The sequence below is a fragment of the Lycorma delicatula genome, chromosome 1, assembly GCF_047948215.1.
Source record: "Lycorma delicatula isolate Av1 chromosome 1, ASM4794821v1, whole genome shotgun sequence".
Taxonomy (NCBI): Eukaryota; Metazoa; Arthropoda; class Insecta; order Hemiptera; family Fulgoridae; genus Lycorma; species Lycorma delicatula.
Genome location: NC_134455.1, coordinates 27,868,252 through 28,009,544, shown reverse-complemented (window position 1 = coordinate 28,009,544; position 141,293 = coordinate 27,868,252). Strand labels below are relative to the sequence as shown.

General features: G+C 32.5%; 1 protein-coding gene across 1 annotated transcript; it reads right to left on the bottom strand.

The window, feature by feature from the left end:
• Nucleotides 1–19,649: 19,649 nt before the first annotated feature.
• Nucleotides 19,650–84,675, bottom strand: LOC142317453 (cAMP and cAMP-inhibited cGMP 3',5'-cyclic phosphodiesterase 10A-like). The gene is made up of 13 exons (XM_075354019.1): nt 84,345–84,675; nt 77,724–77,819; nt 65,448–65,557; nt 63,848–64,024; nt 58,717–58,853; nt 57,626–57,801; nt 45,334–45,467; nt 41,790–41,902; nt 37,311–37,551; nt 31,209–31,364; nt 30,409–30,575; nt 22,611–22,722; nt 19,650–19,823 (listed from the first exon to the last, which is right to left on the bottom strand). The coding sequence occupies exons 1-13, from the start codon at nt 84,673–84,675 to the stop codon at nt 19,650–19,652; spliced, it is 2,124 nt and encodes a 707-aa protein (XP_075210134.1).
• Nucleotides 84,676–141,293: the final 56,618 nt, after the last annotated feature.

Genomic DNA, 141,293 nt, shown 5'->3' with positions numbered 1-141,293 from the left:
CCATTATAAAACACCACTCAGAAATTTGTTGCGATTGGAAACAATGAGCTTATTACAAAATAGTTAAAAATTTCTATAATGATATAACAAAATTGAATGAATTACTTAGAATTTAGCTCGTGAATAAAAAAACCATATTAGTTTTTCGTCACTAACTACACAATACTCTTTTCATGGTTGTCTTCCTGAGTTTATGTTTGAGTGTTCACTATGGTTGGGCATTCAGATGCGGTAACTTTAAAGATGACAGCGTAATTGACTAACATTTTTTTGGCTGGCCCCATGACGTGTACACATGAATGTTCAGAATTGTTGTATTTGTAAACAGATAAAAACATGTTTCTTAACCATAACTTCTCTGCACAGTGTATTAGAATATGAACTTGACTAATCTACAAATCCTTTTTGCAGTATTGTAATTGTTGTTGATAGATTTCCTTAAATTCTTAACTCCAGATCTACTTTGATCATTTGTGGTTATGAATAATGCCTCTTGTTTATCCTTCCACTTGCCAATGTGATTCTCCTACATTGTTTTATTTTTATCTTTCCTCTTATTTTTGCAGTTTGGTTTTTCTTACTCTTAAAAGAGTTCCCACTAAATGAGTTTTTCTGAAAAGATTTTTCACTGATTACATGTGTAGAAATTGTGTTTAATGTTCTTCCATCATTCGATAAAGGTTCCATAATTTCAAGTACTGTTTATGTAGTGTCGCCAAATGGCAGACGGCATGTAATTCATAACCTTGCGGTGGTCCTGAAAAGTGCCACTTTTTAGCATTAGTTCTGAGAAGAGCTGTTGGTTCTGGAAGATGGACACTGGTGAAGTCTGAGAGTAGCAGCTTGTACATTGAAGTCCGACTGTGCTTTTCCTCAAAGGGAGTTTGATCCCCACTACAGTGTGGCAGTGTTGGGTCGGCTTCTGTTGTCCTTTGCAGAGGTGGTTCTCCCTGAGCATTCCCACGCTGGGCTGACTTGCTGCTGAGCCTAGCGAGCTCTAGCTGTTGCGGGAAGGTAACGTCCACGTCCAGCTGCTCCCTCGGCAGGCTAGCCCAGTGGCAAGGTAGTGTCTGCGTCCAGTGGCTCCCTTGGCAGGCCAACGAAGCCGCTGGAGTGGGAATGTAGCATCCGCATTCAGCGGCTCCTGTGGCAGGCCAGCTGGCCCTGTTGATCCGCTCAGGAAACTTCTTCAGGTAGTGGCTGACTATAAATAGCAAATTCACTCTCATGCACGCTCTTTTTATTTGAGCCTGAGAGTGGTGGGGCTGCAGCACTGGTATGGTGGGAGCGATGCTTGTATGAGCATGGCCGTATACTGTGCACATTCTCACATCATTGCTGCCATTATCGCCCGCTGATATTAAATTAGGCATATATGTGGTAACACTAGTTACAGCCAAGTTAGTATTATCACTTTTGCCTGCGTAAATTTTAGAAAACCATGTGTATCCACTAAGCAAGCAAACTGTGAAAACCTTCTCACCATACCGGTTTTATTCTGTATGTGCTGTCAAAATCCAAACCAACCCCTGAATGACATTTTCTCTTTGATCATACATCAATCTGAATTTACTGTTTAGCACACTAAATAGACTTAATTTTGTGTAGTTAGGTGGGCAATTTTCATTATCAGATAAGTGTACAAATTTTAACAGAAACTCAAATCTGTTTCTCCTCATATTTGTTGACTTCATTCCTGTATAATACAATGAGAGCAGTAGTCCTGGTTTCTTATCTAGCCCCATTCATATTAGAAATGCTAAAATAACCTTGTTTCATTGGCAGTTGTGTCATACCATATGCGAACTTTTAGGGGTTACTACTTTGATATTATTTTCTTAATGATTCTTGTTTTGCGTACAAATATAAATAATATTCAAAACTTTATCAATAACTGGTTCTTGATTAGAGTTTTGTAAAATATTCAACAATGTTAAGAAACTGCATTCGGTTCATTTCAATGAAAATGCAAGATTACCTGAAGGGTTTGTCTCTACATCATTTTGCAACTTCCTCACCACCAGCAGGTTGTTAAGTATTGTTAGAAGCTTCATTTTGTGGTTCGTGATCAGAAGACTGACACAAAAACTACTACAGTTTAGTTTTATGTAACTAATTTTATTATTGACCTATTTTTAATAATTGTACTATTAGTAAGTTAACATTTATAACCTTTTAAAGATAGGTCTGCAAAAATAATTCGTTAAACGTAACTAAAGGATTAATTTACGTTTCTTATTGACCATTGAGCAGTCTGATTCAGTCACTTTCAAGAACCCTTCACATCTTCCTCTGAAAAAAATATTCAATCAACCACTGAAATAATACAAAAGTAACCCACCAGGTTGTTCTATTGGTGAACTCAACATTGCAAATCAGCTGATTTAAAAGTCGAGAGTTCTAAAGTTCAAATCCTAGTAAAGGTAATTATTACTTTTATACTGATCTGAATACTAGATTGTAACCCACCAGGTTGGTCTAATGTTGAACTCGTCATCGCAAATAAGCTGATTTCGTAGTTGAGAGTTCTAAGATTCAAATCCCAAAGGCAGTTACTTTTATACGGATTTGAATACTAGATTGTGGATACCGATGTTGTTTGGTGGTTGGTTTTTTTTTAGCAGAGACTGTATAAGACTACACTTCATTTACATTCTTATATATCATCCTCTGAAGTTATACTGAAGGCTAAACGGAAATGGTGGCAAAAGTATAGTGTTGAGAGATGTTTTCTTGCAGTCTAGTGGGAAAAAGTGAAAACTGTAACAACATTTTGTTACACCATGAGGCTACCAAGATCGAATATTCATAGTAAAAAAGCATCAAATGTGTAAACACGTTATATGGAACCCAAACAAGACCATTGAATGGTCTTGTTGAATCAAAGTTATACATATGGCCCCAGATTGTACACTGGATTTATAACAAATTTATTCTCATGATAGTCAATATGTTAACGTTTGATAAATTGCAATTATACTACAAGAGCTAGAGCCAAAAAAGTTGTTTGATCTTTGTGGTGGACAAAATTTATTGGAAATCAATGTATTGCTAATGTGTGTTATGGATCTGATTTATCCTTGCCCAGCAACCCTTTCTTACCAACCTACCTTTTGAATTTAGGTTTAGTACATTAACTTTCATTGTATAAATTTTCAAGCACCACATTGGTGGATGAAGTTTCCCAGGAAAATGGCACCTTCCATGGGTCTTATCTGGTCCCTGTACCAACAAAACTGTCATCCCACTTGGATCTGTAACATACCTTATTAATATATTGATTTCCAATAAATTTCGTCCACCACAAAGATCAAACTACTTTTTTGGCTCTAGCTCTCGGACTATTAATCTGTGTAGGTAATCCCTTCTCCATCGGCAAGTTTCCTGACTAAACAGTGTTTGTTAATTGTTCATTACCCAGCTTAAGTGAAAACAATATTTTTTCTAACAAAAAACTTTTTTTATGTCGCTGACAAAGATGATATGTACTGCTTGAAACAAATATACTGAAGCCTTGATAAAAAAAAAATGAATGTAGAATGAAAGGACCAAGTGTGCTACTCCAGTTGTACACAACTGAAAGCTTTTTTGATTTTCTGCCACTAGAAAGATATTCTGTCAGTCTCTGCAAAATAGTTACAAGTAGTACACCTTAAATTTTTGAAATATTTTATGGGAATACATTACTGAAAGATTGGCGAGTCAATAATACCTGAAATAAAGATAAGAGCAGAAAAATTTGTAGTTAAATCTTAAAGAAGTGAATAGTCAGTCATTTAACTAATTTTTTTTTCCAGTTTGATCTTATATTGTTGTAACATCTAGGCTTGCTCAGTTTTAAACTTTATATCACTATATTTTTAATTTTTCTATCACTGTTTTCATATTTTTTTAAAATTTTAATTGCATTTCATCATTACTGAACTGACTGGTCAGTGTCTGCAGGATATGATTATGGAAAATAATTAACCTTGAATCTACTTGAAATTATGCATTCTATCTGATGGCTTTGCATAAATCTGGCTGCATCACTCAGGCTTATCTTTTATAATTTTTAAAATCATCATGACCATAGCATTAATCAACTGAAAGATTATGTAAGCATGTTTATTTTCAGTTTGTGAAGTTCTGTATGTATTTGTGTAGAAGTTGTTTTGACTATTGGTATGCAAGTTTTATTTGATAAAAATTGTCCATTCTGATTATGTTTGAAAGTGATAAATGCTGTACTCAATTATTGGTGGGTTGTGACCTTGAGCTCACTGATTCACTTCGATACATTCTATTATTAAGTTATACATGTAATATTAAAACTAGTTTTTATTATTTATTTTTATTTCTGGTGGTACCTAGCTTGATCCATTTTTGTAGAGGTAAATATTACATACAGAAGTCTTGGGCACATTTGAAGTGATTTTTTCTAATCCATCAAGCTTTGTTTTGAAGTGATATGTATACATCAATTTTACTTAAATGAGTAAGTGAGTTGGTTTTTACACTACATTTAGTGTAAAAGTGACTGTCTAGTACACCAAAAAGTTATGAGAAAATGGAGTTCATATATTTTTTGTTTAAATTAGAAAAAATTTAGCTTTTATCATGTTGGCTGTACTGTTAATAAATGCAAAAAATTAGTTCACGTCAACTTTTACAACAAAGTAACATGACTATTATTTTAACCTTCATATATTGAGTAGTATAAGAAATTTAACACTTGAAAGGACACTAAAGAAACATTTACTGTGAATAAGTAATGTCTTAAATTTTTACTGCTTAAGTGAATTCGTTAATTTGTTTAATTTTGTATAAAAAAAAAAAAACATGTGTCAAAAATGTTTATTTATAAATATATTTTTTTTACATAAGCATTTCAAGATTTGTGGTGTATATATTATTAGGGCAGCAAAATGAACACAAAAAGATTTTAGATGAAACAGCTGGTATAAGTGAAAATTCCTTTTGGGGAAGAGTAAAATTATTATTAAGGGTCTGTTCTTTCTAGTGCTTATCGGAAAGTAAAAAAATAAAAAGAAGTGGTAGTATCTTCTTAGAAACTATCAATCAAAATTAATTGTATAATCTCTTGGAATCTGATTTGATATTTAGAAATAACTTATCTACCTGTAATAGTTATAAACACTATTTAAAACTGCTGAAATTTAATGAAACTAATCACTGTAGAATGTAATTTTACATAAGTGATTTTATACTCAAAAATTAATTTAGCATAAAAACAAAAATAGGGACAATAATTATAATTATTCATCAACTGTATGTACCTGGTGTAAAAAATGAGCTCTATGCAAGAGATATCTGGTGGTACTGCAGTATAAGATAGGCTTTCTCAACAGTTTGAGGCATTTTTTGTTGAGAACTTGTATAAAAAAAACATGATTAGTAGTAGTAAATGAATTGCTTACAACAGTATATCAAAGTGTATGTCAAATCATGCTGCACTTTAATATCTCTGTAATATTGCGTATTTCGACATGGTGCAAGTGTGTTTGGCAGCTCATGCATTAAGTATTGTATAGCTACACAGGTTACTGTTTTAGTTTTCATTTGTAATAAAAATGTTATAACTTGTGGGAACTAGCAAGGTTGTAATTTTACACCCAACTTTTAAACTTACCATAGAAAATTATTGCCAGAATAAGAGTAGAAACTGCATCTAAAATTTCCTTGATGGGGATGATATCTTATTATTAAACCTGCAGAGCTGAAATGTATGTTTGTTAACTACAATAAGCTTTATGCTTGAAGATGGAAGGAAATAATATCACACTAATATGGTGATGTGATAATGGCATCATTGTACTACACTTCCAAAATAAACTTTGTTTTTATGTATTATTGAATTCACTACAGAAACCTGAATGCTCCATATGAGAACAGAATTCTCATTCACCAGAATAGAATAATAGAATTTGACTCTGATACTTTCATAGCAGTTCACTGGTCAAAAGCTCAATTAGTGCACCAGCTTTCTTTTACTACTCAATCGGACATGTAATGCAAGGTCTGTTTCAGCTGCTTTAAACTGTTATAAAATGATTAAGGATATTGCCATCAGCAATAATTTCAGTTAATGTATTACTGTTTCATTTTTCTGATTGTGATGTTATAATAAAAAGTAGATTATAATACAATTACACTAACAATAAATATTTATATTTTCATTGTAATTGTCATATCCCTTAATCAGTTTTGAGTAGTTTCTCTGTGAATTCAGTAACTTTAGGAATTAGGCCTATGTTATTTCTAAGAATTTTTGAATAACAAATTTTGGGACTAACGTCTAATTTTGTGTAATACTTGTTACTTGGGCTAGTAAATATACCTTTCCTCCTTGTACTGTTGCAACAACCTTTTTTTTTTATCTCTGGGTCCACAACCAAGCAATTCATTCTGCAAAGGATGAGATGAATGTTTTGTAGTGTGTGTGAGAAATGCCATGCCTGACTGGGATTCAAACCCAGGACCTCCAGATAAAAGGCCAAGGCGCTACCACTTGCGCCATGGAGGCCGGCAACATAACCTAAAAGTTTTAAACATTTACAATACAATAAGATATTAAAATAAGTATACTAATTTTGTTACATAAGTCTTTATTTCAATAAAGTAAGCTTTTATTTCATTTTTGCTTAACTAAAACAGGAAAATTCTACTCTCATTTTAACATTTTGTAGCAAAATTCATAATAATTTTTGTAAATCAAACTTCATATAACAGCATTTGTCACTTCCTACTTCATTTAAAGCCTTTTTTTTGGGATACAAATTTATATTTATTTTCTGATTTTTTTACAGTCAAGAAGCTGTCAAGGCTATTTTATCTTTCTTATGATAATCTGAAAATCCAATAACATGTCGTGGAGATATTGAATTACACTAAAACTTCAGCTGTAATCATTGCTGTTTGCAGTATATTTCTCTTATCACTCGATATATGTTTCTGCCTGCTAAAAATCCTTTATACAAGTAGATAAGCCTGAGATTAATAGCACTAATCTCATTAAATTTGAATTCCAGCCACTGGAGAAAAACATTTTTCACAGCCATAAAGTCAAAAGTGGAAAATTTTATTCACAATAGGATTGTGAATAGGAATCATCAGTTCTGTCTTACTGAATACAGTGAACAACTCTTCACCATCATATTTAACTCCCATCTGATTATCAGCCACATTACTTGTTCAACTACAATATTTTCTACACTGAATGGTAAGTGTAGGTAATAAATGCAATACCGATTGTAGTCTTAAGTACTGGAGAATTTGTTCATAGATTGCTAAGGCAATCTTTTGAATCTTGCTTGGTCCTTCAAAACTAGTTCATGTAGTGATTAGTTTTCTTTGTAGCCAAAAAAATCGACTAAGATTCTGGAAGAATGGATAAACAGTAACTTGACTAATCACTTTCCATGTTTTAGAGATGTCGACATCAGGTTCATCAAATTGTGAACAAAGTATAAATAAAATTCAGGAAAGCCTTTGACACAATAATTTTTGTTTCCTCTATAGCTTGAAAAAATAACTACATGAGTCTTAAGCAGTTATCTTCTCCTTTGCTGAGAAAGTAGGATTTCAGGCTGGGTCCACAAGCCAGAACTCTGTCTACAGCTTGAAACAATGTTAACAGTTTAGTTGGACTTCGCCTTAAAAGCTCTGTATAATATGAGTCCACAAATTCAAAACATTCTTTGCCCTAGATGAGAGTTCACTGTACAACCTAATTATGAAGCTCTACATCATGAGAAAGCAGTTTCAGATCACGCTTGGCTGCATGTTGTTTTTGTTGGCTCTGTTTTTAACTTACTGTTCTGGAGACTAATAATATTGCCTGCAGTTGCTTCTAAACTTTCATTTGAATCATCAATAAAGCCTAATATTACATTTTAGTCATAAATTGTACTTTGGAGAAATACCTCGCAGCATAGAATACATACTTTTATTCGCCTTATTAGATACATCGGTCACAATTGAGAATGGGCCAAATGAAATGTCTTCTAAAATTAACTCCAAAGAAATTGGGACAAGAACATTTTTTGCAATGGCTTCACCTTTCGTTCATCCACAATGAATTTTAGGCACTTGGATTCCAGGATTAAATGTTTAATGATTTTGTTCCTGCAATCCTGTGACCAAGTAGCTATGGCCATGTCTGACAACATGATATGTAAAAACCAGTTCTGCCAAGGAGCGTTAGTATAGATGGGTGATTTTGCTTTTTGAAAAAATTTTAAGTAAGAGGATTATGCCTTACCTCTAGCCGGTTCAATACCTTTCTTTGATTCAGCATGCTTTCTTATAGCTTTGACAGCATCAAATTTTACACATAATGTCACATTACAAGGCTTACACAAACCACTATATTCTGGAATTTTACTTACCACTCATGAAATTATTTTTAACTCGACCATTTGTTTTTAAATTTGCAAAAACGTGTAGGTGATTTGGTAGTAATATCTGTCTTCTAAATTTCCTACTCCTCTCTTATTCATTCTGGAACTATTCACTTCACACAATCACACTATCAAATAAGAAGGGTAGTAGAACATTACAAATGAAGCTCTGCACTGAGTGTCTAAAGCGGTAAACAAGACGCAGTATGAAAATGCTGAACCAGTGCTTTCTAGGGACCTGTACACATGAGAGGCCAATGTAAGATGGGAAGCACTAGTGAACAAATGACAGCAAACACATGCAATTGCGCGCTTTTATTCAGTGCATTTCTCGAGTTTACCCATGTACGTGATTGCAGTGCACCTCGAGTTACTAGTTTTTGAATCAAACTGGACAAATCATTCAGTCGAGTGCAGTCATGGAGTTTGACAATGACATGTTTATTAAAGAAGAGGAGAAGTGCCAAGCTATTTGGGATATGGAGGGTTCCAATTACAAGAACACATTTAAAAAATATCAGCTTGGCAAGAATTGGAGGATATTTTTTCTGAAAAGGATTGTATAACAGTATAAAGTAACAAAAGTATAACAGAAGAAAATTATTGGTAAGTTTCATTCATTGAAAATCATACATTAAATAAATCCTAATTAATAAAAAAGTATTATGTTATTTACTATTGAACAGATATAGTAATGTAAAACAATCAGTTGTATATGTATACTACAGACATGCCATTTTGTCCTACCAAGGTAGTTTACTGTGTTTGCTGAAGTAACGTGCAAATCTGTCTCTAACATGTTTTGCGTACAAGTTGGGCCATGGTATATTTACTTTTACCATGTCAACAAATGCTGTACTATAAAAGTATCTTATATCTGTAGCCATCTTGATGTCTGACACAGTTATGTAGCAAACAACATGCTAAAAGAATACTTTCTGTAACTTCAAAAATAACAATTACAGGCCTATGAAATATTCTTCACTTATTTACCAGAATCCTGAAAGTTTATTCTATGTACCAGCAAGCTCTTGAAAGTTGGTAGTTCAGAATTTTTTATGGTGATACAATCTCTTTCCAACATATGGATGCATGACATGTTTCAAAAGTGCAAACACATAATCACCAATGAATACATGGGATAAAGGTGTGCTGTCTACATTTGAAATCGATTTTGAAGCTGGAATATTCATTGTACCGTCTGAAAGTTTCCTGTAAAATAATGAATCTTTAAAAATTGATGAGTCATTGCTTTTACCATAGGCCACTACATCTGTGTATGAAAAACAATAGTTTGCATCACAAACTGCCAGTAGATTTGTTAAAAAGATGTATTTATATTTGTGAAAAAGGGAACCTGTATCATATGGTTGCACAATTTGAATGTGTTCACAATCTATTGTTTCAAGTAGTTAACAAAATTGACATACTTCATAAATTCTGCAGAAACTTTTTTCCACTTGTTTCTGTAATAGTAGGCGTACAAATAGTTTAAGTTTATTCCAAATCGCTGCACAAATTTGCCGGGCTGCAGGATTACATTTGTTGTTGACTTTTCTCTTTTGTAGTTGTATTGCAATTCAACAAAAGAGCATCCAACTGCCACAACTTGAAAAAATAAAGTTAATTGAAACATTATTTATAATCTGTCTAATAATTTAAAATAAAATTTTATAAACATTAAAAATATTTTAATATTATTCCTGTTTTTTTTATTTTGAAGTATAATTTTTCAAGAGAAGTAAAATAAAGGAACACTACTAAGTCAGGATTTGGAGCAAGCAAATCCTTACATATATTTCTCACTGCTACAATTTCTATCAAAGACAATAAGTAATAAATAAGCAGTCCACTAGTAACCTAGATGCAGATGATACTGTCTGATTGGAGGAGAAGAATGTAGATGATGGAAGATTTGAATACACCTGGGCCAAGTATAGGCATGCCAAGCAACAAATAAATCGAGTCAAATCCAGCAGATAAGCACTTTTCTGACACATTAACATAAAAGTTTTTTGCTAAAGGGACAAAGAGAAACTGAGAAAAAACCCAGATTACAAATTGATTTATTTTTGTATAAGAATTACAAAGAGCTCCTGATCAATATACAATACGAACAAAAATTCAGTTGCTTGAGGTCATCCAAAAAGCACAAAATTTTTACAATCCAACTCGCATATATGGAGCACCAGGGAGTATGCTATACCAATAACAAGGCTATAATAACCAAAACAACAAACATTTGTTCAGCAGCCAATTTGGGCAATATAGCCAAGCAAGAACAGTAGCTTATTTATCACAAAATTCCTAAGCCCCATGTAAATAGTGTACAACCACCTCAACAGCAGTTACACCTCTTTCCAATGCACTTTTGATTTGATGGATCTCTACAATTAACCTTTCACACTGAATCTTGCATAGTATGAATTTTGTGTTTAGTGTTTTGCATCTGTGATCCAATTTTGTGTGTTATAAGTTTAATACTGTATATTTTAACAATATAATCGACATTGGTATTGACATTTTGTAATGTTATGTGATATAAATAAAAGTAAACTTACCTGAATGTGATCACAAATTTTTCTTCAGGTGGAATACTATCACTCACAAAGTTTGCACAAGATATCATCCCTAATTATTTTCAATAATTCGTCAACGGATTCAATAGACATGCTAAAGTAGTTAAAAACTCATGCCCATATTTTATCAAATTTGGATACAGTGTTACAAAGGAACTGTGAGTTAACCTATCATGTAAAATTGTAGGCACCCAACATTGTCTTTGTCTGACCTTTTATGTTTTGAAACGATGGTATAAAATCCAAATACATATACTTTTTCAACCTCTACAGCTAGACTAGAGTATACAATGTGGCATATATGTGAGCAGTATGCTGTTTGTGTACACTCTTCTTTGCTCAATGCGTGCTTAAAATGCACGATCAAGCACTCCCACGTGTACATGTCTCAGATCTTATAAGAAGTTGAATACATTATACAGTGTTGCCAAAACATACACCTATAGTATATTTTTTAAAAGTTCTGAATTAATTACAAAGTTACTTAACCAATCAATATACATTCAGCTAAAAATATGCACTTAATTTCCGCAAAAAAAAGAATCAAACAAAGGGCATCTGATCTGATCAATGAACCGAGAACTGAACAATTGGCAACACTAAGCCCAATATGAAACTGAGAGCTGCTCTAAGTAACTGATTGTGCTAGTAGTAAGTGAAAACACGACTAAATCTGAATTAATAATCTTGAAAAGTAATTTTAATAATAAAAGGACAGCATTGATAATCAAATGTTATGGCAACATAACATTTCTAACATAAGAAACGTTTTAAAACATTAAAACATGTTGCATCACTGACATGACATCAGTGATACTACGATGAAACATAGTGGTGGAACAACATTTCTTTTTATGGCAAATTAATCATTTATAAAGTATAAACAGTGGAAGTATAAAATATTTAAAAGCAATCTATAATGCTATCCAGTTACATAAAGTAATAAGTTATATTTACAAGTGAGCAGTATGCTTCTGTGTGTGAAAACTAAACTGATTGTTTTCAGTCTGTATAACAGGCACCATACTAGCTGTTGTAGTCCAAGCTTCAAGATTCATTGCAGCTAAACCGAGGCACATTAATAGAGTAAAATAAACTATCAATAAAATAATTATGAATTGATTTTTAAAAGGTTTTTACATTACTCTTCATTCAAATAAATCAGGTGGTTAATTTTAGAATGGCAACTGTTGTAATTTAGTGCTCACCCTGAAATGTATTTTGAGGATCCATAAACTGATTTCTATTATGCTTTTCGTAATAAAGTGTACCGAATCAGCAGAACTATGTATGATCACTGGTGCATAGACCCCCCAGTATAATAAACTTAAAGAAATTTATATAAAGTGTAAGAAAACTATAAAAAATACATATACCTATAAGGCAGAGGAAGAAGACTATATTATAAAAACTATTCTGTTGCAAGAATGCTTGGACTTTGTTTGCATTTTTCAAATTGGTTTGTCTCGCCTTATATCATTGGCTACTTTATCCTTAATCACCTGCTTGAGTTGGTATTGCCATCATATTGGAAAAATCCCTAAAGAAAGTTTTTAATTTTCCCAATTCCATAATTGCAATAACATAATAATTATTACGTAAGCAAAGAATAAAAAATAAAAACCCAGTTAACAGTTTATCCTACAAATCCGCAAATACTTCTGTCTGATCATAATCGCAGTAGGTTCTCTGACCATGCAATGAGTGATCATACATAGTTCTGCTTATTCGGTATACTGAAAATTAATTACGTGCCACTGCTTACAGGTATTCTTGTTGGAATTCCTAGTTTTGTTTCTCCAGCAGAGCTTTATTGAGTTCATAAGTTGATTGTCATCTGTCAGCAGAATCAAGGTCGAAACATTTCTCTATCGGAACCTTCTCCAGTACTATTTTGAGGACAAACCATGTTTCTGGGCATAATTGGAATTTCACTAATATTATATTTCAGGGGATCCCTGACAGATGAGGTAATTTTGTTTATCGCTAAGTCAATTTCCTTCAGTGGATTCTGAAGTCTGTGTTTGGGAACACCATGGTGGGTTGAAATGTTTCATGAAAATCTTCCAGTTAACTGACTTTCACTGGTAGGATAGTTACATCCAGACCTTGTCATCCTCAAATACACCAGTACTGTGAGCAATCTGAGCTGATGGTATTCAGTTGGACTTCGACTGAAGTCCAACTACACATGTGTATGTCGTGAGTAGGTGTTTCAGGATATGACTCAAGACCATGCAATCAGGCTGATTTGAAAGAAATTCTACAGTTTGTATTGGTTACGTGGCTATTCCATGATGTATGGATGGAGTTCAAGTAACCTGTAAGTATTACAGGCACTTGGCAATTCTCCAGTAAGGCATTTAAATCTTTGCCAGTTATTGCTATAGTTGGCTTTTTATAAGCTGCTGTCAGATTATAATCTTTGCTTAGATGGTTTGTTTCTACATACTAAAGCAAGCAGGTATAAATGCCAGTCCTCATTTGCTGTTGATCTTCTAGCAGGGTGCTCTGTCTAGTACTACACAGTCCATCATTTAGATAAAATAGTTGCTCAGGGTAGTTTTTCTATGGCTTTAGGTGAGTTAAAGTTAGCAGTAATATGTCTACTTGTTTGATTCCAGACAGAACTTTCATTCCAGACACATTTTTTAGTGGCAGCCAGCTGAGTACAGAAATAGAATTGTTCTGACCATGCAGGCATGCTCTTATATATTGGCCTCCCTACATGTATGGGAAATTTGACAATACAAAGTATTCATCAAAATAACAATAATTTGCTTGGTTATCAGGCTCATCTTTGCATATAGTTAATCAAAATAATCAATCTCCCAACTGACTGTTTGAACAGTAAGTTAGTAACAACAACGCCTGTGACATATTCTTTTTAAAAATGCTGAGCGATTGAGATTGTGGGATGTATGTGCACAGTGATGGTGTGGGGGGGGGGGACTTTTTGTCAAAAACTAATAATGTTGAATTCAGAGGTATACTGATTTTTATGTGATTACATAAATATACAATCAATGGTTATATAAATTTCTAGTAATTTTTTTCTCATATTTTAGATGAATTTACAAGCAGGAGCATTTTGATGATTAACAACAAAGTTAAGCAATGTTGAGGGTGTTTGTATCTTAACTCATTGTTTACTAATAATATATACATTTATTTATGTTTGAAATTTATCTGTTTGACATAGAAACATTAATATCACTTGTCTTATTTTAGAAGAACAGCATATCAAATTTATTGTAATAATGATGATTAATTAAATAGATAAAACTGAACAAAATAATTGCTTTTTAATAATACTTTTAATAGCAGGACATATTTTATTTATTACACATTAAAATGTTTTTCTTAATTTAAATATCAATTATTTTCCTTTAAATATACAAAACATTCAAATATTAATATTCAGCAATTAATTTGAATAGAACGTTCACAGAAAAAAGCCAATACTTATAATATCTACAATGAACAAATTTTATTGTATTTTTTATTCATAATCTTTCTTTGAGAATTTAAAATGTTACTTTTTGAATACTTTTGATTCATGTTTTGATAAAAAATGAAAAATTGTAGTAATGTTATACTACATCATTATAACCTTTGAAAACTATTTTATATAAATAGTCTTATAATAAATTCACATTGTAAGGCACTACCCTTTTCTCAGGAGGTTTTTCTTTTAATTCTTCAGATGGCAACCATGAACCTGGTTTATCACGAATTTCTTTCCAAATTTCCATTAGTTTTCTGAAAAGAACAAATAAGGAAAAAATTACCGATATAAAAATAATACAAATAGAAAAAAATAAATGCGAATGCAAAAATTACAATCATCAACTGCTGAACTCTGGTTAGGTTTATAGCCTGTTATGAGGCAATATCAAAATAAAACAATAATAATAATAAAAATTAATTATTATTATATGTTTTTTTACCATCTATATTTTCATAATTTGTTTTGAAGATTTTTCTAATTTTATTTAACCAAAATTGATATACTTGTAAAATTAAATAAATAATAATGATTAAATGGAAATTATTAATTTCCTTCTGTTTATCAGTTAACAGGGAATAAGCTCTTCTAAGTAGTTAATAAAAACAGCACTTTTGAATTTCATTAGCAGCAGTGTTAATTTCATTAGTTGGTACTAACTAAATGTCTAAAGCATATCCAAAGATAAACTGCACTGTGTTAATATTAATGTTAAGAGTTCTATGAAAACTGTAGAAATGGCATTGGCTGATTTAATTCTTAATTTGTAGTATGTTCCCTGAGACTTACCCAGTCTGTACAGTTTTATATAATATAATGCACAATCAGAAATTAATATTACTTGATCATTTTAAAATGTACAAACACTATAAAATTCATCCCAATTGTATAAATAAATAATAGAAATATAATATTTACTCAATTATTATTTAAATATTGCTTTCTAAATATTTAAATGCTGACAAGAGGTTGTTGGCATGCTGTTTCGAGTTAACTGAAAATTAGATAAATGAGATTGCAGGTGGAAAAACCTACTGCAGAAAGACATCATATTTTTAATTATAATTATCTGTTTTATTATGATGTCTTTCTGCAGTAGGTTTTTCCACTGATAAAAAAACTAAAACTTTAAAGGTTTCTTAATAAGTAACCTTTTCATGTTTTCTTGAAAATTACATGCTTATTAGTTTTCATAAGAGACTTTTTGTTTTTCATTTGTTTCCTTTATTAATAAATCTCCATCTAAACTCAGGGTGTAGAGATAATTTTTTCCAACCTTCCTTTATTTGCATAAAGATCCACTTGTAAATCACTTCTAACAGAAACTGAAGATACTACTACTACTACTACGCAGAGACTACTATGCAACAAATTTACTCTGGCATTTATATTGTTCTATTAGACTGTAATATAAATACAAAGTCCTCTTTCTAGACTGACATTTCCCTAAACTACTTTTAAGGCAAGTAAATTGCAATATGCAATTTTAAGCATAGTTATAAGCACCTAATTAAATACAATAAAATTATAAAAGGATTATGTAAATTAACTAATAAATTTAATTTAATTGATTTGAGTGTTACTTTCTGCCCTTCCTAGTGTTGTCACTCTAACATTTGTAGTTGACGTATTTTGGAGTACCTCCATTCTCAAAACTACATCTATCACTTCTTAGAGTGACAATGCTAGGAAGGGCAGAAAATAATACTCAAATCATTTGTGATAATCGTAGCAGAAATATAAAATTTTGTGAACATTTTAAATTTAAGCTAATTTTTGTGTATCGGTAAGAAAAAGAAAAAACAGATAAATTTTATTTTGCATAGAGTAATTATCCTGCTTTAGAAGAGCTTTAAATATCAGTAAAGTCAAATATTTAAAAAATAATTCTATGAAAGGTAAATTGTCATGAAAAAAGTATGATTACCTTCTATTTCATAATGGTCATTTTCTCATCTAGTTTATTACAGCATATTACAAAATTTAGTACAATAATCGTTTATTGATTAAATCTTTAGTTAGCCATTTTTAGTATATTTTCGTTCATAGTATTAAAAGGAAGGTTCTATCACTTCAGTGATAGTTACAAAACTTTGATCAGCTTTAATGTGTAAACTACTGTATCATAATTATTTATAATAAAAACCTGACTTTCATTATCTATTGTGTTACAGTAAATATTCCTTTAAGAGTTTGATTAGTTTTATTCTATAAAGTTCTTTTAAGTGAGTATACACAGAGACCACAATATTTTTAATGATACAAACATTTTAACTATTTAGAAAATTAAAAAAAAAAAATAATAGCAAAAGCAAAGAACCCTTTCAGTCTTACAAATGTGAAGTCTGAATGACAGATGTAAATTTTTAAAACATGGAGACTTTCATAGTCTAATATAATAGAGGTATACAGTGGTACCTTGAGATACGCATGTCCTAACATACGAATGCTTTGAGATACAACATGAAATATTCTAAAATTTATACCTCGACATACAACGAAAAATTTGAGGTATGAATTTGCGATGTGCGATAATTGCATAGGTGATCCCTAGATGGCAGAGCGTTCGCTCAGCTTTCCTCCCGCCGCTTCTGCCCGCTATGTTGCTCTGTTTGGTTGTTGAGACCACAGTCCTCTGCATGGCCGCCACGACGTGTTATTCGCTTTGTTTGTGCCTATTTTTCGTGTCATTTTGGATAGTATATATATTGTACTCTGCATATTTTGTTATTTTAACCATGGATCCCAAAGTTAAAGACAAAACTGGTGAAAAGAAAAAGCCTAAGAAAATGATCTCAATGGAAGCGAAACAAATTATTGCAAAGCATGAGCGTGGCATTCGTATCATCGACTTGGCAAATGAGTATGGCCGCAATCCTTCTACAATATCCACGATCATCAAGCGGAAGGAAGCGATAAAGAAGCTGCAACCTTTCAAAGGCATCACCATTATTTCAAAGCTACAAACTAATATACATGATGAGATGGAACAGCTACTTTTATTATGGATTAAGAAGAAGCAATTGGCAGGTGACTCTGTTTCTGAAGCGATTATTTGTGAGAAGGCTGGCGCCATCTTCCAAGACCTCAAGCGTGATGTAACCGAGATGGAGGGAGAATCATCGCAAGCTGGTGAGGGGTTCAAAGCTAGTCGTGGCTGGTTTGACAATTTTAAGAAACGAAGTGGCATTCATTCAGTTATTCGTCATGGAGAAGCATCTAGTGCAGATATTAAGGCGGCTAAAAATTTCATTAAGGTTTTTGAAAAACTCATTAGTGAAGAAGGATACCTACCGCAACAAGTGTTCAATTGTGTCGTCACAATTGGGTTATTTTGGAAAAAAATGCCTAGGCGCACGTTTATCACAGCTGAAGAAAAGAGTCTACCCTGCCACAAGGCTATGAAAGATAGGCTAACGCTTGCCCTTTGCACTAACGCTATTGGGGACTTCAAAATAAAACCGTTGCTAGTCTACCACTCGGAAAACCCAAGGGTCTTCAAAGCTTATAAAGTTATGAAAGAAAAATTACAAGTTCTGTGGCGTGCAAACAGTAAAGCATGGGTGACCCGTCAGTTTATTATTGAGTGGATGAACATAGTTTTTGGGCCTTCAGTGAAAAAATACTTAATCGATAATAGTCTACCGCTTAAGTGCATCCTTCTGTTGGATAATGCTCCCGCTCACCCTCCTGGCCTTGAGGATGACCTTTTAGATGAATTTAAATTTATTAACATTGTCCTATCTGTCTAACTAGTTATCTCCAATTTTAAGAAACTTTTCATGAAGCATCTTTTCAAGCGTTGCTTCGAAGTTACCGAAAATACGAACCTAACATTGAGGGAGTTTTGGAAGAATCATTACAACATTGTGATCTGTCTTAAGCTTATAGATATTGCCTGGCAAGGTGTTACCAAAAGAACATTGAACTCAGCTTGGAGAAAATTATGGCCAGATGTTGTTTTAAAACGAGAGGGATTCGAACCTATTGAAGAGGAGATCGTATCCATTGGTCGCTCCATGGGCCTAGAGGTAGACGAGGCAGATGTTGCTGATCTCATTGAGGAGCATGCTGAATAACTCACGACGGAGGAGCTGAAGGAGTTACAGATGATTTCCCACTCGGGGGTAATGATGGAACAGCAGTGAGGAGGAGGTCGAGCCGGAGGAGAAACATACTTCACGTGAAATTAGTGACATCCTTGGCAAGTGGCAGGAAGTGTCTGATTTTGTGGAAAAAAGACACCCAGAGAAATTGTCTACAGGGAGAGCGAGTGCCTTATTTGATGATAGGTGTCTCACATTCTTTCGTAACATTTTAAAAAGAAGGCAGAAACAGACCTCTCTTGATCATTACCTTGTTAAGGTCTCACGCAGTGAAAGTCAGGAAAGTGAGGCCAAAAAGGCTCGACGTTAAAGTGATGATTAATAAACACTGTATGTTATTAATATATTAATAAATAAATTAATAAACATTATGTGTGTTATTACTCGTTTATTTATATACAAATTGTGTATATTATATGTAATTTAACTGTGTTTTGGGTTAGTTTCATATCGCTAGAACGCATTAATATATATTACATTATTTTAAATGGGGAAAATTGCTTTGAGATACGATTTTTTGCCATACGACGATGATCACAGAATGAATTATATTCGTATCTCAAGGTACCACTGTAATAATATATAATTTATCAAACTGTAAATACATGTACAAATAAATAATATACAATCTATTGTAAATCTTTTCAGATTTTCGGTCATGTTATTATCTTTGACAAAAAATAAATTTTTATTCTCAAATGAAGTAGCCTGAATAAAAGGATTGATATATTTTAATCCATTCACAATAACAATAGTAAAATCATTAAATTAAATTGCAGTTCATTACATTTAACAACATTTCTTGTACTTTAAAAATGCTTGTATCTCTTTGGAATCGGTTAAAACAGGTTAAAAGATCCATTTATTTGCATGAAGCCACAGAATATTTGGTATACAATAATTAATATTTATTCACTATACAAACCCACTTATAAATTCAACAATAAGCAGCACACAAGGAGGATTACCAGGATCAGTAGGGTCAGCCAAGTGAGAAAGGGCATGTTTGTGGTCTTCAACCATAAATTGATTAAAAACCCCAACAGTATTATTTTTACCTTGTATTATCAATCATTTCCTGTGTATTTGGAAACAGATTATACAGCAATTCATTGCATGGTATCACAACAAATGACAAAAATTTAACTTGATCATCTGGTGTCTGAGCTATTTTGTCTCTATCCATCATTGCAAGTGGTGTTATACCCAATTTTCTTTCTTCATCACCCTTGATACAAAAAGCAAATTGATAAAATATTCTAAAAATAAATGTCGCAGCAAATAGTTAACATAAAGTTTACATGTTTTTATCTAATTAATCATGTATATACTGTGTGTGTGTGCATGCGCACGCGCGTTAAAGAAGAGTTTAAAATATTACGAAAAGTGCTTTAGCAGGTTAATTATATTAAAAAAACAGTATTTTCTTATTTAAGGAAAAAATATTCCTTTCAAAATAAAACTTAAATAATATTTCCAATTCTTAAAAGTGAGGTTAACTAACACCAAAGAATTCTATACTGTATTTCGTATTGCATAAACTTTATTAAATTTAAACCAATTTAAATTAAAATTTACAGCATTATTCTTTGTCAAATACAAATTTGGAAAAAATTAAGACACACATTTATTATATGGTCTAAGTTTGTAAAATATTTTGTAGACTTGGCATTTTTTTAATTTTAAAATTAGAAGAAATTTTCCTTTATTTGCTCTTGTACAGGTATCTTGTCTATTAGTAAGACAGGGTGATTCAAAGAAAGGGGAAATTTTGAAAGTTGTGTTGGTAGCCGTGGGCGATTGGTACCACTTGATAAGTGGCGCCAGCCTCTCTAACCTAATCTGCCATTTAGTTGTCATGGATCCTTGGAGTGGTGCGCAACGTGCATTTGCTATTAAATTTTTACAAAAACAATGACAGTGTGGAGGAAGCGCGTAGAGAATTTCGCCGTCATTTTAATCTGGGACAACACGACCGTGTTCCATCAGCACATGTAATTAAAACATGGATATCTAATTTTGAGGAAACTGGTTCGGCAATGAAAAAGAAACCTCCAGGCCGTGAGCGAACCATCCGTACACCACAGAATGTTCAAGCTTTACAAGATGCTGTCACACGAAGTCCACATCGGTCAATCTGTCGTCTCTCAGCATCTTTACAATTGCATAGAATGTTAGTGAAGGACTTGTAATACCATCCATACAAGTTGCAGATCGTCCAGGAACTGAAACCGAACGATGCAGTTGTGCGAGTACAATTCTGTAATGTAATGCTTCAGAAGATAAATGATAACGAAGAGTTTGTTCACGAACTGTGGATGTCAGACGAAGCGCATTTCCACCTCAGTGGATTTGTTAACAAGCAAAACTTCAGATACTGGGCACAAGAAAATCCTACGCAGCTACACCAGCGTCCGTTGCACAGCCAGAAAGTGACCGTGTGGTGTGCTATGTCATCTTACGGTGTTATAGGCCCTTATTTTTTTGAGGATACAACGGTCTTGGATTACAGACGTCGGCTCGTTACGTAGACGTGCTTGAAACCTTTGTTGTGGAACAACAAAAGAGATTTCCACCTATTCTTAACAAAGCCTGGTTTCAACAAGACGGAACAACGTCACATACTGCACGAATATCGATGGCAGCTGTACGCCGATTGTTTGGACAACGTATCATTTCACGAAATGGTGACATTAGATGGCCTCCCAGATCTCCTGATCTCTCGGCTTGCGATTACTTTTTGTGGGGTCACCTTATAAGCTAAGTATTCCACAGTAGACCTGCTACAACGGAAAAACTGAGGGCAAAGATCCGAGAAGCAATTGCGTAAATTCCAGTTGAGATGTTACGTCAAACCATGAACAATTTAACGAAGAGACTAGTTGAGTATTTACGTAGAAGAGGGGAGGTCACCTGCAAGATGTCATCTTTAAAAAATAAACTAAAATGTATGTATCCTAAAATGGCAACATTTGTACAATTACATGAAATAAAATTCATTTTCTAAAAAAAATTTTCATTAACGTTATTTAATTTTTAAAGTTTCCCGTTTCTTTGAATCACTCTGTATAATAGTTCAACATAATTGTCACCATAATCATTGAGACATATTTATCATAGTGTACAAAATTACAAAATACCTTGCCATATATCATTCAATCAGTCCATTCAGCCAGTTGGTTTCTTCAATTCATTATCACATTAGAAATTTATATACTACTCTGAGGAGTTCAACCTTGTCATAGATGTTACAGTTTATACAATAAATCTAGTCCTTGAAGATGTATTTGCTATTTATTTGTTATTTTTAATAATCATATATTTATTGTTTTCTTACTTTTATACTATTTTTGTACTTACATTTTTTTGGTTTTACATTTACATCTATTTTTCTTAAATAGCGGAAGCAAGTCCATGATAAAAGCAGTATTTAAGTCAACTTACTTAATTAGAAATGTAATAAATAATTGGAAAGCAATCACAATTTTAAATGTAGACGTTGTGTTACTTCTTTCATTCATCAGAATAATTATATAAATCATGATTATGTAATGAGTGGAATTCTCTGATAAAAAAAGCATAAGGATCTGAGGGTATATTTTGATTGCCATTTAAAGTTCACAATACTGTTGAAAAGGTGATTATTAGAATCACAACTAGGTTTTGTAAGGACATAGAGCCAAATATTTATGATCTACAAGGATCAAAACACAATCATTCCTTCCAAACATTCATTTAGTATTATTACCCATCGATGTAATAAAAAGATCCAGAAGCAAGGGACAAAAGTCCATGTTCTACAGTACATAGAGATTTAATCAATCCTCTGACATCCTAGCTTTCCATTCAGTTCTTTTACCTGTAATAGGTCTTTATATCAGTTAATGAATTCAGAAATTTAGAAACTGGTTACTTAATCAGCTAACCTGTAGCATTTGAAATTATTGATACGCTGATAATACTTAGTAAGTTTAATTGTAATATTCTCTTCCCGTAAAATTTTAATTAAACATACCTGTGCATAAAATTCTAGATACAATAAATTCAGTAATCTGTCTGCAACACGAAATGTCTTTGACTGGCCAGTCAAATCACAACTTGTCATAATAATCCCTTTCATTAAAAACCTGAAAAATGATAAATCGGTAACTATTTTAATAATTATATATATTTTTTAATGTATGACAATGCACAGAACTGGACATTGCTTTGAAAAAAAAAAACAATGTCCATTGTTAGTATTGTTAATACAAGTCCATTGTTGGATATAAGTATTTTATGTACTTTTTTTTTTACTATGTTTTCCCTAATTAGTGCTGACCCAGCTGCTGTATGGTGGCTATCTATAGATAGGTACGGGCTGGTTTTCTCAGTAATTTTTTGCTATAATGTCTTCGTTAATTATACAAAATTTCTTTTTAACTGTGGATTAGTCAAACTTCATTTTGAAGGGTATTATGAAAGATTAGTCACAAAAATCCACAGTAAAAATCAGTTTTAATTGCTATATTAATTCACTCATCATTTGTTTTAGTGCTGTACCAGCAAGCATACTGTACCCACACCCATACCAACACATATACATTATACTTATAGATATCAGAATGTATGTAATCGACAAAAATCGTTACCGTTTTTTATTTAAATAGTGTTTTCAAGAGTCTATTGCATAATCTAAAAGTACAAGGAATTATTATTATTATTATTATTTTGAAATACTATGTGGTTGTAGACTTTAAAATTTAAAATACATGACACATCTATAATAGCTTTCTGAAGTTTTTTATCTCCCATTTGATCATTTTTTGTGGTACTGCAAAGATTTCTTGAGAAAAGTAAGGTGCTTAAAAACCAAAATTTTTTCTAGCACATCAAACAGATACATGTTGTCTGTGCAGAGGTGTTCGCAAGTGTTGGGAATTTTTTCTGTCCCCAATACCCTTACTGGGAGCCTAAATTTGGAGACTTCTCTAGTTAACTTCGCCTGATAGATGAGAATGAGTCTTGTCACTTGTATACAGAACGTATTTGCAAGAACATTTTGTATATCGTCATACTGTGTGTTTTTCCCAGTTGTTCATTAAATGAAAATGAATTATCCATCATTTTATGTGAATGAAATTTAACTTCAATATGTAAAATTTTCCTGATTGTTTGATCAGATCAGCCCAAGGCAGAAATAAGTTAAAGAATTGAATATTAGGGTGATAGCAAATTAAACTTCAAGATTTGAACATCTTTGGCATTCACCTGTCATGAGATCTTTAAAATGATTTTCTTTTTAATTCTAAACCTAAGGACTTGAAATTTTTCATCCTCTTGCATATTTGGTCTTTTGGTCTGGAACAACAACATTTTGTTTGAAATAGTTACTAAGTGCTTTCTGCATAAAGATAAGAATATGCTATTCAAATGTCTAGGTCTGTGCATCTCACAGTGCTTTTCTATTAGATACGGCTTCTCATACCTGCCCTCGTTTTTGTGTGTAATGATTAAGTTATAAACTCGTAACCTAACTGCAGTGTGCTTGTGTGGATTTTCTTATCTTTTATTTTATTTTATTTGAGATTTGTGATCTCCATATACGAGGTGTGGCTATTAAATAACGAGACTAATGCTGCCAAAGAAGAACTGCGCATGCGCCGAATTCGTATGACTGACAGCTCTGTAGCATGAGCCTTCTCTTTCAATTGTTGATACTCCAGTTTCTGTAGACATATTAGTCTAGCCATGGCCTTTGTTAGGATAACATCTGTTTTTTGGTTTGCTGAAAAAATGATAAGCGTTTTATTAGAGCAACGAATTGTTGTGAAATTTCATATGAAACTTGGATAAACCGCTATCGAAACTTTCTTTTATTAAAAAAAAAAGTATATGGCAATGAATGTTTATCATGTGCTTGGGTTTTTGGAGTGGCTTAAGTGTTTCCAAGATGGCCGAGAAGACGTTGAAGATGGTGTTCGCCTGGGTTAAAAATATTGAGATAAAAATATTGAGATAAAAATATTGGGAAAATTGGTAATCTGATACGATCTAACCATCAGTTATCTATTCCTGTCCTTATTCAAGGTCCTTGCTCAACTCTTAGCGAAAAAATAAGAAAAAACAACCCGAATTGTGAAAGAACAAGTTGTGGGTGCTTCATCAGGACAATGCACCGTGTGTTTCTGGCTAATTATAACATCTCAGTGTTTGACAATTTGCCTTATTCGCCTGACCTGGCACCTTGTGATTTTTATCTCTTCCCTGTCAAATCTGCATTAAAAGGTAGAAGATTTCAGACTGTTGAAGCTGTGAAATAAAAAGTGGCATGTTTCATGAAAGAGCTCAGGAAGAAGACTTCCAGCACTGTTTTGAATAATGGAAAATTTGCATGGAGCATTGTAGGGATATACGAGGGGTGTATATATTGAAGGGAAAAATAACTAAATATGTATAAATTTTAAATAAAATATTTTACAGGATTAGTCTTGTTATTTAATAGCCACACCTCATTTATCCATCCTATGACATATTGTAAGATCATATACAGTTAGCACATAGAAATGTAGTAATTTCAATTTAGCATCAATCTGATTTATTTTCAGGAAGAAGTGTAGCCTTATCACTATAACATTGACATTGAAAAAATATATGCAGAAGTTTAAAATTCAAATTTTTGGAAACAGTGCAGTCATTTATTCATGATGAAGAACCCAGTTGTCTCAGTATTTTAGAGGAAGTTTCTTAGGGCCCATGCTGTTCTTAATATCCATAAATATTCTTCCTCAAAATGTCAGGCAGTTCAAAATGCCAACCATTAGATGGTTGATGCTGATTATCATTTACATTTTCTGATAATGATGTTGATGATCATTTACTGAGTGGATTGAAACTATTTAATTTTATGGATAAAACAATTGGAGTGCCTTCTCAGAAATAATTGGGTGTTTCACAGGTAGATACCATGCCCCTGCTAACTGCGGAGATAGTGTTACTATTACTAATAAAAGTATTTTTGTTTTCTACAAGATAAAATTTTTGGAATTTCTATTAGATGAAAAATTTTTATGGAATGATCAAATTGATTTCATTGCAAATAGATATGAATATATTACAGTTTTTGTATTGCTTTTCTTTTGAGACGTTTCTATCAAACAGAAAGAAATTCATAAGTATTAAATGCTAACTGTGTGCATATTCCTGTCTGAAATACACCACATCATGAGCCTCTTTCAGTACATCAGAAGAATCAATTTTTGACATTACAAAAATGGCCTTTTTCAAATCTTTGTTTGGTTGTCTGTAAATATGTATGCATAAATTAGATTTCAATAAATTAAAAATTCTACAAGTTCATTGCATTTATTATTAAAAATCTATGCTAATTTTGATAAGTAAAAAAATAGTATTTACTCCTGAAATAATAATAAAAATAAATATAATAACAATAACAATGAAATTACTTTTTTCTTGTTATGCAGACTAATACACAGTTCCTGCCTATGTAGAAGGACCATATTGATTGTCTAGATTAGCATTTCTTAATGCATTATCTTGAAATAACTGCCAATTAATTTAAAACTAAATAATATTTGCTTAATACCAACCTTACCTTACCTAACCTTCAAAATTGTTATTTTAATTGCTTAATTTTTAATCTCCATGTAGTTAAATAATTATGATTTCATGTAATTACCATTTCTTTGTATTAAATGTAGATTATTACCATTACTTTTTTTATCTTGTAATTTTGTTTTTTTTGGAATTTAACTCATTGAAAAATGATTTAGCATTTCCTATATTACTTATGGGGAAACAACCAAATTATTGGGGAAACCTTACCTTACCTAACCTTCAAAATTGTTATTTTAATTGCTTAATTTTTAATCTCCATGTAGTTAAATAATTATGATTTCATGTAATTACCATTTCTTTGTATTAAATGTAGATTATTACCATTACTTTTTTTATCTTGTAATTTTGTTTTTTTTGGAATTTAACTCATTGAAAAATGCTTTAGCATTTCCTATATTACTTATGGGGAAACACAATTAACCATTCTTGATGTGTTCTGCTTAATGTTAACTTATTATGTAATTATCTGTATAAAATATTTATTTATTATAGTATGAGTTCGCTCAGTGGAAATTGGCACTATATGTAATTAGATAATCTTCTGATTGCCTACACTCAAGAGTTATTGGGGAACACAAACATTTTGTATGATTTGGTCCTTGAATGATAGATTAATAACACTGAAGCTTGTAGTTAGTGCTACCACTGTGAATTTCAGTGTCATTGTGATCAGTGTTCCAGACCATGACTCGGCTTGCCTGCCCTTTGGACTGTTCCTGATAGTTTTGTAGACTAGCAGTGAATTTAATTCTATAATCTTGTAGAGGTGCAAATTATGCATTGACCTCTGCCTGAAAATAAAAGTTTAAAAAATTTTACAATAAAAAGAAATCTGACTTTCACCATTTCTCTTTTACATCTGAATCTCATATTCTAAAGTGTGTTATGATATTAAGAATGAGCTTCTTTATCATGTTTACCAAATTGATTACAAGGTATTTATTCCATGGCTTCATTTTATCTTTTATAACTTTGCTTATTTTGATAAAATAATACATTCTTTCAACATGAAAACAAAAACAACTAAGTAATTTTGAGGAAGAGAACTGGGAACTGGGAAGTGAAAAAAACTTCACTTTTTTATTTCATTGTAACTATTTGAAATTTTAATCATCAATGTGTTCTGGTCTCCCAACATCTCTCTGACCCACTTGTTTATATTCCCATATCTTTCTTGTATTCTTCCATTCAGCATTATTTCTAGATGCACCAGCCATCTTTCCTTATTATTAGTATCCTGGTTACTAATTTAAAAATACCTAATTCTTTACAGATATCTTCATTAAAGATTTTGTCTGGTCTTGAACACCCCTTCACCAACTTCAGAAAATGCTTTTCTGACATTTGAATATTATTTAAATGTCTTCTACTACGAAACCCTTGTCTCCAAACCATAAAACATGTACAGCCATCATTTTATAAAATTTCAGTCGGGTCTCTTTCCTTGTTTTCTTAGTCAATATACATCAGATTGTTCCACAAATTGGCTAAAACTTACTTAATTTCTGATCAATATCTTGATCGTCACACTTCATGTCATATCCAAGATAACAGAATTGAGAAACCTGTTCTAATATCTTATTATATCAAATCTTGGTACTAACTGGATAATTTACCCAGGAAAGCTTTTGTCTTCTGTATTGAGTGCTTCATATTATATTTTGAACAAACCTGTTGCAATTTAAACACAAATCTCTGAATTTGTACTCATTCTGCTGAATTACAATTTGATCATCAGCATATAGCATTGTATTTAAAAATATACATCAATCTCAATCCCTGAATCTACCATCAAATTCTACCTTCTGACAATATCATTTAAAAAGTGTAGAAGATAAACTACAGCCTTAGCGCACTCCCTGATTAATATAAATTTCTTCAGACAGCTCTCTTTCCATATTAAACAATATTCTTGTATATAGTACATACAATAACCTATGAGATGATTTGGATATCCTTCTTACTCATAATACTCCACAGAAGTAATCTTTTAATCCTATCAAAAGATAGGATAGTGTGTGTAAATTAAACTCCTGTTTCTTTTCTATCAATAATTTCAAAGAGAATATATCACGAACACATGATCAACCCTTCTAAAAATTTGCCTGCTCCTACAGTAGCAAAATAGAGATAGAATGCAATTTATCATTAACAATTTTTTTACGTATATTTATACATCATAATCAGTAAACTAATACTTCTACAATTTAAAGTAATAGACTTGCCACCCTTCTTAAAAATGGAAATAACCTTTGCTTTCCTCAATTCATCAGGTATTGTGCACTGTGTCCAACACATATTAAATAAATGTAACTGTCTGGACTTAAAGAATATGCCAGCTTATTTAATTAGTACTGAGCTTGTACCATTTAATCATGCTGCCTTTTGGTTTTTTATGGACATGATAGCTTTTTGTAACTCCTGAATTGTTATTTCATTCACACTCTTTACATATACTCCTCTTATTATTTCTGTAACATAAAGGATAAAACCACAGATTTTTTATAACATTCTATCCATTGACATTTTGGAATAAAATTCAAATGAACAGTTTCCCGTGCTTCCTGATTGAGATGTCTCATTACTTTATAAGCTGCAGCCTATCACCTGAGAACATCATTCTCTATGTTATTAATAAATCTATCCTATGACTGATCATGTGGTCTACAAATGACATCCTTAGAAGCATTCTGCTTCAACTTATAAACCTTAAACCTTCTAAATCTTTCAATGAGTTATGATCTTTTGCCGACCATATGTATTTGTTAATGTCTTTTTTCTGGAAAAAGATACTTGTTACTTTTGGACTATTGGTAGTTGTTATATATTCTTTCAACTTCAAGTCATTTTCATTCATATGACTTTCTCCAAAAGTGCCAATTGCATTGTCAATAGGTTGGGTACCTACCCTGGCAATAAGATATCTCCAGCAATGATTACATGATCTGGCTTATTGTATTTGTCAACTTCATTCTGTAACTATCCATAGAATATTTCAGAATCTATCTTTTTACCATTCTTAGGAGCATAGACACCAATTACACATAAATTTCCTCTACTGATTTTAAATCAGTAGATTTAATTCAATCTCTCCACTTCCGATCTACTAACACAATGACACCTAAGCACTCTCATATTTTGTGAACCTCCATTTCACAGCATTACATTATCATTCACATCTAACATTCCTTTAAGTTTCTTTTTTGTTTCTGTAATCACTGTGATATTTATTACCTGATTCTTTAAAATCTGATATAATTTTCTGCAGGCTAAACCTAAAGTTCCAAGTAACTAAATTTAAGTATTTCTATTATTCCAAAATCTTTAACTTTCTTCGTTCCATTTTTATCATCTTTATTCCTGTCTGGCTCTTTCCTTTGAGACTTGTAAGTAGGGGATCCACAATCCTTTCTAAGTAAACCACATAGATTTTCAAACAACCCTTTAAAAAATGTTACTTATGTATTTTCTGTTAACCAACATTATGTACTGTATTCCAGTTAGACAGGAATGAATTTGTATAACATTAAGTCATAAAATTTTCTTTTTAATTTAGAAAAATTATCTTGTCTGTTGGGAAAGTTAAGTTTATTTTATTTTTCATTATCAAGCGCTCACTAGAGACAACAATTTACAACTTAATGGTGTTAAACGTTCAATCAATAAGGAGGCTGATAGTCTAAGTTAGAGCTGTAGGAGTTAATATTAAATGGACTCATAGCTTCAAGAGCACAGAGACTCCAAAATCTGTTGATCTGTAGTGCCAATACCTAAGTCAATGCTGAACATTATTAAAACCTACGTCTAACAAAGCTCATATAGTTAAAAATAAGTTAGATTATATTTCTTTTCTACATATTTATTTAATGCTTTTTCTCTATCTAGTGTTACTTATTTTCCTTGCATGTAGCATTCATACTATTTATTACCAAGAGTTTGCAAATTGGGTGTCCTATAATTTGTAGAGGTAGATGTAGACCTCACAGTTTGAGAACCACTGGTTTAGATTATTGTGTTTAAAATATTATTGCAGAACAACAAAGAGGCGAAATGCATCAAGTCATTCTGAGATGGAGGAAAAATAATTAAAATTAGTTATGTAGTGGTTATGTTACAAAATGGTGTTAGCTTTAATAACATTATTTTGTTCTATAACATTATCAATATTACATAATATTACTGTTTAATATTATTACCTATGATCAGGATTTGCCCATTTAAATTGACGTTCAGCAATAATACCAGCGAGTTTAGCTCTACCTCGGAAATGAAGAACTAAATCTGTGTGTAAAATAATCACTTCGACTTCATTAATCACTTCCTTATATAATTCAGGCTTAAGGTAACTGAATAAATGGCATTCCTAAATAAAATAAATATTAATGAAAAATCAATAATTTCAAGATTTGAAAGGCAGTGATATTTTCAACCTTAAAATAGAAAATTTTGATATTTTATAAGAAAAAATTATGTTTGTTTAGAAACGCTTCTTTCTAAACACACTCAAGTTATAAGAGTAGGAATTTTTTGAGCTAAGCTAATAATTTATTCAGATATAGGGAAGTATTGTTCTTGGTAATAATATGACCCATATATACTTGAGTACTGAGACACTGGATTTTCATAAAAACATTAAGAAAATCGGTGGGGAATCACTATTTCTTGGTGATTCTGTACACTGGAATATCTCAAGGAGTTGTGTACTTGTAAATTGTATGGTAACAAGTACAAAAAACTTCAATGGTCAAAGCCACATTCAGTAAATTGACTTCCATAGTTTGCCCCAGTTAAAGATCATCATATTAGTTCACTGACTACTGTGTATGTAGCGTTAATAGCAGGCAGTAAGTTAGTGCAGTTGGTAAGTTAAAATAATTATTATTATCATTTTATTTGCGGCAGTCTTGCTTTTATCGGTTTGCTCCATTAAATCTTTATTTTTCTTGCCACATAATCATTTATTCTGTAGTATGTACATCCCACCTCATTATCTCACCTTGATTATCTTGTTAGTTACATAAAAATGATGATTTTCCAGAATTGCAGAATCATATAACAATGCCATAGGATGTTTAACAAGATAAATGAAACTGTTTGTCTGCCCACGATGATCGACATCATGGCCTATACTTCCTATCATAAATCCTACAAGCTGTAACAAAAAAGAAAAAAATCACATTAAATAAAATAATTTTATAAAAAAATATATGGAGCCATGTTAAGGCAATGGAACTGTACAATCATCATCCATTTTGAAGTGTTATGTTCTATGATGCAAATACTGTGTGTTATAAAAAATTATTGATATAAATTTGATTTTGAACTTTGTTAAACTGAAATGTAACTATTATAACTAGAGGTACAACAACGTTTTAGAAGTTGATTAAACTTGTCCTTTATTTTTATCATCAGAATAATAATATGATCATAGCAAATTATTTTTATATGTTTATTTTATGCAGAGCATTGCAAAAATGGACAGTTATATTATTCTAGGCATGGCTTGTCTGTTTTAATATTTATGTGATTGCAGTATTTTTTACTGATACAGACATTACTACAACTATCATACACAGAATCATGTTTTAAAAACACAATTACAAGTATGAATATATTGAAAAACTTAACCTTACTACTTGCACACTAATGGTAGTGGGAATTTGTCTTGTTGCTTCTCTTAATTGAACATTTATATGTAGCATGCATTAGTAAAGATTTTATTGATGCATATTTGCATTATTTCTTTCCATATCAAATCATTTAGCAAAATACATATTTCAAAAACATCCTGTGCCAGTTCATTTAAACTTTTTTAAAAATAGAAGGTTGGAAAGATTGGTTTAGAAAGATTTGTATTATATTAGTTAATTTTTACATTAACATTAATATTTTCCACATAAATATCCAGTACTAAGAAAGATAATGTCTTTCAGTCAAGTGAAAGTTGACTAAATATCTCTTTCCAATGATTCATCAGATTTTTGAATATTTTTCAGAAAACTGGCTGAGCTGCACAGAAGCATTTTTGAGTGTCATACAAGTTCTTAGTGCATTTCTGAGTGCTATACAATTCAATGTCCTAGTCTAAGATTCAGCAAATTTATACATTTCCTTCTGTTTCTTACAAAACATTTCTACATCTATTTAAAATTCCTAATAAATTAATTGTCATAGTGCGAGGTGATCTTGATGTTAACTTTATAGACAATTATAGTCTTGTGATAAATGGACTACTAACTCAGTTTAAGTTAATTCGTCATTGTAAATCAGCTACTTTGAAGTCAAAAGTTTCAAATCCTAGTAAAGGCAGTTTTTTATATGGATTTGAATACTAGATCGTGGTTACTGCTGGTGTTCTTACCAAAGAACACCAGTTCAACCCCAACCACTAGGTTGGGTTTTAATTAACCGCACATCTCAGGAATGGTCGACCTGAGACTGTACAAGACTACATTCATTTACATTCATACATATCATTCTTATTCATCCTCTGAAGTAATATCTTATAGTGGTTCTGGAGGCTAAACAGAAAAGAAAGAGAGGGAATGAAGATGTGTGATAAGACAACGGTTATTTTTACTGCTTTGAAAGGGTGATCAATAATGTGTTTCAGTTAGAAATTTGGGAACCTTATCATCAAAAAAAAAAATTGGGAAAATAATAATAAAACTAGCTAGATTAAAGATTTAACAATTTTCTTAACTTCTTTAGAAAGTCTTTTTTCTAGCTAATCCTTCAGTAAAAAATGAAACAGTTTAAACATAAAAGGAAAAACGCAAAAAACTAAAGGAATTGTAAAATCCAGCTCTATGCTAAAGAATGACAGTAAAATCTATAAATGTAATTTGTCAGATAGCTTCCTACATTATATGAAAAATTATAAATGAATTTATGCGGTAAAGTTGTTCGGCATTATAATAAGTATACTACAGTAATTTAATTTTTAATTCAAACAGTAAGTCTACAAATAACTGTTAGTGGACAATATATCTGGGAATAAAACAAGTCAGATATCTTCTTCAAAAATACAGAAAGATTGTTTCCATGAGATCATTCTATGAAGCAAAGAAATTTAATGAATTCTTTTTCAGTATTTAAAATAACGATAATATTAACCAATATCAGTCAATTGAATGATTCAGTTGATAAATCGATATTTTTATTACCCTGATAAATCCAAAAGGTGTATTTGAGCATAGAATAAAAAAATTGACGTTCACGCCAAACGCCGCGTTTTAAAAGCCAAAAGTCGCGTTTTACGTTAATAACGTGGAGTTTGGTGTTAATAACGCGTCATTTATTTTTTGCCGTGATCAAACGCATGATCAAACGTTTCATCAATGACAACAAGTTGAAAGTCAACCAGTTATAGAAACAAGTTCAAAACCGACCCAGAAAAAAATGAAAACAACCTAGGAATGAGCCTTCGACCAGTCAGAAGGTGAAGGAAAGTGATTCTAAACCGCAGAAGAAGTCTGAATATAATGCAATGCACCTATGGCAAAGTAGGTGCCTTTTTTTAGATAAAGTAGGGGCTCTTTTGGAGGCCCCCCGCCTCCAAAAAGAGGGTGACTTCTTTAGTCTCCCCAGACATCATTTTAGCAGTAATGTATCAAACCTAGACTTGTGAGGCGTTACAAACCTTCGGCGTTCGGTTTGCACAAAGGTAGTGGTTCAACATGAACATAATTTTTTTACGTAGTCACCTCACCTCTCTTCTCAATACACTTGGTCCAGCGGTCCGCAATATTGCGTATTCCTTCCAAGAAAAATGTTTTCGGTTGGTCGTGAAGCCACTTTGGTACCGCTTCCTGCACGTTCAAATCTGTAGAAAATCTACGACCTCGCAAAGCATTCTTGAGTGGTCTAAACAGATGAAGGTCGGAGGGAGCAAGATCTGGGCTGTAGAAGGGTGTTCCAGTACCTCAGAATTCAAATTGTTGATGCTTTGAACGGTATAAGAGCTGTGTGCGGGCGAGCGACTTTCTTCGACAATAAACATTACGGAAGCATGACAGTAGACATTACAGAACCGTGAATGATGTTCAAAAAGGCACTACCTCATCGATGGTAACTCGCCTATTCGCCAGAACAATCTCTCGAGCTTGCTGAATCTTGCCCTTCATGGCGGAGGTTGATGGGGCGTCCTGCTCCTTCTTCGTACGTCTCAATCGTTCGGCCACTTTTAAACTTCTTGATCCACGAAAAAACACTTTTACGTGATAATATTACGCGATAAAACATTGTGCCTGATAGTATTACGATTATTAGTTTTAGTACCAGAACTATTAGTAGTAGTCGTAGTATTACTTTTAGTAGTAGACGTATAAGTTTCAGTAGTCACAGTATTATTATTAATATTAGTCGTAGTAGCTGTAGCAGTCTTATAGTTGAAGTCTTAATTAGTAGTTGTAGTAGTATTGGTAAGAACACTACCACCATGGGAATACTTCTCTCAGTTATAGAAGCACCAGCAGCTTCCGCTTTCTGAATAACTTAGGTCACTACATCCAGTGTGGATCGCCTAGTTCTGACGCGATACTAGTTTCACTGATCGAACTATAACAGTGTGCGTGTGATAGAATGGATCAATGAAGCATATATGAAGTAATTTATTCTATTAATTGTTAGTTAGTAATATTATTATTACTACTACCAACTGTCAACTTTTGGTGTTTGGCATTTAATGTTGAATGTTTAACGTTCGCCATTTGAATTTCATAGACGCCCAGAGTCTTTTTTAACAGTACTCACATTGATATCGACACTATCTTTTTTCATTTCTCTATTTATTTATACAACGATAATCTTTCATACATTTTTCTTTTTCTAATTAATAAATAGTCTGTCTGAGGAGTGATTTTCCTTTTACGACCACATTTTCCTTCTCTTTTGGGAAAAAACCAGTATTTTTTAACTGTTTACATTAGCCAAAGTTACGTTACATTCTTCAGCAATCATCCTCTGTAACATGCCTGCATGCTGGGACAAAGTAATTTCATTGTGGTTATGTTTACGAGGTGTTATGTCCATTTTGTTTGGTGAATGAATAACAAAGCTTAAAAAACTATTGCACTATAATACTGTATGTTTGTTAATATACGAAACACTAAATTCACATGTGCACTAACTGCCTGAGAGGTTATATGTAACAAAAACATCTGGTAAGAGCAGCTGCAGTTTTGCCAACTGTCTTTCAAAAATGTAGCAAAATTCCTAGTGTTCCAATAAATTTGATCAGTACTGTATATGAAACCTGCTAGACGCAAACATGGTAAAAATTCAGAAAATTAATTACTGGACCAAAGCTGTGAGGATGGAAGTATTACATAGAAGATATGAAATTTTTTATTTTTGTAGGATCGACGAGGGATATCTCTGGGAAATTTCTCTCCTTAAGGTTGGCGTTCACGGCCACGCTAGTAATGTACACACTGCATTGCTGTCTGTTTGTCGTGCTGTGGTATCTTTGATTACGTGGGAGTTATTACGTTTTAAAATGAGTAGAAAAATCGTTATTGCCGTAGACTGTGAAATACGTGGAGTCATACACGTTTTTTAAACCATCAACCGATAAGCCGGCTGAAATCCATATTCAGTTGGTTGCTGTGTACGGTGATAAAGTAATGAATGAAAGAAATGTCCGAAAATGGTGTGAAAGGTTTAGAAATAACAGGATTAATGTGTATGATGAAGAATATTCGGGAAGATCCTCAATAATCATCGAGGACTTGTTGAAACGCGTCGATGATGAAAATCGGAAAGATCTTTCTTTTCCTGATGTTTAATGAGCTGTTACTGGTTGCATTGTTCATGACCATTTAGGCTTCAGAAAGGTTTGTGCACGTTGAGTACCGCACGTCTTAACTGAACGTCACAAAAACATCCGAATGGGATCTGCTTTGGAATTTTTGATGCGCTACACTATAAAAGGTGATGAGTTCCTTAATTCATTGTTATCGTCGATGAAATATGCATTTCTTATTACACGCCAGAGAGAAAACGTTAGTCACGTGAATGGCGTAATCCTCAATCACCAACCAGACAAAGATCAAGCCACACCCATTCGGACGCAAACTGATGGCTACAGTCTTTTGGGATCGGTTTGGCATACTACTGATTGATTTCATGTCACGTGAAATGACTATAAATGCAGAAGCCTGCTGCGAAACTCTATGTAAGTTACGGCGCGCCATTCAAAATCGGCGATGTAGGCGGCTGATGGACGGCGTTGTACTGCTGCACGATAGCACGTCCACATGTTGCGGGTCCGACACGTGATTTACTAAGAACGTTTGGATGAGAAATTTACGATCACCCACCATATAGTCCGGATTTAGCTTCTTCTAATTACTATTTGTTTGGGAAAATGAAAGAATTTTTGAGTGGTAAGCAATTCGCGTGTGACGATGAACTTAAAAATGCTGTTAACCAGTGGCTAAATGAACTGGCAGAAGAATACGACGAGGGTATATTGAAGCTGGTGTATTGCTATGATAAATATCTTAATCATATGGCGACTATATAGAGAAGTAGTATAAGTATGCAGTTTAAGATAAATAAAAAATATTTATGAAGTTTTCAGAATACATTTTTTTACAATGAAACGTTCTTTACTTTAGAGAACTATTTAGTATTAAATAGTACTATTTAGCACTACAAAGTACTAAAGTATTTAGTACTTGTTTCGTACTATTTAGTATTACAGTAGCTTAAACATTAACAAATCTTTGTAAAAATTTGTTTGTTTGAAGTCCAGTTAGACTTGGCACTTCCCTTTTTCAATTGGAGTATAAAATTAATTGATCATTTAATAAAAAATGTACATTAATTTTAATTGGCCATCAGACTATAAGTTGCTAGCTTGAATTAATAAATTAATCTATACAAGCATACATTACAGTACATCAGAATTAAATTTAGCTTATTTTTAAAAACTATTACAATTCTATGTACCAGCATAACGTGTTTTATATTTGAGTTAGTGATCATTATATTAACAAGCTCATAAAAGTTAATGTAATTTTCATTAGGTAAGATATTCAGAAACATGCGATGTTGCTGAATACGTTTTTGGTTAACAAAAAGCCTTACTTACTTCAACACCAGTAAAACAATCCTTGTTTCGTATTAAAATGTTTGCTGCACTATGACATACAGTATAACCATGCTCAAAATTATGATAAAGAGTACTTGTTCTATAAGATTTTTTTATAGTTGTTACATACTTAGGAATATTATTTCGTCTCATAAAGTAACTTCCCAATATTTTGTGGTACAAGACCAAAGTATATTCATCCATTTTTGCATAATGCTCATCAAATGGGTACCATGTAAAACTGAAAGAAAGAAGCTATATTAAATATATGTTTTTTTCTTGGTATAAAATATCATAAATTGTTAGATGGAACTATATATATTTCTGTGTAATTATTTAATATGTCTAAAAAAATTTATCACTGGAATATTCTGAAACAGAGATGTAACAAACATAACTAATTGTGATAATAAATGTTATCTCTAATGTACTACACAATAACTTTTTAAGATGTACCAAATCATATAAAAATTAAAAGAAGTTTTTTACTTGTACACCTTGCCCGTTCACGAATGTTTACCTAATAAGATCAGGCGTTTTTATTTTTTTATTGTAAAAAATGAAAAAATTGTCCACATCTGATCATGTAATCAAGAAGTTCGTTAGAACTTCGCCGGAAGAGTCCAGAACTGGACGGCACGACGAACTCAACGAACACATGACCTAATCTACAAGTGGAATTAAAATGAGGAAAAAATGAAAAAGATAAGCAAGAAAACAATATATATAGGTTGAATTAGATTTAAAATAAATAATATTTTTAAAAAATACCTCGAATTTTGTTAGAAAACCTTTTTCTTCCATTTGATGAACCGCGGGACTCGAATGTGTTACACTTTTCCTCAAAAAGGTTCGTTTACGAATCGCGTCGCTAGGTAGCATTGTTTAATACTACTAGGTAGCTTAAAAAAACTTGATAATGTACTTGAAATAATCAAATTTAAAAGAAAATATGCTACAGCTTATTTTAATAGTAAATACTCTTATGTAAATTAATTATAGCTGTTAAAACACAAAAAAAAACGTACAGTAGGAAAATTTTGCAGATGTGGAAACAAAGATTTGTTACATAAAACAGAAATAAATTAGATTGGTAAAATTTTTATTCTACATTTAGAACTATTTGAACTAATTGAGAGAGAAATAACAAAAAGTTAATTTAATAATAATATAGAAACTGTGTCCACGGATACGATAACAGTCGAGGGTTACACTTACAAAGTAATAAGTACAATATTACATCACGGATATTCGATCTGTGAAGGCTATTACACTAGTTTTATTAAAAATGGAAACATATGGTATGAAGTGAATGATATAACTATAAACAAAAATTGGTCGAGAAATTAAAACAAATATTTATATCTGAATATTATTGTTTGTTCAAGTTTGTTTGTTTTATATTAAGACTAAAAAGTAAAAATATTTATTTTTACAGATCGAAGTTACATACGTGTACCAAATTTCAATCATTTTCATACGATAGTTCATGATAAATGAAAATTTTCAACTAAATGCATGAATTTAGCGTAAGGGTACGCGTGGGGGCGTGTCATATCAAATTCCAACACCGTAGTGCTGTATTGTCATCGAAGTTACATACGTGTATCAAATTTCATTGATTTCCATACGATAGATCAAAAGATATAGCAGTTGCAAGATTTGATATATAACTAAAGCAAGTTAAATAAAAGCTTATAACAATCCAAACTCAAAAGTACTCAATAAAAGTACTCAATCCAAACTTAAACTCGATTTTTACGTATTCCATTAAATATAATCACTTATTAACTATTTAAGTAAATTGGATTGTGTTAATTTAATCCAGAAATTACACCTGTTATAAGTTGTGAACTCACATTAAGTAGAGAAAATGGACAAATTTCGAGTATTATTTGTATTCTAAATGCTTAGTAAACATTATTAAAACATCTTTTAAATAGTAATTTTATAAGTCTAATAAAATGTTCAATTTTAATTAAAAAAATGTTACATAAAACAAATTTTGCATTGTATCTTAAGATAGATTTAAATGTAGGCAAGTTTGAAAAATAAATATAAAAATTATATAATACATTTTAATATTCATAAAATCCTAACATCTAGTTTCAGTCAAGTAGATTTATCATTATCAGTCATATGGTATTCTTCCTTTTTCTCTTTCATAACAAAGAAAGAGTAAAGAATACATTACAAAAAACAGTATGCTACAAAAAGATTATAGTAAAATACTATTTTATTCTTATTTCTTACACTTTCACGTAACTTATTAGTTGGCAATACTCCCCTAATTGCTATATGATATATCTTCTTTTTTTTTTAAATTTTATCATCCTAGTTATTTTTATATCAGTATAAGATCGTATCAAAATTTTTTTCTTTAGATACCCCAGTAAGTAGAATTCTTCTTTCATTTTTTATGGAATCCGTAGTCATTCATCTCGATTGGGGGTTGAATTACCGTACCATGCGTATCCTTTACAAAGGTGTCAACGAAGCTATTATGCTGTATGCTGCGCCTGTCTGGGCTCACTGCGTGGCTTTTAGGTATTATGCGGACATTTTGCTGCGAGCCCAGCGACTTCTCTGGCTGGCTGTTATAGGCGGTTATAGAACAGTCTCGCGGGAGACAGTCTGTGTTATAGCCGGAGTCAAACCAATAGATATCTTGGCTAATGAGCATAAGGAAGCTACATTTCCAAGATAAATAACCTATTGACGTCAGAACGAAAGCAGAGGATTGAAGACCGGGGCCTTGCGTCTTGGCAGGTCAGGTGAGACTAATCCCCCACAGGTCGCTACACGCATGGTATATTTCCTATAATGTCTGATTTATGTGCGAGTGGATGGGTCTGCCTCAATCGGTATATCATACAGTTTCTCTCCGGCCATGGTGTCTTTCAAGCGAGTTTGGCTAGGTTTCGTTTGGTGGATTCGAGTCAATGTCTATAGTGGCTGGTTTTCTTTGCGCTCTTGCGGTGTGTAGGTCTGCAGGGAGTTTAACTGAGGTTCTCGATCGTGGTAGGATTGCGGGTGGCTAGGATTCCGACCTAGGCATTGGATTGGTTGGAGGTAGGTCCATTGGCATCGTGCCACGGTTACATTGGTGTTGTTTGTGATTCGATTTGGGGCTCCCGCTGGTGGGAGTGGCCGCGCTGCGACCACCCGCCCGTGCCACCGGGGGCGTGGCTTCGTTCCGCCGGTGGCGGTCCTGTTTGTGACTTGGTAATGCCGCGCGAGACTCCATAATGGGACCGGGTGAGGGTGCGGGGTTTGTCCCCGGTTCTTGCGTGGACCGGAATGTGGTTACGTTCCTCTTGTTACGATACCTAAAATTCAGACCAATAAGGTCTGAATTTCTATGTATGGTAAAACATAATTTTGATTGGTATGGGTGAGCACTGATTTAACTTTCAACTCGTTCGTTTTCTGAAGCATTCACAGTCACGAATGGTGCTGTCAAATCTGGGCTAGGCGCGGGGTTCGCGCTTCCGCGGTTTCGGGCAGTTATAGTTTGAGGGAATCATGTTAGGTTGGATGTGATGTCCGTTTGAGACCTACTTGATGGAAAAATTTGATTTGTATTTTATTGATGCAAATGTCTGCCGAGGCATTTACATCGAGGCCTGGCTAATGACTATGAGATGTTATCAGTTAGAGGGTCTGAAAAGGACCTCCTGTAAAGCCCCTCAGGGCTCGGAACGGAGGGGATGGTGTGGCGACCGGTAACGTCACAGGGTGGGTGTCTTCCCCCTACGGGTTTGGGATGAGTGCTTGAGACAACCCATGGTCTTCCAGCCAGCCACTGATTCTGTGCATGGCTCGGCTGAGCCTCAGTTGGGCGCGTTCCACGTTGGGGTCTGCGACAATTAGCGCAACGTCGTCAGCTTACCCAACCACGGCCGATTCTTCAGGCATCTCTAGCCTCAGAAAGCCATCATAGACGGCGTTCCAAAGGTCGAGGTCGAGAATCCACTCTTGCGCCGCCTCTGACGTGATCGCAGTTATGCGATCACCATAGGTATGCGTCCACCATTCTGAGGAGGTATTGAGACACATGGAATCGAATGCCCTAGGGCCCTAATTATATCGCTCCACTGTGCAGAGTTGAAAGCGTTTTTCACGCCCATGTAACGAGAAGGACCGCACGGTTCGAAAAATTATTATGGTCCTCTGCTGGCCACACTGCCTTAACCACCTGTTGGACTGCATCAGGGTACTGGTTGGGTGAAAGGCCACTACCTGATCATCACCGCAACCAGTCCAACAACTTCTCCTACACCTTCCCAGCTTAGTTACTTTCTAAGTACATATAATATTCAATGAAATTCTAGTAATTACTGAGTGGAAAACACTGATGGTGATGAAACTGATGAAAATACTGTCAACTTATAATAAAAAAATAAAACTAATAACGTAGTATATTGTTGGAAGCAACAAATACAACAAATAAATATTTTAAGAATTTTTTTTTTTTACCTAAAGAAATCAGTAGGTGCAATTAATTTTGAATTTTTCACTCTCTCATAATCATGAATACATGGTTTCAAGTGATGCTGCATTACTTCTTCATCCAAAGTTAAATGAAGAATCTGAAAAATATCAATAATAAGTTTTTGAGTAACTTTAGTGTTGTGTTATTTTGACATAAATGTGTATGACTAATATATAATTTTTTTATTGTTTGTAGATTTTACTCATTTATTTACTTTTTTTTCATAAATACTGTCTCAAGAAAAAAGAAGAAAGAAATTATCAATCAATGCTCATATCTGAAAGCAGCTCGCTACAGATTCATTTTTTAATTTTTCAAACAGTATTTGTTATTATATTGAAGTTGATCTTAATGTTAAATCTACTTATTGCACCAGCCCCCATGACGTGGGTGGTAGCATCTTGGCCTTTCATCCGGAGATCCCGGGTGCAAATCCTGGTCATGCATTGTATTTTCACACACACTACAAATCATTCATCTCATCCTCTGAAGCATTCAATACCTAACGGTTGCCCCGGAGGTTGAACAAACAAAAAAAATCTACTTATTGCAGTTGGAATCCTGTACCACAAATTTATACATATTTTTATTTTTTCATTTCTGTAAGCAGAAAAAACAAGAAAAACTGTAATTAATAGTAAAACATAATAATTTGTGACAGATTAAATTTCACCACAGTAAAACAATAATTGCAACAAACTGAAGGTAAGCTAACAGTTCATAATTTAATAAGATCTTTTGAGAATTATTACAGTTTACAACCAAAGAACCCCTTTATAAAATTCAATGTCAGCTAAGGGTTCAGGTACTTAAAAACACTTTTAAAAAAAGTCTTCCCACTGATGATAAGCATTTCATTTGGCAGCGTATTATAAAATCTAGTTCCAAAATTAAATGTTATTCAGTATAAATTTAGTTCTTCTATGTGAAGCTTATTTTATCATGCTCTTTAATATGAGAATTGAAAGTATGGTACTGTTGAATACATAATAAAAATACATATGTAAATATATAAAGAAAAAACTATTATAATAATATTATTATACAGAGTAATCAACTTAAAAAGGCCCCATCAGTTAGTAGTCTACAAGTAATAATTTATTGGCAAACGCTTACATAATAATTTACAGAAGGTGTTGAAAATGATATTCATCTACTTCTATGGACTTGTCAAAACGTTTAACCCTGTTCCTGGCTATTCTTATTAGCTGTATCCTGTCTATTTCCTGGATGGCATTAATAATCTTTAAATAAACAAAACAGAAAGAAGTCTGGACTAATCAGATCAAGGGATCTTGGTAGCCACAATCCTTTAGAAATGATTCTTCCACCAAAAATTTCTGTAGCATCTCCATAGAAGTGCAAGCTGTATGGCAAGTGGTGATGTCCTACTGCAACCAGCAGTCACATTCCAACAATAATCCTGTTGCAGTATGGCTAAAAACTGTTGAATAATTTCTTGGTAGATGACAGCATTCATAGCTTTTTCAAAAAAAAAGGGTTCTATTATTCATCACCTTGAAACCGCACACCATATCCCTATTTTTTGTGGGTGTTAGGGAAATTCAAAGAAAATGTGCGGGCTTTCAGTATCCCAGCTCCGGTAGTTCTAACTATTAACATACCCACTAAAGTGAAACCATGCTTCATCTGTGAAAAATACTTAATCAAAATGCCAATCTTGTCTCTAATTAAGTTTTGAACCATTAATAGTAGTCAACCCTTTTAGCATAATTAGCATTAGTTAGCTTATGGAAAACATAATTAAATTAGTTAGCTTATTCAAGCCTTTGGGTCCTTCATTAACCTAAGTCAGGGGTTTATTTCAAGCTTATGCTAAGTTTCACTAAGGGAAATAGGACTAAATTTTGTTGTTGCGATCAAAATGTTTGGTGGTATGTTGTGTTATTTTGCCTTGAATTACAAGACATTCAAGAAATTGGCTCATAACAAGTAGAACTAGGCACAGGGTTCGTGCTTCCGCGAGCTCGGTTGGCTAGTTCAGAGGGATGCGATGTAGGACATTCAAGATATCCGGACGAGGCCTGGAGCGAAGGCAATAAGCTGAGTTATGTAATCACCAATGCAAATGCCTACCGAGGCATAAATGTCTACTGAGGCCAGGCTTATTACTATGAGATGTAAAAAGTCAGAGGGCGATAGACGACTCCCGTTAAATGAACGGCAATGAACAGGGGTGGTGTGACGATCGGAACGCCACTACGCAGGTGTCTTTCCCTACGGGGTTGGGATGTACCTAACTTAGGGCTGGCTTTCACTCTAAATAATCTTTCTCAGAAACTGTTGATGGGAATGTTGTGCCATTATGGCTGAGGGAGTGGTTGGTGTTTTGAGTTGGTCTTTTTAATTTTTAGTATTTAAGAATGTGTCTTAATTGTTTTATTAATTTAGAATGTTGTTTTTAATGTGTTTGCCTATTTGTGTTGTGCGTCCCAATTTCATCCTTAATTGCTAATGTTTCAAGATTTTTCCATTGTTGATGTTATGCACAAGTACATTTTTTAAACAAGATGGTTTAGAATAAACCATCTTGTTGATTACAAGATGTCTTGTTGACACAACATTTTATGATTTTCAGACAGACATAATTTTGTTTCTTTGAAGTAAAATGTTTTTGTCTTTTTTGTATCATGAGTAGTTTTACATTTGCTTAAAGTTTCATCCTGTTTGTCCAATGTATTACTTCTTTATCCAATTTATTTGGAGCAGTTTGGTTGTCTATGCTTGAACTACTATTTTAGTGTTTGATAAATTATTACTTTGAATGCTTTTCTAGAGACTGAAAAGTGACAAAAACTTTTTTTCATTTATTTTTTCAGATTATATTCTACTCTGAAGTAACATTTAAGATCTTCATAAAAATGAATAAATAAATAAAGTAAAAAAAAATCACACAAGCAAAAATTAAATTTTTTTGTATCAAAAAATAAATGGAATGACACTAAAAAAAAGTTATTTATATTCAGAATACGGGTGGGTGTTTGTGCTATTGTTACATTGATACTGTACTGGTTATATGACACCTGTGAAATTGAACTGTGTGCAGTTGTCACGTAGTATGTGGATTAGTTTGTTTACTTCATTTTTTGAAACTATTATCCCAAAAGGTAGGCTACTACTGTTCTAATCTTCACATCAGGTTAATGACTTATTGTAAATTACAAAATGTTATAAAATTTTTTCTACTTTTTAAAATTGTGAATATACGACTGAGGAGTTCTGTTATAGTAAATATTAATATCTACTATTGGTGTAATAAGTACTATCTATTAACATAATTGATATGTTTTGTCTTCAGATAAGTATGTGCATTTGAATTAGTCGATATGTAAATTTAAACCAAAAAAAAAAAAATGGATTGAGTATTCAGTTCACAAATTGAATTTTTGACTCTACTTAATTCACTTATCAGGTTAAAGTTCTGCTTTATCCAATCTTATTATGTTATTTTAAAAGAAAATATATTGCTGCTGATGTATAATACACTTAAAAAGATGGGTTACTTACAGTTTTCTGGAGTTCCTTCTTAACACGATAGTGGTGTAATGCTAATGAACAGTAAGTTGCAAATATTTGAAAAGTACCATCATCCATTGTAGTAAAATATGTATTATGAATTTTATTTGTCAAAAGAATGACTCCTATATGCCAGAAAAAATAATCAGTTCATTAGGTATTTTAATAGTTTAGTATAATGTTTTACAAATTAAAAAAATAAGTAAATATATTTTTATTAATTTATTTTTATTAATTCCAAGTTCCTATAAAGATGGAGGGTTCTCCATGTGTGTAATCTACATATATGTGTACATAGGGAAGACCTAGCTAATGAGAAAGACATGTAGCAGAACAGTAAAATTTTAGTATGCTACACAAATCTGTGAGGGTACCTGAGCCGTCAAAAATACTACTAGATAGTAGTATTTTATGGATATAAAGTAAACCATACTCTAAATTAATGTAGTCAAAGTTACAGTACATACATGTACACTTTGTCAAAAAATATCACCTAATATTAAAAGTATCTAAAATCTAACTAAAAACTACATCAAGTGTTAAAACTAACAGTACCTTCCCATAATGTATTATTGTATGATTTTATTAAGAAGCATTAAGGTGACAATCTCTTATAAAAAATCTTCAATTTTAATATTTTCAATCAAGAAAATAGCTTCAACTTTCCTTTCAAAAATATTAGACTTCTCATTAAAAATATTACTCCACTTTCAATTATAAAACTTTTGACATATCTTGCAGTTGATGATGTTATATCTTGCTGACAATATCTAAATAACTTAAGTCTCTTACTACTTAAGGAGTTCTAATATACTAGAAATATTGACATTAATATATCCATGCATTGCCTGAAACATAAACATTATTTTTTTCTCCCAATCTTCAAGGACACAATGTGCAAAATATTACATTCTGCTGCACAAGAATATTGATGCATTATCAGCCCTCTCTATCATTAATTCCAAAAGGATTTGAAATACTACTAAATAGTAGTATAAACTAAACCATACTCTAAATTGTAAGAAGTCAAATTTATTAGAACATAAATGTGTACTTATAATTTCTACACCTGAATCAATTTTCAAATTGCTAATTTTCCTATTGCAGTTCCAGATTACAGAATAGTACTTCAATATCAACCTAACCAATGTTTGGTAGAGGTTCCAAATTGTGCTAATCTGCTGAAAATGCCTACTCACCCATAAAATCAACCCAAGGTTAATTTGCATTTTGGATGTTATAATATATATCACACATCTGCATGTTGTGTAAACAAAAGCTTAGGTTTGAAGGTAACTCCTAAATCAAAGATTGATTCTACTTTTATTTCCTCAAGTATTTTTAATATATTTGATATCTATCTCGCAGCACCTTCCCAATATGTGTCATAATAGTTTTATTCGATTCAAAGGCATTTTGTTAGTAATCAACCACATGGTTGTTAACAAGGTATTAGTAGGATCGCAAAGCTTCCTCTGAAGTTAACTTTTCTACAAACTTTGGCATCATCTGCTGATTTAATGATTTTAGATTTGATATTATTTTTGGCATCATTTATAAAATGGTAAATAAAAGGGGTACCATGTTTGACTGCTTTGAAACACCAGATGTGGCAAATACAGATCTCACCACACATTTTAACTTGGAAAATCTTACCAAATATGAATGAAATTCTAAATCCACTCTTCTGAAATTTTGTACTTTTCTGTTTACTGCTATAAGGGAACATCTTCTGAGTTTAACAACTACAACGTACTTGTAGTTCTGTCAGCCCTATAAATAATCCAGTTTTTTCATAAAACTGATAAAATAATCAGCTGTTTTTTCATTAAATGATGTTTCAGTTACTCTAACATCATGTTTTAACTCCTACTATGACACAAAAAACTAATTAGATTTAGTCCATAAGTCTCTAACGTTTAGATGTATTCTACCAAGGCTTAAAGAGTCCATTATGGGATTTGAGCAGTACCCTTCCCCAGGGTCTCCTGATTAAAGGGAATTCTGAATATTTGATCATAATTCAACACATCATACAAAGTAAAACCAAAACTCCTTTTGGTCAGACCTCCAAGCCAATAGCTTTTCCATAGTCTTCAAACACTAAAACATGAAGAACTTTTCTTTCTCTTTTGGTCTTGAACCTGGTAAAAGTAATTTTTTAATTTGAGTAGCAACTTTAACTAGCTATTAGATATCACAAGTTTGGGGTAGTCTGTTCTATAAGATAAAATAATTAACAAAATTAACCTTTGTTTTAAGGTGAGAATGAAAAGAAAATGTTATGCACTGGAGGAGCTCTTTTTGCAACTGTGTTCTTTTGTTTGTATCATACCAGTGTATTTCCTTGAATGCTGTGCTGCTCAACTAAGTTTGAGGATCTTCTCCAGAGTTATGCGATTCCTGAGTTTGTAAGTCCCTTATCAACCATTGCTTTGAACTTGTTATCATCAATCTTCTTGAATTATGTTAGTTAGGTCTGTGCACATGTGTCCTGTGTTCAGGTTTGTTCTCACGAACTTCGAAAACAAATTGCTGATTGACCCGTGCAATCCTCAGTCAGTCTTCAACATTCAACACATGACCTTATATCTTTTGATGCCAGGAAGATATCAGAGAGGTCTCTGTGCACTCTGGGCATCGAAAAATGAAGAAAATTGTTCATCTAACAACAAAGTTGTTAGAAGTTTTACAAATTTTGTTCATTCTTCGATAGCTAGGATAGGTTGAGTTTGTGTTTAGACTCCGCTATTTGGATGTTTATTTGGTGTAACGTTATCCTTATATTATAGTTTGTTTGTTGATTGTGTTCACTATGACTTGGTTTATGGTTTTGTACTTGTTTTGGGTCTTCTGGAGTGTTTTATTAGTCTTGTTTGGCATTAATTTGAGTATATAGCCTGGCCTGACAGGCTACCTAGACTAGTTTGGTGTGTAGTTTAAATTCCCTTTCAACTGCGGGGAGTCAACATTTCTGCTGTGTTTTATTCTATATCTGTTTGTTTTTGTTATTTACTGTTGCTTCAGTTTCTGATATTTATTTATTTTTAAGTTAGCTGTTATCTTAACAGCTGTTGTTGATTGCAACCATCTTTATTTGAACGTGGCCTGCTACTGGTCAACATCCTCGGTTTATGTGCTTGTTATTGGCAAGTTGTTTTTATGTGTTTATGATTACAGTTTGTAAGCGAACATTGTTTTGTGTTTAGTGTTAATTAATTACCACTGTTTAGGTTACTATTTTTGTTGTGTTTATGATTTCGGAAATGTCGGAAACTGAAGTAAAAAAGTGTAATTCCAAGGGGCTAAACCTCGCGAAGAGATTACGGAAACGATTGAAGTTCGGCTCGACGACTATTTATACGCTTCTGAGGTGATGAGGGGTCGCGAGCAAGTGCTTCCGGTTCTTCGCGGGCTGGGAAGAGTACTGATCAATTCATGATTGAGAAGTTTTCTGAAGGTAATGGGAGGGCTGGAGGTTCGATCCCGTTAGTGCAGACGTACGTTTGAAGTGAAGTACGACTTCATGAATTAACGTTTGGAGAACCCAAGAGGTGCTAAGGCTAATGTGATGGGTAAGATACTCCCTAAGATCAGGGAACTAAAACCCATTGTTGAGGCCTTGGCTCAAGGCTATGAAAGATTGGCTACTAAGCCCGAGGTGAAAGAGGTTGTGAGGGATATAGTTTCCGCCCCTCCCATGTTTCCACAGGGTAAACGCTACGCGGAGGTTCTGAAGGGAAGGTTGGAGGCTAGTCTGTCCCGTAAGCAGCCAGAGGTTGTGTTCGTCAACCTAAAGGATGGGGCAACTACTAAAACAACTAAGGAGATGAAGGACGAATTTCAGTCCGTTCTTCGACATAAGAGGCAAAACTTGAGAATTCGTAATATTAGAGAAAGGAAGAAGGGTTTAGTCGTCATTGCTGACGACAAAGAAACTGTGCGGGTCATCTCTGACTTCTTTAAAGTCTGAAAGTCTGAGATAAAAGTCGACCATAAAGGCAAGAGGCGTCTAAAAGTGATTGTTTATGACATAGATCAGTGGCTGTATAAGAAAGAATTAATGGCTCTCATTAGGGAGCAAAATACTCAGATGGATGAGGCTACATTCAAGTCTGAATGTCGATTATTAAATCGGGTAGGGGCGACGCAGAGCGCTATCGTGGGAAATTTGAAGTTAGTCCTAAACTTTTCGGCAGCTTTACTGCGGAGGGCAGATTGTTTGTAGACTTCTCTTTGTGTAAGGTCAAGAAGTATTTAGATGTTCAGCGCTGTTTTATGCGCTGCAGGTTTGTTCAAAGGGCTAAGTTCTCTGAACACCTTGCAGTGCAAACTGCAAGGTGTTCAGAGAACTTAGCCCTTTGAAGTGTGAGAAGTGTCCAAAGAAGACGGAGGGTATCCGACTTGTATTAATTGCAAACATCTTCGGAAGGATCATAAGCACTCTGTGAACAGTAATCAGAGTATATCACAGTGTATGAGAGAACCCTCGAAATGTACTATAATTCTATTTAATTAAATGATTAGATTGATCAGTTGAATACTCGGGGTGCTTACATTGCTCAGGTTGATTTTGGAGAGATTGCATTACGTAGAGGTATGGATATTGTTTTGTTGTAGCATCCATATATTATGTTTGGTGATCTGCCAGGTTTTTCTCGTTGGAAGAGGTTCTATTGTGGTTCTGAAAGAATGTCCGCTGTTTTGTGCAGAAGGGAACTTGATTGTATATTTGTTCGACAGCTCTCGGATAATCATTATGTCGTTGTCTGTGTGGATATTCAGAACTTGCATCTGCATGTTGCTAGTTCATATTTCCAGTATAGAGATATTGCTATGTGAGTGCTAAGTCACTCTTGTGGCATAGCGGTTTTACCGATGTTGGCGGTGAATTAATGGAGGGGTTTTTGGCCCAGCATGATCTATAGATATATAACGTACCTGGTGAGTTGCCCACCTACGTAGGTACGGTAGATGGGCATAGATTGTTTGGTTGAACGAACATCGATGTTAACGTTGGTAGGTTTATCCCTGCCAATGTTTGTAACTGGAACGTAGTTGAAGATTGCTCGAGCGATCATCAAGTGATTGTGTATGAGATTGCTGGTGGCTTAAGTGAGCGCTACCGATGTAACGTTCCGGTTCAGTAGGATTGTTTCCTGCACAGGCATGCTAACTGAAAGAAATTTGTTGATTTACTTTCGACCAGGCTCCAAGTTTTGGATCGGAGTCTGAATGTCTTGGATTTGGAAGATCTGGCAGTTGGTTTGTTGACGGCTTTTCTTGATGCCGCTGAGTGTTCAATTCCCCGTAGTTCCAGTCGAGAGAGGATTACATCATGGTGGAACAGGGAGATGTCCCATGAAGAGGCGTGGCATGAAGAGAGCGGTTTGTCACGGCGAACTTGTTTGCTCTCTTGACCAGGTTTGGTGTAATTTCTGATACTTCTGAGATTTTACACAAATTACTAGATGATGAAACCGATAGATTTATTTGCGTCTGAGGACCAGCAGCCGTATGTTGCTAAGAAGTCCGGTGAGTTGACTTCGGATAAAGTTCGAGAAATTGAACAACATGGCAATGCCTTGTGACAGGCCAGATGGGATGAGACTGACGGTGGGCGTTATACTCATGATCTCTCTCCAAATGTTGTTGGTTTGCGAGACGCCTCTTGGAGGCACCTAATAAATATGTGACGTAATTTCTTTCCGGCCATAGTGATTTTAGGGACAGACTGGAGAATTTGATTCTGGGGTGTGTCTTCAGTGGGGAGAATTGGACGACACCTACCATGTTCTTTATGAGTTCTCGAAATACGAATGCGTACGAGACCATCTGTCGGCTTGATCTTATCGGGTCGGCATTGGATCTCCGTGTAAACTGGAGGAATCAGGCCGAATGGGCAATAGTGAAGAGTTTAATAATGTACTTAGCAAAGGAAAGGATTGCTGAAGGTATCTAGAGCTCTGCTTGGATTTCTCTTTTATTCTATTTTTGTTGATGTTTTGTTTTATAAATTATGTTTTTGTTGTTGTCCTTGTTTTGTTTTGATTCAACGTTACTGTGTTGTTATTGTTCTATGTAATATTTTTATGTTTCGTGTTGTGTTGAACTCACGTTTACCTTCTACAGGTAGGTAGTTCAATTCCTTTGTTAGTTAGGTATTTTTAGTCTTGCTTAAGACTCAGTGTGATGGGTTTTGTTTTGAGTTCATTAATTAGTAGTACACCGATGGACATGTCACTTGTGGCATTCGTACTGGTGGGATCCTGGCCAAGGCGGTCTGGAATATGTCAAAGCCGAGGTTTCGAAGATAATCTCTGACAAAGCCCTTAAGGGCTAAGAACGGAGGAGGTAGTGGAGAGTGTCTTCCCCTACGGGGTCAGATGACAACTAAGGTAAGTGCTCGGAATCAGAGTCATGATGTGATAATTGCTAAGTCAAATCAAGGTATGATGGGAGATGAATTATTTGTGACCTCAGCCACTGACGGTGTTGAAACAGTCTCTCAAGGGTCTATCGACTCTGACCCGTTTTCACTCTCCGTTGCCGCAGAAACCACTGACTATGAAATTATAGATATTAAGGGTAATAGCGAAATTACTTCAATAGCGTCAAAATTTTTCGATGTTGATGCTAGGAGGGAAGGATTGGTTTGCTTGGCATTTCTCCCGCCACTACCCCATTCAGTCGCTCTAAAGCATAAGACCAAATATCTGTGCCACAAACGGCTACTGACCTTCGAAACTGTTTAGCGACCAGTGTCCTAACTAGCTGCTAGCTAACCTAAAAGCATGAGCGGAATAAGCGTGGTACCATACACCACTCGCTTGCGTGTCCTTTCTTTCTTTTTCCTGTTTAGCCTCCGGTAACTACCGTTTAGATAATAATTCAGAGGATGAATGAGGATGATATGTATGAGTGTGAATGAAGTGTAGTCTTGTACTACATTCTCAATTCGACAATACCTGAGATGTGTGGTTAATTGAAACCCAGCCACCAAAGAACACCGGTATCCACGATCTAGTATTCAAGTCCGTGTAAAAAATAGCTGGCTTTACTAGGACTTGAACGCTGGAACTCTCGACTTCCAAATCAGCTGATTTGGGAAGACGCGTTCACCACTAGAACAACCCGGTGGGTGCTTGCGTGTCCTACCGACAACTTGCTATATATCACTAAAATGGGTAGGCGCACCCCGTCAACTACTAAAACATATATGACTATCAATAATTAATTTATCTTGTCAATGACAGTAATTCGCTGCCATGCCTAGGCCGCTCAATGCCAGCAAATACCCGTTCACCATTAAAGCGCTTGGAGCCTTAATCTGGCTGATAGCCAACCATATCTCTCGGTTAGCTTTCTACAGCAGCGCGGTAGGATTCTTTTCCCTTGAGTAAATTACTGATGTCGATTGAACAAAGCAACGCATCAAGGAACTCCCACACGGTCTGACAATGCGGCTCTTGACACATTGACTCATCGCTTGTGAGTGGCCAATTTTCCCCTTGACCTCTAAGTTCCAGGGTGGTCCCTCGAAGAGGCAGAATGGTTCTGGTCCCCCCCAAGAGCTGGGCAATCGAACATCATGTGTTCGTTCGATTGAACCTCCCTGCAGACTGCCAGGCGGAACTGAAACAAATATTGATTTAAATTTACATGGTTGGAGAGCACTCGGGCTCCCATTGCCCTTAAAAATGTAGAAGAGGCATATCATCCCCCGAGATCCTGTATAAATCTATACAAGGACATTCCCTTAGTCGTGGCGTGCCATTCTTGCTGTCATGCTTCCATCGCGAGGTTGTAAAGCCGCCTCCTCCTCCTCAGGCGGGAGATGGTCAACTGTTCGAAATTTAGAACCGGTGCATTTAGATCACCGTTCCGCTCCGTATAGGCACGGCTCGAAACCGCATTCCAAATACCTCGGCCTCCCTGCTTCTTCACAATTTCCACATGGCCCCCGAACTTTCACACTAAATCGATTGGGAGAGCCTTTCCCAATACAGTGGTGACCTCGTAGGAAGTTGTTTTAAAAACACCAGTGATTACAATTAAGCCTCTGCGCTGGGCACTTCTTAAATTTTGAATAAGTGCTCGTTTGCTTCCAACCTATGCGCCCAAAACGGACGCCACGTGAGAGGTAATACTTTCGAAGACATCTCGGTACACTATGTACAAATGACGGCCCGACAGTCCGTAATCCTTTCGAGCAATTCTCCTAACCTTGTGCATCACAGAGTCGGCGTCCGCCGCTACTTGCCTAATGCGGTTGCTAAATAGCAACTTATAATTTGTCTGCACTCTTGAGAAGCATAAACGTTGTCTCGGGCACAGAAATCCTTAAATTTTGAATATCTATCCAGTCCTCTGCAGTTGACAAAGCCGCCTGTGTTCGGTCTTCTAGCTGCGGTCGTGAGTTAACACGAACTAACAAGAGACAGTCATCGCCGAAAGCCTGGACTGTGACCCCTTCTGGGAATGCCAGTCTCAAAAATCCATTGAATACCAGGTTCAAGGGACCGAGAACGAAGCCCTGTGGGCTTCCCCTGGTGATGGATTTTTTCACAACTAGGTGCGCATCCTAGTTGAGGAATATTTGGCCTAATTAAAGATCTTTCAAGTAAAAGTACGAGTTGAGATTGCAATGCAATATAAACAGTTGCTAACAACTCATAACAGAATAACAAGTCCTGATTGATGAGTTGAAACCAATGTGCTTCTTAGTTCAAGAAACACATTTAAAAGAACATAACTTTTAAATGAAAGAATGTGTTATATTTAGATTTGATCAACTTCTAACATAAAAACTAGAGAATACTTAGCTACACTATCCACGATTGGGAGTGTGATAGAAGCATAACTACGAATGTACAAGCGGTTGCAATCCATATTCTTCAACCAGTTACTGTGACAAACTGTAAATCTATCTATTTTCTGCAGTTCACTTGGAATATAAATGACTTACTGCGGCACATTAATTAACCAGTTCATGTAAAAGCAATTAATTAAAAGCAATATTAAAGTGATACGTTTTCGAAAAATGTAATTAAATGATTAATTTTCTGATAAAATGTAAAATAGTGGGGGATTTAATGCTCGTTATCAGCTTGGGGATGAAATACCTCAATCTTAGAGACAGAATAATAGAAGAATTCTTTACTTGTTCAAACTCTGTATTATTAAACACACACTCAGAGAAGTATTTAAATGCTAGACATGGATCATTACCTGGCATTGACAACATTGTCCAGTTCATTGTTAGTGATCAGATTGGAACGGAAAGTGACAACTTGCATGGAAGTGATAACTTTTCAAAATTAAATGTCAATGAATATACAGAGAACCATTTACAAAATGTCTAAGAGATGGCTATATAATCATACTGACTGGAAAAGCTTTGCTGGAACACTATGATCCTACAAACAAATTGAGACCTTGATTTTGATGTTGATTAGATGACTTCGGTCATTCTTGATTCTGCATCAAACTTAATTCTAAGAACATACAGGAAAATTCCTAGACCAGTTATTTGTATTTGAAGGGATCAATGACCTCAGCAGTAGATACCTTGCAAAAGATTACTTGCTTCAAGGTGTTAACATTTATCCTAATGAATAATTAATTTTGTTATTTTTATCTAAAAATCATTGAAATCAGTGTTATGTTAAATAGTGTAAATAGAATTAATCATAGTAAAGGTAAATTAAAAAATCGTATCAGTCTGAGGTTAAGTTGATGATGCTTAATATATTTTTTCTACATCCAGTTAATTTCCTTATAAACAACATTTAGATCAAAAGAATTTCGGAAAATCTGATTAAGCTTTTAATCAATAACAATATAAATCAAAAAAAGAGTACCCAATTAGGGAGCAGTGTTTGAGGAATAATGTGTGTGATAATTCCAATTTGCAGTTTTTCCTTAACTTTATTTCTTCTTTATTAAACTTATAAATACTTAATTAATGAAAAATAAAATATCCTACTTGTGTATGCCAGGTATAACTGTAGACAGTAGATTGTATCCCCAGATGTGAATACAGAAAAGACAATTAGTGTGATGGATAGTTGTGAATAAAGATAATTAAAATAAGTATTGTGATAATGAGATTAATCTCAAAGTGGGGCTGCAGCACATAAAAAATGTAGTACAAACTTATTAAGGATGCTATGCCACAGGTAAGTAATGGTCACCTGTAAATAAAGCTGACATAGCTTTTAACAGAAGCTTATATGCTTTTGAGAAGCAGAGAACCCTTACTGTAGAGTACCATAATGGATATAATTTTCTATGTGTACAGAGTGGAAAAAAGTAATGATCCTGAAAGGATACAAAACCTTTTCTTGTTGTTGGGGGTGCTAACTAACTGATGTCGATACACCCTTAACAACAAACTTGAAGGTAATATGTACTAGGATTTAAGTATTTTGAGTAAAATAAAATATTCTAAACATAAACTGAATTGTAAAATTATGAACAGATTGTCTATGAACAGATTCTAATTACAGTTAGGTTGCAATAAAATATCTGTTGAAGTCTAATTAACACAAAAATAAATAATTGAGTATAAAGAAATGCACAGAATCAAAGAGAATGTGAAAATAAAAAGTGAAAAAAATTCATAGGCTAGAATTTAGTGCAAAAGAAGATTTTGTTGGAGGGTATGGATAAAATTAGAGAAGGAAATAATTTAAACAGGAAAGGAACTTTTTAGGTGCAAGGTAATAGTGAAAAACTATTGATAACAAAAGATTAATTTCAATTCATGAATGAGCGTAGAAAATAAAAACTTAAGATGATGAGGGCAGGAAACGCTAAGTTCTTCAAAAATAATATTAACATGTGCTAAGTAGCAACAGTAGATTAGATACAGAGATATGGAGAAAAATGTGTTTACGGGAAGAGAGATGTAGTACATTCAAAAACAAAATAAATTTTGGGAAGTAAAGTCAAATTGTATTAGTATCAGAATTGCGGATGGAAAAAAGGCAATTATCAGGAAGAGAAGAAAGAGCTAACAATTGGTAGAATTAGAGGGACTACACAGAAGAGAAAAATTAAATTTGATGAGGTTTTGGAGGAAGAAAAATAACTATAATGTTGTGCCTAAGGAGACTTGATTTTGAGATCAGAATTTCATAGAGCTCTAAAAGACTCTCAGAATTATTTTCTTATTTAGAAAGTCAGGATTGAAGATTGAATAGATCGTAAAGGTTAGTAGATAGAGTTTGAGACAAGAGAAGTATTTACAAATTTAAAAAAGTGTACATCTCATGCGTATAATATACTATTTTTATGTGTTTACAGGTGAATAGCATATGTTATAAAAAGTGTACTAGGTAATTCAGATTCAGAAAGAAAATGGGTACAAAGGAAACCCTCTGATTTTTGACTAATTTTAGTAGACATACTAAGAAAACACAACCACAAAATAAAAGAAAATACACAAAAAAGAAGAGTTATATATAATATACCCAAGAATCAGGTTGAAATAACAGAGAGTTGATGATACTCTTAGTTTGTGAGAAAAAGAATATACCTAATACTTTTCAACTTATTTAAGAGAAACAATGTAGGAATTGAAGAAAAAAATTGATTGGAGAAACTCTTCCAAGGAAAAAATAAAAATGGAATTGTCATTCACTGATGACAATTTCTTTTAGCAGACACCAAGATTAAAGTGCAGCAGATTCTGAAAGCTATGAATGTATTTCTAGGGCAGAAATTTTGAAAATTAAGAATTCAACAAAGGAAATGAAACAGAAAGGATTATAATGAGGACTTAAATAATATATTCATGTAGGGGAATTCAACTCACAAAGAGTTGCAAATTTTTTTATTTGGGTAAATAAAATGTAAAATGTAAATTAAGACAAATAAGTAGATTGGTACAAGCAAGGAGAACTGTTTAGGCAGTAATGAATTCTCTTAACATCAGATTTTTGTATAAGAAATAAATACTCCACACAAATTTTTAAATGTGTCTGTGAAATAGAGTTTATGATTAGCAAAACTTATATATTGGGAAAAGCATAAACAGAAAGAATAGGTCTTTGAAATGCAGTATTGCATTAAAATATTGATTAAGTTGCTGGTACAATTCAAAATGAATTATTTAAATTAATAGGGGAGAAGAGAAGTTTCTGGTTGAATCTTGTAAAAGTATTATCTGGGTTGGTTGGGAAAATATTATGACAAAGTTCATTTGGTAATAGAGGGTTGTACAGAGAATGGAAACCAAAATGTGGGAAGAAAATTATTATATATATATAAACTTTACCTGTGACTGTGTTGTTGTCTGTAGTTGGTGCACATAATAAACTTCTGCATAACTCATTGTTTCCCTTTTCCATTCTTTCTAAATCTTTGAATTGCGGCTCATCAAATATGTTATTAATAATAAGAGGTTGTTTATACTTAATTGTATGCTTTAAAATGCCTGGTAATTTATCAAACCTTAAAAATAATTAAAAATATATTTGAATTTTGATCAGTCATCATCATCAGTTTAGTGTAAATATATTACTGTCTTAAATCGAGTTCAAGTAATTAGCAAAGTTTTGAAAAGTATGAAAATGACAAAGTATTAAAAATGTATCACGTTTTAAAATTTAACAATTGTCAAATTTGCACATTAAAATGAAAAATTCCTTCTCATTTATTAATGGAAGTAAAATAAGGTTTTCAGCTGATTCTGATCATAAAATGACATTGTGGATGTCACAAAGTTACATAAACATGGTCAATTCAACATCCATGCACTTTGAAAGAAGGTATTTTACTTAATAATACTTTTCTAGCATTTTTTATTTATTTTATTAAATATTATCTTTTATTAAACAATATACAAGAATTAAAAAATTCCAGCTCTCCTATGAACTGCTGTTTTTAGAGGATATGGGTAAACAGAGGTTATAATTTCAGTTGAAATTGAGTATACTTTGTTTAATTTTCATCCTCAGTATGCAACATAGTATATAATCTGTACGTTTCTGGGATCCTTACATAGTTCAGTCTTCTTAGTAGAAAAATATTTACAGTTAAGAAATTTTATCTTTTTAATTCAACAGCATCATTTAGCTGTCTAATTTAGAATATCTACCTTCCAAAGATGTTTAAAAATAGTCTTATTAATTCCATGGATATTAACAATTAACTTTGTTATGCTGGTTTATTTTTCCACTATTCTCTAAGGAAGTAGTGCTTCAGGTATAAGGTACCTTTTTAAAATAATTGTTGCCATAAACCTAAGGAATAAGGTTAAAGTTAGTTAATTCATTTTCACTCAGTTCACAAGTGCACTTTTAAGTTTATAACAAGAAATAAACATTATACATTAACTAGTCATACTATTTTAGAATGAATGATTACTTTAATGGTGTTGTTCTTCTTATAAATACATCAGCATCTTCTTTTGATTGGAAATAGTAATCAAATGCATTAGGTACTTTTGTGCTAAGAACATAAACAAAAGCTTTCTCTCCTTTAAGAATCTTCTTTGCATAATTCTTGTTGAATTTAAAGAAAACATAAAAACAGAAATAAATATCATTTAAAGTTGTTCAGTTTATTATTTATTTAACTATTAAGCTATTCACTTATGTATAGTTCAGTAAATGAATGTTTTCATGCAAACAAACATATATATTTCATGTTTTTATTTATATATTCATAGTAATTATACAAACAAGTAGTTATGAGCATATAATAAAGATATATCATAAGATTGAGAATTTTTTTTTTGGGTCTTCAGTCATTTGACTGGTTTGATGCAGCTCTCCAAGATTCCCTATCTAGTGCTAGTCATTTCATTTTGGTACACCCCCTACATCCTACATCCCTAACAATTTGTTTTAGATATTCCAAACGTTGCCTGCCTGCACAATTTTTTTCCTTTTACCTGACCCTTTAATACTAAAGCGACTATTCCAGGATGCCTTAATATGTGGCCTATAAGTCTGTCTCTTCTTTTAACTATATTTTTCCAAATGCTTCTTTCTTCATCTGTTTACCGCAACACCTCTTCATTTGTCACTTTATCCACCCATCTGATTTTTAACATTCTCCTATAGCACCACATTTCAAAAGCTTCTAATCGTTTCTTCTCAGGTACTCTGATCGTCCAAGTTTCATTTCCATATAAAGTGATGCTCCAAACAAATACTTTCAAAAATTTTTTCCTGACATTTAAATTAATTTTTGATGTAAACAAATTATATTTCTGACTGAAAGCTGTTCGGCATTTTATATCGCTCCTGCTTTGTCCATCTTTAGTAATTCTACTTCCCAAATAACAAAATTCTTCTACCTCCATAATCTTTTCTCTTCCTATTTTCACATTCAGTAGTCCATCTTCATTATCTCTACTACATTTCATTACTTTCGTTTTGTTCTTGTTTATTTTCATGTGGTAGTTCTTGCGTAGGACTTCATCCACACCGTTTATTGTCTCTTCTAAATCCTTTTTAATCTCAGCTAGAATTACTATATCATCAGCAAATTGTAGCAATTTATCTTTTCACCTTGTACTGTTACTCTGGATCTAAATTGTTCTTTAACATCATTAACTGCTAGTTCTATGTAAAGATTAAAAAGTAACGGGGATAGGGAACTTCCTTGTCAGACTCCCTTTCTTATAACAGCTGCTTTCTTATTTTCTTCAATTATTACTGTTGCTGTTTGGTTCCTGTAAATGTTAGCAATTGTTCTTCTATCTCTGTACTTGAACCCTAATTTTTTTTAAAATGCTGAACATTTTATTCCAGTCTACATTATCAAATGCCTTTTCCAGGTCTATAAATGCCAAGTACGTTGGTTTGTTTTTCTTTAATCTTAGTTCTACTATTAATCTCAGTGCTAAAATTGCTTCCCTTGTCCCTATAATTTTCTAGAAAATTATCAAATTGGTCTTCTCCTAACATTTCTTCCAATCACCTCTCAATTCTTCTGTACACAATTCTAGTTAAGAATTTTGATGCATGGCTAGTTAAGCTAATTGTTCTGTATTCTTCACATTTATCTGCTCCTGCTTTCTTTGGTATCATGACTAACACTCTTTTTGAAGTCTGATGGAACTTCTCCTTTTTCATAAATATTACACACCAGTTTGTATAAAGCTATCAATTGCTTCCTCACCTGCACTGCACACTAATTCTACAGGTATTCTGTCTACTACAGGAGCCTTTCTGCCATTCAAATCTTTTAATGCTCCATTCCTTTCCTCCGTATAACTCTTCAATAAATTCCACCCACCTATTGACTTTGCCTTTCGTATTATAAATCGGTGTACCATCATTGTTTTAACACATTATTCAATTTTAATTTATGTACCCCAAAATTTTCCTTAACTTTCCTGTATACTCCGTCTATTTTGCCAGTGTTCATTTCTCTTTCCACTTCTGAACATTTTTCTTTAATCCATTCTACTTTCACTAGTTTGCACTTCCTGTTTATAGTATTTCTTAATTGTCTATAGTTCCTTTTACGTTCTTCATCACTAGCATTCTTATATTTTCTACATTCATCCATCAGCTGCAATATACCAATGTACCAGAATCCAAACAGTCCAAAATCCGAATTTTCTTTTGGAATTTGGGCTTTTTTTGGACACTTTTGGTTCAGTTGATTGCAATTAAAAAAGGACACAACTAGATGTTGTGCACAACTAGATGTTACAACATTTTTAAATCCAAAATTTTAAAATCCTGCACCAAATCGTTTTTGAGTTATGGGAGATACATACATACATACATGTGTACGTACAGGCATTACACCAAAACTGGTCAAAATGGATTCAGGGATGGTCAGAATGGATAGTTCCATTGAAATCTGAAAACAGAAATTTTTTGTGGTCACAATACTTCCCTAATTTTGTACAAGGAAGTAAAAATTACTAGATAACAGCAATGTAAAATAATTAAAATGAACAACTAAAATGTGCATAAACAGCATACATGGGTGAAACACATTATAGGAGTAATCAAATGTGTTTATATAGTTGCACAGCCTTAAGAAATAACAAGGTATTCAATATTGTTCCCTAAAATATTATGGATGTTAGTCCCTAATTTAAATTTCTGATGCAATGCCGCATACCAGATACAGTCCACAAGTATGATATGTACCTTCAGATTGGCAGTCATAGTAAACACAAACAGGTGCATTGGTTTGAGTCATGAGATGTCTATGAGTGAATCTAGTGTACACTTTGCAAATAGTAACCCCCTCTTGACGGCTACTCCTGGATGAAGAACCGAACGGTGACACAGTGTCCTTAACTAGACAAAGTTTATTATCGATTGTAGCATGCTATTCACTTTGCCACTCATCGTGAACCACCCTATTGAAAAAATAGACAAGACTGTCAGAAACAATACAGTTAATGAAAGGAAGCTGCAAACAAGCATTTTTTGCCTCACTATCAATGCACTTATTGCCTGAAATTTCAATATGGCTGGGGATCCTGCAGAAGCTCACACTTATTATGCTGAGTGATTTCAGAAATAATGGACTACACATTTCACGGACAACAGGATGTTTAGAGTAGATGTCACTTGTAAGGCACTCACGGAATCTTAACAGACAAGTACATGTCAATATGTTGGGCTAATTATATCTAAGTCCTTATTAATGGTGTACAGTTCTGCGATGAAAACACTGATGCAACATGCATACACGATCAGCTTTGCAATGAGTAATGGATACAACTCTCAGCATGTGTAGCATTTTCAGACATTTTACCTTCAGCTATTTTAAATATTCAGCTATTTTAAATCAGTATTGGTCAAACCACAATCCTAGAAATCGTTTTCTCTGAGGAAAAGGTGAATCCAATTGTTTTACACCATGATTCTAAACTGGGTTATTGTGTTCTCAAGTAATCTCTCAGCAGTAGCTAAATTTCTACATGCAACATAAAATGAAAAATTATCTACAAATAATGAACACTTAACAAGTTTTTGCACACAGTTTGTTATACTATTTATGATTATGGCAAAAAAAGTAACACAATTCAATGAAATTGGGATAACTTTATACCCAATGTTTTAGAGTTGTGATGAATATCTGGGAATATCAGTAAATGCTTATTTTATGAATAATTTTAAATGGTAGACAAATTTACAAAAAATATGGGAGTTAGTAGACTGAATTCATTTTATAAATTAGTTAAGATACTCACTATCAAAAGAAAAGTTTTCGGCCAAATGTGGTACATATGTTAGGGACAAAATAAAAAATTAGAATTACAATATTTTAAATCCGCTGAGGATTACAAGAGACTAATTTAAATGATTTTCCAGGAGTGAAAAACTTATTGGATATGGTAGAAAAATGATCCTCTGAAGAAGTCTGGTCTGTAGCTTCTAGCAGAGATTGAATTTTTTAAACCTAAAACTTATCTCTTACATTTGATACATCCTATTCCGCATATAATTTGATGGTCTGAAATATTTAAAGTATTTTTCTTTCAGGTACTGGATATTATTCTGTTACTGCCAGAATCATTTTCATACATTGTATAAAACTCATTTTGTTTCTCAAAGAAATTTTTATAAAAATTGGTTGATGATTAATTTATAATTTAATGTTTTTTTCTTACTAAATCAGATTCAGTTAAAAGCTGCAGTATTTATGAGCAGTTATAGGATGACAAAATTTAGAAAAAGTAAACATTTTATTGTACATTTCTGATCTATAAAGACACGAACCTCCAAAATCATGATTTAATGAGAAATTCTATTTCATTAAAATTAAGTTCTTCTGTAAACAAAAAATTCCATTAAGTTTTGAAAATAAATATTATTTGAGTCTGATAAATAAACAAAGCTTTTTCTGAATTTTTACATTCTCAAAATTTGAGTACATAAAAAAAAATTTAGTCTATAAAATCTTAGTTTCAATTTCAGAAAATTGAAAAATAGTCTAAATATCTGAAAAAATATGATAAAATTGATTATTGTAAACCTCAAAAGTTGTACCTGTATGATAAAATAGTAAACATAATAATTATATAAAAAGCTTAAAAATTACACAGTCAGGAGGGAAGACACTAACTTTCAGAAAGTTAGTGTCAACTGGCTAAGATGATGTAAGTACAGAAAATTTTTTCCTATTTTACTCCTTCCTTTGTCAACATGTGTCATGTGATGGGATTTTTAATATTTCTGTTGAATCTGCATGCGTAAAGTTTTCATTAGATCAATTCTAATCAAAAATGGGTCAGAACTAAAGAGAAACTGCTTCAGATAAAAAAAAAAACCAGCATACTAGTAGAATATAGCATTATATACATACTAGTATTTATAACATTATATAATAATTCAGATTATTAGAGCAATTGATATTAGATTGATAGAGCAAACAGGAAAATACGATTTTTTGCACATTTGTCTGACTAAACTAAATTCATAATTATAGGTTTATGTTAAATAAAAACTTTCATTAAAGAATGGTTTGAAAAAAATTATACATTTTCCATAAAAACAAGTATTAATTCTTTTACCATGATTTGGGAAAGCACGTCATTAAGAATCATTTTAGGCTCAGAAAAATAATCATTGATGTAATGTAGTAATGTGTTGTTCAAATTTTGTTGTCTTCGAAGTCCTAAACGTAGTTGATTTTGATAGATTCCTGATCCAACCCATGAAGTCATTGAAACTGCTAGTTGAACGTCACTCTGCAAAAATATGATATTTTTACAAGGCAGAACTTTTTTTTTGTTTTTATTTTAAAAGTTATTGAACCATTCTATTTTTATAGAGATTGCAACATATCTATAAAATTAACAATTAAGAAACTTAATCAAAGTATCACAAATTTGTTCATAAATTAGAAGTGCTATGATTTAAAGTAAATCACACATGATCATAAGCAACATACTCTGAACCTGAGAAGGACACATCAATTTTCATGCATAGATGTATAGAGATTAAAGATTTTAACTTTCATGCGTTTCAGTAAATTGTTGCATTCAGTTCTTATAAACACCCAACATTGAAGAATCAATGTGTTTGCAGTAAGTAAAAAACATATCTGTAAACCGAAAATCAAACCATGGCACCTAGGAAGTTGTCAATAAAAAAAATTACTTTTTCCATACATATAAAACAATTCTCCCTTCCTTACATTACTTCTTCTCTTGTTAAAGTAGAGGTTTCAGAGATTTTTCAGCTGCTAGAATTTGATCTAATATGCTTTTTCTGGTATAGTCTGTAGGTCCTTTGTCTTATTATTAAATCTCTACTATTGATTTAAAACAATCTTCAGTGAGGTGCTATGACTTTTTTTGTAATTAATAAATACTTAGTAGTGAACAGTAAACAGAATATAAGCTGTATTGTTGTGAGGTTAATCTTTATTTTCTTGGATATCATGCATCAGTTTTTTTAAAAAATTTATATGGGTAATTTTGAGTTTTCTTAAATTCCAGTCTTGTCAGACCAACTCATGTAAGAAGAATATTTCACAGATGTATGGTTCTAAAGACTTTTTCATGTGTCTTATCTCATGTTGAGATAATTGTCACAAATCTGGTTTCATAATTTTTTGCAACCAGTTTGAGGGAACATCATGTACAGAGATAATTTATAAGTACTAGTAGATTGAAGGGAATGAAATTTTCACATTGGTTGCAGGGACTCATGTTAGTAATAAGACATAAATGACTATCACTCCAATAATCAAGCACTTAATTTAATAGCTAAATAGACTGAATTAAAAAATACCTACATTTAAAAAAAAAAAAGAAAAAAGATAACGGAGGGAAACTCGGCAAACTAACTTAATAGACTATGTAAGAATTAAGCAAATAATTATAGAGGTTTGATTTAGCCTGAAAAAGGTAGACATGTAAAGAGAATTATAGTTTGGATTTAATATTACAAACTAGCAGCAACAAAGTTCTGATAGAAAATAAAACCTAGCCATGAAGAAAGAATGATCTTAATATGTCACTACTTTATTAAAAAAGTAAAAATTGTCTTACATGGGTAACATGGCCTTGATGTAATATAAAATTAGTTTATAGTTAATTACTTTACTAGGGCTACATTTACTGGGATTAGATATTAAGTAAACTGAAGTTGCTATTTTAAAATTACCTTTTCATAATCACCTTTGTTTTCATGTTTGTGAAACTCAAATATTGCAATTACTTCATTATCAGGTGTTGTAATGGGAGCACAAATAATATGTTTAACAGCAGGACAAGCTGGAAATTAAAATAAAAGCTTAAATATGAAAAAAAAAAAATATTATCTTTATTACCTGCATGAATATTTTAGGATTATTTTAAGTACCAAATACATTCTGTTTTATTGCGGATTTTCCAATTCATGTTTAATAATATTGTGTAGTTATAGTGTAACGGTCATATATTGCATAGTATACAATATAAGAGTCATTTTGTAAATAATACACATTCCGGTAGCACTGTAAAGTTGGTTGTCCTACTCCAGTGAAATGTATTGAATTATAGAGTTGAAGCTCTAATTTATGCTATTTTAAATTCATGAGTGTTTGAAGTAGTGTAAACAGGAGTCTTAGGTACCTGTAGACACCTAAGGTACCTAAAGCTAAAAAACAAAGATCTTACATCAAGACTGAAATGTTACGTAATAAAAATTCTCAGTGCTTTGTGTAAAGTTCTTTACATACAGACTATAAATCATCAGGCTACTTTTTTCAAGAAGCCAGAATTGCTGAATGGATGAGTGAACTGTGTAACTTTTGTTGGAATTTCTTGAAGAAGATTGTTGACAACATATAAAAAGATATCATACACTACTGGGATTCCAGCAGAATCAGAATTCTGTACCTTAAGAAGTGATTCATAGAAAATTAAACTTTGGCCTAATATGCTCTTCATTTTGCTAAATGCCAAACAGCAGAATCACCTGATGAAGGTCAATCCTCCCAGCATTTTGCAAACACCAAAATATTTTGGTGATTGCAATCAAAGATCAAAGAAATGATCTATCCTCATGGTTATGATGAAGACTTGCTCAGATATGGGCCATTTTTGTATGCAAGGTAAACATACACTTGAGGAAGGTTGCAACCAATCTGCTGAGTAAGTAAGGGAGAGTGTTACCATAGAGCTCAGATCTGGGTCCACCAGGCTTTGACTGGTTCTGCAAGTTAAAAGAGCTTGCGAGAGGGCAGCTACTTTCCTTCCTGTAAGAGTTTTCTCTATTGGTCGCTTAGATATCTAAAGTATAAATAAAAGTAATGACCTCATTGAAATATAAATCTTCCAAAGTGTTGGGAAGCAGTCATTAAGAAGCAGGAAGACCACATAGAAGGACTGTAAAGAGATACTGCCTAAAAATAAGTCATGTTAAAAAATAAATTAAAAGAATACAAAAATAATAATATTATTAAAAATAAATGACCATTGTCTAGTCCTGCCAGAATGTATTTTTGTTTGTTTTTAACTTAATTTTGTCCATAGTTGGATATTCTTACTAGCAAACATTCCATGATGATTCTTCTTGTGAGAAATCAGATACTTTTGTATTGCTAAATTCTTTGATGTTTCATAGATAATTAGATGATCGATTTTCCTCATTTACAGATTTGTTAAACCAATGACGATGGCTGTTAACTAGAAGTTCAGCTTTTACGTTTCTGACATTGGATTTAAGGTTTTGCAGGAAAGGTTAAGGTAGCATGAGCCTTTTAGGGTTTTTGAGTAAACTGTATTCATTAATTGTGACGTTCACAATCAGAATTTCTGTTTTTATAGTTCTTCTTCAGTTCATCTATTCCACATATAAGCTGATGTTTTATCTTTTATTTTAGAAAAGCAATTAACATAACAATAAGTTATGAAAATCCTATCAATTATAATTAAAGCATATCCAACTCTTTTATTTGTTCTTGCGGTCTTGCCAGAGGATCTATTACTGCAACTAGGACAATTACTGGATGAGCTTATTATTTATACAAAATAAATTAAATTTAATTAATACAAAATAAATGTTCACATGGTGAGTCATTGAGATCAATTTAAAATTTTTTATTCATTATCTATTACTTGTCAAGGTTCAGCAGTTGCACCAAGGTGTCTTAACATGTGTTGGTACTGCTGCTAGTACAGTGGACAGGGTTCCGTGATGGGACTTCATAGACTGGCAAGTCACTTTTGTTGTAAATTTTGTATGTTTAGTTTCCACATTTTATAAACATTATTGTTTATTACTCATTATTTTTTAACGATTATTATAAACAGTATTATTTGATATGCCCAAAAGATACTTCAGGATCACGGCCACAAAATATTAAAATTGCCATCTTACCATCCCCTAATCTCAACTTGATTGAAATTATTTGAGAAGAAAGTTAGGTTGCAGAAGATGATGTGTCACGTTGGCAAAATGTACTAAAATAAATAGCTGTGAAAAAATTTCAGTATGCCAACTCAACACTGGAAGTAGTGATTTGAACAACCATAAAAATAAAACAAATTTATTTATTTATTTATTCATACCATTAGTTTTATAATAGTTAACAGTCATAGCGTAGCTGTGATAGTAACGGCGATGAAATAGTCATCATAGTATCAGTACAGATTACATGGGTGGAGTAGAGGAGCTAAATTAAAAAAGTATCCTTTCTTTGTAATTTTTTTTTACTAAACTAAACCGATTAAAATATTAAAATCTAAAAATAAATAAATGAAATTCGAAAGAAATTAAATGAAATATTTTTAATAATTGGAAGTAATACAGGCACGTTCGCCAGTTTCTCTGCAAGTCGTAGTCGTGTAACCCACCGGGTTGGTCTAGTGGTGAACGCGTCTTTCCAAATCAGTTGATTTGGAAAGCCGGGAGTTCCAGCGTTCAAGTCCTAGTAAAAATCAGTTATTTTTATATGGATTTGAACACTAGATCGTGGATACCGGTGTTCTTTGGTGGTTAGGTTTCAATTAACCACATATTTCAGGAATGGTCCAACTGAGACTGTACAAGACTACACTTCGTTTACACTCACATATATCATCCTCATTCATCCTCTGAAGTAATATCTGAACGGTAATTACCGGAGGCTAAACAGGAAAAAGAAGAAGGCGTTCTCGCGTGCGTGATTGCTTGTTTACATTGATATTCTTCGTGCCTCCCCATCAATCCATTATTTTATCTGCATTTTTTGCGTCAACTGAGCCTTCTTAACTTTGATAAGCAATGCATAAATGATTGTCTCAACAAATAAAACAGATAACAGCGAATATTATCCTACTTATAGATCAACCGCTGTAATTACTGCAAGTAGATTAATAAATAAAAATAAACTAAGTTAAACAAGTTCACTAAACTAACTTCACTTCAAAAAAGTTTAAGTGAAGAGGTTTATTATTAATTATTATTATCGGTCGATAACTATCGTCTGATTTCGGTCATTAATGTTGTTGCGAAAGTGTTTGAAAGAATAGTTTACCGGCATCTTTACACATCGGTGGAGAAGATGGTCCGCCCTTATCAGCACATTTTCAGCGAACGTAAATCCACTATAACTAATCTTAACGATATGCTACTGTTCACTACTCTTGAAGTTGAATCTCGTAAACAGGTTGATGTTTATTTTGACTTTCGTAAGGCGTTCGACACCGAGCCTCATGATCTACTTCTGTCGTTGAAGTGGGGAGTAGTTGCGGAGCTATATCACTAACAGACCTTTTTTCATGAAAGTGTTCAGTAGGGTATGTGGTGAATTCAAGACCGTTTCTGGGATACCTCAGGGATCCAACCTTGGCCCTTTGTTATTTTTTTTATTTATAAATGATATTGGACTGGATATTTTTTCTATGGCCCTATTGTATGCTGACGGCCTTAAAATTTTGGCTAAACGCTATTCTGATCTTGAGTTTCTGCAGTTGAGGTTTTGTAGTCTAATATTAATAAAATTCATAAACGGTCAGTTGATAACAGAATGCGCTTAATTTTGTAAAGACGGCTCTTATAACTTATTTTAGGAAAATCCCTTGTGACGAGGTATGCTTGATTGATGAAGCATCAAGTATGATTGAATGATCAGCACGTAATACAACGTGTTGAAGATATTTCTGATCTTGGGGTTTACTTTGACTAAATTTTAATTAATTAATTTATCTATTTAATTTATTAATTAATTAATTGCTTCAGTTGATTTTCAGTGAGCATATAAGTAGGATAGTTTCCAAATCCAGAAGGAAGGTTGGTTTGCTTCTTTGGGTTAGTCAGCATTTCCAGTATGCAAATACAATCTTGCACCAATATAAAATTATGGTTAGACCCACTCTTGAATATTGTGCTGTCATCTGGAATTCTGTTGGGACTATACGTGTTATAGTATAGAAGTAATGCAGAAGCGACTATTCTATATGCTGCGTCTTCGTTACAATATATTTCTTCTTTTGAAAGATATCAGGAGGAGTTTTTAGAAGATACAGTCACTCAAGGTCAGGTGCACTATACAAGAGCTTGTCTTTGCCCATAAAATGGTTAATGGAGTTATTGAATGCAATTTAAGAAACATAACCATATGTTTTCCTTTTATTCGCTCTGATAAGCACTGCCTGTTTAAATTTTATAATAGTAGACTGATGATACCTTTAGCTAGGTGTATTAGCAGGCTAAACGAGTATGGTTGTGCGGTAGATGTATATCGCGTACCCTGCGATATAATAAGTTTATTGGGGTAGGATTTCTTGCTGTTGTGCCTCGTTAGGTTAATATTTTGTTTTTTTGTATTGTTATTTTTGTGTATTTATTTAATGTATTATTTTTGACGTTCCCCTGGTTATGTTTGACGTTCCCTGATATGACTGTGCATATACGAAGGATTTATTTATTGTTCTATGCACTATCTTTGCATTAGAATAGGTCATTCAGCTTCACTATTAGATATGGTTTTTTGAGAGAGGTTGGGATGGGTGTAAGAGGAGATGTGGAGGCAATCTAAATAAAAAAAAAAAAATATTATCGCTTCTCGGCCTCTGATCACGTAGATTTATAGTGATTTACCGAGAAGTGCTTGATATTATTTCTACTCTTGAAGTTATTTCTTCACATCTTCGCGTAGTTTGTTTTTTTCAGGCGTTTCCTCTAGGTTTTCTTAAGCCATTTTCCATCTGCTGTTGGTGTGTCCTACCTCCACATTGAGCTGTGCTGTAGACTGAGATTTTTCGGTCTGCTGACTCAGCCGGTTGGGCCCGGGGAACGGTCAGATTTTTGCTGGTGGAACTAGCTGATTAGCGTTTTGCCCAGCCCGGCTAAAAGACCAACGTTTCTGCGGGTTTGACCATTTCATACCATTACTTTTTCTGAAATTCCATCTTTCGGCAGGATTTGTTCTTTCCTTTTTCAGTGGATTTAGATCGTCCCCTTTGGTTCTTGCCTGTAACATCTTCTCTTTTTGAGGTAGGTCGTGAGGTCAAACCTTTCTAGATTTGAGGCAGTTAGGGAACCGATCCCTTTTTCTACTGGCCTTTGGCTAAAGGCATTCAGTCTTTTTTTTTTTTCAGATAATAAGTCAGACTGATAACACTGATACCACAGTGTTTTTAACTTGACGTCCACTGTGTTTAATTTTTAATTTAGGCTAGATTAGGTTTGGTAATTTTTGACAGGATGTCTCCGAGGCTTTGAAATGTCCAAAATGCGAGAAGGGAATCTCGGACGGCAGAATCGTCTCTCTTGCAAGATGTGTGAAGAGGTATATCATGCTTCTTGCGTTGGAGTGAAGAACTTAGATGCCTCTTTGACGGCGAGGATAACTCGAGGTACACTGTGATACTTGCTCAAAGAAGCAAAAAGCTGATGATACCCTTATATAGGGAAAAATGGCAGTGCGAAATTCATCGTCGATAAAGAATAGGACCAACATAACGAAGGGAAAGTCCAACGATGACGTAAAGTTCAAAATAATGATGAAATGTAACTGCGACGAAATATTACTTTTGCTAGTGGGTATTAAAGAAAAATTTAACTATAAGATCGGACAATTGGTGAGTACTACTGAATAAAGACTGTTATTGAGAATGTTCAAGAGGACAATAAGATTCTAAGGGACCAGGTGGCTGAACTGTTGAAGACTAGCACAACTGTCATGGAAAACAATTTGAAAGTGGTGGAGCCTGCTTCATGCAGTGCTGGGCGAGCAGGAAAACGTAAACCCAAGCGCAAAAATTATCACGCTTTGACCTAGGTGAAGAGATTGAACAAAATGATTCTGAAGGTGGAATTACAGAAATCCCATCCACTCTGAAGTTGAAAATGAAGTAGAAGATATCAATGATGACTGGTTGATGTTCTGCCTGTCTTTGGGTTCAGCGCTCTCTATTGCGAGCGGCTGGCAAGTTACACACTCGGTAAGATGCGGTCGAAGTGTACGCATCATATGGACTTTGTGTGATAGACATGAGTATTAGCTTGATTATTCCCTCTTGCGGGTCATAAATAGTTATATTTCATTATTTGTTTACAATTTACTTACAGACGATTTATATTATCACATATGTTAATTTACGATTCTATGTTCAGATGTTTTTATAATAAGTATTTCAATTAGTTTACAGTAATAAATGTATGCCTTTCACGCATTCAGTGATTTAATTCAGACACCTAATACAGTCCACCTTTAGAGTAATTACCTTGCGTTTCCAATGACAATAAATTGGTTTCTCAAACCACAGCTTGGACCAAGGTGGTCGGCCGAAAAGCCAGAAATAAAGCACCCATGAAGTCGCAGGATCAGTCGACTTAAGCGAAAAATAATAATAATAACAAAAACGTTACTATTGGAAAGAGGGCTGAAAATATGCATTTGGTGAGGCCACGTAAGAGAGCCTTTTTTGTCACAAGATTTGAGGAAAATATCAAAAGTGAGGAGGTTAAAAACCTGATTAAGGCAGCAGCTAAAATTGATGTGAATATTTTAAATCAATGATAGAGGCAATATCCAACCTAAAATGCCGAGTAGTTATGATAGGTGATTTTAATATCCTAATGTAGACTGGAAGCTAGCTATGGTACACCCCAACACTGTTGCGTTCTACGTCCAAAAGAAGTCGTTGATGATATTTGATTTTATGGATGACCTGAACCTGCGCCAGTAAAACAATGTTGAACCAAAAAGAGAAAAATCGATACTTGATTTAGTTCTTTCCAACTTTGTAGTAAATGTTGATTTGGAAGACTGTGCGCTTGTAGAAGTTGATGCTCCGCATGATCCACTCGTGGTCACTGTAGAATTCGAAGAAGCTGTGACCGATTATGTAAGAGAAGCCCCCTGGATTATAGAAAAGGCGATTTTTATGAACTTTACCAGACTGTTAAGTATGCTGACTGGACAGTGATCTATGATGTGGAATCTGTGGACAAGGCTGTAGTTGGGTTTTCTGAGATGCTTGGTAGTATTTTAGAGAACATTCCCAAAAAGAGACCGTGATCGAGTAAATATATTCATTGGTTTTCTGTAGACTTGTTACACTGTTTGAAGAACAAGAAGGCTGTCCATAAGAAATATAACAGAAGAAATTTGTAGAGGATTATGCGGTCTTTGTGAAGTTGAGAAAGAAGGCAAAAATTTTACTGAACAGATACCTTCAGAGACGGGCTGACAGAACTGAAGATGAAATTAAGATGAAGCCTGCTAACTTATTTAAATAGTCAACTCTTATTTAAAAGAACCTAAATGTGTTCAGCCTATTAAAACCGAACATGGGATAATAATCGATACGGAAGAAATAGGTACAGAGTTTGGTAAATTCTTTCTTTCAGTTTATCAAGCAGAGAATTTGAATGCCGATATAGAAAATTTTATGCTGCAGGGGGATATTGAGATTCCACAAGTTAATGTGGAAGATGTAGTGAAGGCCACTGGTGAATTAAGGTCTCATGCTGCTGTCGGTTATGATGATATTCTACCTTACATATTTAAAGGTTTATGTGAGTTGATTGCTCCAGTTCTCATTCACATATGTAACTTGAGTTTCAGAGATGAAATTTTCACATAATGTTGGAAACTCGCTGTAGTTTCTCCTGTTCCTGAGGACAATTTACACAATGTAAGCAATTACGGACCAGTATCGGTGCTGTGTATCGCGTTTAAACATTTTGAGAAGATTATCCACAAGCATCTATATAGTATACTCAGGGGAAGTGTCGATAGTAGACAACTTGGATTTATGAAGAAAATGCCAAGTACTTCTAAATTAAATCAACTGCTTTCTTTTGTTGCCCATGCAGTGAAGCATGGAAAACAAGCGGATACAGTTTAATTTGACTTTCGTAAGGCCTTCGATTCAGTTCCACATAGCATCCTTGTATGGAAACTTTCTGTAATTGGTATTGCTTGAAGGATGTTTAAGTGGGTAAGGTCTTACTTGAATGGGAGTAAGTTCAAAGTTAAGGTGGCTGGGGAGTTATCAGATGAATATGATGTTACCTCTGGTGTCCCACAGGTATCAGTTTCGGACTGTTGGTTTCTATACTATTTATTAACGATGTAACTATTATATTAAGACGAATATATTGATGTTTGCCAATGACATTAAGCTGTATGGCAATATGAATAATGTTGCAGAGTCAAAGATATTGCAACAGGATATTGACTAGATAAATGAATGGTCAATTGTCAATAGAATGCCATTGAACCTCGATAAAACAATCATAGTAACATTTTCATGAAAGAAAATGACTGTACATTTTGGCTATAATGTAGCTGGTGATAACATCAGGAGAGAGGCAGCATACGTGACCTAGGAGTGCTTTTTGATTCAAAAGTGTTGTTTAGTGGTCACGTCGATTGTATTGTTTCAAAGGCCAGAAGGAATTTGGGATTGCTTCTATGTGTTGGAAGAATATTTCATATAGCAGATACAATATTAAGGCTGTATTAAATTATTATTAGACCCATACTCTAGTATTGTTCAATGATATGGAATTACAATCGGGACTATACTAGTGATAAGGTAGAATCGGTCAAGAAAAGGTTGTTATCAGCCTTGTGCTATCGAGGTTTGTACAATGTGCATGAAGTCTGTCATATGAGAATGATTGTCAGGGTTTGAACATCTTAATCCTGGAAAAGAGAACAGCGGTGTATTGTATGATGTTTGTACATAAGGCTCTTAATAGACAAACTGATATTGACATATCGGAAATAGGAATTCGAGTCCCAAATGTGAATCTGAGAAGAAGTGACTGGTTTGTTCACAAAGACACTGATAGATTGAGTCCACTAGATAGATGTGTTCAAGTTTTGAATGACTTATGCAGGGGGAAATGATGTCAATGTATTTGGTTCAAGACCTAATGAGTTTAGGAAGATTATGCTTGAAGAAATGCATCGAAATTGAAGAATGAAGTTACATGGATAACTGGATAAGCAGCAACATAGTGTAGCAAGTTTACTTTTGACAGGCTACAGCATCGTTGGTTATAGGTTTTATTAATAGGGTTTTAGATAAATTAGATTTATTGCTAAATCTTTCTTCTGAGAAGTTCTAATTTTTCAAGTGTAGTACACTTTCTGTAATTGACGAATTGATTGATTGAATTTCTGTAATTTTTATCTTACTGCACTTGCTTCCACACTAGAGTTGGTCATTATTGCTTCCCTGTTTAGAGTGGGACTCTTTAAAAATAATTTTTTTTTTTTGAGGTCTTAGGGGGCATAGACTAACTTTGGTCATTAGCCCTTTTACTCCAAAAAAAGAAAAAAAGAACAGTTCTTTCACACTTTGACATTAAAAAACTGAAGATTATTAAAATCATTCTTGTTATTCAATCATTCTTGATTTCTAAACATATCACATTTGTTTACCACCTAGGATTTTCTTTCGTCCATCCTTTCTTACATCTTTTTTCCATCCTCTTTATGGCCTCTTCTTTCATTTTTTGAAGTCTGTTAAAAATAGTTAAGTATCTAATTTGGAAATCTTATATGACAATTTCTTTACACATAAAATGCTGAATGTCTCATAAACCATACGAATAAGTTGAAATGGTTCAAAAACCATTTCTTGAAGTGTTAAGTAAAACATACATGTGCGGACAATCACTCAGTATCTTTCTTTGGGATATTTCATCTGTTGAGGAGAGGTTTTCTATGGTGATATACTAGGATCAATTGCCTAATTTTCCATTAATTTTCATTAATGGAATTTTCATTAAACCAGTAAATTTTGATTGTACAAGACTACACTTCATTTACATTCATCCTCATTGTGCTCTGAAGTAATACCTTACGTGTTTTGGAGACTAAACAGAAAAAGAAAAAAGAAAACAGTCAATTATGAGAGAATACATTTGTAGATGCATATTGTCAGGCTTAATTTTATCAAAGATGCTGATATCTTGCAGAAATCTTTCACTAGCTGATATTTGCTAATGAAGCACTTCTGAACCTATGTTTATATGAACATTCTTCTTTATTTTCACCCGTAGAATATGTCTTTGTTAATCACTCTATATAATATGTGCTGCATTCATTATAAACCCACTGAAAGTAATTCTTAAAAATTTTTTCATAATCAAGAAATTAGAAATAAAATTAATTTGCAGTATCAAATTCACATTTTTTTTGATTGAAAAAAAAAATTATAGTTGCATGAAATTATATATCAGTGCTATTCAAGAGCTGTGGAATATGAAGTTATATAATTTACTGTAAGTTAGTTTCATAAAAATAATATTTTCTAGAATTAACACACTTTTGAGCAACCGTTTGGGTGTGGTATTAAGTAAATTATAAAAAAAATCATGCAAATCATCTTCTCTCAGAAGCAGAACTGAAAAGTATAATAAAACAAAAATTTTAAATTACACAAAAACTTTGTAATTTTTCCTTAATATTGTTAAATGTCAATTTGAATTAGCACCCTCTTTTTAGCCGCCTTTGGAGGCTTGATCTTTGATTTAATTTTATTTTACTAGTCTCAGGCTTTACTGTAAATGAAGTTATTCTATTTTTGACTAACTTGTCTTAAAATATAAAAGTTAGTTTGCTTGTTTTTTTTTTACATAGAGTTAAATTAAAACAAATTCTACTGACATCTCAACAGTATAACAGCGTATATTTTTAAAATGAATTCATTACCATCTGTCCAACCAATTCCACCAGGATATTTTTCATTTTTTATTATATTTCGGCACCAGATAAATTTTTTTTTATATGCACAGTAACAGGCAACTGTGCTATTTTTACCTAAGAGAAAGTTAATTGCAGTAATAAAAAAATACTTAATGTTGTTCATGTAAATAATACAATCTAAATAAATACTTAAAATAATACTAAATAAATACGAATAAATAGTACTTCTAGATCCCTTATTAAGCTTTTAACAACTAATTCTGTGAGAATAATAGTTAGGATTTAAGGAGTAAATATTGAAGAGCCTTATTTGCATGGGTGAATGAATATTAGCCCAAAAACAGAAAATTTGTTTAAAAATGGATAAAAAATAGTATTATATGACATGGCATTTTAAAGAAAATATGATTTAAGCTATATACAAAGCAGAATAATCAGTAGGCGATTACTTCTTAAAGAATTTATAGGTAGTATTGATTTGTGTATGTATGTACATAGCTTATTGTGAATTGCTTAAGTTGATAGTGGGTGAAAATAATTCTACAATTGCAGTGAAATAATACTTTGTCTAATTTTCCCTATTTTATGTTAAGATAATTCAATAATGGCAGAAGAATATATTTTTCTATGGTGATATATTAGGATAAATTGCATTGTGTAATTTTCATTAAACCAGTCAGTTATGACTGTACAAGACTACACTTCATTTACACCTCATACATATCATCCTCATTCATCCTCTGAAGTAATACCTTGTGTTTTCGGAGGCTAAACAGAAAAAGAAAAAAGAACTAAGTCAATTATGAGAGATTACATTTTATAGATGCATACTGTTATTTTAACTGTGCTTTGAAAAGGACAATTTTCTTTCTACAAAGTAAAAAAAAACGTCATTTTACAAAACTTTCTCATTGTGAAATTATATCATAACAAAATTGGAATATTTAAATTGTGTTTAAATAATTTTAAGGAAAAAAAATTATAAATGAAAATTAACAAAAAAAAATCGTTATTAATTATTATTTATATTAACAAATTACAAACAAGACTATTCATTAATTTCTTATTCTAATGTAATAGATAAAATCCATTACTTTCTTAAAGTAATGGAAAGTAACATAGATAAAATCTATGTTACTTTCTTCCATTACAGGAAGAAAGTAACATAGTAAGAAATATATACTATTAACACTTTTAAGAATGAAAAATCACAAATAACCATTAATTAACACATTACAGAACAGTAATAACAATTACTAATGTTAATTAGCACTAATTAACATAATACACTGTTATCTTACTTATCTGCCATCTAAATCTCTCTGGATGCACATTTAATTTCTGTTCATTTATAAAAATTTCACCACTTTCCGAGTCTACCATGTATATTACAACACCTGAAAAGAAAAAAATTGAAATGTAATTTTGTTTTAATAGTATTTGATATAAATAAATTGTACAGTTTTTTGAGTGCACCTATTAAGTAACAATTCTTTTCATGTTTTCAGTATCCTCAAACATCTTAAGCTACATCAAAATGTTCTGGTTCCATATTGTAGTTATCAAATATATTGAGAATTCTGTTAAAAAATTTCAGAAAATTAATTTTATTAACTTATAATGAATTGGTTGTCTTGAATCAACCCATTTATATGAAAAGAACTACAGAAATGTATTTTGAATTGACTGCGGTCCACAAAATAGTATTTAGAAAGTTGTTATCAGTTCAATGAACTATTTTTCCTACACTAATTTATATCATTTATGGGCTTCAGAAAAAGTTACATGACAAAACACAGAAATTTAACAGTATTAATTAATAATATATTACATTAATATATAATATATTATTAATATATATATATATATATTTTTTTTTTTAATAGTCAGAAGTTTAACACTATTCTTTCTCCTATTTTGAAATAATTAGATGAACTGAAAACAATATTGATAGTAAAAAAAAATACTTTATGCAACATTAAAAAGCCTCTTCATAGAAATAATATACTTCTGTATTTAACTTTCTTATTAGAATTTTTTTAAATTCAGTTAATTAAATGTTACATTGTTTTTATTTCACAGAATTTAACATATACCTGTAATTATGTAATTATATATTTATAGATTATTCCATAATATACATTTCCGCTATTTACACATTGCTATGATTAAACACTACATTGGGAAAATGTAGTGTTTAAAATCCACAAGTATTATGGTTCTGGCTCAAGGTAAGTTGGTCTATACAACATTTAGAAATGAAATTTAGCTTCTTTATAGCTCCTACAGTTACGTCATTTCAAAAACTAGAATATCTAATATCATATCAAAGAAACTGTACTCATATCAATTAACTCTAGATGAAAATCTTAGTTTTTCTTATCAGTCTTTTTATTTCAGTAAATGGTTCTGATGAACAAAAATCTAACATTACAAATTGTCTAAAAAGTGTAATTAGTTTTTAAAAAAATTCAGTAATTCATAAATAAAATTTGGCTAATGTCTTTTATATTTATATGTTAATATTATCAGATGAATTAAGTTATGATTTGTTTTTGAAAGCGTTTTGGTTTATTTTATTTTAATGAATGTTTTCCCCAAAACATGTTAATTCTAAGTTTATTCAAAATTTTGTTTAATAGACTACAGATGGAATTATGGGATCAAGAAAATTGTATAGATTTTCAAAAATAAACTTGAAACAAATATTAAAATCTATTAATCTAAATATAAGTATTCTATAATGTTCGTGAAAACAAAGACTGATGATTAAAAGTTATTCAGAAATCCAACGATATCTAATAATACATGGTCAAAAGGTAAATCTGAATTATGCTTAAATAAATTTATCTTTGGGGATTAGGTCATCACTGGACCAATTACTATAAGTATAAAATACATTATTAATCAGATATCATAACTATTCTTTGTATTAATCTACTACTGAAAAGCATGATATATGGAAAGTCAATGTGTGTGTGTTAAAAATACTATTTCTGTTGGATGGAGTAAAATCAAGGATTTTTCCTTCCAAAATGCCTTTCTTACAAATCAAATAACATTAAAAAAAAGGAATGATCAAAATTCAAATAATTATATAGTAAAAGATTTCTACCATTATTTAAAAAAACAATTGTATACACTTTGAATGGCAATTATTTTGAGAATTATGTTTGCTTCCTCACAGTATGGATTTAGTCATAATAATTATCTAGACATTTCAACATTAATAAACAATGTTTCTGATGCCTAATATAGATTAGAATGTGTTTTGACTGATTTCTGTGATCTTGCAAAGATATTTGACTGTGTTTTTCATGAAAAACTAATTGAAAACTCAACTGCTATGAGTTGTCTGAGGTGATATTGGATTAGTGTATTTGTTATATGATGATCAGGAAACAAAAGCCAGTTAGTTATTTTAATAGATCAATCGCAGTGTTTTCTTTTGTGGATTAAAGTACGAGTCCTTCAAATCATTTTGATCTGAAAGATTCCTACTCCTTTTTAGTTTCTGGTTGTATTTTTCATTTCTCTTTAAATTAAAAAAATGGCTAGTTATAACAAAAATAAATATTGACAATCAAAACATTAACAATAAAATATTTATTTTAAATAAGTTTTTATTTTAGGTAAAATAAAAGAAGAAATTTTAAAAAGAGAAGTAGCATATCATTTAAAAGAAGATGAATAACAAGAAATCCCTTTTCAAAAATACAGAACTGAACGATTACAAGATAGTAATACTTTCAGAAGGTCTGTATGGGGCAGAGAGTTTACAAAAACTTTCAAAAAAAGAAATCAGCGCAAAATAGTAAAACGAATTTTAATAAAAATACTTGGTCCAAAATATGAAAACAATATTTATAAGCTAGGAAAAACAGAAAAAAATTATAAAGATTTTGATAAAAGAACATATAATGAAGAAGAGAAGTTTAAAATTTTACTAATATCTATGTAGAATGAACGGGAGCAAATAAACTAAACAAATTTTTAATTTTCTTAAAAAAACAAAAACAAAAGTAAGCTGATTTAGAGAAACAGAAAAGGATTTTACGAACCTAAGTCAATTTTTATCCGCAATTTAGTTATATTTTTGTTTATGTTGGTAGTATTGTCGTGTTGCGTAGATGACGCATGCGTGGTTTAATTATTTTCATGTCTGTGCAGGTTTGTTGCTGCTAGGTTAGTTCCATTATTGCTGACCCACCGGGGTGGTCTAGTGGTGAACGCGTCTTCCCAAATCAGCTGATTTGGAAAGCCGAGAGTTCCAGCGTTCAAGTCCTAGTAAAGCCAGTTATTTTTACACGGATTTGAATACTAGATCGTGGATACCGGTGTTCTTTGGTGGTTGGGTTTCAATTAACCACACATCTCAGGAATAGTCGAACTGAGAATGTACAAGACTACACTTCATTTACACTCATACATATCATCCTCATTCATCCTCTGAAGTATTATCTAAACGGTAGTTACCAGAGGCTAAACAGGAAAAGAGAGAAAAAGAGAGTTCCATTATTGCTGCCCTGCCGTTAACCATGGCTACTCCGCTTTCTGTGTGCACCAAAGAAGAGCAACGTTCAGTGATCCGTTTTTTGTGATCGGAAGGTGTGTCAGGGGCCGAAATTCATCGAATACTTTCGGTACAGTACTCTGTTGCAGCAACGGTGTGTTGCTGAAACGGATTGTCTACGAATGGATTGAAAAATTCAAAAATGGTCGCACAAGTGTTACGCACGATGAAGGAGCCGGACGACCGTCTACCGTTTCAAATGAGGAAAACATTGAGCGTGTACGTGACATTGTTTTCTTAGACAGACGAGTAACTACTGATGACGTGGCACATCGTCTGCAAATTAGTCACGGTTCTGCCTACGAAATCATCCACTACAGACTTGGGTTTTATAAAGTCTGTGCAAGATGGGTCTCAAAACAACTCACACAGTTGCATAAATAAACCCGCTTGGACATCTGCCAAAAATATTTGGATCGCTATGGTAACGAACGGGACATCTTAAACAGAATCATCACCGGTGACGAAACATGGATCCATCATTACGAGCCGGAGAGTAAACGGCAGAGTATGGAATGGAAACATCCAAATTCGCCCTGCAAAAAAAAGTGTAAGACCCAGCCATCCGCAGGAAAACTGATGCTTACGGTTTTTTGGGACTCACAAGGCCCAGTACTGGAACATTATGAGGAAAGGGGCAAGACAATAAATAGTGCGCGTTACAATGAGATGCTTACTGCCAAGCTGAAGCCTGCAATTCGAAGTAAACACAGAGGACTGCTGTCGAAAGGTGTTGTGTTGTTGCACGACAATGCCCGTTCACATACTGCTGCTCATACTGCTGAAACGCTCCAGAAACTCAACTTTGAAGTACCGGTTCATCCTCCATATAGTCCTGATTTTGCCTCTTCTGACTACCACTTGTTTGGTCCACTCAAAGAGGCATTAAGGGGCCGTCGATTTACCTCGAACGAAACATTGAAAGAAGCGGTGCATTCCTGGCTCGCAGCTCAACCGATAACCTTCTTTTACGAGGACATCAGGAAGCTTGTGCAATGATGGACCAAGTGCGTTGAAATGCAAGGGGACTATGTTGAAAAATTATGTACATGTAATTTTCCTATTTGTATTGCAATAAAATTTATAACTACATTGCGGATAATAATTGACATACCCTCATAAAATATTCAATATATCAAAAATCAGAATTCTGAACAAACTTTGAGAAAAAAAGGATATTTGAATCTGAATTTCCAGAAAAGCTAATTGTAAATGGAGTGATGAAATGAAAAAAAAGAGAAAAAACGTTTTTCAAAAGGATGAAGAGACTTTGAAAAAGAAAGAAAGATGTAAAAAAAAAAGAAATATCTATGTAAATGTGATCCTTAGAGGTCAGAATGAAAGAAGAAGAATGGTTAGAATATAATTTATGAAGAAGGAAAGTGGTTCCTTTATTATTTATATTACCTGAAATGACTCAAGTACACAGGTCAATGGGTGTATGGAAGTGTGGAACGCTAGAGGTAAACTAATGCATATAATCAAACGTTGACGTGAATGAATGAATTAAACTGAAAATTTTAAGTGAAAAGGAAGACTATTATGTAATGAGGATGACTATGAAATTTATCATTACTGTCCTATTGTAGACTTGTTACTAAAATATTGGTTTTATATTCTTGTGTTTTACACATCTAACTCTTTTATTTATAAGTTCACTATACTGCTGTTTTATGATTTTTAAATTTTATATTTATAATCTACTTTGTGAAGTGTATGATTGGGGTTGTTTAAAACAATAATCTGGCATCTTGGTTTGATTTGATTGATGAATTTCTTTTCAATCTTTCTTTATGTAGGTGTAAACTGTTCCAATCTGACCAACAGGGAAGAACTTCACAATTGTAACATGAGGGTAAACTCTGATATTCCTCACTGTCATCTTTATTGGCGAATAGTAGTTTTTTTTAGCTATGATTCCCTCAAGATATCTTACAATAAAGATACCTTATAATCACTGTCAGCTAAAATTCTTATGTTTAAAAAATTTTTTGATGCTGATTTTGATGTCTTGCGATAATTGATCAGCAATATTCTAATTTAATATATCAAAATTTATTTTATTAAGCTTTTGTATGATTTTTTTTTTATTTCAGTTATGAAACTTTTTGTTTATGGTGTATCCATGTTATCTTTTATTGTTTATTTACATATAAATTATGAGCTTTATCTCTTTTATTTAGTTTAGTTCCATATTTCTGAACAAAGAAAAACAAATTTTATTACTTATGGTTTATTATCTTGTAATTAATTTTTAAGTTCAAGCAATGGTAACACATTACTTTATGTAACTTTTATTTATAAATATTTATAGTATTAGATATTATTTACGGTGCTCCAAATGAAAATATAATAGTAAAAATTTCTTGGGACACCATTGAGAAATATTTATTGTGCGATTAATATATTTATGCCATGTGTAAGGTGAAATAGCATCTTGTTTAATGACAGTATTTGCATAGAACAAAATAATAGTTATTTCTAAAGACACTATCACACAAAGTGTCTAATCTAAAAATAAGAAAGTTAATTAACCACCAAACAGATTAAAAGTTCGAAGAAATTCAAATCGCTCAAAAGATTATTCAAGAAATTTTCAATAAATTATTCATTTTAAAAGGATTGCTTCAACTGAAACAATTCTTTCCTCATAAGATTATTATTTTGAAGTATGTCAGAGTAGTAGTTACAATTAGCAGTAGTAGCAGCAGAGAATTATACTTTAATTAATCCATTTTTATAATAAGATATAACTGAAATTCCTATTTTTATTTATGCTTAGATTTCTCTTTAGAAAAATTAATTGAAAATGACATATTCAGCCATCAAGTCTGTTTGCTTAGTGAAAATGAATGACTACCACTGCAATATAAAACAGAACAAATTACATTATTGAAAAAATTTGGTGGAAAAGAAAATCAATTCTTTCTTCAGATTTTCACTTTTTCTCAAGTTTGAAAATGTCTTAATGTTGTGATCAGAAAAAGTAATAAACTGTTACAGATTGATTGACTGGAAAATAGCAAAGTTTATGGTGAAGTAATTTCTAAGCTTATGCTAAACCTCAAGTGCTTAAATCTCTGTGTTGAAGGTAATAATGATTATGAAGAGGAATTAATGTGCACTTGCATTACTAATAAGATTTAACCGATGTATGTGAAAATTTATATTCAAATTGATGTAAATGTACAAATAATTAAATCTTATTTAAATAAATAATGTTTTAATTTGAAAAATTACATATTACATATTACATAGATTCAATAACTAATTTTTAGATTAATGAAACTTATTGACTTATTTCTTGTACTCTTTTTTAACAAAGATTAATTTTTAACTTAACTCTCACCACATGAATTTGTAGCTTCTTTAAGAATTTCAGCACTGACAAGAACTGGTAGTGGAAGAAGTATGTCATCTGGTATTTTCTCATCGTGATCAAATTTAATCGGTGTAGAAAATGAAATTCTATCTTTAGCTATAAGTGACGAGTTAAAACTTCGAGTTTTGTCTCTTTCTACAAACGGTACGATTAATCTTTTAGTTTTTTTTGGGGGTATATCAATTGAACCAACTGATGTATTACTTTTTGTAGATGATATAGATGAAATTAATGAAATAGAATCTGAAAAGTTACTTGCACTAGGTCTTGTGGTCTTTGTAATGCTTGTGGATCCCATTTCCAAATGTTTTTAAGTTTTCTTAACAAATAAATTAAATTGATATAATTAATTATAACAATAATGATTGTTTGTGAAAATGAATGAAAAATAGATTTTAAAAACCTGACTATTTTTTTAGAAAGAAAATAAATAAATAAATAAATAAATAAATAAATATGATAACTCAGCTGTTAAACAGTTGAACATTTATGAAAGAAGCTTTAAATCAATAAGAGTAATGCATTTATAAAAAATAACTAGCAGAAAATGTTTGTATAATACTAAAAATGATATTTTGTTGAACATATTCTTTTAACTAGTTAAGTTTACACTCCATGTTTTATAATAGTGTAGCTCATAATTATAAGAGAAAATTAGTTATATTTTAACTACTTTTATAAAAAAAGATTTTGGATATATGTTAATGTAAATACAGAATTTTTGTTTGTTTGTATTCTATTTTGGTATTCACCGATCTGAAATAATCTATAGTTAATTTGAAATAATTATTATTAGTACTGATCGTTTCAGATTTAAGTATGGTGAATGATTTTACAAAATATAAACAGAATATTTATCAGGCATTGGATCATAACTGAATTTTTATTTATTTTTTTTAACCAACAAAAAATGGAAAAGATTTTAAATTTGAATCATATCATCGCGTGTTCGCGGCTCGATCAGGATGTGGAGAAATTGACAATTGAAAATGCTTATATAATTATTATTAGTTTAAGAACATATGTAAAACAAGACAAATCAATAATAATCACTTTTTTTTTGAGTAGGGAGGTGGAAATGCATTTATGCACGGAATGTCGGACTCCTGGTGATGGTATTATCCAATCACTATCAACAGACTACGGAGTAAAACCACCCCCCTTTCTGTCAGGACTCGACCCGGAACCGTTTAACACAATACTTCCGGTCGAGTTCTCCTATACTAGCCTGAATAGGTGCTACCTAATTTTCAGGACTATCCAGCTCAACCTGTTTGGTCCTGAGGATGTTACCGACGAATCGGGCTACACTTACCCAGCTGCTCAGATTACGGAGTATCATCGCAACCACATTGTGGGGGCTCAGTGCTCCGAGATCCGCCTCTCGATCTGCTGCCCACCGAGCATATTTGAAAAAGATGTGCTCAGTGTCGTCCCGTACACCGGGGCAATAGAGGCAGTCGGGAGACGGCGCTTTCCCTATGACATGGAGGTAAGCGCGGAAGTACCTGTGACCCGTTAAAAATTGGGTCATTGGGTCACTCCACCTCTCCATGCCGCCGCTCCGTCCACGGTCTGACCAGAGGGATAAGCCTTACGGTCCGTCGTCCTCTGGTCTCGTGGTACTAGGTCTCTTGCCATGCGAGGAACGTGCGATTGCGTTCTTCGTTGGCAATGGTCTCCCGGTCTTCGCCTGCACGTCACTTCCTGTAGATCACTTGGCCCTCCCTTGCCAAAATAGCAATGGGTATGACGCCGGCGACCACAAGTACTGCAGGCTCGAAGACCGTCCGATACGCGGAAGCGACTCGCAAGGCTGTGGTGCGATGCACCTGCTCGAGCCACTTCCGGTTTTCTTTTCATTGATGTTACTCACCCATTTGATCACAGTATTAATAAGGCTGAAGAATATAAAATAACAAAGTTCAATCCTCTGGCAATAGAATATAAGGAAATTTACAGACTGAAATCAATAGAATTCATTTCCGTTGTGATAACAGCAACTGGATTAATTAATACAAATTTGAAGAAATAAATGCCAAAAAAAAGGTTGGCCTGGATCCTAAATCCAAAAGCCCAACGATCAGTAATTCTGGAGACGTGTCGGATTCTACGGACTGTGTTAAATGTACCACAGCACTGAATGAGATATGCTTCAGTGGCCCCTCGTACTGGAGTTCCGAATGTGAAACATCTCCGAGACGAAAAGATAATAATAATAATAATAAAAAACAGTGGTTAAATACAAAATAGAATTTAAAGTAATCGTTAGGATTTGTTTACAGGTAATTAAATATTGAAAACCAGAATTCAGTCCCATTGACAAAAGACATTAGCATGACCACTAATCGTAACACTTTTAAAAACTATAGTACAACAGATAAGACAACTACAATAGTACAATAGAAAAGACAACTATAAAGTTCTTACAATGCAAATACCTTAGCTGTTCACAAATAAAACTACTCTGAACTTGTATACACTAGAAATTTGTTCCTTCAGTGACCTCCTCGCACAGTACTCTTCGCTTTAAACTCGCATAACTCCTTGCTTAGAACTAATCTCGCATAACTGATTTCCCCACTCGTCTTCCTTGGAGTATTCATACTCCTATCCTCTTGACCTGCAGGACCAGACCCCAGTTGAGCGTGAGAACGATCGACCGAGCCCTTTCTTTTTTACCATGCATTCCTACTCTGAGTTCGGTGACTCTTCTAACGGAACAACATTTGTTTGGGTGTGTCAGCGGGTAGTATTAAAAAGGAAGATTGTTAAACGGACCTGTTTAGCTTTCCTAAAAGGGTTCCTTTTAGCCCCTTTCTGGATTCCTCCCATTATTAAATTTTCTACTACTTTCTTCTTAATTAGCAGGAATCCATTATTCAGGACGTTATACCGGTCTTGTTACAATATGAGTTTTATTGTTTAAGCTTTGCTGTTCACAAAGTGAACTGAATCTGGTGAACACTTTTATTTGTTTTGTAGAAATTCTTATGGTGATCTCACTAAAATTTCTATCACACAACCAAACTGAAAGATTTTTTTAACATAAAATCACAATTTTATGTGGTTATTTTTTCAAAAATGTTTGACTGAAAAATCTTATTTTCTACATACACAAATTTAAAGATATAGCTTTATCATTGCTTACTTGTTATAATGTAAATTCAAAGTATGAAATCATTCTGAACTTCAAATAATTTTTTTCATAAAAATTTAAGGAACTTATTTGGAAAACTTAGTACAAATAAAGATTCTAAATGGTATTGAGATAAATTGAATATTAATATTATTAAATTAAATGATATTGATAAACAATTTTTGGAGCATCGTAGTTCGTCAGAAACCCCTCACTTCGCTACGATGTAAGCATAAAAATCGTACTGTTAATAGGGTTGTAACACAGGCGCGCAGACTCTTTGGGAGGTCCACCATGTCCGAGCAGCGGTATCTCAGACACACCTACCGAAAAGGATCCTAAATCGCAGGGTGTAAGAAAAAGACCTCACGCCGAATTAGACGAACCACGGTGAATGGCGGGACGGAAAGTCGAGTTACAATAAACCAGGCCGGGAGTCTCTATATCGAGTAATTCGACTGTGAACCTCAACGCTGTTACCTTGGCTCTAAAAACTAACGTTTTGTACTTTTTATATAAAACAAAACGTTTTTTGTAAAACCTAGCCATTTATACAAGTACAAGCATACTTACAACATCGAAAGACAGCAAAGATTTGTCTATGTTCGCATCGCAAGTGCGATTTTTTTAATGATTAAACTTTTTTTTGATTTTGAGCTTTTGGTGGCCCTAAAAAATTCAAAGGGCTGAGTAAAACAGAGAAAAACGCCGAAGAACGAAAAGTATTAAAGTAGTTTGTAGTCTGTTTTTCAATTGCTCCTCTCTCAATTCGAGTTTATGACGGTTAACCTAAACCTTCGCAATGGTCCTGAAAAACTTATCAAAATATAACATTTGAAAAATTTCAAAATCACTATTTTCTATTTCGCGTTTCAGTGAAGTCCGTCACGTTTCAGCATAGTCCTCAGCGTTCCGTTCGTCGCCATTCAACTGTCTTACTTAACCCGTAGAACCGTTGGACGCATCTTATCTTACATGAGAATTTAATGTTCCATCCCTGTAAAATGCAAATACAACTTCATCCTCGTGATTTGAATTATCGAAATGATTTTTGCAGGCACATTTTTATCTAAACGGATACGTTAAAAAGCAGAATTTCAGATATTGTGCCGCAGAAATCGTAGGTAAAAATGTAGGAAGTACACTTTTAGAATGATCTTAAGTAAAAATTAACAGTAATGTGGATGAAAATTTATTAATTACACTAGTTATTAATTTTACGACGTCTCGATTTTTTAATTCAATTTTTATCAGATATCTTAATATTTAGTGAAAATAAATATTAACCATACTACACATAATTAATCAATAAACTCATTACAATAATACAACAGTCACAAACTGATAAGTCATACTAATATTAATCATACTAATAGTCATATTAATGAAATTTTGTCCACATTCCTATTTTAACTTAAAAAGTTATTTTTATTTATCTGTTGTGTGTTTATTACAGAACAATGCCACGTCTTCGTGGACGAGCAAGAAATATTGGTCGACGTATAAGGCATGCATAAATAGTCCATAACCGTCGGTTAAGTAGAACGGCAGAAGATCAATTGACGGACAATGTAAATTTAAGAGACCAGGTTGCAAACACATGCAAATGAAAGTCGAGAGCATCACAATGAACATCTTCAAGCTAATGCATTGAGACAAAGAGAGGCACGTCAACGAGTCACTAACGCACACAGAGCGCGTGCAAGAACTTCGAGCATTGACACGTGTATCACTTCACTGCCTTGCGTTCTAATATGAGCCGGAAATAGACTATTTGTCACATGCACTAATTGTCATCGGCAATATGGACAAATAATGCCAACACTGCCATGCATTTAAATACAAAGGTGAATCGGGCGGTATTTGCTTCGCATTAGGAAAAGCTTCACTTATAGTGAAACACAATAGTGTTTTCAGAACACTGTTAGCTGGAGCCACATCTCAATCGAAATTTTTTTTGCGTAAAATTCGTAAATTCAATTCTTGCTTCCAAATGACATCATTTGGAGCAACAAAAATTGTTCAGAATGAGAATGGTCGTAATTTTGAATCAACATTTAAGATTCAGGGCTAAGTGTATCATCAAATTGGTTCTTTGTTCTCAATCCCTGATGCCGATCCAATGTTTGCAAATGTACTTCATGGGCAATGACGAGCAACAAATTAACACACCTTGCCAATACAACCACACCGAGCAGATGGAGGAGCGAGAAGTAGTGGCAACTTTAGAAACGTTTTTTGCAAAATCATAACCAGTTGGTTCAATTGTTCAACTCCAGTTGTTCCGCTACATATGCGGACGAAATTAACGCATGTTTAAAAGAATCATACCTATGGCGAAGTGTCAGCAAATTATGCCTTACTTAAATATGCGTGTTCAACTTCTAAATGATCCATTGGCATTGGCATTCTCCGAACAATTTCTCAACACTGGCAACGGAAAAATTCAATTACATGAAAATACACAATGCATCCGACTCCCAGACAATTTTTGCAACATGGTGGCTACCAAAGATGCTTTGATTGAAAGTATATTTCCAGATTTACAAGCTAATTACCTAATCATGCGTATGCGTGGCTACGTGAGCGAGCTATTTTGGCCGCAAAAAATATAGATGTCGACGAAATTAATTTTAAAATACAACAGTCATTGCTTGGAAATGAAATATCATTCAAATCGATCGGCACTGTTGTCGATCCTAAGGAAGTTGTCAACTATCCTGTTGAATTCTTGAATTCACTGGATTTTCCTGTAATGCCACCATAACTTGCGATTGAAGATCGGTTCATCAATCATTTTGCTTCGAAATTTGAATGCACCAAAGCTATGTAATGGCACGCGATTGGTTATAAAAAAATCCTGAGCAGTGTTCTTGAAGCTACCATTTTAAACGGGAAGTTTCAAGTTTTAGTTGTTCTTCTACCACGGAATCCAATGATCCCTTCAGACTTGCCCATTTCATTCAAAAGTTTGCAATTTCCAATTCGCTTGGCATAAGCAATGATTTTAAATAAGTCACAAGGCCAGACAATGTCAATTTCTGGGTTGGATCTAGAATATCCGTGCTTTTCGCACGGCCAAAATATGTTGCGTGTTCAAGGGTTGGCAGACCATCAAGTTTGTTTGTTTATACTCCTCAGGGATTAACTAAAAATATTGTCCATCAAATCTCATTAAGATAAAAAAAAAACAAATTTTATTCCTGTTAATATTAAGATTAAAAATATATTTAAAGATTTATTTTTTGTGCATTAAAAAAATATGCCTGTCTTAAAATGATTTGAGTTTTTTCTTTCTTGCTATTATTTAAGGCAGTTTTAAGTCTGTACTCAACACATTTAAGTTTATAGTACAGATACACTCACACGAAATTGATAGGTAAAGTTGTGATAAATGTACTCGTGGTGGCACCAGGTATTTTAAAAATAATTTTTTTTTATATATTTTTTCATCAAAACGGTCCAAGCAATTGATAGTTTATTTGAAATTTTTTTTAATTTTTGGATTTACCACGTTTGAACAGGACAACGTCTGTCGGTCCGCTAGTATATATATATATATATATATATGCAAATAAACACTCTTTTTCAATGGAACTGTTTTGTCGAACTTCATCTTACGTAATTATGCAGTAATAGATCAACCTATGTTATATCATAGTTCGTTTCAACTTCCAATATCATGTCTATCGATTCTCAGAGTTTCGTTTTATTTTGAAAAAGTTATCCCTCAAAAGAGACCGATTTAAGAGAGTTGCTTTAAATCTAACAAAGGGTATTCAACATCGTCGCGAAAGTATAATGACTTAAGCCTAACATAATCATCATAAAACAATAATATTTTAATACGAATATTATCATATAGATAATACACAGAATTCAGATACACATGTTGTTAAATAACTTGTCGAATTCAGACGATTTCTTCTTTACGTTTTCCGTACGACCAGTATGAAAATTAACAGTTACAACACATGGTTTATCCTGATTTGAAAACTTTAGTGTTTATATAATTTGAGTCGAATGAGGGACCACAGGATATTCCTGAAATTTTCATTTTCTTAAATGGGATTACGAAATGGGATGATCGTTGTTTATATTTTTCAAAAGACTGAGATATATTGTCATATATGAAACCTTTTAATAAATCTTTTTGACAAAAAAAATTTCTTCTTTCATTTTTTGATATGGCATGCATTACAAAAAACATCGCACAAAGAAGTAATGTTCAATAGATAAGCGTACCGAATGAGTTGATAATTCCGTAAGGCTTTGTTCTTACTTTCTTAACTTTATTTTACTTACTCTCTTACCTTTAACCTCATAACAGAGACTCGACTATAAAGCTTTAAACACAACAAACATCCGTAAACATGGTTTACTTTTCTTCTTTTTCTTGATAGTAAAATTTACCTACAGTCAAATTTACTTTTGACTTCACCAGGTTCTCTAGCAGCACATGGGTTTCAACCGATCAGGTATAGAGACGAAGGTACCAATCCGCACACTAGTTTTTCTTCTTTTTAGAAGAAATCTGTTTTGAGATGGATGGAAATTCCTTAATACATTTTTTTTTGGTATAGATGATTGTATATAGAAATATTTTACATGATTATTGAATAAAAATATTATAAGATGGGAAAAACGTGACTCAGAAAATTTTATTCTGTCTTTATTACCTTTATGGCTATTGTATTAATGTGTAGATATCGGCTTGAAGACTGGAAAAAACTTCACCAGTTTTAACAAAAACTGATAATTGTGTAAAATCAGATGGTTCAATCAGATGTTAAACAATTTCTGTTTCCTAAGAAAAATATAATTTGGAGCGTTGTGGTATTCCAGTTACATTGCATTTTCATAACTAATATTGTAAACCAAATGTAAAATGGCTGGCGATGATCTGCTGTTCTCTAGAGTTACAAGTTTTTGTTTTAATTATAATTAAAAGTTGTTACTTTAACAATGCCCATATATTTCCTGGCCTGAACTACCAGGCTCAATAGCAGTTACGAAAGCGGGATAGAAAAGAAGTAGGTATATATGTAGTACATGCATTTTTGGAAACATCAATGGAGTCAGCAGTCTTTCTATTCTCCTGAATATTCAGGAGTAGCTTTTTAATAACATGTGTAGATTTTTTATTTCATGTCTTGAAGATAAAGAAATAAAAACAGAGACTTTGGTAATGCAGTACGATGAAGAATTTAGTGATTGGAGCAAGTAAAATATGCTTTTTAAGGAAGTACGTATCGGTATCAGTATAACAACAGTTTATTTATTGGGAAATAGTAAAGTAGAATGGGGAAAAAGATTTTGGTGAACGGCAAAATTGGATGGGACCCATCGGGTTGGTCTAGTGGTTAACGCGTCTTCCCAAATCAGCTGATTTGGAAAGTCGAGAGTTACAGCGTTCAAGTCCTAGTAAAGCCAGTTATTTTTACACGGATATGAATACTAGATCGTGGATACAGGTGTTCTTTGGTGGTTGGATTTCAATTAACCACACATCTCAGGAATGGTCGAACTGAGAATGTACAAGACTACACTTCATTTACACTCATACATATCATCCTCGTTTATCCTCTGAAGAATTATCTAAACGGTAGTTACTGGAGGCTAAACAGGAAAAAAGAAGAGGCAAAATTGGATGGGAGATAATGGGGAAAACAGATATTGTCTTCTGATAGGGGATTTCAATGCGAGAATTGCTAGTGGTCAGAGCTTACCGGAAGAGTTGAATATAGGTCCAGATTTAGAGCTCACAAGGCGCTCTAAAGATTTAGTTGTAAATAGAAAGAGCCTAAAATTAATAGAAACGTATGAAACTTTTAATTTAATAATGTTGCATGGAAGGATGGATGGTGATAAGAATAGAGAATATACTATTATTGGTGGTAGGTGATCATCAGTTATAGATTCTGCCTGTGTGTTTTTTTATGGATTAGATATAATTAAGAATTCTGTGGTCGTTCTAAATGCATTCTCTGATCATATATATCAACACAAATTGACATTTACGATGAAATTACTAGAGAGTCAGAAGTTCTGCCCTTGCTCGCAAAATTACGTTGGTCTAGAAATGATGATTTATTTGCTCCTTTAAGAACTCAATAATCTTCCCCTTTCACAAAAAAGGATCATTGCAGGAAGCATGTAACTATAGAGGTATATAGACTCTGAGCTCTTTGTCGAAACTATTTACAGGTATTTTACTGCGCAGATTGGAAGAGTAGGTAGCCAGGAATGGGGTTTTAAATGAATACCAGGCACGTTTTCACAGAAGATACTCTGAAATTTTAATCATTATAGTACAATTTACCTTAAGATATGCAAAGGAGGAAAGAAATTTTATTGAATTTTAAAGGTCTAAAGGCCGCCTTTGGTAACGTAGACCGGCAAATCCTTTTTTACAAACTCTCCTGCCAAGGATTGTCTGGTAAATTTTTAATCTCTGTGCGGGTATTGTACGAAAACACTAAATCTTGTGTTTGGTGTAAAAATGGAGTAAAAGATCTATTTTGTACTTCATGCGGTGTCTAGACAGGGTTGCTTGCTTTCCCCACTATTACTTGCTCTATAAGTGATTTAGACGAGGAAGTCGGTGAAGGAATATGGATTCGTCACATGAATATCAGAGTGTTACTCTATGCCAATGACTTAGTTTTATTAGTGTCTGAGCCGAAAACACTTCAGACCATGATTAACAAATTTCAATATTACTGCAGCAGATGGAAATTAAATATTAATCTAGATAAATCAAAAATTGTTTTTAAACAGGGAGGAATACTACTAAAGGCAAACGAGAGATGACATTCGGTGGCAGTCCCATTGATGTAGTAAATAACTATAAATATTTGGGGATGATATTACTTCTCAGTTGTCAGTGATCCAGCTTTTAAATGAAAAATCCGCCCTGGGGAAGTCTGCGATGGACTGTTTGTGGAAATATTTTTTTAATAAAGATAATATACCCACTACCAGCGAAGTACAGGGTTTTTGAAGCCGCCTGTAAGACAGTTGTGATGTATGGTGTGCAGGTCTGTCAATACAGAGCAGGTCAGGAACTCGTGAATTTTAATAGGTTTTATCTAAAAAGAATATTTCGACTTCCTATGAACACGTCAAATTGTGCTTTTGTACTTGGAAGCAGACTCAGATTTAATGACAGTGCACACTTGGAAAATCAATTTCAAATATGTAATGAAAGTGTTGAACATGCCAGAATTTTGGACTTCCCAATAAATTGATTAAGCTAATGATAGAGAAACAATTAGGGTGGTTTAAAACGTGGCTTAGTCTACTACAGAAATTTAGATTAGAAGCGGAGTTCAATGTGGATGAGAAAGACAGCTGGGCTATGTTTTTCACGGATATTATCGAGCATGCGGGCGGAGATTAAACAGGGCTGGATGGTGCGGTCGCATAGGGCGGAATTTCACAGTCTGTTTTCTCAATTGGATAATGATTTTGGAATGCATAATTATATTAACGACAGAAATGCTAGGCGTTTTATGAGTTTTATTTTTAAAGGAAGAAGTGGCATGCTACCTCTCAATTCTAATCCCATTAGGAAATGACAGAATGTGCTCATTATGTAATACCGGTGAGGAGGAAGATGTTATTCATTTTGTAGGTTAAGTGTCCGATTTTATCGGAGATTAGAAAATTATGTCTAGGGAAAGGTACTCTAACAGAGGAAGATGCAATTATGCTGTTAAATGGAAGGGATTTCGAGAATTTAATGAAATATTTGAACGGGGCATTAGTCTACAGGAAAAGTTTAATAATGGAATTCAACTTTTAACTAATTTTTGTAAAATTATTATAATTTTTTTCCTTTCGTTTTTATTACCACTGCAGCCCATTGTATGAATATTGCATAAATAAGTAATGCGTAATTTTGTTTTTTAGTAATAACTGTTTTCGTTGCCAATTGGGCAGATGACCTTATGGTCACGTTCACGTGTGGAAGAAGTGTCTTCAGTTTGTTTATTGATATATTAGTAACGAGTATATATATATATATATTCACGAGTATATTATGTTTCTTTTTCAAATTGAATGCATTTTTTTAGTTAGAAATAAACACATTATTATTATTATCATAATGATAACAGTATGAAGTAACAAGTCGTGTGCTCTTGTAGCAACCGGGAGGTTATTAAAATAGCATATCTATATTCTTTTAATGTGCCCATGTTACTAGTATACACACTCGTAGGTTGTAAGGTTTAATAATATCATTCCTTCAGGACTGCAAACGTCAGGCCAGACAACACCAATCACTAAATTATAATAAGGATTACACTGATATGGAGTAAAAAATTAAGAAATACGATAAAGAAAGGTTAACCAAAAGGTAGTGGAATCCAAACAAAAAATTTAAATACTGATCAAATATAATTAAAATAAATGTTTCTGTTGATATTATTTGAATTCTTATCAAATTTAAAACATGGTTACAAAAAAATCATAGTTTTAATAATTATATAAATGTATTATTAAGGTAATCTGTTCAAGTTAGGTTACTTTTTGACTAATATTGTGAATTTAAAATAGTTTCTTCTATTCTCCATAAACGTTTTCCTTTAAAATCAACAAGCTCTTTCCAACTCTCAAGAAGCAATCTGTAAATAAAATGTTACATTCTGTTAATATTTGCATTTCTTAATAGCAATATTTGTTTCAAAATTATTTAAAAATGTAAATGATTTATTTCCAAATTATATGGAAATTGTTTGTCTAGAAGATCTGTTGGAGATAATTATGCAGCTTTTTTTCTAGTAAAGTTATTGATGGCACATCGATAATGGTACCAATCTTAAAAAGATTAGGAAACGGGCATAATGTGTAATAATGCAATTGCTGTATGTTAATTCATGTTCATTTTGTGTGTGGTTCAAGTGAAATTTACTATGTTTGTAAATTTTATATTATTGAAGTAATTAAGATCATAGTTTTATGCGCTATGTAGAACATTTTCAATTTGTGGTTTGTTATTTTCATGTGTGTCTTATTTTTTTGAGGTAGTTTGCAAAAGTGGATTCTGTTGTGTGCAGTACCTAGGTGTGCTCTTTATACTGGTATATGTGAGTCAACGGGCAGCCTTTTCAATGTAATATATAGTGTAATCATCGCAGTTTAATCAGTTTAATTTGTGTGCTCCTGGGTTGTGTTTGTCACAACCTATACGTGTTATTAGTTCGCTGTCTGATTCTTGTGTTTTTCGGCCACCATTTCTGACAAAACGTGTTATTAAAAATGAATACATTTACTATTGCGGAAACTGCTCGCTGTGTGTTTTTGTTTCACAATTTGCAGTCAGCGACTCCAGTTCAACGTAATTTTCATTGACCGAGTAGGGAGCCTCCTAGTAGGCATACTATTTACTCTTGGCTCCAAATCTTCGCTGAAATAGGTTATTCTTCTTTCAGGAGGCAAATGTAAGTGGTATTGTTTATCTGAACAGGCTTCAAAATTTTTTAATTCCTCAGTTGGACGATGATGACCAAGTTGGACGTCATTGCTCTCAGCAAGTTGAGACAACTCCTCACTACCGCCTTGAAGTCCGAGATTTTTTTTATACTCGATTCCCTGATCGTTGGATTGGTCATGAAGATCCAATTGCTTGGCCACCACGCTCCCCATACTTCACCCTACTAGATTTTTTCTTTGGGGTTTTATTAATGATCGTGTTTATGTACCACCTTTACCTGCTAATCTTGTTGAGTTAAGACTTCGAACTAACGCTGAAGCTGCAGAGGTAACGCCCGAGTTACTACTAGAATGAAATCGACTCAGATGGGATGTATGTCGCTTTATAAATGAAAGCCATATTGAACCAAAGTGATTATGGGGTAAGAAACTTGATATGTTATTTTATGAAATGAGACCTCAACCGAATCTGTAAGTTATCTCTATATATTTTTATGTTCTTTTAAAGTTGTTAAGTCTTTTTTGAATCACCCGGTATATATCTGCATGAATTAATATTCATGCAGACTAATATTGTGAATATACCAACAATTAATTAAATAAATTATAATAAATTAATTATATTAATTAATTAATAATAATTAATAATTAATTAATTATTAATTTATTATTAATAAATTAATATTAATATTAATTAATTTATTATTATTAATTAATTAATTAATAATAATAATTAATTAATAATTAATTAATTATTTTATTAATTTAATAAATTATTTTAATAAATTCTATAATTAAATAAAAATAAAAACTCTAAAATAAAATCCTATATAATCCTATATATGCGTGTTTCTCTATATGCCAAGGTATATAAACTTAAAATTTTATGATACAAACTCATAAATAAAAATTACCACATTTTTGCAACAGTAAAAAAAATAGATCCTTTAAAAACAATAAACACGTCAGGCTTTTAGAAGATTCTAATGTGGTAGAAAGTTTACTGAAATATAAAGTTATAAGTTATGAAAATATTGCTGTTAAATGTACTGGAACTACACATATAGAAAGATATGCTTATTTATTTAACTACCAGTTGTTTTGGATAAAGGGGAATCGATTTCCTCGGGCTACTGTCGACACTTTTTTCATGAGAGCGACGTATTTAACAGATCGACGCGTGAATACGCCCGGGTGATTTAATGATTACAATCGAATCTATTTCCTCTTATTTCTTAATCGGTCACTAAATTGTTGACAGATTCATTGGATTTTGTTGGCCGAAAATCTCATGCAATTTGTGAACTATTCGGCTTAATATTCTTTGAATTTATAATGCGTTATCAACACAACAACGCGTTGTTCCTTCGTATGACACTCCATGATATCTAATCACAATACAAATAGAATGAAGCTTTACCATCAAGTGAATCACTATTATCTTCTTTGTTAGCTAACTATTTATCTCAAAGTATGCTTTTAAATTAAATAATCACTTTTTCCTACTACTGTACTGCATCCTTGGTTAAACTATGTTGTAAGCCTGGCAGACATGTACTACGTCTATATCACAGCTCAGTTTTGTTGAGCCTCCACTAGATAATATTAGCAATTAATAACGATTAACGGTTCGTTAATCGAACGAACATTTATCACGTTTTTTATTTAGCCACCGGGACTAACGTTATTTATTGTTTCAGAGGATGAGATAAAATGGCAATTTTGAAGCGTATGAATGCAATGCCTAACCGGGATTCAAACCCGGGACCTCCGGATGAAAGGACCGAGACGCCACTAATCGCGCCACGGAGGCCAGTATTAATCACCTGAGAGTATAATATTCTAATAAGGAGTATTATACCGCTGCATGCGGTTTACTGTACCATGGAGTACATAATTTGTGTATTTAAAAATAATTAGTTGAGGTTAGCGAGCGAAGCATGCGTTAGGTTAGCTTATCTTTAGGTAAGCATGCGTTGACCCACCGGGTTGGTCTAGTGGGGAACGCGTCTTCCCAAATCAGCAGATTTGAAAGTCGAGAGTTCCAGCGTTCAAGTCCTAGTAAAGCCAGCTATTTTTACACGGACTTGAATACTAGATCGTGGATACCGGTGTTCTTTGGTGGTTGGGTTTCAATTAACCACATATCTCGGGTATGGTCGAACTGAGAATGCACAAGACTACACTTCTTTCACACTCATACATATCATCCTCATTCATCCTCTGAAGAATTATCTAAACGGTAGTTACCGGAGGCTAAACAGGGAAAAGAAAGAAAGAAAGCATGCGTTAGGTTTGCTTAGGTGAGAATATCGTACAAAGTTCACTATACCTTAACGACAGTTACCTCTCTTTTAGTTTAGCCTCCGGAACCACCGTAAAGTATTACTTCAGAGGATGATATGTATGTAGTCTCGTACAGTCTCAGGTCGACCATTCCTGGAATGTGTGGTTAATTGAAACCCAGACACCAAAGAACACCGTATCCACGATCTAGTATTCAAATACGTATAAAAGTAACTGCCTTTACTAGGATTTGAACCTTAGAACTCTCGTCTTCGAGATCAGCTGATTTGCGATGACGTGTTTAACCACTAGACCAACCAGATGGGTTTAACGACGTTACCTCTATCTTTTTCTATTTAGCCTCCGGAACCACCGTAAGGAATTACTTCAAAGGATGTTATGTATGAATGTAAATGAAATGTAGGCTTGTACAGTCTCAGGTCGACCATTACTGAGATAACCACACTAAACCTAACGCTCGCTAACCTTGTCTAATAAACATAAACAATCAAAAAATTATATAATAACTTATTAATTAATAACAAAAAATGATAGTTAAACTGAATACAAAACGGTATTGAATTAAATAGTGAAATTTAAAATTTTAGTGAGTTAACTGAAAAGAAGAAAGTTAATTTTTGCGGGTAAAAATAATGAATCCTCTAACTAAGCTTGAATTATTGTAAAAAACATGATAATTTCATACTGCCAACTAACGAAGCGTGAATCGTAAGTAGATGACTAATGCCATGTAGTGGAAACTTATAAAATTGAGATGTGATATTGATCAGTGTTTCTCAACACAACTGATACTGTAGATCAATAAAAATTTTAAGCTTGTGTTGCGGACCACACAAAAAGTTCCATACCAAGTTGAAGAAAGTACAGGATTGTCTTTAGTGATTCAGTATACTTGCAGCCCCATCAGTGCATAACCCAATACAATTTTTCCAATTAAATGAGTTCCTTTCAATATAATTATCAATTCCTTTAAATATTTCTGAACTAGTTGTACGATTCACAGCTTATACGATTCTAATTGTCTGAATCATGAGTTTAAAGACAGATGGAATTACTGTTAAAAGATCATATTTTAGCACTTAAGATACATCACTGAACCAGTTCTTGAACTTTATGGACAGATCCCAAATTTTATATAGAATTTTTTTCATTCTGTTTCCCTAAAAGTTTTAATTTGAGATATTTTCAAACTGCTTTTGTGTATGGATTTAAAATTTGAAGCTTTCTTTTGTTACATAATAATTAATTCATAAAAAATGGATGTGTGTAATGAATAAATAAGGAAACAATTAATGTAATCCACCTTACCAGCAGGTTGATATGTACTGTACATCTTTCAGCCTACCCAGAAGCCATCATCAGGAGTCATCAGCCATCATTAACATGCTGATAAGGTGGATTACATTATTTGTTAATTTATTCATACAACATATCAGCGGTACCACATTTGAGAAATTAAATAAAAAAACATTTGTTAATGGCTTCTACCATGGCAGTTTGTATGAAGTGAAAAATCGAGTATTGTATATGTTGAGATTACAGATTAGGGCAGAAGAGAAAGGAATGAAGCCACATATCAATCCAGCTAAACAATAAAAAAATAATACACTTAGAAAAACATTAATACAATTTTACTTACTTTGAACTTTTTAATAATTTTGAAGTGTTAGGCAGTATTTCAACTAATAATTCATTAGCTGGGATAACTATAGTATGGATAAACTTAACCTCATCTTCTGGTTTTAGGTATGCCATATCTCTTATCATTGTCTTCAGCATTGTTAACATGTTACTGTCATTCATCTGTAATAAAACTGTACTATAGAAAAAAAATAATAATTGAACTATATGAAAATTAAAAAATTCTCACTATAGAACTTCAGTTGGAGTGATAGAAAATAACTGACTGGAGTACAAAAAGTTTTCTGAAAATGATATACTTGGGTACTTCAAGATTGACAATATCAATTAATGTTTATAAATAGAATAGAAAATTTCATTCTAGCAGTAGAATATAATTATTTGTAAAATTTATTTCTTCCGTCTTACAGCTTTAGATTTTTCTTTCATATCAGTACTCCACATAGTTTTCTGTTACTCAAAAATATAAATACTACATATACTACCATTTGTATTCCTATTATCAACATTTTAATTTACTTTTTTTCACAATATTACATAAAATAATTATAATTTTTTTATAACAAATTTTGTTTAATAGGAATTTGAATAATTATTTAATCTGTGAATATATTAACTATTCAAAAATATATCCAGTGCATAGACAGAACATATTGCACACATTTATTCTGTTGTGGCAAATTAATATTTATTTGAAAAGTTTATGAACATATAAAAATTAATTTGCTATTTGAAATAAATTTACTTTTTTTTATTTACATTTTATATATTTCATGAGATCTATTGGTAACAAGCAAAAATTTAATCTCCTTTTATCAAATACTGTGGAAATATATGTTGTTTTTTAAAATTTAGGTAGATTTTAAAACGCCTAAAACCAACGTTAGTTCAAACGTTATATATTATATATATATATATATTTTTTTTTGTCTTCAGTCATTTGACTGGTTTGATGCAGCTCTCCAAGATTCTCTATCTAGTGCTAGTAGTTTCATTTCAGTATACTCCCTACATCCTACATACCTAACAATTTGTTTTACATATTCCAAATGTGGCCTGCCTACACAATTTTTTCCTTCTACCTGTCCTTCCAATATTAAAGCGACTATTCCAGGATGCCTTAGTATGTGGCCTATAAGTCTGTCACTTCTTTTAACTATATTTTTCCAAATGATTCTTTCTTCATCTATTTGCCGCAATACCTCTTCATTTGTCACTTTATCCACCCATCTGATTTTTAACATTCTCCTATAGCACCGCATTTCAAAAGCTTCTAATCTTTTCTTCTCAGATACTCCGATCGTCCAAGTTTCACCTACATATAAAGCGACACTCCAAACATATATTTTCAAAAATCTTTTCCTGACATTTAAATTAATTTTTGATGTAAACAAATTATACTTCTTACTGAAGGCTCGTTTAGCTTGTGCTATTCGGCATTTTATATCGCTCCTGCTTCGTCCATCTTTAGTAATTCTACTTCCCAAATAACAAAATTCTTCTACTTCCATAATCTTTTCTCCTCCTATTTTCGCATTCAGTGGTCCATCTTTGTTATTTCTACTACATTTCATTACTTTTGTTTTGTTCTTGTTTATTTTCATGCGATAGTTCTTGCGTAGGACTTCATCTATGCCGTTCATTGTTTCTTCTAAATCCTTTTTATTCTCGGCTGGAATTACTATATCATCAGCAAATCGTAGCATGTTTATCTTTTCACCTTGTACTGTTACTCCGAATCTAAATTGTTCTTTAACATCATTAACTGCTAGTTCCATGTAAAGATTGAAAAGTAACGGAGATAGGGAACATCCTTGTCTGACTCCCTTTCTTATGTTCTTCAATTACTACTGTTGCTGTTTGTGAAATATATATATATATATATTTCACTTTCTTGTGGACTCAGTAACTATCGTAATTAGTACCAGTCACTTTCAAACTGACACATAAAAAATAACGACCCAAAATCTCGGTCAAGTTCGTTAACGGACAAAATCGGGTAGTGGGGGTGGAAAAAAAATATCACTATAACACTTTTATTAAGTAAAATATTGAATTCGTTTAAAGTTCCTACTATTCTTTAGATAAGGGCCTAAAACTTATTTAAGTAAAGTTTTTTGATATAAGATTTAATTTAATGTTTGTAATAGTAGGTTGCAATTGACACATTATGGAATATATAGACTGCCACCTTCTAGCTTTCCAGCAAATAATTTTTCACTGTAATTGTAGCAAATACGTATAAATTTCAAAAGTATTGTAAAATTTGAAAATAATATATTTTTAATAAACAAGACAATTTGTAAATGACTATAGTTACGAAGTCAGTTTTTGGAAGGAATTCATAAATTCCGTGTAATTCATAAATTACATGAAAAAATCAGTAACAGAAAAAATCTTTTGTTGTTGAAATAATTTATTTTTCATGCGATAGTTCTTCCTACGCAAGAACTATCGCATGAAAATAAACAAGAACAAAACAAAAGTAATGAAATGTAGTAGAAATAACAAAGATGGACCACTGAATGTGAAAATAGGAGGAGAAAAGATTATGGAGGTAGAAGAATTTTGTTATTTGGGAAGTAGAATTACTAAAGATGGACGAAGCAGGAGCGATATAAAATGCCGAATAGCACAAGCTAAACGAGCCTTCAGTAAGAAATATAATTTGTTTACATCAAAAATTAATTTAAATGTCAGGAAAAGATTTTTGAAAATATATGTTTGGAGTGTCGCTTTATATGTAGGTGAAACTTGGACGATCGTAGTATCTGAGAAGAAAAGATTAGAAGCTTTTGAAATGCGGTGCTATAGGAGAATGTTAAAAATCAGATGGGTGGATAAAGTGACAAATGAAGAGGTATTGCGGCAAATAGATGAAGAAAGAAGCATTTGGAAAAATATAGTTAAAATTAGAGACAGACTTATAGGCCACATACTAAGGCATCCTGGAATAGTCGCTTTAATATTGGAAGGACAGGTAGAAGGAAAAAATTGTGTAGGCAGGCCACGTTTGGAATATGTAAAACAAATTGTTAGGAATGTAAGATGTAGAGGTATACTGAAATGAAACGACTAGCATTAGATAGGGAATCTTGGAGAGCTGCATCAAACCAGTTAAATGACTAACGACAAAAAAAAAGTTGAAATAAATATTTGCACGCTTCGAATGAAATGTAGAGACAACATAAAATTTATCTTTTGTGATAAATCATTGGAATTAAAAAAACTTGTTTTCGAGATCCATTGAAAATTTTAACTGCTTACGGCAGTGATTCTCAAACTATTTAGCTTCACGACCCACAAAAAGTAAAAAAAAACATAATGAATATTTCGCGACCCCCCCCCCCCCCCGCCACGAACAACACAATGAAACCTAGTTAAAACTATTTACCTGCGTTGGTAGTAACGGGTATAACCATGCATGTACGAAGTGTACAAATATGAGCAATTTGCACTTCCAACTTGATGTATACGTGCTCCTTCTAATTTGGTCTTTTGAATAAAATTCGTTACGAAAGCGTCATGTATGAACATGCATATGATACGTTTGAATGCGTCGTGCTCTCAGCAGTATAAAAGAGGGGATAGGAATTGCAGAACGTCAGTTTAGTTTCAAATGGGAAGCGTGCGTCTGGTGCCTTTAAGTTTTTAAAAGTGTAGTTTTGTTCAAAATAATAATAATCGAAGTTTCGGCTTTTTAGTGTCCCAATTAAATTTTTCCCAATTAAATTCTCATGTAAAATGGATAAATTTGTGAAAAAACAAAGAGAGCCAAACCCAATCAATGAATCGATTGGCATAAAGAGAAGATAACATTGTACTTTGTACACACACAATTTGAACGTGTGTTTTCCACGAATATCCCTTGTTTATAGTTAAATTTTCACGCTGAAAGGTGGATTTACTGCAAAATGCGTAGTAAAACACGAGTTGAGATGCCCCCAAAATTACAACAAAGAAATTGGCTATTGAACCTCCACGTCTCTTTTCACGGGTTTATTCGAATACATCAAAGAACGGTAACTTTCAATGATGATTGTGTGTTCACATGTTGAAACAGTTGATTTACTGAAAAATTCATAGTAAAACGTATGTTTTAACTGCAAACAGCATGATTAATTTTATATTTATGATGACGATGTAGGTCATTCATTACTTTCAGCGATATGTGTGTATATCATTAATCGTTATTTAATATATGAAATTATCATTATTTACTATTCAAACTTCAAAATTATTGTTGGTTTTTATAATCTAATAGCTACTCAGTTAACGCTGTAAATTTATAATGATGTTCTGCATCAATCAGTCATCATTACTTTCAGCGAAAGCGTCTGTTGTGGATTTTAAATTTTTTATAGTTGTGATAGCTAATTGTTGACACCTGATGTTATTTTATTTATATTTCACATAAGAAACGGGATTTCTCAGACATATCTTTCGTTAAATAAAAAAACAGCGTATCTAGAAAACGGTGCATCCTAGGGCATTTTTAACACGATTTTGAAAGGCTTAACAGAAAGGGGGGTGTGCTTTGCGATCACCCGGAACGATACGTCCTAGTCCCATGCGTCTAGCGTCCCTACAGAATTGCAAGACTAAAATGTTTCATATAAAGTAATTTTTTAACAATAAACAGCAATCTTTACCGACAATATTTTCAAGGTTAATGATATTTTAATGCATATAAATTAGGTGTTGAATATCTTCACATATGTTATCCAAACTCAATAAAAAAATATTACAGTACTCACTTGTTAGCCCCATAAAACATTCTTCCAACATGTGTATTTCAATAATAAATTTGTCTTGTTCTTAAGTATGGTATCTTTAGCAAACATCTATCTTTTATTTTGACTTTATTCTTAACATTGCCATTCCACCATTTTATGCATTTTAATATTTGTTGTAGCTGTCTTCTTCCTAGATGCATCTTCTGCTTTATACATTTTTATAGTTAGTGGTTTCAATTTTCCATACAAATAAGACTATGCTCTTTAATCATCCGCTGTCAGTTTCTCATATAATTTATGGTAATAGATAAATCTCTCTTCTCCTCAGTTTTCTGAAGTTTTGCACTTCAATTTTTAAATATTTGTTAACCTTACTTTTCTTGGAGACTGAATAATGACTTCATGATCAGTAACCGAGTTGCATATTTTTTTCTGTAGTTTGTGTCTTTGTACATGTTGTAACCATGTATGTAGGATGTTTCGTATGTATGAAATTGACTTATTCCCCACTGTCTCTTTCAGATACTATAAATGTAATTTTGTGAATTTTATGTAATAAGTAACTACTTCTGATCAATAATTGATTATTATTGATTGAAAACTGTTTGTTTTTTCTTTTTTTTGTTTGAACCAGCTAAGGATCACAATGAATAACATTCAATTTCCTGTCCTTGCAATATTTAATCATTCTTTCTCATTTTTCTTCCTACTGTTCATGCTAGGCTTTTTAAGATGTCCTTTTCCTCTAGAAACTTAGCTTCTGAAATCAACATTCTTAAAATAAATCTGTCCAATATATGTTCTTTCTGATACGTTAAGCAGTTTAGTTTCTTCTTGAAATTTCGTTTTTGTTTTCTTTTTTTTCAAAAAAAGTTAAATATTTATTAATTTACTGTTTTCCATTCTATATAGATGTCTGTAAAATTTTAATCTTCTGCTGCACAAAATATGATGAACATTTCTTTAATTCTCTCCCAGTTTTTGTAAAGATCTACTTTTTTTCTAAGTTTGTAGATTCTTTCCTTTAAAGTCAGACCATAATTTCTCATAGTACTTTTCTTTCCACTTCAATTCTTTTTTTTTTTTTTTGTAGAGAGAAAGCTGCAGGTAGAGTTACCCTCTCATAGTGATGAGTTTAGCATTTCTTCATATTGAATTTTTATTATAAATTTGTGCTGTTATATGATAGGTTTTTCCGTTTTTTGTACTCTTGCTTTTGTGCTTTCTACATCTAGAACATTAGGAATGATTACATTTCCAAGGTATTTAAATTTAAATATTCTTTTAATCTTATTGATTTGAATTTAGTTTGTGCCAGATAATGATCTGAGTCAAAATCTGATTTTCTGGCTTTTACATTTAGAATTACTCGGATTTTTTTCTGAAATTACCTCATGGTTTATTTGATACTCCCCTAACAAATGGTTGGGTGATTTTCATGTTTTTAATTTTCTTGGATGTTTTCATAAATTTACACAAATTTATTACTATTTTTTAATTTGCATTTGTCCTTTTATGAGCTGGATTTTCCTCTTAATTTGAACATTGTTTTTTTCCCCTATTTGTGCATTAAAGTCACCCAGGAGGATTTTGATGTATTTAGGGTTTAATTTAGAGATTTCATTTTCTAACTAATACCAAAAGGTTTACCTTTTTCCCTTGTTTTTAATGTTATCATGGTTTATTGGTGTGTGGCATTTAATAAAATTGAATTTATTTTTACACGCGCCTGGTAGAGAAGCAGAACCCCCTCCAGGAAATAGTTTCTGTTTATTGATTATCCTCCAAAAAATCATCATTTTAGGTAATTATCATTAATGTTGTATTAAGATCGATATCGTTCCAAAATTTCAAAAATCTACAATTATCATTACAATCTGTGTAATACTGGTCACCATTATAATATATTTTTGGTTTTCTGTGAATCCTTACAATTATGATTTGCATTATCCCACAAAACTGTTTCTACTTTGAAACTTCTGTGTTTTCTCATTGATATAATTTTCTATAAATTCAATTTTTTCATCTAATTCTACAACAGCATGACCTATTCTTCCTGTTCAAAATTAAATGTAGTGTTATTATTGTGTGATCTTTATGTTTTTTCTTCCTTTCTCTTCTTTCAATTCATGCACTCCACCATTCAAGTTTCTTGATGCTATTATAGTTGCTCCTTCTTTTGTTTTTGGTTTTCTCCCTATTTTGCTGGACCTCATTACTTAATCTTTATCTACAACCATTTCACGGAATCTTTTCTTCTTTGTTTAATTCAAACCCATAATCCTAGTTTTATATTTTTCATTTAATCTATTATTTTTTATTTCTTTCCTGGAAGAAAAGTGATATTACATATTCCAGATATAATATTTTTCTGTACTCCATTTCTTACAATTTGTCCTGGTCTTTCCGTTTTGACTCTGAATTTATTAATATCTTCTATGAGGATAATTGGCTCTTCCAGAGAGCTGGTTTTTAAGTGAAACGGCTCCCATTTTTCACCTAAGATCCTTTTTAATGGAATTACTCTCTTTCTTCATTTTCCTTCTTCTTAGTGTTGTAATCGGGTATTATTTATTGTGTTGGTGTAATATGACCATTATACTGTGAAGTCAACAGAAGCTGAAGCCCCAACCTCACAGTACCATTCAACTAATATTAATGTAGCTTCTGAGATGAAATTTTATAACAAGATTACTTCTGAGTTTTTTAGCTTATTAGGGGCACCTGTCATAGTTTAAAGTGCTGAGAGGGGCTAAAGGACCTCTCTTACTTAGGCAGTAATTTTATGTGGACAGATATTAGGTCCATGAACATTAACCACAGTGAGAGCTCTTCAGAATTCACTCCCATAGTCTCATTGCACTTATAGGGCAAAATTTTCTGTTACAGCCACTTTATTCAGGTTGTCAATTATTTTGTAATTTTAATCAGAATTCCTTTTATTGAAGGACAGACAGAACTGTCCTTCCAGAAATTTGTCTTTAGAATAATTAAAAATTTTCTATTATCAGTGTTACCAATGCTTCTGCTGTTATTGCTGTCAAATTAAAAATTAGTAATTAATTCGTATTAAGAAAAAAATACACAACATTATTATTACCTGCTTAAAATATTCCATGTACTCATTAGTGGTTAATTTTTCATTTATTGGTAGTGGTTTATTTTTGTTAATGAAATCACAGCTCACCATTATAATTCCCTTAGCCAAAAATCTATTGATGCACATGTAAAATGAATTCTCGCAAATAAATTAAAATTATTAAATTAATTCATTTATAATTATAAAGACTAAATTTGTATTACTTTTTAATTTTTACATAATAAATAAATATTTATTACAGAAATTTATATTTAAATTAAATTTTTAATAAGTTTTTAAAAATTTTAATTGCACTCAGTGAATTTTTATGGTGTTACCACATCTTCAGGTTTAATTAAAATTAATTCACAATTTTAAATTAAAGTTTCATACTTTTCATATTTATAAAATTTCCAGTTAAAAGTCATGACAAAAAAGAATAAGTAAACCTTAAATTAAAAACATTATTTAGAACAGTTCTGTCTAACTTTTAATCTGTGATCAAATTCTTTATTTTCTTTTTGTTATGATTTTTTGTAGAATTGGATGAAAAATTACTGTTAGAAAGGAAAAAAAGGCTGATATGTGGGAAGAATTTTAGAAGAACTGTACTGGTGGGAAACTACCTGATGATGTGTAGGAGAAAGTGGAACAAATTAATGAGTTTGGTAAGACCCTATACTAAGATTAAAACTGATGACCTAATAATGATTTAAATAATATGACAGTATGGGAAGATTATATGTTTTTAGAATTCATATGTGTTTTGGATTTAATAGGCTGTAAAATTACTTTACAAATAACTGAAAAAGTGCCCTCAGATTTCAGTAGAAATGTAATAATTGTACTCTTTAAGAGAGCAAGAGTAGATTAATGCAAGAACTACTGTACCTTAGTTTCACAGTTCATGCTTAACACTAGCTTAATGCTAGGATAAGTTGTTTTTAGTCTCCAGGACCACTGTTAGGTATTGTTTCAGAGGATGAGATGAAATGGCAAATTTTGTAGCATGTGAAAATGGCATGCCTGACTGGGATTCAAACCCAGGACCTCTGGATGAAAGGATGAGACATTACCACTCACACCACAGAGGCTGGCTTAACTAAGACAATTTATAGACAAATAAAATGAATAACAATGATTGACAAATACCTGAATAATAATGTAATTTTTTTTTAATTAACTATTATATCTAAAATTTTAATTCTGAAATTCATAAAACAACTTTCATTTAATTTAACTAGAATAATTTATAGATAAATAAAATGCAAGTTGTTACGAATTTCAAAATTAACATATTGGAAATAATAATTTAGAAAAAGATTACATTATTATTATTCATGTATTTGTCAGTCATTAGTTAGATTTTTATTTTATTTAACATTTAAAAGAGAATTAGTACATACGGTTCTTTCTCTCTCTCTTTCTACTAAGTTTACTGCAATATATTAGGTTTCCTGACCTTGGTGAAAGAGATTTTATTTTATTCAATTGTAATTATTTTCTAGATTTTTGTGAAATTTTTGTTTATCTGTAGTAACTATTTTAAATAGGTGACATGTGCAATAAATTATTCCTTTTTCTGCTTTATCTTTCATTGCTTTATCATTACAGTAGCCCTGGCATCTCAGTGAGGCTCCAAGGTGGGTAGGAAGCTACAGCAATGAATGAATATTAAAGCATGCATCCATGGCTACTGCCACCAATATTTTTATCTGCTAACATTCAGCAGAACTTGCAGTTTGTTAGAAAAAGAGAAGAAACAGTGATGAAATATCTGACACTGAAATTGTGTGAGCAAGAAGGCCTTAACCTAAACATCTGATTTGCCAGGCAAAAGTGAGAGATTATACAAAAGTAAGCCCATTTGTCATTGCAAGAGCTATAACCAAATATGTTAAGGAAATTCAGAAGACATATATGGTGGCTTGTTCATTGAAACCCTTAACAACATCCTTTAACCAGGTTGTTAAAATTGAAGATGATTATAGTCCAAGATGTTGAGGTAGCTTGTTATGGGATCTTAAACAACTAAAGTGCCATTGTATGCAGAGATTTACTTAACTGGATTGAGGAAATAGTTGATGAACTATAATCACAAGGAATAGTAACATACAGAAGATTGAATACCAGACAAAATGGTGAAATAACATCTCAGCATCTCACATATTAACATCTAATATATTGACTACCCCAGAGAAAATACAGTTTGGGATACACCATTTGGATGTTTGTGCCTTTGAGCCTCAATCTTTGCTCTACATTGGTTGTTACTACTTTGGACATATTGCTACAAATTGTAAGCAACCACAAATATGTGCGATGATTCATTACACCCAGAAGAATCCTGTCAAGACCCAACTATGTGCATCATGGCGATAATCAAAATTTGTCTTGATTTCCTAACTGTTGAGTGTACAAGAAAGAAGTCACACTACAAGAAGTTAAAGCTGTGTTGAAGATCAGTTATATTGAAGCTTGGAAGATTATGAACGTAGAACTCAGAAGCCATCTGTATCATATAAATAAGCAATTACAAACCTACAAACTCCATTAGTTTATTCAGAAAAGTTATTGAGTGATCTTGTAGAGATGTTCACTACTATGATTGAATAAATCATTAATAAAAAATTTTAGAATGAGAACAAGTTGAAACCAGATAAAGAACTATTCAAAAGATCTCTGCCACCATCGATCAAATTGAAAAACAGTCAAAGACTAGTCAGAAAAATGATGATAAAGTCTTATCTGACAACAGCATTTTGGTAATTACAAAAGTGTTTAATTGGATTGAGAAGTCACGACAAAGTAATATGGTTACTGAATAAATGATGTCACCTAAACCACAAAGGAAGGTGAAACGTTCTGAATAAGACGCTCTCAAGGTGTCTGAAACAGAATGTGCAAAATGGTGTATGATAATCTTTCTTTCAAGGAGATTCCTACTCCACACACCCATACTGTGACAGAAGGACAATTGTCTTCTGTATTGATCTGCATCCTACCTACCCAGCCACATCAATCCAATATGGAAAGAATCAACACTGCCACAAAGATGTCTGATGTCAATAGTTGGATATTGCCGGCTATTTCCTAAAAAAGAAAGATTTGCTGAAGGCAAATGTAAAATACAGTCTTACTCTTTGTCAAGATTGTCGGCCTCTCAGCCAGAATAATTTAATTCGTGTGACAAAAAACTAGTTAATTTTACAGAGGAACATCATGGTGAGATCAACCGCCAAATATAAGAGTTGGTGTAGCCATATTAATACAGACTCAAGCTACCACCTTATTTCATCGGTTGAAATAAATACAGAACTGCAAGTGGTTGCAATCAGAATGAAGCATCCATTATAAATTACTACTTGCAACATATATTTGCTGAACTTTGGTAAAAGAATGATATAATTCTCACATTATAATACACACAATCCAGTTTGGAGGTTGGATTAAATAGATACCCAGGGAAATTTTTGGAAAAGTTCCTTTTAAATCCTGACTTAGCTGTACTAAATAGTGGCTTATTTTAATGTCAGAGAGGGCTCAATGAATTGTATAGATTTAACATTTATAAACACACTGATTACATCGATATACTCATTATAAATTATAAGATCTTCACGAAAGTGACCATTTTCTGGTGCTAATTTCAACTGATGTGCTAATAAAATAATATCTCATTCCCAAAAGATGGTTGTTAGAAGGTGATTAGATGAGCTTCGTTGCTGACACAGAACTTCTTTAAATAACTAGAATCATTGAAAACGGTTTCAACATTATAACTAATGTCATATCTGACTTGGCATCAAGACATATCCTAAATCATAGGTAGAATAACGAAATCAGTGAGCAGTAAAAAAAGAGAAAAGCATACAACGCTTTCAAAAATCGTCCAACACCAGAGAATCTAAATGGCTTTAAAAACACAGGGAGTTAAGTTAACAGTTAATTATGATAATTTTTTTGAAAATTTGAAAAGCAGATCTTGAGGGTCATTTAAATTTTGGAACAAAATATCTTTTGTACAATTTACCATTTAAAATATACGAACTTGAAAAAGCGTTGGAGAAAACGGGGCTGCCGTTCAAGACGAAATACATTATGTCATGTTCAGACAGCTATTTTATACTGCGGCAAAACTTAGATTATTAGAATTGTACAATCAGATCTGGTAGGACGAAACATACCTGCGACATTGGAAGATACCATATACTGTTTCAATCCCCAAAAAAAAGGTAAAAATTTGACAGACTCCAATAATTACTAACCTATTTCTTTGATCTGTACTACTGAAAAAATATTAGAGAAAATGACAAACAATTCTTCTCATTTCAGTTTTAGAAAGAGAAGGTCTACTTTTCTCTTGTCAAGCAGAATACTGACAATACTATTTGACAACTGATTAAATGATCAGTTTAGAAAATAAAATGTTTAGTATTATCATCACAAAGAAACACAGTGACATTGGTCAAGATAAGTGAAATAAATTGTCAAAGCCATCTGATATGTGTCATATTTTCAAGTGGGGGTCTAACTGAACATTTATTATTGAATGGGAATTTTAACACATCATACAGTTCTGACAATGAGTAATGTTTACCTTAAGGAATTTGTAACAGTCAACAAATATCTCATTGGTCTGTAATTTGCTTGCAATATCTTGCTGGCTTCTAATTAATCCATCCTAATTTGTTGATCCATGATTGTAAAAAGCTACAATAAAATTAATGCTATGTGCAAGCAAGAATGTACAATCATGCTATTCAAATTCAAAACTGACCTGTGTTCTGGATTTTCCCAATTAAATTTGTTAGACTCTATAACCTTTTTAAGACGGCATCTAAGACGTAAGTGTTGTTCCAAATCTGTATGCAGGATAAGCATTTCAATTTCATCAATCATTCTATGATATTCCCATTCAGGAAGGTACTGGAACATTTGATAACTCTAAACAAAAGACATATTAAGATTATTGAGTCAGGGAAACATTATAGTATCTTATAAATAAATCTTAAAATTGGCTCAAAAAAACTACTGCACCAATTTTGATAAAATTCTTTTTTACTTTCTTTTTTTTTGTAGAGAAACATATAGGGTAGAAAAAAAACCTAAAACTGAACTTCAAGAAGCATCCAGAGATGCCAGAACTGAAGATCAAACAAATGACCATTGAAGGGGTCAATTTACATGTCAAGTTTCCATACAAAGCCACAAATACCCACTAGTAAACATAGTAAAAATAACAGAATGAATAACCTCCTATAACAAAAAAGTGAACCAGATTCTATAGTAAATCATTTTTAAAAATTTCAAAATGTCTTCAGTTACTCCAGTGATTGGTGCTGCTGCTCTCTCCTATTGGCATCAACTGATGGTACTTTTTTTTGTAATTAGGCAAACAAATTTTTAGAATTTGGATGAAAAGGGGTTTTGAATTGTGTCTTTTCATTTAGCATTGTGAGTTTTTGCATGTGTATGTATTTCATAACATTCTAGAGTGTTAAAATTTGTTCATTTATTTGTACAATATTATGGTTGATGTAAAAGACCTCTACGGTCATAGAGTCTGCAGTTACCAATTATCTTATGACAGAAGTTTAAGATCCATTGAGATTGGCCACAACCTCGTATTTCAATACCTAAACTAAAAGGATTACATCTTAACGCACTTGAAAATTTTGATATACAGAGTGATGACAAGTGAAATAAATACTTCCAATGGTTCGTAAAAAGATTGTTTTTAAAATATGTAGATTACTATTTACATGGTTTTACAGAAAATTTCTTAGTTATTTTTTATCTATAAGTCTTCAGTGTGTGCACAGTGAGTCATGTGCACAGATAAAATACCATAGTCCAGTTCAAGCACATGAAAGCATATCCTGCTCAACACTAGCAACAGGGTTTGTGATACGTTTTCTTTAAGTCAGGTGAATTGACTAATACAAGGAAGATATAAAATCCTCACAAAAGTAGTCAAAAGGTATTGAATCTGGACTTTTTGTGGCCAACGTATCAACGCCATGTTTTCGTTTGTTGTATGGCCAATTCAACCTCTTGGAAGGCGTTCATTCAAATAATTTTGAACCTCTATGTACCAGTAAGCGTGGAACTTCATCTTGTACAAGAATGAAGTTCTCATTATTTTCCTTGATTTGAAGGCATTAGCTATTCACTTAACACATTGAGTAAAATTACTCCAGTACTGTTTCAGAAAAAAGAATGGCATGTACACATTTTCACGGGAAATGACATAAAACAACTTCACTTTAGGCTAATTTCTAATCTGTTTGTGTTTCTAGGGTTTTCTGTTACCCATATTTGTATGTTGTGTTTACAATCTTTTCCACTAATGTAAAACTTACACTTGTTATCAAAAATTGGATGATTAAAGAAACCATCTTCTTTGTCAATATGTTCCTGCATGTCCACACAGAAGTCATTAAATAAGACTTTATTCTTATCACTTAAATGTTCTGTTAACTGTAATTCATAAAGCATTAATTTCAAAAGTTTCCGCAAAATTTTCACATGTAGGATTTATAATTCTAAACTTTCTGATCCAGTTGATTTACCTGGACTACATTAGTGCACGGGAAGAACATATTCAACCTGTTCTGACAAAGGAGATCTTCAAGAATTATTTTTACACAGACACTCTGTGTTTTCTAATTGCTCTTTTAGTCATAGAGGATTTACCTTGTTAGTGGTCATTAACCATACTTTGTTCTGAAACATCACTGCAATGTAGTAACAGAATTTCTTTTGGCTCAATATGAGCACACAAAAAGCGTTTTCCTCAGATGTAACGGCCGTCTTGCCAGACTGGTTATGTTCCATAATAATCAATATTGACGTCAACAACAAAAGTTTTACCAACTTAAAAGCATCCTTGTAAAACAATGTTTATTTACTTATGATGTTGTTAGTTACTATCTCTAATGCAGATATTTTTATAAAACATCAAGTGTCTGTTTCATTTGTATTATTATCCACCTAATTTACTGTAAAATGTTTAAAAAATTGTTTTTATTTTATGGTTTGCAACTTTTTATTAATGTAAAACAAGAAAGAATTTTTGTGAATGAATTTCAGTACATATAATTTATATGCATTCAAATGTTAGTGACTGACAGAAGATAATACTGTATCGTTAATTTTAAGTTAAACATGTAGGAATGTTTACTATTTATTATGGTAAAAAAAGTGTTTATGACATTGTATGATTTTCATAATCAAGTATTTGGAGATTGTAGTTTTTATTTCTCCTTCTAGCAAATAAAAATATAAGCCTAATGACTGAAGATGGTTTGTTATAGGAATTGGTTTAAAATACTTTTATGGATATTACCGCCTGATACAGCAATCAAAATTCTTGACTAAAGCCAAAGTTTTGGCAATAACTTTCTGTGATTCAGATGAATACTTCTAAGTTTACAGTCGTACCCTCAAAAAACACCAACACAGAAACCATCTATTATTTTACTGCAGTATGTTTTTAGCATTATGAATTAGTTTTGTTCAAAACCAACAAATAACATGCTGGTAAAACCAAATCATATGAATTATTTATAGAAATAAGAGTAATGTAGAATTTAAGTAAATATTACTTGTAAAAAAATTAATTACTTGCTTACTTGAGAAAAAGTGATACAAAAATTTCTTTAATAGCTGATACCTACATCAAAGTGAACCTATTTCAGTATATTAACTAAATATAATATAATACCTAACTAATATAAAACCTAACTAAATTTAGCCTTTATGCTAAAGCCTCAATAACATGAACAGCAATTGGTTATCTCTGATTGATATTAATTCTTTAGTTTCAAAAAAATTGCCAAATGACAAGTGACAGCATACAATAACATTCTGCATAATTTGAGTTTTTCTGCGCACCAATTATTACAAAATTCTTAATAATTTAGCAGCTAAAAAAAATTCAGAACTCTGGTAAAATTTCAGTCAGATGGTGCAGTGGTTCTTGGGTTTTAAGCAAATGTCTTAGTTTACAGACTTTCAGAACAAATATACATGTAAACATTATAGTCTGGATTTAATATTAATTAACACAGTCCAATATATGCTTTTTTTTATAATACTATTTATCTTATAAAGTTTTTATTTTGAAACTAGACCATATTAACATTAACATTACACTTGATGAATGAAGTGTAGTGATGAAAGCGGCCAGGAAAAGAGAATCAGTGTTTAAAGAATACCTGAAAAGTACTAGTCTCACAAAAAAGGTGAAAAAAAATAACTGTGGGAACTATAACCATAAAGGAGTTTTGCTAGTGCTCCATGACAATTATTGAATACATAATAAATAACAAATAAGCATGAAAATGGATCACCAGTTGGAAAAAAGAATTATATGACTTTTAGAGAGAAAGGTTTTAAAGAATATCTGCCATGGCAGGTGATTGAAAAGAGCTGGAAATATGAGAAGATCTAGACTATAACCCGTACATAAAGAAAGCCTATGACGGTGTCCTCAGAACTAAGGCATGGATAGGATTAAGGAAGAAAATGACACTTGCTAAAGATACATAAATAATAAAAGCAATGCACAAAATTTGTAAAAATACATTAAGAACCAAGTTAGGGAGTGAAAATTTGTGTTGGAAGTTGATCAAAGATATGGTATTGTATGTCACTTTTATTTTGTTTAAATTATGGATGAGATTCATAAGTGAGAAGGAAACTGAAGCAAGAGTGTGGTTGTTTGTCAATTACTTTTATTTATGGAGAAAAGGGGACGATAGTAAAAAATAACCTTATTGTTTGGATGAAAGAATTAGGAAAGTGAGGATGAGAATACACATAGAGAAAAACAAAACAATGATATCAATAATTAATGATTGACATGAAATAGACAGTTTGCAAGTGCAATGAGAGGGACGGTAAATTGTTAGGAGTTTCTGGTGGAGTGTATATATCCATAATGAAAAGATCAGGTGGGGAAATTAGTAATACAGTGAAGATGACAAGACAATTTTTATCAGTGTTAGAAGTTAATACTGGGATAAGGAAGTGTCAATTAAGTGTATCCAGAAAATATTAATGAGTACTGTTTTTTATTCTGACATAGTTTTCAGTTACAATAATTATAAAAAGAGATCACAGTAAAATTTGGATAAATGTAGTTACCAAAAATGAGAGAAATATGTATGAGCCAAATGCTATAATGAAAAATGCTATAATAATAGAAAAGAAAGATGTTAAACTGTAGAAGAGAACTGAACAGTACAGTGGAAGAATAGCAAAAGAAATCTTTAACTTAATCAAAATTGGAACGAGTTCTAGGAAGAAGGCTGTGGAGGGAGAGAATTAAGTGGAGAACCATAAATAGTAGCCTGAAATGATAACAACTGAATAAAGGAAAAGGATGTTGATTGCCTATAAAAATTGAAAATTTCATATAAAATACAAACTTTTAATATGTAGTATCATCTGAAAAAACTAATTCATTGATAAAGCTATTATTGTTAATACAAAAATAAAATGAATACATTACTTCAAGTAGAACAATGTATTATTGTTACTGGAATACTACAAAAAAATTAATTGACCTTGTCACTTACCTACATTGGTGATAAGATGATGAAGTTATTTAAATACTGTTTGTAGGGTTGTTTTACTTGGAATTTCACATTCTTTTTGCCATATGATATTTTATTATTGGAATTAGATTATTATTATTATGATTATTAAATTATATATTTCCATTAAGAATAACCTTTGCCTGAATCTTTTATAACTTTTCAAATAATTAATAGAAAATTAAATTTCTTTAATGATTAGTAATTCTTTAAGGTAACACTAAATTTTATGATTCCTTATTTATTTTCTAATCCATTCTCCTTAAGTTTTGAGAATTATTATTTACTAAAGGGAAAGTTGAAAAGAGGATCTTTTTTAAAAAAAAAAACAAAATTTAAAATCGAAACTAGTTGAATTATTTTTACTAGTTTTCTGTATTTGTTTTTAACAAAGTTCCCAATTTTTAGCTAGGTAATTATATTATATCCTTTTTGTAGGAATAAAAATAATCATTATGCCATTGCATATTTTCACTTATTGATACAAATACCATGGCAAATAGTTTGAAAAACTATAATGTACACAAAATGTATGAAAATTATTTGGAGTAACTTGTAAAAATATCATAGTAAATCTAGGTTTATGCTAAGAAATCTCTGTGAAATGTCCTATAAAAATTTGTCCCATAACATTCCGAATTATTTGAAAAATTATAAATGAATTTATATAAAGTTATTTGTAATAATAGTAAAAGATTATAAAATTATAATTTAATATGTAATTCAAACTCTAAACGTAAAAAAGCTGAGGAAGTTATTAAGATTGAAAGCGAATTTGGAAACAAAACAGGTCGGATATCTTCATAAAAAAAAACCACAGAACTCAACTTTTCATCTTATTCCCATTCCGGTAGCAGAAGAATTAAAAAATTTTTTTCCAATATTTCAAATACCAACCATTCAGTGAGAACCCCATTTACATTGAATGATTTTGTTGAATCAATTTCCAGTTAATAGCCAGGAAGTTAAAATTTTTATTTTAAATATAGAGTATCATTAAGTAGATATTGATGAAGTTCTTACTAGTATTTTACAGGAAGTCATAGATGCTGTTATTGTCCCTCATGCAAATTAAATTAACAAATTTTTCAACAACTCAGTATTTTCAGCAGCCTGTTTTCCATTGGTATGTCTATCCTTAGAAGGGCACATTACTTTGCTTACAAAATTATAAGCCAATTTCATTATTGTCTTGGTTTTCTATCATATTTGAAAAATCATGAAGAATGAATTTTAAACACTGATTGAAAAGCACAAGTTATTGAAAAAGTTTCAGCACGTTTTAGCGAAAAATTATCTTCTTATACAGCCACTTCTAATTTTCCTAAAATATTTTAATTTGTGTTAATGATAAAAAGATACCATTTTCAATCTTTTATGATTTTAGAAAGCATTATTTAGTTTCACATTTTTTTTACTGAAAACAAACTTTGTAGCTTTAGTATCAAAGGAATTGCTTACAAATGAGTTATCCATACCTTACTAACCAAAACCAGATGGTTGAAATTTTATCTCTTTTCAAGGATACAGAAGATAAAAATGTATGTCTTCACTTTAATGTTAGAATGAATTTGACAGGAAATATTGATCCCTTGGTTTTCTTGTTACTTAATAACAACTGCTCAAAATCTGGAATCATTAATTGTTGCCTTGAAAATTCTACATTAACAGTTCATAAAAATCATTCTCTGATTGGATTATAACCCTCCCACTTTAAATAGGGATAAAATGGTTGCATTGTTCGGCTTAGGTGAACATAACAATACTAATTGTATAGATAGAATTTCTGTTAATAGTAATGATATCATTTCAGATGCCCATAAAGCAAAACTTCTCAGTATTTTATTAGATGAAATTATCTCATACTGTTTTGCTACGAAGCAGCTTAATAAAACACCAACCTGGTCATCATTATTAAATATTTATTACGATTTTATATTCATGTCTTAAATACATCACTTCTTGGGTCTCCTTCAATTTATTTTCTTTTTTTTGGCGCACAATGAAGTGTCATTATCAGTGTTTGGACACAAAAATTACTGTAGTAACTAATTTAGCCAAACACCAAATTAAAAATTTAGATAATAATATAAAGTAATTAAAATCACCAATTAAAACCTTACTTAAAAATTAAATAACAATATAGAGTGTTTCATAATTCGAAAATTCATTAACAAAAAACTATTTCACTCGTAAGAATAAAACAAGTACTGTACGAAAGGGTACTTCAAATAGTTTTTTCCCACGTATACTAGACAGTTAGTAAATCATTTGCTCGCTAGGCGTCGATAGTAGAGAAAATGGCTGCCATGGGAAGCGAGAAGTCGTTTTGTGTGTTAGAATTTCACTTGTCAAAGTTAGTAATTTCTGTGCAACGTGCGTTTCGGTTGAAATTTCCTAAGGAGCCACCAAGTGACAATTCAATTCGTGCATGATATAAACAATTCAAACTAGTTGCTTGTGCAAGCGAAAATCTACTGGTCGTTCATCAACCTCAGTTGTCAATGTCGAACGTGGGCGTGCAAGTTTCATTTACGACCCGTCAAAATCGACTGCGGCTGCAGGCAGAGAATTAGGAATTCCAAAACAACAGTGTGGAGAGTTCTCCGTAAACGTTTATTATGCAAACCGTACCATCTTTCTATCTTTAAAACAAGTAGGCTCGATTTTTGTTTACAGTTACAGGAAAAGATGTTAGATGAAGGTTTTCTAAACAAGATAATTTTCAGCGATGAAGCTTCTTTCCATATTAGCAGCAAAGTAAACCGTCATAAAGTGCGAGTTTGGGAAACTGAAAATCCACACGCTTATGTGGAACACATTCGGGATTCTCCGAAAGTAAACGTTTTTTGTGCGATCTCTCGTGAGGTAGTGTATGGGCCGTTTTTTTTATGGAAACGACAGTAACCGGCATGATATACCTGGATATGTTACAATTATGCCTCAGCTACTCAACGACTTCATTTTCCAGCAAGATGGTTGTCCTGCCCATTTTCATAAAGAGGTTCGACAGTACCTTAACACAACATTACCTCGGCACTGGATAGGACGTGCGTCTGAAGAAGACCAACACATTATGATTTGGCCACCAAGATCACCAGACCTCATGCCATGTGATTTCTTTCTCTGGGGTTACATGAAAGATAAGGTGTTTATCCCACCAATGCCACACGATATCGCTGAGCTAAAGGATCGCATAATCAATGCAATCAACTCTATCGAAAATGACATGTTATAACGAGTTTGACAAGAGCTAGAATTTCGTGTTAATGTGTGCCTTGTCACCAGAGGGGCACATATTGAACATTTATAGATTTTAACAAAAACTGTTTGAGTCCCTGCATCACCTCGTACAACTTTCATTTAGGTAAGTGAATTACTTTTTTTGTACTGAATTTTTGAACTCCTAAGAACATTATGAAACGCCCTGAATAATAAATATATCCAGAGTTATAACCCAGAACCTAGTCCCACTATAGGTTACCCTTGACAGTCAACCATGAAAGGTCTTTTAAGGAATACTCCACCAGCTGAACCAAGCAACATCAGAGTTTATAGGAGGCAGCACTCTGATAGAATGAGCTGGCACATAGAAGAAAACATGTGATCAAAAGAACTGGGATGTCCTGACACCATGCACATGAACAAGAACAATACAAAACTCAAATTCAAACCAAAGCAAATCACCAACATTTCCATACACAATGTAAACTCATTCATACAGACTGGTAAACTGAAAATAATAACCGACCTAATGGACCAACACAAAATTCTCATCATGGGACTGCAGGAAAAAAAACATCAACCAGGACACCATGGAATCTCAAGGATATAGGCACAACAAAGGTATACCTGGAAAGAGAGTGATGAAATGTGTTCCACAGTTTGGAACAGGTGTTTTGGTCAGCTTCAAAATAATAAACAGGAATTCAAATCACAATCCCCAAGAATCTCAACACCCATCCTTAAAGCATCTAATAAAATTTACACCGTAATAAACCCCCAGGTCCCCTGGGAGTTTATTACGGTGTAAATTTAGAGTTTATTACGTAATAAACCCCCAGGTCCCCTGGGAGTTTATTAAGTTGTTTTTATTAATAGTATTAAAAAAAAATCTCCAAAAGACTGTAAAGAAATAAAAACGTTTTGGGACCTACTCAACCAAGTCATGATAAATAAATAATCGCATACTTCAATGCTCAACTAGGCAGAGAAAGTAGATACCATGACATCAGAAAATGACCCGCACAAAAGCTAACAAATGAAAACAGATAGAGGCTCATTGATCTCTGCAGAAAGTACAACCTAATCTCAAAATCCAAATATTTCTAATGGAATCCTCAGAGAAGAATGGCAACTAGATCATGTCTTCATGGACAAACATCACCACAAAGAGATCTAAAATGTATAAGTCATCTGAGGAGTAGACATAGGCTCAGATAACTACTTAGTTAAAATTAAATTCACTCTCCAAAAGATGCAACAAAACCAAGTCCCTAATACTAAAAGAAAAATTGACACTACCCATCTAATTAAGAATTAAAATTACCAAAAAGCAAACGAAAAAATAACAATCATGAGTAAACTCGAAGACCTACTCAACAACCTTAAACAAACCTCAGAACAATTGGGACAATAAAACCTCTAAAAAACGTTACTGGTTTAACAGCGGATGTGGTGAAACAGTGGAGAACAGACATCAAGAATGGCTATTACACCGATCACAAAAATAATCAGATACTTCCTTCCAAAATCCAGTAAAACAAAAGAAAAGAAACCACCTGAACCATACGGAAAATAAAAAGACAACACCATAAAGTTGAAATCAATAGAAGAATGCAACAACAAAAAGCAGGTAAGCGATTACTAGAAAACCTTCAAAAAACAGCTCCAATATTATAAACCCCCAACCATAATAATGAAGGATGAAAACTATAATCTGTCCCGTGTTAGTAAAGACAATACAGAAATCCTAGCTAAATATTTCAACCAACTCATTAATCTGCAAAGAAGCGACAGAACTCCTAAACTTCAACACCAGTACCCAATAACAACACCACCAGAAAACATCAATCCTCCCACAATATAAGAAGTCTACCTAGCAGTTGGTGAGATGAAGAATTACAAACCAACGGAAGATGATCAGACCTTTGTAGAGATCTAGAAACATACAGGAAGACCAGCAAAAATTATCTTTCGTTAACAGCTTGTTAACGTCTGGGCTCAAAAAAGAACTACCACAATACTGGACCAGAGCCCTCATCCACGCTAAACAAACAATCAGACAAAACAGATTCTTACAACTACAAGGAAACCTCACAACAAGACACACATACAAAATTCTTTCAAGAATTATCCTCAACAGGATCGGTTTACAACTCGAGAAGGAACTAGAAGAATACCAGGGAGGTTTCAGTCCCTGGAGGAGCTATCCAGTCTCAATCTAATAATGGATTACAACAGAAAAAGAACTTGAGACATGTTGATAACATTTATAGACGTCAAGGAAGCACAAACTAAAAATTCTAAGACACGTCGGACTGTATCCCAAATTAATAAACATAATAAAACCGACCCTCACAAACACTAAGTCAAAAGTGAAATTCCCAGGCAAACTCTCTGTACCGTTTGAGCTCAAAACAGAATTGCGCCAAGGTGATGAATTCTCACCGCTACTATTCAACTGGACTCTGGAAATGGTAATTAGGGAGTGGCTCATAAAAGCCTCCCAAAATAAAAAAAAGGCCAAAAAATCAAAACAAACTGTCTTGGTTTTGCCGACGACTTGGCACTACTCACAAACGACATCAACGAAGCTAAAACATAAGATATTAAACTTCAAAATATTGCAAATAAAACTGGCCTCAAAATATCATTCGAAAAGACAAATTATATTCCAAAAACTAACAAAATTAAAAGAACTAAACATAAACGGTAATAAAGTCAAAATAGTAACTCAATTTAAATATCTTCCAAGCGAATGAACAATCAAAGACCAACAGACTCCAGAAAATCGAAAGAATTTATTGGAAAAACCTGTATCAACAAAAAGTGCCAAAAAGATGGGCAGTAGTGGATCGTGTACAAAGAGTTAGAACCCATATTGATTGATACCATGTGTCCTTTGGACATATGAGGATGCAAGATTTGAGACTTCTGTAACAGTTGGTACAGTATAATCTTGACTCGAAAAACACCAAGACAGTTTGCAAATGGATCAGAGAAATAAGAGAGGATCTGAAGGAAATTGACCTTACACCGGAATACACCACAGACAAGATAAAATTAGAAAAAAAACATCAAGGACATAAACACTTGTTTTATACTCACAAGAAAGAAACTCCAACAGAAACATTTTCAACACCAAAAGGGGCATGGAGAATGGAATGTATGAAAAAGTGCTGGGAGGAGCTCAAGGCCCAAATAGTTCCTTTGAAGAAACTTGAATACTGTACTGACTAAAATAATCCTAAGCGGTCATAAAAGATGGAAAAAAAGAAATAAAACATACAATATCATAACAAAAACATTCTTTATGCAGTACAGAATAGTTGTAAAGTGCCTGTAGTGTACGTTACAGGCAAAATTAACCACTATTCATTACAATATTAAATATCTGAATTAAAACAATAAAATTACCATCTGCCATAGACATAAACAGATAAAACACACTTTAGCAATAATCAGATATTTGAATATAAATCAAGACCTTAGGAAATCATAAACCATTTGATAACATCCTTTCATTGTTCCCCAAGATCTTTGAATGTTAGCTCCTAATTTAACCTTCTGATGCAATGCTGCATAACACACATTCCACAAGGATTTGGTCTACTGTAAGGTTACAGTCGCAGCGAACACAAATGAGTGCATCGGTATGAATCATGAGTGTATCTAGTGTGCACCTATTCAAAAATGTCGAATAGTATATGCCACTTATTTCTTTGAAATATATTATGTCAGTACAACATAAAAGTATATTAAGTAGGTATATAAATGGGCTGCCACATCATTATTTGGAATTCATTAGTGTGAATTGTGACCTATTTAGAAAATTAACAGTTTATCCTTTTGTTTATATTTATAAATATGTCCACCTTTATCAAAACAAACAACAGAACTGTGTTTGTGTGTTATTTAGGAATTATTATATTTCGGTTAGGATACCAGACAAATTTTTGTAATATTTCAGTTTATGATCTTATTTTTCTGTTGACATGTTTAATAAAATACTGAATTTAAAAAAATCTTCCAACTAATTTACTTAATGTGTCCTTTCACAGAAACAATATTACTCAGCCCATGTAAATAATATTGTTCAAACAATTGTTTTTAAATCTTGAATTTTCTGCGTGTACATAAATATGTGCTCAAATAATCTTTATTTGACTTATAAATTATCTTTTAATTATTTTTTATATTTGGTATCTTCATGCATTTATTTTTAGAATTTTTAATTTATTTATATTTTAAACAATTAATATGGACTTAATTTGAGATCTATTTTTTATTTTATAATTAATTGTGGAGTTTCTGATGCTGCTGTTATCAGTACTTTGCCACATTTTTTCTAAATCCATCCAGGCAAATGCTGAAACAGTAGTTCCTTTTTACATCCTTGTACGAAGTAAAGAAAATATTGCGATTGGAAATATCCATTTTGACTAGTTTCGGCGTGACGTCTGTACGTACGTATGTATCTCGCATAACTCAAAAATTATTAGCAGTATGATGTTGAAATTTTGGATTTTGGACTGTTGTAAAATGTAGTTGCGCATCTTCCTTTTTGATTGCAATCAACTGAACCAAAATTGTTCAAAAAAGCCCAAAATCCAAATTTTACTTAACTTAACTGTCTTTTACTTAACTGGAGGAATAAGCCCTCATTGAGAGTTTTTCAAGATATATTATAAGTGGTATTTATTTTCACTGGTTCCAGAGTTTTAACTAAATGAAAATTTAATTAATGAAATATTTGAATCTTAGAAGGGAAGGGCACATTGGTTCATATAAGACTTCATCTCATGTTTTTTTTTAATTTAAATATATTGATTTATTGATTGTCTAAAAATTTTTACGATAAATAATAATTCAATAATAATATTAAAAAAAAAATATATCAGAAGTTGTTTATTAATTTACTGTTCATTTATTTTATGTACTTTTTTGTTTTAAAATGTGTATATGTAATTTAATAGGCGTACAAGGAAGTCATGTGGTGTCTACATCAGATTTTTTATCGATGGAGTAAAGATTTTTCGAATAAGGACTCATTCCTGATTTCAAATCTCTAATGCTATTGCTGACTTATTCCTTTAATGTAGTTCAGTAAGTGTGGTATACTCTACATTATCAGATAATGGTAACACATTTGTTTTAATTGTTAGAAGTTAAAATTATAATTAAAGACTGTTTATATAACTTAGATTTTAATTAAACATGACTGCAAAAGCTTATTTGCTGTTTCAGCTTTTTTAAAATTTAGTTTAACCATTTTAAATACTTCAATGAAATAACCTACTGTTGTCTGATGTATTGTAGTCTATAAAAGTGCTTTCACAGAAGAAAGATTGACTGTAGCAAAAAGAATGGGAGGGGATATGCGAGTCTGAAATAATTATTTAAGGTAAATAAATAATTAACTTATTTTACTGCTAGGTAATTGCATTTTTATAAAATATTTCTCAGAGAGTCTTGTTTTCATTTTCACCTGCATTAACAATTTTGTTACATATACATGATGGTTTTCCATTACAGAACTGCTGTGTAGTAAAAAAATAGGATGGCTGATATATTGAACTTGACTGTTGCTCTGACCTCTGTGATCTATGTCATGAACTAGTGCTGCTAACATCAATGCGTCTTTCTGAAAAAAAAAAATGTTTTATATAATGAATAATAAACTTAAATAATTAAAATGAATTAATCCCTTTATATTTCTTTGTTAGTATTGATTACAGATCACTCAGCATTTGGATGTTGAGCTCTATTCTTTTATAATTTGGCTACTTGTGGTAACTTTCTAACCAAAGAAAATAATGTTATACCATGCCTAACTACTAAATTAGTAAGGTTTTTATATTAATTTTTAACCTTTTTCTGTAAACGGACTTTGTCATGGTAAGGGTCATGAGAAGTGTTTTCCAAAACTTTTTTTTATTATAAAAAATTTAAATCCATCATATATGAATGAAGTAAATAAATGTTCTGAGACAGATTCAGTTTCAAAAAAGATACCATGAAGAAGGTATAAAACATTCCATAGTAAAGTAGAATTGATATTCATCAACCATCTCATAAAATTAGAAATTCACTAACAGAAATAAAAAATTAGTTAATATTGAAATTATTAGTTAATTTACAAATCCATAAAATATATATTACTTGGTTGACTAGTTCATATCATATTCAGTAAATCTCTGGATATGCTACAAACATAATTGAATTACATGTTTTAACTTGTGTGTGATACCTTGTACTTTTTTCCAAGTGTTCTCTATGCTGAAGAAACAAATTTTATGATTATATAAAGTAATCATAAGTTTTTCTGAGGTGTAAGAGTTAAGTGGTTAATTAAGTCCTTCTCTTGATGCTGAATAATAGGTTAACAAGAAATTTTCTATGCATGGTAAGTAAGGTAATGGGTATGTTTTTATCATATCTTTTTCCGTGTAATTAAAAATTTAGATTTATCCTGTAAGGACATTTGCAAGATATTAAACTTTATGCAAACTTTAAGTAACTTCAAAATGTATCACATCAACTTGGTCTCACTTTGTTCAAAGCAAACAAAGTCAGATTCTTCTTCACTGTGTACGAGATATAAATGAACCAGTGTATGAGTGAAAAAACAGATAGAAATCAGCATAACCAAGCTATACTAAGATTGAATCTTATATTTCTTATAAAGAATGAACAAGATATTGCTGTAAACAAAAAAAGAAGTTATATACTGTAATAATTTGATTGCTTTTGAATATAGAGGTACATCTATTTAGAAGAATGAGGATGGTTTGAATTTGCATTTATATCTGATTTGTTCTTTTCATTTTTTTTTCTATAAATGTTTTATGAGCTGAGTTATTGATATAATGTACTTTCCTCCTTTTCATTATTTTTTCAAGAGTGTGATAAAACATTAGATATCAAATAAATTTGTTACTCAAGATAAGAATTGAACAAGTCCATTTATAATAATTGGTGAGATCTGCTTTTACACAACTTTAAATTTATCATCAAAACTGTAATGAACATCTTCATTAGTATTATAACCAATGTATATACATTGTGAAGAATGTACTTTTATACTTGTACAAAATTTTTAACTGATAACAAAAAAGATAAAGAAAAAAAAGATATAAAAGAATAAAGAAAATTACAAAAAGTATTAAGTTCTCATGTAATAAAAGGACACCAACACATAACAATCAATGACTAGAAAAAGGTACTGAAATAAGGAAGAGATTCAACATTACTTTCCTTGAGACTTGTTAGAACTCCTCTTTCTTTATAGGTAGTTATTTATTTATTTATGTGGTCACTAAATATGTTTTTAAATATCTATTGTGATAGTAAATGATAGAAAAATAAATCTATGAATGTTCAGATGCAAAAACCCTCAGGAATCACACATCATTCTCCTACTTTCTGGATTGATAGAAAACAGGAATTTGATGTAATTATTTTAAAAAGGTGTCTAGGAAAATTATGGAATTATTACTTTGATCAACAAACCCTGAGGAGTTAATATATAAATTAAAAAAGCCTGTTTTTATGTAGATAGAAATGATGGAGACATGAAACTTGCCAAGTATATTTATTTTAGGGAATGTGCAACCCCAACAAAGAATTTTTTTTTGTTTACTCTAAGAGGGTGGAATGACTATGAAAACATTCTTACTGATGACTCGTTCATCATTTGTTCTCACATTTCATGTGCAGCTAGTGAAAATTGGCATTCTTATTTCCAACAGTGTTCTAGAAAAATTATAACATTTTTTGTTATTTTCAACCTCTAAAAAGTTAAATAAAATAGAAATTTAAAGGGGTACTGGGATTCGAAGATTTAAATACTTGAAATGACTACAGTACAGTTTTATAAGGTTCATAGTTCATAATATTAAAGTTTCACAAGGTTATTGAAATATTCAGATATCAACAATTTAAAGTTAACTATCACAATATTTTCTTATAAGTATAACCTGATGCTCCTGCAACAGTTGGAACCATAAATGGCTTTCACTGATTAGTTTCTCTCCTCAGAGAAGTCATGTAAACTGAATGGTTTGAAGTAAAAAGTCATTGGACAAAGCCACATTCAATGGACTAATTTCTGTAGGTCACAAAAGTTAAGAATACTGGATGTGGTTCATGACATGCAGTAGGCATTTTTGATGTTAATGACATTGCAATTGATGGGAGTAAGAAAAAAAATTGAATACATCAAAAATCAATTGAACATTTAATTAGTAAGAAAATTGTGGCTAGCTATTACAAAAACCACAAATTTTCCCCTTCACAATCTGCAAATCAAACCTGTTTATGTTTTACCTCATAATCTTTGAATATTCCCGAGCATCTAATTAGAATGTTGAACATTGCATGGGTAGAAACTACTGCATGCTCAAAATTATGATACAAATTTGATCTGTATGATTTCCTTACAGATATTATAAAACTTTCAATATTATTCTCTGACATAAATTGATGACTACAAATTTTCTTGAACATAAATAGAGTAATTTCATCTAATACTGGAGATAGTACTGCTTCTGGATACCAACCAAATCTAAATTGAAAGGAAACAACAAAATTTAGCAATTAAAAATTGTGAAAATAAAAGCTCCAGTACAAAACATTCTTATACTGTAAAATAATTAAAATAAGTATATTTAAATAATTTTGTTTTTGATGTTTTAATTAAATCTTTATATTAAAAAAACTGATAGACAAGTTTTATCACTCAAAGTGATAGAAAAGACAGGGAAGGGTTTTAATAATTGAAACATTAAAAGTAAAGTAAAATTTATTTTTTTTGCCAGTCATAAAATTATTAACTTCTTATGTCGCTGTTTTTATGAAACAGCAACATAAGATATAAACAGCAACATATATATTTAACTTGTATTAAGTACAGAAATAAATTACTTAAAATATTTTGTTGTAGATAGCCCATTGGAGACATGGTTTAATTTGTTTTTTTGGTTTAATAATATTAAATAATCAGTTATAGATGCTCATGTTTACATCTAGAAAAATTTCTTATTTAAATATTTTAAAGTACTGAGAGACAGCAGGAAAAACATGTTTTTTGAAGTGTTGTTCATAATTTTCTTTTGTAATACTGTGCAAATGTTAGGGTTCAAAAACTAAAACAATTTTTTTTTTTAATATTTATCCAAAATGTTAAGATAAATCAGATGTAGAACTGTACATATAGCTTGATTGTTACATTCTGAGTAACAGAGGGTTATGGACAAATTTATTGCTCAGTTAGAAATGCAAATATGAAATAAAGTAATTTTATTTACAGTTTTGGCTAGATTGTCATCTGTGCTCTTGGCAGACAACCCTGTTTTTACAAAGCAGAAAGCTTCCATAAAGTTACTATAATGTAATTAAATGCAAAGTGTATAATCTGGAACTAATGAGTAGGAAATATTAATATCTAATATCACTGTTTTTATGCTAATACTGCGAATATAAAACAAAATTAGCAACATCTAAATATACATTAACAGCAAATGTAACAGATGGAAAATGATTAAGATAATTTAAATATAGATTTACATAAATTGTAACCTATAGATTATAAATAAACCTAAAGTTCAAATTTTTGGTATAACTTTGGTTAGTGGTTTTTGAGCATAATCTTATTTTCCAAATTATCTCAGTTGTTTTGCATAGCTCTTTACTTATATGATCTTAAACATATTTCAAACTATTTATTTGCATATCTGTTTGTAAGCCTGCAGAGCCTACTAACAGCAGAGCAAGTTTAACTATATATCGTACTATTAGAACCTAAAACTAATTTTTTTAACACTGGAGGACACATATATATAAAATTCTATTTTCCTAATGTGTAGGCTTACATTACAGTCTGTTCAACTAGTAAACATAAGTAACCTTCCCCCAGGGCCCAATTAAGATGAAAATGATATTTAAGACATGAAAATCAGATGTAATCTTATACAGATTCAGGCCAACCAATGAAATGAAACTTGTGGTTAATTGAACCCCAACCACCAAAGTACACCCGTATCCACTGTGTAATATTTAAATCTGTGTAAAAGCAACTAATATTAGGAGTTGAATCTCAGAACCTTTGACTTCAAAAATTGGCTGTTAAACAACTGACTTGCAATGAGAAGTTAACCACTAGACCAGTTAGGTGGGCTGAATAATAATTTTTTTTTTACCCTCCACATCATCTCCTCTTATTCCACATTTCTTCAAGAAGATAACCCTATCACTGAGAGAAGCAAGATGACCTATTGGACATCTTTGGAAGAAGGTGCAATTAGAACAGAACAGAAGATCGTTAGTGTAATGCACCCTATCTATTGGAAACAGAAAGGGGAATTATCTAAAGCAAACTACATTAAATCATTACTGAATTATATCCTAAACTAGCTAATCAAACACCAAGTGCTTCTTATAATAACTTTATTTTTCCTATTATTTATTTCTTTTATTATTTCTTATTAAATACTTTAATCAATTTATGTTGAAATATAATTTTAAAAATATCCTTTCGAAGAAATTAAAACTAATCAATATAATTAAAACTGAATTCTTAACTGCCATATAACTTCATGGCTATAAGTTTATTTTTAAAAATACTTAGCCTTTGGTCAAAAACATCTATATCCATGCTTAGGTTAACCTTGCTATGTAGAGAGAGTTAACTCTCTCTACATCTTGCAGTAGGCGACAATGAATCTCTTGTTTCATTTACAAATAATTCATGCTTCATACTATTTACATAAGGTTTCTTCATCCTACTACAGAAACGTTGATATCCAAGTGCCTTGTAAATAAACATTATATAATGCTGGTACCTCCTCTATTTAAGAGCCTTTAAACCAAGCAATTTGAATTATTCTTCATATACTTAACGTCTGTTACATAAACAATGCAGGTGCAAGTTGAATAAGAATTTTCTTCGAACGCTTTCCATCTGTTCCAGGTATTTCCTTTATTATAATTCCAGAGCACTGAACAATATTCTAAAATCGGTCTCACCATGGTCTGGTATAACGTCAAGATGGTATCAATTTGCTGAAAATGTTCCCTCACCCAAAGAGTCATTCCAAGATTCCAATTCCCTTTAGATGCTATCTCCTCTACAAGACTATTCAGGAGCAGCTTGGTATCAAAACAACTCCCAGGTCACGAAGTTTCTCCACACTATGAATTACGTATCATTAATTAAATAGCAGTACTTCATCATTAAAGTTTTCATGGAATAGGTGATCACAACTGTTTTGTCCAAATTAAGTATAATTTTATTAAATTTGGACCATACAGAAATTTTATGAATATCCTTTTGAAGGGCTGAAAAGTCTTTACAACCCTTAATTTTAGAATATAATCTGAAATTGTTGGCAAACATTAAAATATTTGACTCAGTGCCTTTTCCAGTGCCATTAATATAAAATTAAATAATAAAGGACCGAGAATAGATCTCTGTGGAATGCCAGATGTTACAATGTACTCACTTGAGACTTTACTTGAAAAATTCTATTTGTCAAATAAAACTTTATCCACTGCAACATTTCTTCTTGAAAATCATGTATTTCTAACTTATGAATAAGAAAGTCAATGGTAACAGAGTTGAAAGCCTTATGAAAATCAAATTATGTTGCATCAACCTGTCCCTGATTCTCTGCATCTGGTGCCATATAGGATAGCACATCTTTTAAATTGGTGGCTATGAATCTTCTCGCCATAAATCCATGCTGCTGAAAATTATGAATTTCACTACAATGGTATCATAAAAATGCATGTAGAGTAATCTCTCCAAAACCTTAGAAACTGTATTTAATATAGAAACAGGTCTAAAATTGCAACCCACCAGGTCGGTCTAGTGGTGAATCCATCTTCCCAAATCAGCTGATTTGGAAGTCGAGAGTTGCAGCGTTCAAGTCTTAGTAAAACCAGTTATTTTTACACGGATTTGAATACTAGATCGTGGATGGGGTTCTTTTGGTGGTTGGGGTTTCAATTAACCACACATCTCAGGAATGGTAGAACTGAGAATGAACAAGACTACACTTCATTTACGCTCATACATATCATACTTTGAAGTATTATCTGAACGGTAGTTACTGGGCGCTAAACAAAAAAAAAGTAGAGGTCTACAATTGCATATTTCATGCAAGTTGCTCTTTTTTTGGAATAGCAATACGAGAGCTTTCTTCCAACACTCAGAATAAGTTGTAAATCTCAAACTAAAATTAAATAGCCAACTCAAGACTGGCGCTGTTAGTTCAATTTTCTTCCTAGAATAAAAATATGCATGCTCAATTAATTAAGCGATCATCCCCACTGATTTAGCATTTAATCCATTAATGCTAACTAATACTTCATCTTCAGTGATTGTAGGTATATTTACAGGTATATCCTCTATTTCACTATTGTCTTCATTTAGAAACCTTCCATTTGCTGCAGGTTTATAAATCAATTGGAAATTTTTATCAACTTCTTTGCTTATTATTTTAGTATCTGTTAAATTACGTATTTCCAATCTTTAGAGAATGAATCCTGCCAAATTCCTCCATAAATGACTTTGATGTATTAAACAAATTAGCAGGTTTTATCTTCGATTCATTCTCAACTTTCAATGACCTAGCTGTATCCCATCTAAGCAGAGCTTTGGCTTCTCTTCTAAGCTTAGAAAAATCATTATAATCTTTATCACACCCAGTCTTCTTAAATTTCCTATGAACAGCCCTTGTAAAGTAACCTCTAGTAAAGTAACAAGCTGCCTCTTCAATGTTTGAGGAAATATAGATTAAGTTCCAATCTGTCTCTCCAATAGAATCATACAGACCGATGGGTGACCGAGGAACGGAGGGGAAGACAACCTCTGCCACCCCCTCCATTCCTAGTCCTATGGGCTTTGCCAGAGGTCAGATTCGAAATCTCGGCTTTTGACATATTCCAGTCCGTCTCAGCCAGAATGCCACTGATGCAAATGCCACGAATGACATTCCCATCGGTGTACTACTATTCATTTTTTTTTTAGTTCAGTTTTTGCTGGACAAAAAACGTTCCAACATTATCATCGCTCGATCATGATGTATTTGCTTTAAAAATTCACAATTAAAATGAAATAAAACCGACCAGAAAACAAAACATTAACTATAAATACAAAACCTAATAGAATAAAAAATTAAAACAAAATAAAAACAAAGTAGAAAGTTAAAAACAATAACAAAACAAAAAACTTAGATTAAATGTTAATTTTTTTTTTTTTTAATGAACTCAAAAAAAAACACATTTTACAGTCTTAAGTAAGACTGAAAGGATCTAACTAAACAAAGGTACTGAACTACTTAGTCATAGAAGGTAAAAGTGAGTTCAACACACCACACAAAACATAATAATATTACATGGAACAATAACAACACAGTAACACTGAAACAAAACAATGGACAAAAACAACATAAACATAATTAATAAATCAAAACATCAAGAAAAACAGAATATAAGAGAATTCAAGCAGAGCTCTAGACCCCCTCAGCAATCCTTTCCTTTGCTAAGTACATTATAAACTCTCCACTGTTGCCCATTTGGCCTGGCTCTTCCAGTTTATTCAGAAATCCAATGACGATCCAATAAGATCAAGCCGACAGATGGTCTCCGTGCGCATTAACTCGTACTTCAAACACTCATAAAGAACATGGTAGGTATCATCCAATTGTCCACACTGAGGACACATCCCAGAATCTACCAAGCTGAATTTCTGCAGACTGTCTCTAAAAGCACCATGACCAGAAAGAAATTGCATCACATATTTATTAGGGTGCATCCAAGAGGCGTCCCGCAAACCAACAACATTTGGAAAGAGATCATGTATATAATGCTCACCCTCTGTCTCATCCCACCTGGCCTGCTACAAGGCATTGCCATGTTGTTCAATTTCTCAAACTTTATCTGAAGTCAACTCACTGGACTTCTTAACAACATACCGCTGCTGTTTCTCAGATGCAATCACGTCTATCGGTTTCACACCGGCAGTCACCAAGACTGCCTTCTGTGATATAGTATGGTAACCACCCGCTACTGTTAACATTAGGTGTTGAGCCCATAAACAGAGGTAGTCACCTCTAGCATAATTAAGTGCTTGTCTATCCACGGATGAAGATGTTATCACATCAACAATTACCTGCAACACAAGGGCACTGTGCAGCCAATCAGAGGGAACAAGATGATTATATTGCCACTTATTTTGATCATCAATGAACCCAAAGAGAGTCTCAACTTTGTTCTTAGCATAAAAATATGCATGCTCATTAATTGTGCAATCATCCCAATTTATTCCAGGAACATTAAAATCATTACTTAATAATTACTCTATAATTCCTGGTATCCAGCTTGTTGCCAAGCAACCTAAAATACTCAGGACGTGATTCTGGGCTGAAGTAATGATGACCAATTAAAACTGTCCTTCATTGGCAACTCAATCCATAAACATTCATTTATAAACTCTTAAGTCATCCCTCCTGTAGCACTGGAGCCGATTATTTACTGCAATCAGACCGCCTCCACCTCTAGCAATTCCAATCTCATCATATTTATGTTTCACTCTGAAAACAAATCATTTTTCTGTAAAATAATCTTTGTTTATAAAATGTTCATCATTGTCTCAGTAACTGCAATAACATTATGAGTTGTGGCAGCCACAGCTGCAAAAATCTCCTTTGCCTTTTTCCTCAAGCCTCAAACATGTTGATGAATAATATTTAATGTAAGGCCCATTACTATTCTTTATTTGTAACTTCCTCTGTTGCTTTTTCAAATTATATACATTCTTACTTTACTTTTTCATAAAATGGAAGTACCAAAATCCCTTTGGGCCATACCTCAGAATAGTTAACATTGCTATATCCTCATCAACAATCTCCACGTGGAAGGAAATGTATCGCTCTTTTTGTACATAGTTTAGTGCAACAGATATTCTCAACACTTGAAGCGGCTTTTATTAATTGTACAACATTCTCTTTGGTAGCTGGTAGCCGTTGGCTCAAAACGAGTAACAAAGACCTCATTTTTGACTTTATGAGCTGTCAAGTCTGTATCTGCAGGCTTACTGGAAAGTTAGAGATGAGTGGCATATTGCTGGAAGATTTTTAAGGGTTTTGAAACTCGAAAGGACTGCAGAGGGTGTTTAGTGTAGAATAGTTGCCTGGGTGGTTAAGGCTAGGCATGAGGTAGGCAGGACGCTGTCCAAGGGTTGTTCTCAGGGTAGCATGATGAGTCCATTATTGTGGGTGGTGGAGTTTGATTCCCTTCTGTAGCTGAGATTGCCCGACGGGTATCATCATGGTTTATGCTGCGACATGAGGTTAAAGGTCGTTTGGCAGTGAGGCGTCAAGTTGGTGTTTCAATTCAGGTCTTCGTATTAAATATGTTCACGTTCAAACGCCTGTTATTTGACGAAAAATTACAGTTCAAGAAGCACCTTATTTACGACGTCGAGAAGGCCTGTCATGCCTTCTTTGGTATTCGACGTGTGGTCAATTCTGATTGGGGGTCTTAATTTTAAGTCTATGAATGTCCTGTATAATGGCGTGGACGAGGCAATTATGCTACATGCGATGCCTCTTTAGGCGGGTAGGATAAAATTCAAAACCTATCGGGATATATTATTAAGAACTCAACGCCTTATTTTATTAACAGTAACGGGAGGTTATCGTACTATTTCACAGGAGGCAATCTTGGTGACTGCAGGATGTATCAAAATGCATCATGAAAATGCTACATTTTCATCATTCAAAAAAGTATTTTTACACAAAGAGGTAATCAATTTTGGACACCTAATAATCCCATTCCGAGACGCAACCCGCCCGGAGGCCCTAGCTGCGGAGGGCTTGCTTACGGCCTCTGCAGCTAGTATAAAAATAATTTCAAATAAGACACATACAATCCATAAAAATTTGAATTGGTGCTTGTAAATCACTTATAAGTTTATTAAATTACAATATAAAAAAAAAAAATAAAAATATATTTGATTACATATAAAAAATTATTTTTTAAAAAAGCTTTTATTTAACTAATATTAATATTAACATTAATAAAAAAAGGAAACAAATTAGAAAAACCCTCTTATACATTATAGTAAAATACTATTTTATTCTTATTTCTTACACTTTCACGTAACTTATTAGTTGGCAATACTCCCCTAATTGCTATATGATATATCTTCTTTTTTTTCATTTTATCATCCTAGTTATTTTATATCAGTATAAGATCTTATCAAAATACTTTTTTCTTTGGATACCCAAGTAAGTAGAATTCTTCTTTCAATGTCGATGAACTTAAAAATGCTGTTAAACAGTGGCTAAATGAACTGGCGGCAGAAGAATACGACGATATGTATATTCAAGCTCTTAAATCGCTACGATAAGGGTTTTTTTTGGTTTTTTTTAAGAGATGGAGGAACCCCATTTACGGGCCCCTAGGCAGTGTCGGGCTCGCTAACAGATTCCGCAAAATGTTTTTAAATGCGTATGTGTTCCTGCGCGTTACCGACTAAACTTCCACCCCTGGGTAATCACACTTCCTGGTACAGCTGGTGTGCATTACTTCATGAAAGGGGGGAATACGCCCTAACACACAAACAGACACCGACCTCACACACTGACAAGGTACCTCACAACAGACTAAAATAATCCTACCACACACTCAACGATATCCAATCATCACTCCACAATATGCTGCACATTCCACAATCAATCAGTCATATCCAATCATATATATACAAACACTTCACAGGCAATCGAACACTACAGCATACTTACCTCACAGGCCACCATCGGGGGGAGCGCGACCGCACCCCCCGGGACAAGGAAAAACCATACCCGTTGGCAGCGGCCGCAACTCCGCCGACAGCTTTATTCCAACTCAAAATAACACCTCTTAGATCTAACCGAGGCACGCTGCCTTAAGCGCTTACCTTCAGCCAGTCAACTGCCCAGGCGGTCTCTAGCCACCCAGGTTCCTATCACCTACTAAATCCCTTCGGCAGTCCTGCTCAGGGCGAGGAAGCGAAGAAGCCAGCAACAATTGTCCATTCTCTACGAGTCCTCCAGTTGACTCGTAGATCCAAAACGGAGTTAACTCTCTCGAGTTCCCTAGTATCCTTCCATGGAATTAAATTATTAATAAGACTGAATACTGTAAAGTTTGCCTTAAAATTAACATTTTTATTTATTTCTGTACTAAATTTATTATTTTCTGTACAACTAAGTGAAATAGTAAAATGATAATAAAATGTATGCATATTTTATTTACGTACTCATAAAAAATTTGAGGAATGTCAACTTCACTGTGGAGGATTCTGTTGATATCATGTGGACATGGTTGAATTTGATTTGATAAAATTTCTCTGTTAATTATGAGGTAATTTTTCTGCACAGATAATTAAATTATTAGTAGAAAATTAAAAAGAGGTCAATATTTTAAATAATCAAAGAGTGTTGGAAATAAGTTTCACACGTTTTCAGGAAAGCTATTTAAATATTTAATCCTTAATTATTTGTTAATTCATACAACTGAGACAGTTTATTTTTAAAGTAGTGTTGTATTTTATTTTGATCTTTATTAATTTAAGTTAAATATTATTTTTAATTAAAATCAAAAGAAATGTTAATGCAAAAATTTTAATATTGAGATAAGTCAGTTTACAGATAAGAATTTACTTGAATTATTTTTTTTTTAAATTGTATTTTAATCAAGTTTAGGGATAGTCTTGATTTGTTAGTGAGAGGCTACCTTCTTTATATTCTTTTTGGTTTATCAAGAGATAATTTAATTCTTTGTTTTGTATTTAATTAGTTTACATTTGCCTTTAAATTTATATTGATACTTTTCTATGCAATCAATATTTATATTATTTTCATTTATTTCTACGATTTTCCACATCAATTGCTTCGAATTTTTTACTGATTAAACGTTCAGCCATGTTGAGAATATTTATTTCTGTTCTTAAGTGGTCTGTAGTATGCTGAAAATATTTGATATACATTGTCTCAAGTTCTTGCTGCAAAACTCCATGACCTACGTACACTTTCATGCTTTTACATACACTAAACATGCTTTCACGTACACCAAATTACCGGATTTGGCTCGCAGCAATTACTTCCTCTTCCCAAATCTAAAGAAATGACTAGCTGGCCTAAGATTCACTTCAAATGATGAAGCTAATGCTGAGACAACCGTTTATTTTGCAGAGTTGGTGAAACAGTATTATATTGAGGGTATTAAAAAGCTGGAAAGTTGTTGGTTTAAATGTATTCATTGTAAGGTGATTGTGTTGAAAAAATGTGAAAATTCTTGTGTTTACTGTGTCAAGGCAAGAACATTTCAAACAACCCTCGTAGATTGAAAAAAGTGATCGTTTAGTTATATTATTCGACATTTTTCAAAAGAAACAATTCACAAAAAAAAATAGTTATTAATTTATATGCATTCTTATTGTATTTCTACATTCGTATTATTTTTTTTGCAACCTTTTAAGGCATCATCTGCAGTGGCTATTAGCCTTAATTAATTAATTTATTTATACAGTAACAACAAATTTACGATCCCTTACAGTTCTCAATCGCTTATAGTTATGAATTTTGTAGCATGGAAAGAATATCATGCCTTACCGGGATTTGAACCTGGGATTTCTGGATGAAAGACCATAAACACACTTCATACTTAAAAAACTATTTTAAAATGTCATTCCATAAGGTGTAAAATGTCTTAAGCAATCTGACAATATGGAATACATACGAGGTGCGACAATAAAGTAATGAGACTGATCTGAAAAAAAATGTTGCTTACCGTTTTAGTCATGTTTAGTGTTGTCTCCTTCAAAGTAGTTCCCCTCTGATTGCACTTATTCCAGCGCTTCTGCCATTGATGGTAACATTTCTGGAACTCATCTTTTGTAATATCCTCCAAGACCCTCGTCAAAGCTTTTTGAACATCTTGTGTTGTTTGAAAATGGTGTCCCTTGACCGCCATTTTGACTCTTGGAAATAGAAAAAAGTCGCACGGAGCGATATCTGGCGAATAAGGTGGCAGTGGTAGTACTGAAATTTGTTTTGAGGTTAAAAATTGCTGTACTGGATGGCACATTATCGTGATGCAGAATCCAATTATCAGCAATGTCAGCACGGACACGAAGAACTTGTTTACGAAGTCTTTCTAAAATTTCTTTGTTGAAATATTGGTTAACTGTTTGTCCAGGAGGCACCCACTCTTTATGAACAATTCCCTTGGAATCGAAGACGCACACAAGCGTGCATTTCACTTTTGACTTTGACATGCGAGCTTTTTTTTGGTCTGGGTGATCCCGTTGAGCACCATTGCGAACTTTGGCGTTTTGTCTCCGGATGGTATTGAAAAAACCAACCTTCATCACCAGTGATAACACGGCTCAACAAATCTGGATTGATTTCCGTTTGCTCTAACAGATCGGCTGCCACATTTTTCCGTATTTCTCGCTGTTGTGTGAGATTTTTGGGGACCATTTTTGCGTAAATCTTTCTCGTACCAAGATCTTCAGTTAATATTAGACGAACCGTTTCTCGATCGATGTTGAGTTGTTCTGCTATCATTTTTACGGATAATCTTCGATCAGATCGTACGATTTCACGCACCCTGGTCAAGTTGACATCTGTCCGTGAGGTTGATCGTCGTCCACTGCGGTCTTCATCTTCAACATTCGTTCTGCCTTCACTAAAAATTTTA

What these genes read in the sequence shown, in the direction of transcription:
- LOC142317453 (XM_075354019.1), bottom strand. Translation starts at nt 84,675, where the DNA reads ATGGGATCCACAAGCATTACAAAGACCACAAGACCTAGTGCAAGTAAC. An exon ending in ACAAAGGTGATTATGAAAAG is followed by an intron (nt 64,025 to 65,447) that starts GTAATTTTAAAA and finishes ATATTTTTGCAG; the next exon opens with AGTGACGTTCAACTAGCAGT. An exon ending in TGGGCAAATCCTGATCATAG is followed by an intron (nt 22,723 to 30,408) that starts GTAATAATATTA and finishes ATCATTTTTCAG; the next exon opens with GTTTTTAATGAAAGGGATTA.